The sequence below is a fragment of the Pagrus major genome, chromosome 21, assembly GCF_040436345.1.
Source record: "Pagrus major chromosome 21, Pma_NU_1.0".
Lineage (NCBI taxonomy): Eukaryota > Metazoa > Chordata > Actinopteri > Spariformes > Sparidae > Pagrus > Pagrus major.
This window is the reverse complement of record NC_133235.1, coordinates 26,545,911-26,690,089: the sequence shown is the minus strand read 5'-3', so window position 1 is coordinate 26,690,089 and position 144,179 is coordinate 26,545,911. Positions and strand designations below refer to the sequence as shown.

Here is a 144,179-nt window from a genome sequence, read left to right as displayed (position 1 = left end):
AAGTATTAAGAACATGCACTCAAACTGTACTTGGTGGATCAGTTGTAACAGCCACACCAATGCAGCCTCTTGCTGTGTTTTTCAAAGCGGTGCGGTTCGGTCGAACACAGCGGGGGCCCAGTTGGACTGGTGCAGAGCTGGACCAACTGATGGGTAGCCCTGGAGCCTTTCCCCTATATTACCGCTGAAGTGGGAGAGCGAATTACACAGGCGGTTGTAAGGCTGTGCACGAAACATGCCGAGAGCTGTGTGTTTGTCGTCTCTGTTTTTACACTTTGACCCAGCAATTGAGAAAAGTGAAGTCTACTACCGACCCAGTTAGAAACATAGGGAGAGAGGGTGACACTGTTTGTCGTAATGGGTTTAGCATGGAGCTCGGAACGAAGAGGGCCGAAACAGACTCCCCCCCCCCCCCCCCCCCCCCCCCCCCCCCCCCGCCCCCCACACACACACACACACACACACAGAGCAAAATGCACACACAATTATTACACTCTTCTTACTTCATGTTTAAGTCATGAGGCTCTACTGCTTATTTGCCAACTCAATAAACACACTGTTGCCAAACCCACTTCAACACTCAACCTCAGCCACAGCCCACTACACTACATCTAAAAAACGTCCCTGGTCATTTTTTGGGACTGGAAACAAATCCACAAACTCCTATGCACTTAGCATTTCAGTCTTTGTGTTTTCAATGTATGTGAATAAATAAAGGCTGTCACATAACATCACAATGCAGGGTGCGTACACAAGTCTGCAGCTATTTGTTGTTCATACTCAAAGTTTACCTGCTTGAATTGAAGACCTGCATTTCCCACAAGCCTTGTGAGCATTGCCTGGCTCCAGGGCAATCTAAAATACAGCTCAGTATGAAATTGGCTTTCGCAGATTACGCCGAGCACAATTGTGTTTGACACAGGTACACTCGTAGGCACATTGCTAAATACACATGGTCAGAAAATGCTGTTTTTATCATTTTGTGCAGAGATTGCATACAGATTTTTCAATGCAGACGTTTCCTGGACAACAACAACAACAAAAACAGAGGGGATAATATGGGGTTGTGGAAAGAAGAGGTGCACAGTACTACCTTTATTTTAGTGATTGAACGATTGCTGTCAGTGCTAATCTGGTAACTGCTTCGCATTTCCTGTGAGGACCTCATCATGAAAGTCACCCCATATTTCACTGCTTGAATGCTTTTAATGTGAACGAGCAGCAGTAATAGTAAGTTAATACAGCTGTTGAACAGCTGCAGGAGAATAAACAGTTCATAGTTAGTCTGATATCAATGAGATGAAATTACAAACAGTAACATTGGATTACATGCGTCATTGTTTATTAGAAAGAAGAACGAGGATGAGCGTCCTGTTACCATGCGAAACGCAGATTCCCGTAAAGTGACTGGACGCGCCGGATGTCACACCCATAATTCCTGCAAGGTAATCTGGTGGTTAGGAGTGAGGTGGATAGAGAGGGATTAATGCAATGTAAATACATTCAATGACAATTGATATAAGTGTTTGATATCATTAAAATCTGAAGGTTCTAACTTAAGAAATATTAAAAGGGTCGCTTTGTCTTTTTGTTGTTGTTGCATCGTCACTTCTGAGCAGTTAACTTGGTGTGTTCAACACTATTATTACCAATAGGCAAACCCTGAAAATAAGACTCATTTAATAAAGTGTGGATTGAGATAAGCAAATTTAAAATGAAATGGAAATGTCTTCCTATTGTTTTGACCTTTTGCCTCGCCATGGAATGGCAAACAGATTAATCATGCAAATAGACCAAAAACTCAGGGGAAATAACACACACACACACACACAATACACTTTGTAGCTGAGTTATATGGAGGGCCAGATAAGCACAATCAATGTCGGACAATTATTCTTGCTGCTCTAAGTGATTAGCTGCGCATCTGCGCGCCCCTCTCTGCGTTTGTTTATGAGATGTGCTTCTCTGATAGCTTTATGCTGAACTGTGTCTGCATAAAGTGACCATCAGTGTTCCTCATGCTCCACTGAGACTTGATGAAGAAGCCTTGTTGTGTTTTTCTGCCTGTTTGATGAAATATCTGTGGTTGTAGCGCTAACGCCTGATAAGCAATCAGAGTAATGTGTCTTCTGATGTGGACATGGTGTGGAGCTAAATACTCTTGCTGGGTTACAGGAGCTTCTTAATGTGATGAAAACCTTGAGGAGTATGTGTTTGTCATTCTGCTTTCTCAAAGGCAAGAGCACATTTTCACTTGTTTTGCAGCCTCATAGCAGAGCTTCAGATCTGACGACTCGCAGCAGAGTTGTTTGGCGGTGTAGCACAATAACCTCGCTGCTAGAGTACCCGAGTGTAATCGGAGGTCAGCGGTGCCTCAGTGTTTGCAAGAATGGGACTGCAAGTTTTTTTCAGTGCTGAGGGGTGTTTAAGAGTGTGTGTGTGTGTGTGTGTGTGTGTGAGAGAGAGAGAGGAAGTGTGTGTAAACTGTACAGATTGTTATTTTGCAGCTGTTCCTAGAGAGCGGGAGAGAAAAAGAAAGAGAATCGGAGGCAACCAGAAAAATGAATCAGGGTCATCCCTCTTTTGCTCTCTGTGCTCGGGGTGATTCATGAGTTGAACACCTCAAATCAGGGCTCCATATACCCTTGAAAACCTCTCCCTTCCTCCCTGCCTTCCCGCATTAGCCCACATCCAATCCCTCTAATGTTCAGTGAATAACCGCTTTTACGGCTAGTTCAGGTGTGATTCAGTGTAGGAGGCGGAGAAGACCAGGAGGCCAGGGGGATGAGGCAGGCAGGAAGAAGACTCTCATGAATAATGGATGAGAACAGAGGGGCCGTGTTAGGCTGGAATATGAATGGCCTCCCCTGCAGTCACCTGGCTTGATCGGGGCTCATACTTACACCTCACAGATGTGCTCTGAATGTTAACTCACTCTTTCTAGTAGGAGGCCATTACAGTGACTCTGATAACTTATTACAGGTTACTCGCTGAGGAAGACTACTGATAGTTAATCTGAGTTGAAAAGTAGTCCCTGTGTTTGTGTGATCCTGTAGGAAATTAGATTGTTTATACTGATGGATCAATGCACAAGCAGCATTTTTACTGTTTTAGCTGACAGAGGTGGATCTAGTTTGAAGTCTGTCCTTAGGGTCACATAATAAAACTGGGGTGTCGTGAGATGATTGACGGATTAGGTAAGAATACGAGAAGTAAGTAGCAAATACACTGCTACGAAAATGTTTATTCTTTATTTGCTGGACTAGTCTCTAATTTAACATTTTTGTGAAATAATGGATCATTTTACTTCTTTGGGGCTTAAAGTTATAATCCCTAAGATTTCGGTCTTAGTTGTTTTGTTGACAGCAAACACACCTTGAGCAGCTATTTTGTGAGAAATACAACAGAAGAGCAACTGCTGCATCTGTTTACAGCGCAACCAAACAAACCCATGCTGTCGGTGTGCCCACGGAGACGATTAAAATGGTGTTTGATCTAATTAAATAAAGATTATGAAAGATTATCACTTTAAAGAATTATTTAAATGAAACCATCTGAAATGTTTAGAGGGGGGATGACTAACAACTCATGGACAACTTTTTTGTAAATTGCACAAGCCAAAGAGTCTTGGGAACAGCAGGTTTAATCTTCAACGGCTTATTTTGTAAACTTATGCATCTTTTTTAATGGAAAATTAAATATTAATGAAATAAATGTAGTGTGGTAAAAACTCTTGATTCCTTCTGAAATTTAGTGTACTGGAAGTTATAGTATAAAGTAACCAAAAATTTAAATACCTCAAAATTGCACCTAAGTTTAAAGTTATTATTGAACATTCATCCACTAAATGTGGCATTTAACATCCCCCCTTCCATTGTGTTCACATTACAACACTTCTGTTTGAATCATCTGCCTCCTCAAGTGGTTGCCAGTTTGGGCACTAGCTAACGTTGCTAACAGGGTTAGAGGTATTAGTTATTAGCCAGTGTGCTGTAGGGCAGTACAGTATGCACGGCGCGTACTGTAGAACTCATCCAACTTGTATTTTTTTCCACAAATTGAAAACTACCAAGACTGTTGATCAACACAGATACCACGTGATTTAAAAAAAAAAATGATTTGTCTACATAAAAATGTTATCAGTATGCCCTTTGAGTAAATGTCTTTTAATACTTTGATGGGTTCCCGTAGGTTGTGTTGAGTATTACTAACTCAAGTGTTCACAGAATAGGAAAAACAGTTTGTTAAGTACAGTGCTAAGTCTTTATTAGGTCTATCACACATTTACAGACAGGCAGCTACATGGCTGTGAATGACTGTATAAAAGAAAAATGCAGAGTTCAAGAGGTTCAGTCACTGTTTTTAATTTAATGTTGAAACTTCGATTGTGATATGACATTGACATTCCCAGACACAGTAGATAGTTTAAAATAAATGAAAGAAAGCAGATGTGACTGTTAAAGTCATCTTGTTCATGAAAGGCACTAGAGGAGAAATGTCTCGCAGCACAACTGATATTAAGTATAATTTTTTGCATTGTAGACCAGCTTTTCTGACAGTTCATACACTGGTAAATTAATTTTTTATTTTCTCACTCACTCCTGTGTACACTTCTAATGCAATTCTTTTCACAACATATATGCTGTGAAAAGTTGCAACATTGAAAAGTAGCAGGCAGAAGGGAAATATCACATCACCTGCCCACTCCTCCAAATTAATAAATAACATAAATGGTCCGAGATGCTCTGCCAACACTTTTAAGAACCATTTAAGCCACGTATGCTCATAAACATCACGCACACGCTAATGGCTTCAAGACATCAGAAGTTCTGCTAAGTCAGACTCATAATGGTGCTAAGTCAGACTCATAATGGTGCAGGTAAAGTAGTAGTTTTTATGACCTATCTGATGGGGAAGCCAGAAAATACCTTCAAAGACCATGTGTTAAAAGTAGAGCATATCGTCAGTGGATCATTTAACAAAACATGTATTTAGATTAAACTACTTTGATAATCAACATTTCACTTTAGAGCATATTTTCTCGATTTAATGTTGTAAATGGGATATCTATGGATTTTGAACTGTTCACCAAAACAAGGCATTTGAGGACGTCACTGTGAGGTCTGGGAAGGTTGGCTTAGAAAATAGATGACATTAAATCTGCTGAAATTTGAAGACAGCAGAGGATCCACTAACCTTGTTAAGCTGATGGTGATTGACCCAAATGGCCTGAGATGTAACAGCTAACGATTCTTTTCATTGTTGAATAATCTGCTAATTCCCTCAATGGATAAATAATCGTGTCTATGAAGTGTCATAAAATAGTAATAATATAACAATGCCCATTATAATTTCCCAGAATCCAAGGGGGATGTCTTCAAATAGCTTGGAGACAGTTAATCATACAGTATGTGACAAAGAGACTTTAAATAAACCCTCCATGTAATGATCATATTGATGCCTCTACCTGCGTTTTTGTTTGTTCTGTTTTGCCAAATTATTCTCGATCATATTGCAGAAAGAGCTGAAGCGGCTAGCTGACCCCCTTTCCCAGTAAGGTGCACATACCAGTCCACAAACACACACAGACAGACACAGGGATTAGGTTTTCGGTCAGAAGCCACTGATTACAATATGTTTATTACCCTGCAAGCCAACTGCAGAACTCTTATCAAACACACACACAGGCGCACACACAGTTTTTTGCGCTGCTTGTGAACTGCAGAGTTCTTATTAAAAATTGATCTGCAAGCTGTTGTGTGCGCTGCTTCGCTGAGGAATTCATTACCTCTTTGCCATGCACTGCTGTGTCACATGCGTGCGCGCGCACATACACACACACAGACAGCGAACGCACACAGCATGCCTCCAAGCAATCCCGACCTGTCGAACAAAACAACACCCTCTCGTTTAGAATATTTGAGATGCAAACAAACAAACGCTCCGATGGGAGAGAGGGGAAGACAGGCAGAAAGCAAAGGAGAAAAGGTAGGAAGACTGAAACAGAGATGGGCTGGGCAGAGAGAGAAACAAACAGGCCTTGAGATGGTCTGATGGTGACGATGAGGAGGGTGGGATGACAGGGAAATAGCAAGTGAAGAGTAGGAAAGGGTGGAAAGCATCCCTCGGTATCAGATAATTGTTTGATGGTAGCTGTTTTAAAGGCAGTGTGTGACACCTCTGTGCATTTCATCCTTCCATGGCGCCCCCTCTTCTTCTCTTACCGCTCTTTCATCTTCTCAAACCCACTACTTCGACAAATCATTGCTCTATCTTCCTCCATCATTTTCTTCTTTCCGTCTCACTCTCCCCGTCTCAATCCATTCTCTGTCTCTGCCGTGACGGCCTTCACTCCTCACCTTTCCTTTCCTGTTTATTTATTTGTTCTTACTTTATTTATTTTTTTAGCTTTAAAGTCGTGATTATGCACACACAAGGCACGAGCAGTCGAAATTGAATTCCGGTTGAATGATTCACTCCGTCTTTAGCCTCAGTTCGTGTGTATTAACTAAGACGGCGCTGATTGAAATTCAACCCCATGCCTTGCAACCTGCCAAGTGTCCCTGAAAACCTTGTTCAGAGTGGAGTGCAGATGAAGACACAAAGAGAGAGAGATAAGGGAACCAGAGAAAATGAACAGAGAGACCAGCCAGTTTGTCTCCTTGTCTGTTCCTCTGTCTTTCTGTCTGTTTCCTTTTTGGCTTTAATGACCTCACCACATGATCAATGCACCTCGGAGAATAGCCGTTCACCTTCCCTTGGCACTGTCATTTTCTCTCTGTCTGCCACTTCTAAGTCACTCCCTTTTTTTTTTCTGCCTCTGTTCCAATCGCTCTCTCCTTTTCTATTCCTCTCCATAATATTCAGTCCTGTCCTTCAGTGAGCCTCCCTGCCCCTCTGTTTCTCAGCAGGCCATAATACATCTCACTATCTTTGTAATTTTCCTCCGTATCCGGCGGTTTCTTTAATTTCTGCTCACGTCTCTGCCAGTCTACCCTTTGCCCTCTTGTTCAAAAGACTCTTTTAAACATTTATGAATGTTTTCTCAAAAACATTTGATTTGTTTCCGAGAGTTTTATGAGAAGATCGATGCCACTTTTTTTGTCTGTCGGTTAAATATGAAGCTACAGCCAACAGGCAATTAGCTTAGCTTAGCTTAGCATAGCGACTGGAATTGTCCCACCAACACTTTTAAAGCTCACTACTTAATATGTCACATACTTCAACCAACGAAGGCAACAAGCACTAGCTTATCAGATGCAAACAAGTAGGGACGGGTGGGATTTTTTAATTTAGTGGCCAGGATTGAGCTGTATATTTCCCAAAATGTTGAACTATTTCTTTAGTGATCTGTGTATGTCAGTGGGTGTTAACTGAATTATAGGGCACTGTATATTGACTTGGTTTATTGCGTGTACATAGTCAAGCTTATGACAAACAAATAGTTAATGCCTTAAAGTCAGAAATGTGACCAGTGAAGGCAGCAGCCCTTGCTGTCACCCCCCAGCATTTGTTTTTTTCCTCGCTCACCGAGATACTCTAAATCATTGTGTTCATTCAGGCTCCTTTCTAATCACTCTGGGACGGAGCAACACTGATCAACAAGTGCTCAGCCAGGAACCAGCTGCTCAGCCCCCATTGTTTAAATGATTACAATTCTAGGTCGCATAACTGTGACTGAACCTCAGCTCTCAGATCTCCGTTTGCAATAAAACAGCTTTGTAAATTTATTTGCTACAAGATAAGCAAAATAATCTTGATCACAAGCGTATTCCCCCGTTCTCCCGCTAGATTTTCACAGCATGCTTTTGATTTTGAGCTGATTAGGAGATTATGAAATGGATGTTGAAGCTCTTTGGTATGTATTATTGTTACACATTGATCTGAAGTGCTGGCTGCATGCTGCATTAGAGCCGCTGCTTATCTACAAAGCCAAGGGCATGGGAAAATCTGCTAAGTCAACCTCCAGCTGATTTACAGTTGGAGTGGAGAGGTCTCTCAGTACCACAGCGCAGTGCTGCTCATATTGATATACAGTTCAGTAGTCACTGTCATACTAACCTGAATTAAAGTGTGCTGACTTGAAATAGTTCCCCTCGCAGCATCTTCAGCTACTTCCTTGGTGTATGATTTATAAGAGCAACTGATTGCACACACACATTATGTGTGTCATGTGCTACTTTTTAAATTTTTTTAATTACATTTTCTCCGCAAGTGAAAAACGCAGGAGCTGCTAAACTTTTCTAACTTATTCATGAAGAAGACAAACTTAAAATTCTTGTCTTCTCTTTTCATTTCTCGGTGCCAGGAGTCTCGCTTAGCTACCTACAGTACTTTCGCCAAAAAACTTTGGTATGCAAGCTTTATGGCAATGAATATACCCAAATTTTGGAGCAGTAGGCTCATAAATATTCCACACTGTCATTGATTTTAATTTCACAGAGTGCGAGGTGCCATTTAGTGTTTTTGTACACAGATGAAGGAGCACACTTTCTAATGTTTTGGAGACTTGCTTTCTTCAGTAAACAAAGCAGCTCCCAGTCCTCCTGCATCTCTTATAGAGAGATGGAAATCACCCAGAGGAGAGGCCCTGGCATGCTAAGATAATGGGATCTCAGCTCGTCTCCGTGCTGGTCTTTGGTCTTCACAAGAGCCAAACCTGCCGCACTAAACACTTCTGCCTTCTCCCCTCATGAAATATGGATTTGTGTACAAGCGGGCACAAATGCTAATCGTCGTGCAAGCATGTGTGTATGCGTGTGCGCGGCGTGTGTAAATTCCAGCGACTTTGTGTTAAGTATGTGTACGCGTACGGGTCTGCACGTGTATGTGTGTTTCGGCGGGCCGAATTAGATTTGGGTTCCGAGGCGAGAAAGGGAAGAGACGCATGGAGGAATTTAGCTATGAGGCTCATAAATAGTTTAGCCACCCAGAGCAGATTCATCAAGTAGCATGAGGGATAAATCATATTCCTCCCCTCCTCCTTTACCCCTCCTCCCCCATCCCTCGCTTTTCTCTCCCCGTGAAGAGAAGGGTGGAATAAAAGATGTTGGATGGTAATCCTTAGACTTCAGAGAACCTAATACCTGCCGACACTCGCGCTGTTCTGATCTGAGATATAGCCTCTAATTGTATACTCCAACCTCACGCACTCACACACATACACATATATATCATGCCTACAAAGAAAGCCACGCCTCCATTTACGCACACACATTGTACAAGCAGGATCGGCGCACCTTTTGGCCTTGTGTGTCTGTGTGAGGGAATTGGATCAGACAATACTGACAGTAATGAAAAAGCATCAGCATGTAGGTCAATATAATCCAGTTTCTCCTCTCGCATCTGAGCTTCACACGGCAACACCTTCCTGTGAGACGCGCATCACGTAAAACCCATACAGTCTAATCGATAGTGATCTGTTGCCCTGCCTCATCCAGTGACGTGACAAATATCCCTCGTAGGAGGCCACAAGCAACAATTTCCCCCAAATTGAAAGGCCCGGAGGCCCTTTAGGCTCTGGTGTTATTTGGCTGCTGTTTTCCCCTCATGGCCATCCATGAAGGATGAACCTCTCTATATATCATCTCTGTCTCTTTGGATAGAGCCCAAGCTCCATCACCATAGCAATGGGTGTTTAGCCTGGACCCCAAGAGACATAGTCATTCCACAGATAGCCTGAAAGGAGATTGTGTGTGTGTGTGGTGGCAGATTTTGAGGCTTTGAAAGTTAATGTGTGTGTAGACGTGATCCTCTGTTCCTGCTGCCGTTGCCTCCATTTGTCGGTATGAATCATAGATCAATGCGGCCATGGGATTTATGACAAAGGCTGAAGTGTCTCCCAGTCTCGCACCTGAACCCTCTCCTCTACTCTGACGCAAGTAGAAACAACTTTGAAATAACCTGTTTCACAGTGTTAAGATAATCTCATGTCGTTGATGAAATTTTCTCATCGGCTAATGAAACTGCTCAGGACAACACCGTCGATACCGATCACACGGCGAGCTTTAATGATCAGAGGCTACAGTCAAAATATCAAAGGCAGGCAACTAAAGGGCAGGCGACAAAACTGACAACAAACCAGCAGGGCTAAAGCCAAAAAACTAAAGGGAAGGACAAGACTGTACCAAGTACAAACCAGGATGAAGCTCGGGGAACACAGGCTGGATTGCAGAAAACATGAGGAACAAACACTGAAGTGACACGGGATACAAAACAGACAAAGTAACAAAGAGCGAGGGAAAAAGACAGACTTAAATATACAAAGGCTAATGAACGAATCAAACATTTGTAAAAGGGCGGGAAAAAGACAAGTGAAGGAACACACATGGGCTAAATACACAAGTGCCTATTAACTAATCATACACAGGTGAGCAGAAAAAAAAGGCGGGAAAAAGACAAAGACAGGAAGTTTAAAGTAGAACTGAAAATGACTCAACTGAAAACCCAAACCACGACAGAGCGCTGTATTAATGTACTGTGAATAGCTGCACACCTCTAACTTCTCAGTGAGGTAACCAATTCATGCTTTTGCTTTGCACTTGACCACAAATCCTCCGCCAACATCTTACCGATCATCTCCTTACTCCCTTCGCTTGTTGAGTGACATGCTGCTGGCGCTGCTGCACAGAGCCACCTTCAGTTTATAAGTGTAGCACCCCTTGTCAAACTGATAAATAAACAGCAAAACAATGGTGGTGGTGGTGGTGGCGGCGACAAACCAACTAATTGATTATCAAAGCAGTTAGCAATTAATTTAATAGTTCACAGCTAATCTGTTAATCGTTGCAGCCCCATCTTTCCCCCTTTAGGTACCCTGCCCTCCTGCTTCGCCCTACATTTGTAACACATGCAAATATCTTTACATCCATCATGCCTCCTGTCTTTCTGCTATCTCCACCCTGCCCCCACTGCTCTCTAACGTACAACCTCTCCTCCCTTCTCTAGGTTCTCCTTTCTTTCTTTAGCTCCCTGTCTCTGCCCCCCGCTTCTCTCTGCATTCCCCAGAGACGCCCCTTTTTCCAAAGTGCAAGCCTCTGAGCCGTTTGCTCCTTCATTACTTCATTACTTCACCCTCTCGTTCCTCTCTCTCGCTCCATCTCTCCGAGGAGGGCTGCAGTGGGTTTTCATTACTCAACAAGTCAATCTTCATCACGGCGTCCTCTGTGTGCTCTCATTGGCTCAAACACACAAAGTTACACACCCAGGCACACAGGTGTACGATCCCTGCATCCCCCAATACTTGCATATAGTCTTAACGGCAGATAATGAATGTTATTGACATTCAGAGCTGCAATGATTAGTTGATTAACCGATTAACTGATCAAAATCTTGGTAAGTTGCTATTTTTCCAGCATCTTAGAAGCAAGTAACTGTCTGGACTGTCCGCTGGACAAGAGAAGCGATTTGAAGACGTCACTTTGGGCGCTAGGAAATTGTGATGATTGACAATGACATTTTTCACAATTTTTTGAAATACCCAGTCTCCTCTGATTGGTCAGCTCATACATGCCTGACCCAGCAACGCTAACAACAACAGATCAGCTGTGTTAAATCAATTCTTACATGCCAACCAAGCCACTAGGCAAACATGCGGCTCTGTGACGTGGGGTGATGTCACATAGTCACGGAATTATGGCGAGACTTCTGACGACGTGTTTCAGGAGCAGTGTTTTTTTGTGGGAGAGAGGAGCTTCTGTTGGTGTGGAAGATCTTTTACATGAACAAGGACATAAATAAAACACTAAAGGAAAGGATAATAGATGTAATGGACCAAACGTTGAATCGATTAATCGTGAAAATAAAGAGTATCCGACAGCAAAAATAATTGTTAGTTGCAGCCTGAATGACTAGCAGTCAGATGTCACCACAGATATTAGATATTATAATAGATAAAATGCTGATGTGGAGCTTGTTTTCTCTTTTCCCTGAAATCAATTGTTAAGGCGTAGTTGCAGGTTTACTTATCTGCAGTCCCCTTTATTGTAGCCATGGGCCTGTGGGAAAGATAAGGTGCCTCACAGAATATCAAGTAAGGGCCCATACATGTTTACACTCCATCCCTTTTCTCTGCCTGCACAGAAGCATCATCGATGGGCTTATTGTTGAATCACAGAGCTGATCTCAGAGGCTGTATTATCATGCACATATTGCTTTACGCTTGAGTTAACCTGCAGCGAAGTGTCTTTATATGCGAGTGTGTGTTTTTGTGCGTTGTTCTGAGCTTCTGTGTGTTTATTTCTGTGGCATTATTTTTCTCTTCTCTACCTAGCAATTACTGATTGAGAAAAAAAAAAAATCATTTCTTAGCAAGTGCCTCAGAATCTTCTACGTGTGACGGAGGGCCGGGGGTCTTGAAAATGCGAGGAGGCCGAACTCCGCTCCGCACGTACACACACGTAGAGACACAAATACTCGCACGCACACACACACACACACACACACACACACATGCGCATCAATTTTATGTCCCCTTGTTGAGTGCCTCTAGAGAAGAGACAGTCTGCAGCCAGCAAGTAGTTTACTCCTGAGACAGATTCTTGTTTAGCATTTAGATTGGCTTGATCAACCACCAGTTAGCCAATATGTGTGTGTGTGTGTGTGTGCATGCACGTGCGTGTGTGACTGTGCGCAATGTGCATGCCCTTTTCTGGGGAGTGTGTGTGTATGTGTGTGTGTGTGTGTGTGTGTGTTTGAGTATCTCCATCCTTGTGTGCCCGTTGCTGCACGGATGTCTGGTCCTTTGTGTGTGCGCACACGTGTGCACGTCTGTGGTGAGCCATGGCTAATAGATCTCGCCGAACACTTCAAGCCTGCTGTTGGTTGCCAGTGAGACTTGGTGAGGCAGTGAGCCGGGGTCATTCAAAGTTACACATTAATCTTTTAGAGGCAATCTTGCCACCACCACCACCACCACCGCCACCGCCACCGCCACCATTACCACCGTTACCAGACTGTACCAGAATTACCAGCAATTGCATATTTTTCTCCAAAAATCACATCTACACTGTAAACAAATTATTTTACCTTTTGTTAAAACATTTAATTTTTTTTGCTGTTGTATTGCTCGTTAGTTTGAGCATCATGTTTCTGATGTAAGGCGAATGAATGCTGTTGCCTTGTTCCGTTCAATAATTGATAGGGGATTCCAGAAACGCTCAATCAGTCAAACTGTATTTAAGGAGGAGGGGTCTGACGAGGGCACTGACGTAGTATGTGTGTGCAAACGCACATGAATATGGGGTCAGGCCGGGTGTGCGTTTCCTGGGCTCAGTTTAAAGTAAGATCATAGAATTAAAAATCAAATTTTGTCAAACATCACCTGCATTTTATTTCCAAGCACACCACGTGCCTTTACAGTGGGTCACACTGTATTTGTCGTAATACCAGTCGGCATGTACGTGTGTGTGTGTGGCACTGCCTGTCACCTTTCTTTCACCCCGAGTTCAGCTGGAGTTCACTGTCTCCCCTACATCACTTAATGTGTGTTGTGGAAAAGAGAGTGAGACTGGTGTGTGTGTGTGTGTGTGTGTGTGTGTGTGTGTGTGTGTGTGTGTGTCTTCACTTCTCTGCCTGGAGTCTCCCCAAAAGCCACTTATGTGCTCACAAAGTTATGACTGTGGGGAGAGAGACAATTAGTGTGTGTGTGTGTGTGTGTGTGTTCACATGTGTATTTACTTCTCACTGAAGTGTGCATGTGTGCATGCGTGACAGATGTCCACTCTCTGATGACTTGGAGTTCTGTGATGTTGTTGCCCCTGAGCGTCTGTTTTATAGCCCGCCGCGACATTATGGTTTCAGCTCTATTTCCTGCTATTACACCGTTGAAGGATGTTTGCTGTTTGACAAAACCACATTACCTTCTTTCTGTACTACGACTACAACAGCATTCAACCTTCACCTGCTCTCCTCCTGTTCATGTGCTGTTTCACCGCCGGGTAGATGTGAGAGAGAGGTGATAACACACTGTGGCTGGGAGACATAGAACAGGTGAGGATAATGCATTAACTCTGCGTGCACGTGTGTGTGTGTGACTTAAATAATTCAGCCCAGAGGTGATGTGCTGGTAATGGTGCCCCAAAAGCGAGCTGCCTTTCTCTTACTTTCAGAAACCCTCCCCCCCCCAACCACATCACCACAGTCACACTGGAGCACACCTGTTGTGGTCTGCGGGGAGGCAGACAGTGTGTGTTCACGTGTGTGTGATGGCAGCAGTGTGCAGACAGGACGGAGAGCTAAAGCAGATTTGACAGGCTGTCCCAGGCACTAACGCTACAAATGGCTGCCTGGATGGAAATATCTTCATCATCCCAAACAAATAGGATGTCACTCAGCCCTCCAAAGCTCCTGTTGACTGAGTGCCATTTCTCCTCTCTCTCTCTCTCTCACTCTCTCTTACTCTCTCTGTCTCTCTCACACACGCTTTTTGTTGATGTCATCACTTCTTTTTTATTCTAATGTCATTCTCTGTTTCTTTCCTCTGGAGTGAGAGCGAACCATTTTCTGTTTCTGACTGTGTGTGTGTGTGTGTGTGACAGAGAGAGAGAGAGAAACAGTGTATGTGTGAGGGAGATCATAAATGAGGCTGATGCTTGGCCTTTGTTTGAAATATGAAACCGCTCTCAGCTGTGTAATATTACAGCAATAGAACAGCAATCAGACGTTAATTGAATCTGGGTTATGACTTTTCTGTGTTCTCGCTCAGCTGAGTGTCTCTCCAGTTCTCCCTCTCTGTCTTCCTCCCTCCCTCCTTCCTTTTTTCCCTCTGTGACTCTCATATCCTTATTCTTCTCGTATCCCTAACTAACCCACTTTCCTCTCTCTGACTGCCTGCACACTTCTTTTCCCATGTATGTACTGTAATTCTCGTAGCACGCCTCACCTCACGCAGCCCAGCCAGCCCCTCCCTGCACCCTTCCTCTGTTGTTAACCGATGCCACAGCGTGCGGCAGGATCCCCCTCTCTGCTTCAGTTACACCGTTCACGTCTCATTAAAAAGCCCTCTGGTGAAATGTCACCATCTTAACTACCCTTCGACATGGGACACTGGCTTTCAAATATAGAAAAAATGATGTGCGTCCTTCTGCATGCAAGTGTGCACGGGCGTGCCCTTCATGTGCCTCACAATATCTACACCGCTTTTTCTTCTCGTCCTGTGTCTGCGTACATTTGTGTTCCTTTGTCTTCTGAGGAAGGGAAAGTAGTCAAAGCAAGTTTGTTTGCTGGTCACCATTTCTTCTTAAACAGTCAGGATTTGGGTTGAGGCATGAAGGTAAAACATGCAGTGGGGACGGTTAAAGTCAGATTCAGTTGTAGGAGATTTAATGCATTCACCGAGCGTCCTCACAAGCATAGTAATACCCTTTACTACGTGCGTATGCGTGCGTGCTTCCCCTCATTCGTGAAATGGGAGACTATCTATCCAGCCTGACCTTTTCCTTAATTGGTTGGTTTGGGTTCTGTCTCTGCTCATTTCAGGAACAGCGGTCTCCCTGAAATGACTGCTGACTCCCAATTGTCTCCGGCAAAAACCTCACTTTACCTGAGGCAGCTGACAACCCACAGACCCACATTTGAAAAAGGCACACATTTAAGCCGAGGTGCAAAGACACACACGTGTGCATCAGCTGTTGCCAGGGCAACCGAGAAGTAACGCATTTCGGACGTCAATGTCACTCAAGGTTATGTAAGAAAGTACACATGTAACAAGATGTTGTGTTTAATGTCACCTCTCCGTTCGACCGATCGTAGAAATAAAAACACACTAAACGTCCTTTTTATCTGTATCTCTCTTTATGTGTCACACAATCGTGCTGCACCCATACACTTTTATTTGTCCTTTATTGAACCAGGCCAATGGTTATAGCACGGTCTGGTAGAAGTAGGGTGTCGGGGTTGGGCCTCACCTCTACATGGACTTTGACAACTGTAAGAAACAACTAATGCCAAGTTCAGATTACACAATATCAGCTTGTTTTTATAGCATGATCTGGCAGACGTAGGGTGTCAGGTCTGGTCCGAAATGACAATTGGTGTTGGGCACAACAATCCACCGTCATCACGTTTAGTGTATCTCGGTGGATGACAACCGATAACGCATCTGGGACTCTTCACGACAGAAAGACTAGCATGTTAGAATTTATTTGCCCTCCACGACCAATTCTGTGAAGTAGAAATACAGAACGCTCTTTGGTTACAACTGTAACAGTGAGGCAGAAGGGGAGTTTTTGTCCTGACTATGTTGTCTCATAATGGTCGTCTCCTATGTGGATCGATCCACAGGTGCGCAAAAGTTTTACTTAGTTTGTGAATACATGAAACAACAAATATGTTGATGAGCTTTAGAGCTGCTGGTAGCTTTAATGTTTTACCTTCTGACAGAGCAAGTTAACAAGCTGATCAGTTACTGCTTAATATTTACCCTACAGGCATGACTTGTAGCCGCTTTCTCATCTTTGTCTCGTCAACAAAGTGAAAAGGCTTGTTTCTTAAAATGTCCAACTATTGCTCAAATATTAAAAGCAAAGCGTGTATGTTGTTGATTAATTTGTTGTTGATTTCCCACCCGCTCGCTCAACATTATCAAGGTAGCCGGCTACAGCTAATTAAACATAATTAAACAATTAAAGAATGAGGTAAAAAGTAAGAAAATGAGATGCCCACATTTGTCCACTTCTGATTATCTTCTTGCATCTGTGCAGTGCTAGAATAGAAAGCACAACAGACAAAGCAGCAGTAAATAAAGCTCAGCGACGGGTCAATTTATGTCATGCTAAGCTCTTATAGTCCCCAGACAGACAATTTAATGATCAGTCTTGACTATAAATTTGTTTAAATGAGTCGTTTAACATTACACTGATACCATAAAAACAGGGAGCAGTGAGTGGGCAGTGTAGACTAAACAGAGAGTTTATCTGGAGGTTATTAACAGCGTGCAGTTTTTCCATTATTCACTTTGTTGAAATATTTAGGTTGGTGTTCTGCTGAATGTGGCCTTTTGTTGAAGGGAATTAGGGGAAACGTATTCCAAGTGTTGCTAGAAGGTGCAAGTAGTAATCTCCTCGTCAGCTGCTGTGATGCTGCTGGAAGGAATAAGTGTACGGTGCTAAAAACAAATGAGCGAAACGAGCGCAGAGAGCACGTCGTACAGTCTTTTCAATCAGCTGCATAAAGAAAAAAAATGAGATTATTTAATTCTTAATTCTTTCTCCTCTGCTCCTTCATTCATTATTCCATGCCTTTCGGCTCTGATCGTTTTCATCTCTTCTTGCCTCCTTCTATTACCCTAGGTTTCAGATTCAAGAGGCCACAGTGTCTTGTTTCCATCATCTAATAAAGTGATCCTAAAACTACCACTCCTCTCTCTTAGCCCACACCGGAGCCAGTTACTAATCAGGTCTCACTTTATTAACCCTATTAGCTACACCTGTAGCAGGCTGCCTCTAGCTTCTGCCAACATCCAGGCAGTGGCATCCTCTCCAAGCTGGGGTGTAATGTTGCTGTCTGATTATGAGGATCGTCTGAGATTATGAGCGTTAATCACATTTCCAGTCTCTGCCAAAAAATACTGGCTATCTTCTGGCTCAAATAAATGCAATAGCTCAAATGTAAGGATACTTTGCGGTCTGAATCAATTCGTTTTTGAAGTCCGACTGAAATCTGAGCATTTAAATGTGACCTTAAATGAGAATCTCCTCTTAGTCTGAACAGAACTACAATGCACTAATGTGGGCATATTGTCTGGCCTTTGGTTTCAGCGCCCTAAATGAGCATTTCAGCACTGCCAGCTTACCTGAGCTGCGTTCGCTATCTCGTCTCTCCCTCTTTCTCTGTCTGGCTGACAGTCTAATTGTCATGTGGGCAGCCTCTGCCGCATGGATTTAGTGTCGCGCTTGCCTTAATTTAATTGAAAAGCTGCAGAAAGGAAAAGGAGGAGGGAAAGGAGGGAGGGGATGAAAAACAGATAAATAAAAAGTGGAACCAATCTTTGCCGGGTGCGCTGGGCGGTAAAATGGCTGTGTGCGGTGAATAATGCATGGGGGAGATGGATAGGTCTGCGTGGTTAGAGCCCAGGACTGCTGGCGCTTCATTACCGAGGTGTTTGTATGCTGATGCTGTGATGCCGGCTCTCTCGCTCCGTGAGAGAGAAGTGGCTGCAGAGGTGGCACCTCCCCGAGCTATCTCGCATTTTGTCACTCATTTTCTCTTTAGAGCTCTTTTTCCTTCTCTTCCGTACATTTTAACGCTTTAGCCACCAACATCCTCTTATCTATCTGTGTGTTTGTGTGTGAGTCATCTCTCCTTTGTTAGGATAGCAGAGGACAAAGGCAGATGGTATTTAAGCTCCCTCTCCTTGCTTCTCACAGAGTTAGTTTACAGGAGAGATAACCTCTGAGACAAGAAACATCTTCTGTGCTCGACCTTTGACCCCTGCTGCACCCGTCCTGTCTGTCCTACAGCTGTCATCTCTACCCATTGTAATTCCTCTCATTCCTCTTTGTAGAAGCCTGATAACAAGTGGTGGATGATGTTGATTCTGGGCTTACATCTTCTGATTGAACTGTGCTGCACACTGATTGTGTGACTTGTATGCTCTGATTAAGGTTGTAGAGTAACTGATAAATGTTACCGGTCGCTTTACTTTGGTATTTGTCTTCAAATGTGAAAATTCTTCTACAAATTTATCCAATACCAAAACTTAATGCTGGGTCAGGACCAATATCAAGCACCCATTGTATTGTATTGTATTGTTCAGATGCAAAATAGCACTTGGATCCTATGATCTCTTAGTTGACCAACTTTCTGTGCAAAGTGAAACTTGCCCAATGTGTTCAGTGTATGAATAATGATTAAAATTTGGCTCTTACATATTAAAAGAACATTTTTACCTCCCAATAAATATAAAACCATAAACAGTGGTTCATATTATAATGTTTAAAGGTTGATTTATATTCTATTTTTCTTTTTCTGGCTCTCAAAATCAAAACTCACCTTGGGCTCAACTGCAGCCCTAATCTAAAATGTAACTCAGATTGAATTGCCTTCTTGTTGTCCTACCCTTGAGTCTGACTCATGTAAAGAGCAACTTGAAACTAGCTGAAAATGTTGTGGTGGTCTAGCTTCTCACCTTGCCGCAGTGATGCAGAAAAGTACTCCATGGTGTGTCCGTGTACCGTGACATGACTAATGCTGGCACATAGGTGCAAATGTTATGACCACACTTAGCCATAAAATGTTGGTAATGTGTCAATGTTAAGGCCCAAATATCAGCCAAAATGTAAATGGTATATAATTGCTATTTAAATAACAACATTGCGTTTAGAGTGATCCCCTGTAAACCTTGCCTTTAATACGATATTTTGTCCATCACCACACGGGGGGAGATAAATAATGATATAGACTCAAGAATCTAGTTCAATTTTGGTTTTAATTTATTATAACTATTAAGATTGCTTACTTAAGGTTGCGGGAGCCATGTTCTTTGTGTATTGTCGCTGTTTTCAGTAATTTGACTGCTTAATATCAGCTGGAGTCGCTGCGTGTTGTTCAGATAAACAAAGTAAACAACTCACTAAGCGCCCACCCTGGAGATTTCTGCACTTGAAAAATACCAGCGTGGAGCGAGGTTCTTCATGTTGTTGTTGTGTTTTGAAGGATCTCCCACCTTACTTGTTTTGCTCACATGAAAGAAAAAAAACAAGGCGCTAAATGCAAATTTACGGGAGAATGTCACTTTACCTCCGACTCTGATCACAAGATGTGTTGCTTTTAATTATCCCGTGTGCTGGATCAGTTCATGTAGCTGTCAGTAGCAGAAACAAACATGTGAAAAGTAGATTTGTTTTTTTTTCCCCCCACCAGTTACTTGTAGAAGCAGAATAACAATGCGCTATTAATACCCCAAGCATGACATCAACATCATGGACTTACGTGAGCTGGTAACTTTTGAAAATGAACTAAATTTAGTCCTGTGACAGCGGCTGCATTTCGTGTGAAGCTCTCGGTGTGTTTCTGTGGGAGCAGCAGGTCTCTGGAAGGGCCAGGCCGGTGGCGCGCCGGCATCCTGTAATGTATTCCATTTCATTATATTCAACCTCCCAGCCTGCTCTCATCAGTGGATCAGGAGTGTGCCGTCTCGCAGGCACACCGAGATATAATTACTTTCTAACACACGAAGAGCAGAGAGAGAGAGAGCGCGGCAAAGAGACAGGGAGAGGATGAAGGAATGAACAATGAAGTTTAATTATGCTTTATGGCAACAATTATAGAATGAAAACAGAAAGTCAATAGGCAGAAACATCGTCTCATTTTCTCTGCTGAGGTGGACTGGGTTTTGCACGGGGCCTGAGGCGAACCCAAATAAGAAACAGTCGAGAGGGAAACAAAGAAAAGAAGGAGAATGTGCCCGATCATATTTATTAGACGGAGAGAGGGGAGCTGGTGCAAACTCCAAATCCTCCTGTGATTTACCCGCTCTCATATTTCCTCATGCAAACCCAATGCACTACTTGGCTAATTGCGACCTTTGCAAAATAATTAGAAGACTGTAATGGATTCCACTTGTTCTCCCTCCACCTTGATAATTGTGGATGTCTGGTTCCCCCCCCCCCCCCCCCCCTCCGTCTTTGGAGGTCAGCGACGAGACGAACGTCAAACTTAGCCGCTCAGACATTTTGTTTTCAATCACTCACGGAGCATCAGGATCCGTGGGATTAGCAGTCTGATTACCATGCCTCATTGGAACACACACACACACACACACACACACACACACACAAGCCCCTGTGCACTCACACACACAGACAAACACAACGCTCAATCAAGAACAGATTAATTAAAGGGAACAGTCTAATTAGTGTCATTAAGGAAGGAATAATAGAAAGGCTTGTACATAGGACAGGAGCTGAGGCAAGCTGTCGTTGTGTTTACAAACACACACACACAGACACACACACACACTGAACTATGGGCCGGTGTCCTTAAGAAAGAACAGTGTATCAGTTTGTTTGGGAGGTTTTTATGTGCTTCAGTCAATATTTCACTACATGCCTCCTTCTCATTCTTTGTGTGTGATCATGTCTTTTCAAGTTGGAAAGGGCTCGAAGCAAACAAAAGTGGACACAGCTGAGTTGCCATGAGCAACAAGCCCTCACGGTAACCCGGAGTTACTCCATCGCCAAAAAAATTGCCTTGGGTGGACTGTTGAACACAGGAGCCAATCAGTAATTGGTTAAACACACATGGATACAAACATGCAGTCGTGATTGCACAAAAATACACTTAAATACATGCACGCACACACACACACACACACACACACACACACACAGCTGGGGTTACAGAAGCCAAAATTTATACGAAAGTTAGAGCTGGGATGCCCTTCAGCTGAAAACCTCTGAACACCCTCCTCTCTTTTTCTTTTCCACTCGTGCTACCTTTCACACAGCTCGGCATGTAAAAAAACTGAACCTAACACACACACACACTCACTCAGGTGTACACACACACCTGATTTTATGCTAGAGGCTGCATAAATATGAATCAGGGGGTGACAATGGCGTGCAGAGTGGAGCCCTGTGCATCCTATTTTCATCATTTACCTCAGGCTAAATGGATTTCGAACACTGTTGGATGGCTCACCTCTCACACCGGTTTGCCTACTTAAATGTGAAAAATGCTCCGTTGCGTACCACAACCTCACGTTCTTTCATTTTTTTACCTCAATATCTCACTCAGCTCTCAAAAAATTGCAGAGGTATTATCACTAGAATAATAAGCATTCACACTGATAGAGCTGGTCGGCGTGCGCGTACTGGCTGCATAATTCAACTACTACAGGGAATAAAAGCACAAAAAAAAAATCTTCTTTTTTATTAGATTTAATTTAGTTTTTCTTTGAAATTGGAGTTTACTGTCCTGACAAAAAAAATGGCGAGCAAAAAAAGGTGAAAAAGAATAATTGTGTTTGCAGTCACACCGTGTGAAAGCGTTGGTTCAGCCAAATACCTAAAAACGGATTTTCTCACTCACCTTGAGTGCTTTGTAGATACAAAGATTGTTTTGGCATTTCTTTCCCCCAGATTTCACAAATATCTGTCTCTTGAGACTTTTGCCTTCACCCCAATGAGGTGGAGGTGAATGTGATTTCATTCTGTCAGGCCCACAGCATTGAGAAATTACATTTTAAAAAAGTCAACAGTCCCAAGTCTCCACAGCGCTGGAGAAAGGTCTGGCTGTACCTATTATCTTTCAGCTATAGAGGGAAAAATGCTCTGGATTGATTGTATTTCTTTAAACCAGTCGTAATCAGCTCGGGCCGTGCTAAACCCAGGATGCAGTGACAGTGCAGCTGCAAAATAATGTTGGGGGGAACTTGTTTTGCATGTGGGAAGGCAACAGAAGGTGGTTAGCGAGGTAACTTCAGGCTTAATCTCAGTGTTAGGATGCTGGTTCACTTCTTACTGGGGTGCATCTGGTGACTTATGCCACGCACAATCTGCTTTGGAGCAGGTTATGTTCGAGATAACAGATCAACATAAAAGCACTGACCTCTGACCAATCAGTTATTCCTCTTTCTGCCCCAACATGATTTAATAATGATATTCTGCCATTTTACAAAAAAGCAGTTGGTGAATAGCTGATCATTTCTTCAATTTTCTTCAATTTCCAGGAAACTCACAACTGGTTTCAGCTTAACTCTGCTTCATGCCATTTTAATTTCCAACTACTTTCCATCTAACCTCCCTTCAGCAGGGCCGCTAAAGTGAAGTGAGTTGTTGCAGCCTTTTTTGACACTACAGGGCTTGCAGCTGAAAGAAAAAGGCTGAAATTGTCATACATGCCACAAGAATATATCTAAGCCACATATTAATACAATGAAATACACAAATGTTATTATAGTCACATCTACTCGTGCCCTAATGATGGAGCAGTGATATTATCAGCCGATGTTAATTTATGCATTCACAGTGCACTTTTTTTTTTTTTTTGCATTTGGCAGCTTCAACTGTGTTGCCTGGATTATGTGTTTTGCTTGCATTTATATAACAGTACCATAGTTTGCACTGTTTATAATATATTCTGCTCAGCTGCCAGTAGACTTGTCCATGTATGCGATTGGTCTTATGTTGCATACAGCTCCCCTTGTATGTGAACGTGCTCATGTCTAGATGTGGAAAGCCTGGGCTGACATACAGAACTGATAACCACCTTTGTGTGTAAAGCAATGCAAAGGACTGCATCAGTGAGACTTGAGATTCATGTGAGACAAATCTAGGAGGTCCAGTTTGAGAAACAGGTCCCCGGGTTTATCTTATTAAGGACAGAGATCGCAAAAGACTACAGTGATTTTTAATACTATGGGACAGGTTGTTGAACCTGACAGTTAGATGGCAATCGTTTTATCTTTCAGTGCGTCGATTGCACGGCTGTAGAATCACATCGTACAAGGTACAATGTGCTCCACCACTAATGTGCACTTGCATGTATTTGCTTGGCCACCACAGTGCCTCAAAGTAAAGTGAGGTTGAACAATTTGCTGGTTGACCTTGTGGTTTCTTCCCCAAGCCCTCAACATCGACGACCCGGCCTCACTCAAACCAATGTGGAGGCTGCTTTTTTTTCTCGCAGGGCTAAAGTCGGTCTGCATGCGGCCTGAGAGATATCTCCTGGGTAAATAAAACTCTCAGCCTGGCTTGATTACACCTGACATAAGTAAGAAAATATGTTTTCCTAATTTGGGTAATCTGATTCTTTAAAAGCAAATGCCCTTGACTCAGTCTGGTCTCCTCTCACTCTTCTGTCCGTCTGACTGTCTCTATCTTTCTCTCCCCCGTTTCCACCGGCTTCGCTCTCTCCTCTTGTCCTTTGTCCTCACTCTTTACCCTTTCTCCCAGGTCCTCTCTCCCTCCCACTCCACATCTCCCTCTCCCTCAGTCCCTCCTGATGGCAACGTGTTTATCTATTATTGATATTCTGACTGGGCTCGCTTCCCGCCCCCCTGTCGCCCCACTTTCCTCCAGCCTGCCCTACTTCACCAGAGCCCTCACGAGACACACTCACACACACACATAGATGCACAAGTTTGTGTGCGAGTGTGAGACAAAAGTTGTGATGACCCTGAGTGTTTATTGAGATACGTGTGTGTGTTCGAGCCACTGAGACAGAAAGAGAGAGACTAAGTGAGAGTCCACACACAGCGAGAGGAAGGTCTCTATATTTAGATCTGTATAAGAGGCTGTTCCCAGCATCCAACTGTGCATACACAAGGCTCAGCAATATATTACAGTCTCTCAGGCGTTCAACTACACAGTGTTGTACATACCTCCACATGTACTGAAGGACAACAGCTTTTCAACAAGCCTTTGTTGTGTTTTCATTTCCTCAAATTATTGATCTCCTCCGCTTCTTTTATTCCTAATGAAATTCATGTTAAATGTGGTTCACACGATGTCCTCCATTCGACTTTGAGTTGGTTAAACATTTCCTTTGTGAAGCCTTTGGAACATGAAATGTTTCTTCTTTGCTGTGTTCAGGCCAATTAGCATCCACAGCCTTCTTTTTCTATTAAATATGAGTCCTCTTATACTCAAGGATGTGTGAGTGCATGTGGGACTCATGAGACAAAACATGTACAAACACATGTGCACATGCAAACATGCAAGCACACACGACACACATGCTGACTCCCGTGTATACACACACATGCACACACGCATTTGCACGTTCGAGAGCTTTGGTGAGGCAGACTGTGCAGTGTATTGGCGTGTGATCCTTTTGAAGAGAGAACATGAAAACGTTTGTTGTGCTTGGAGCAAAGGTTTGTTTGGAGTCGTCGTTCGACTTGGCTCCATGGGGCCCCCTCGCAGTAGTAGTCAGTTTTGAAGCAGTTATCAAATAAGATTTCTCATCTGCTGCTTTCCTTTCGCACCAGATTGGCTTTAAGCTCCGCTGAATCCTCTCCCACTTTATTGTGTATATTGTGGCGGCATGTGCGGATGTGTTGTCTCAGTCTTTGTCCTTGAATGTCCCCTCGCGTGTGTGTTCGTGCATGCATGTTTGCTTAATACGTTCATCTGCCTAATCTGCATGTCTGTGCGCTCCTGTTCGTGTTTGTGCGTCCTTAAATGTGTGCGTGCACATGCATACGTGTGTCCATGTGAGTGTGTGCAGAAATTTTCCCCTGTGTTGACTTTTAATTGTTCTGTGCTTCTGAGAGTGTGTGTTCAGTTTAGTCCACAGCAATTGATCTGGAGAATAACGGTTGGTGGAGGGTCCCAGGTCTCCAGGACCACTGTCTGAAACTCCTCGTAATTACCTCTGAGACCGCTGGCCATGATGAAGGTAGAGAGAGAGAGTAAAAGTGATTGACAGGGAGAAAAAGATGAAATTGATAGAGATATAGTAATAACACGTGAGCAAACCCAAGCACACATGTGTAAGGCTCATTGCTTGGCACAGAGACGTTCTACAGATTTTATGAAGAGCAGATGGCTTTAAACAGACTTTTGCCCAGATTTTAGGTAATTTATATATTTTTTTTGTGTGTGTGTTTGTTTCCTGCTGAAGGAATGCACTCAACACATTTCACACTTATCGAGGTCCTCATGTGACAAGAAAATGTCACAATAAGTGTGATTCGCAACAGCTGCGACCAGGTAGGCATCCATGCGTTAATGCATTCAAATGTACCCAACCTCACAAACATCAAATGTTGTGAGTGGGAGGGTACATGTCTTTCTACAAAGTTTGGTCATGTTACGCGAGTCTGTTTGCGAATTGGCATGATGAACAGGTAAAGGATGAATTCACCCATAAACAAAATTTCAGTCATGATCTCCTCTCTCCCATGCTGATGGAAAGTTAGGGGAAGTTTCGTAGTCAACAAAACATTTCCGGAGCTTCACAGCAAAACAGTGTTGAAGCGTTCTCCTAAACAAAGTACATTGATTCAGGAATCTAAATTTATGTTTCTGTCTACACAGAAAAAGAAAATGACTCCTCAATATTGTGTAATGATTCTGTGTGTCTGCCAGAGGTAAAGTATAAGATCTGTAGTCTCTCCCAAAAGTTGTTGAGATGATAGCAGCAGAGCAGCCTGGGAAGTGTCTGTGTGTGATCCAACCAACAGGAGACATGCTCATAGAGAGCAGAGGCCAGACACCGAGCTCCGTGCTTCAGAGTTATCGCTGCTAACAAGTGCGAGGCAGCGTTAGCTCCCAGCAGAGCGGCAGCCTTTGGAAAATCGTTTATGGTCATCGTTATTTCTTTGTGTGTCTGAACATGTCCTTTTCAGCACAACATCCAACTCTGGTAGATAAGGGAGAGAATTGATTCTGTGTTTCTTGCAAAAGTGAATTGGCTCATTCCAGGAATATACACATAAATACAGTCGCCCGCTCTCACACACAAACATGCATGCATTCACAGTCACACACACATAGTCGCCCGCAAACACTGAAAGATGGACATCATCAGTAACTCCAGCAGCACAGCAAATAGCTTTGTGTCTTTTTTAAGGTATCATCATTTCTCTTCCTCTCTCGTTCCGTCTGCACAAAATGATTACATCGGAAAGAGCGTGCAGATGGAACTGGGGAGCGAGGTAGCCCGGGGAACAAGGGATGGAGACAGCGACGGCGGCGAAAATGAAAACAGGAGATTACTGATCAACGAGTAACACAGGATGAATTTTTGATTCAGCCTTTTGTGGGGGTTTCTTATCTGAAAACACATAATGCTGTTATATTGGTGTGTTAAGAGCATGCAGGACCGGGGGTTCAACGCAGACGCAGAGGATTATTGTTAGATGGGACATAAAGCTGGCAATTCTCAGTGTTACAGTGGCACGGGAGAGGCTCCGTTGGTGGTATCATGGTGAAATTGCGTTTCATCTAACACAGATATCAGTTAGTGCTTTTGTTCCCTTTTGAATGAGAGTAAGCCTTTTGTTTGTTTGAGTCACTTAATACTGAATCTTCTAAACTATCAGATTGTTGCTGGAGCTTCACGCTAGAAATCACTTGAGACCAATGTGAGAAATATTCAGAAATTCTCAACTAACAAATGACTGTATTGAGTGTGTGTGTGTGTGTGTGTGTGTGTGTCTGTCTGTGTGTGTGTGTGTGTGTGTGTGTGTGTGTGTGTTTGGATTACATGGGCCGGATAAGGATTATGTCCTTGTACTGGAGATCATCAGTAAGCAGTGGTGCATGTCCGCAGGCTGATAACATTTTAAACATTGATGCGACTTTGAATATAACGCATTAGGAGTTTATTGGCTTTGAGAGGTAAATGCTGGCAGGTGTGTTTGCGTGCGTGTGCGTACACACAAACCAGGACACACACACACAGGAGATATCCCTGTCCTTGTAATTGCTCTTCTCATTGCCTGAGGCAGCGTGCGCTGGCATATAAGCCATATAATAAAGCATATTATCCTGGCTGGTAATGCATTTCTGCCTCCTCCAGCCTGATGACAGCTGGAATTGAGCTCTGCATGTTGCAGAGGGTGATCCATACTAAATTCCTCCAGGCAGCTTGCAGCTCTGTGTCATAGTGCTGACCTTCTCCTGACAACTAGCATAATGAGTTTTGGAATAGTGATATCTTCCATGAAGAATCAAGGTTGCTGTTCAGGTCTTTACTTTGATGTCTGTACAACCGAGGCTGGGATTCAACCAGCAACCGTTCCACGAAATATTTACATTGTGCTGCTGTAGTGCAGAGATAGAGCTGCAACTAATGCTTATTTCCTTTCCTTGATTAATCAATTAGTTGTTTGATCCGTAGAATGTCATCTTTTCCGAAGCCAAAAGATGACATCCTTAAATGTCTTTTTTTTTGTCCACAACCTAAAGATATTTCAATCAGGAGAGACTTAAAGGGGCAGTATGGAGAAGAAATTCAAAGTCAGAATTTTAATATTTACAATATTAATGAGGTAATAAAACAAACTCCGAAATATTTATATTTTCCATTTGGGAATAAACAAGCTGTTCTCAGAGGAAAATAAGGTCAGCAGAACACTGTTTGAAGCTAGAAAGTTGGCAGGGTCCGCCACATATGAACAAAGTAAAACAGGAGTGGGGGAGTGTTGCAACAATTCGCACTGCAATGACAACTGACAGCAGCAGAGGGGAGAACAGAGTTAAAGTTTGGCAGCAACGAGTATTGGCTAAAGACGATCATGGCCTAATCTGGTTGGTTAAACTGAAAGAGCAAAGATCCATAGTCAGCTGACGATTATGAAGGAAGCAAGAGAAGAGGCAGAGAATAAAACACATGAATGAGACGCTGAAATCAGAGAACTTGGTCATTTTCTCTCAAAAAGTAACTAACTGATAAAGTGATCATCAAAATAGTTGGTGATTAATCTAATAGTTGAGAACTAGTTGATTGTTAATTGTATAATAATTGGAGCCCTATCCAGAAATCACTTCTCTCTTTTCAAAGCATAGACGTCAAGACAGATTAAGCATTTTTTCCCCTCACAGATGTCTGCTGATGACAGAAAACAAAAGCCAGCAGCAGCATCCAGATGAATAAACTAACATGTCCCACTTTGATCTTTCCGTTGTATCAGAATCGGCGCCTTTCCACCCGTCAAGTTGTAAAGGGAGCCGTGACTGAAGTTTTCCTGCCACTCATTCTCAAACCACCTGTACTCCCATTAAACAGCTGTGTTTCTGACACGATACAACACTTTCCCGGTGAAGGAAAATGCGTGCAGTTTGGCAATTCTTTGATCTGAGTGAAGCAACCTGTCAGCTGTGCCAGGTTGAAGTGTTTGGTAGCGTTACAACTGAGAGACAGGTGAAGCCAGTGAATGCCAGTTGCGATGATGCTACAAATAAAGCACAACAGTTACCTTCACTCTCTCAAGGATCTCTCCAAACAATGTCTGTGTAAATATGTGGTAATGTGTGTGACGTGCCTTTAAATATAGTCACTTAACTTTATGTTGGATTTGTACATTTTCGATTGTAATGAAGTACTCCAGATGCCCTGGCCTACAAATATATCCACATCATCATCATCAGCAATTCCACATCATCATGATTTTAATACGTTTTTTCAGTGAAAATGAAAATTATAATTAATTAATGATCATTCTCTCCTTGTTTGTCCCGTCTTGGTATGAGTAGATGTGTTGGAACAGTTCTGGGTCCGCAAACGGCCACGATTAATGGTTATTATCCTCTCCTCCTTTGTTGTTTATGAATGTCCGGACATCAGTGACGTGAACATCGTGACGTCAGTGTGAATGTCAACACCGATACGCTGTACTTGAGTTCAACATTTTCAACTCTGATTGCTGTTTTGTCCTTCCAAGAACTAGTAAGTTAATGTATGTAACTGAAATTTAAGATGCTAATTAATAGTGCATCAGATTCAGGAGCTAAATCCATCATCATCCAGTCTCCATCATGAGAAGAAGTAATTACCAAGACCAGTGTACAGTACGACTCTGCAGATGCACAAAGATCACAGTGAGACTGACCTACAACAACAGTTGTTGATGAAATTAGCACTAATTTGCACATCTTCTGTAAAAGCACTCAGTAATTTATAGCAGACCAAGAATAAAGAATGGACTTGTCATGTATCCACATGGATATGTCGAATTTTTTTTACCTAAAATGATTTTCTCAGTATTTTTGGAAGTAAGTGTTGCATCTCAAATAGTAGAAGAATGTTAGCTCCTGCACACAGAGCCTGACTGTCTCACCACAACTCATTATTAGCAACGGAAGGATGGTAGTACACAAGGTGTGGGAGCGTGGTGTTAAAAAAAAAAAAATCACATTATAAAAGACGTGTGGCTGATAGCGAGTCTGTTAAAATTTTTAGAAGGTGCGGAGGTGTGTGAGCACAGGTTTGTGTGAGCAAACTGTAATCTTGTGTGTGGCATATTTTCAGTGTGCATATTAGAAAAAGTGTTGGGGGGGCGCACACAGAGATGTGAGTGTGAGAGAGGGAAAGTGTGCGGTGTGTGTGAGACAGAGAACAGGGGTTATTTAATGATCAGAGCAGTGTAATTACCTCCCAGTGAGGTTCAGCCTTTTAGACAGATGATTATTCAAGGGGAGAAATCTCATTTGCATCTTGTACAGTAATATGTAAAAGTGTTCACTCTACACTAAATTAAATTGCCACATTGATTTTTTTTCCCTCCTCTCTAAGAGTACATTTTTGTCCCCTTTCAGCAGAATTATGGTTTTAAATGTAAATGAATTTATCTGTGCGCATAAAAAGAGAAGATAGTCTCTCTATGTCCTGTAGTTCTTGTATCTAGTCATGTCTCCGGGGGTTCTTGGAGATCATTAACAAGGTGTTAGACATTATACTCTGCACTCTTTAATAAGGGGCTGTGAAAAGAGAGGCCGTGAGGTGTCAGGCCCTCACTGCAGCTCCCCTAAAACAAGTCAGAGTGCATCGCTGTGAATGACATTAGCTTGCAGTAATTATCCAGACATTTGCAACACTTAAATCTGCATGTTCTCCTCTCCTCGCTCATTCTTTTTCTGTAAGTCCACGCTCCACACCTCCCACACACACCTACACCTACGCACACACCTTCCCTTGGCGAAGCGCACTGCTGGCTATCGGTATCTTCAAAGTATGAAATTAAGGACCCTGCTTTCATTCGCAGCACCTCCAATTACAGTGGGAGTGAAACAGCACGGAGTGAGTGTAATGACAGCAATCTGAGCTGTGTGGGGAAGAGGAGAAGAACACCTGACTGAGCTCGTGTCACTTTGGCTCCATAGCCACCTGAGCACAGATGGAAGGAGAGAAGAAGCCAAGGAAACAGAGAAAGATTTCAAGGGAAAGAAAATAAGATCGAATGGATAAAACACTCCGCTGGATTGTCAGGATGAGTAAATGAAGATGGAGAACAGAGAGAGGCGTGGTGAGATTCAGAAAGAAAGAAAAGAAGAGGCGATGATTGACAGCGAGCCATCTGTTGATCTTCATGCTTATTTGTGCTGCTTTGAGCCTCTTCCCCTCCCAGCTAGTCCCTCGCGTGGCTGACTGGGGGTCAGCTGTGACTGATAGTCGGCGCTCCTGTTTTTCGGCTGACAGATGGGCGCGGGGACCGACTCTGGTGCTGCCTGAAAACGGATTCTCCATGCCTCTGTGTGCTGCCACAGCCATTTTACTCAGCTGTCAGTCACAGACAGCATGGTTGACGTTATCAGTTGTACCCCCGCTTAACAGTGGAGGTCTGCTCAGACCTGCTGCTGGCTAGGAGTCAGGCAGGAAGGGAGGGGAATGGAGAAGTAAATTGATGGAAGCAAAAAAAAAAAGAAGGACAAAATGAAGTCTGCAAAGGTTAAAAACATGAAGACGGCAGGCAGGGAAATAAAGCGAGGAATGAAGAAGACGAAGGAGTGCTATGGCACGCTGGATATGAGTGCAGAGTAATTAAAATGACATCAGATGGAGGGGCCACTAACATCGTCTCCAGCCGTAGATGGGCACATAATGAAGAAAGCTTCCGAGGCCTTTGGCGCCGCACCAAGAGCAGAGAGGCTAAAGATGAAGTGCAACAAGAGAATCAATTCTCTCCTCCCGCCTCTCCTCTTCCACTCAGGGAGAGATTTACAGGCCAAGTTATGACAGCACACAATAACAGCAGCCATATTTTACTCCTGCAGTCTGACAACGGCATCCACAGCCAATCAAATCTGCCACAGAACAAAGTTGTTATCTCTGCCGCGCGGGAGTGTGTTTGGGTGCTGAAAACCGCTTGTCATCGCGAAATGTGGTTGTGCTACATCGAGTTGATCCACTCAATTTATTGCCGTCAGAGATAAGGGATTCTGAGGGTCGTGAGTTAGGCTTTTTATGGGAAACGCATTAGAAAAATAAACATCCATAAAAGAGGCAGCTTCAACCACTCAGGATAGCATGGAAACATGATCAGGAAATACTGTATGCTCTTAAAAGTTCACCTAAGCCCTAAAGAGGGGCCAAGGGAGGTGGAGAAAGAAAGAAATACGAGAGTGAGAGGAAGAAAATAAGGGATACTTAAAGCCTGCACAGCCGCCGCAGAATGATGAGAAATTAAAGAATGAGAAGAGGAGATGCAGAAAAAGAAAGGAGGCAACCAGAGAGTTACTTAAAGCTGTACGAAAGTGTGCATGGATCAATAGATATGGATGCGAATAGGGAGACTTTTAAATAAGGCTCTCGCTTGTGTCCTCAGATCCTGTTTCACAAAGAAACTCAAACTCTGTAGATCAATACCCGGCTGGTCTCTGTGGCCCGTGTCCTGTACAGCCCTTTAGGCAGTGGCTCCTGTTGTACGGCACCGTCTGTGTGTGTGTGTTTGTCTCTGTTCACAGCACTTGAAACTCACTCAAACAGCCTTTTTATCCCCGCAGTCCCAGGCTCCCTCAACATCTATACAATCTTTGCTGGATAACTACTTGTTTATCCGTTTCCCCAGCTAGATAACAATCCTTCAAATCACTGCCAAATAACAATCTGCTATGTTTTCATTTCCATGTAAAGAAGCACTTGACTGCTGAAAAGATGGTCTTTTCATAAAACTGGGCTGTCTATGCAGTATAAAGGCGCAAATATTTTTTAAATTGGCCCTACTTGACCGGAGATAACGGAGACCAAGGGATATTCTATTAGTTCAAAAGATGGAAGACCTTCAACATCTACAACGCACTGGGCCACACCGGATCACTGAACACACAGGCTGCTGGGTGATGTTTGAGTTGGACGAAAGGGAAAGAATAGTCCGGTCACAAAGTTTCTCTTACTACAACTCTGAGAACATTTGAGCTGAGAAATAGGAGCAGTCACAAAATCTCGACTCATATTTGATCAGCACGCTCTAGTTTGAGTTTCATGAGCCGCCACTCTCTCGATCTGAGTTTTTTTTTCTAGGCTGGTGATGGAAAGTTACATTTGTTCATTCAATCATAGCGGACAAACATTCTTGACATCAAAACCAAGAAGGTTGAAGCGTGAACAACTGCCTGCAGGCAAGATGGAGGGAAGTTTAACATTGTTCATTTGCGTATACTCTCAATGTGCACACAGGGACGCCGCTTATACTCGGATTAAATAAAAAAGAACATTACATTATACTTGTTGTCGGCTGGTGTGGGTATGTTAGTGTGTCATTGAGGCAAAATGTTTTCCTGCAGACAAACTACCACACAAGTGATTTTGTGGTTTGTACTGTATGTCTGTCTGTCTATGGGCAGATTTTGTCAACATGAAAGCGTCACAGCTGAGCATGATGCAGTCACGTTATTGTTGTTATGGAATGGAGGTGTTGGTAGGCAGACATTTGAACTTTGAAGAGAGCCAGGCTAGGTGCTAAGTTAGCTAGTCAGCTAAGCTACGCACCTCATAGGTTTTCATAAGCATTTAAGAGTGATATTAATCTTCTCATTTAATGCTCAAGAAATATTAAAGATTTTGGGAAATACATTTGAAAATTCAAGGGAATAGACATAACTGTACTGAGCGCAATATGTGATTGCCAAATTACCTCTGAGAAAAGACGCAACAATGAAAACCCAAACTAGAAAAAAGACTACAAGGTAATCATGAATACACTATACAGACAGAAGAAAGTCAATAATATGATGCAGAAAGGATACAATTAACTAAATACTAAATAGTAATTGTGTACACTTACACAAATGCAGTTATGCACAGACACACACAAACACACTTCAATAATTCCTGACCAGCGTCTGTGAGTCCTCGACAGCCCAGAGACATGCTGTTATTGAGATGCAGAGAGACTGCCGATGGTTGGTCTGAACCGAGACTGTGCTCCACTGCTTCACAGCAGCCTCCGGTCAAGTGTCTGTCAATACCCAGAGAATGCTACATTAGAGCCCTGTTTGACCCGAGGGCTTTCGAATTTAGCCTGGTGAGAGCATTTGCATAAACCCAGGTGTGTGTGTGTGTGTGTGTGTGTGTGTGTGTGTGTGTGTGTGTGCGCGCGCTAGTTTACTACCTGTGTATCTTCGAGTTTATGCATGTATCACTGACTATGAGCATGTGGATGTCGGGCTATTTCTCTGCTCACATCCTCCTCCTTGTTTTTCTCATTAGTAAAAGCGGACCCTGGTCGTCATTATGCAGTGATGGTCGGTTCCCACTGTGCAAATGTCACCAGAGTCCTCTCCCTGTGTCACCTCTGTCTGCTCCCTGCTGTCCCCTCTGACACCTCTGGGACCATCCATGCCCTTTTTCTGACAAGGAACCCTGGTGATTACACACACACACACACACACACACACACACACACACACACACACACAGATATTTGGTTGCAAACAGACACACAGAAGAAAACTCTAAGAAAAATATCCGCAGACAGAAAAATACACCTAACCTTTTATAGATCACACCTATTTTAAGATGTATCATATTGTTTTTATGGTTATGCACTCTACATTTCTTACTGCATGATAACAGACAATAATACTAATACTGATAATACACAGACTAAAAGAAGTGATGTGATGTCTTAAAGGTGTTATAGATAATACAGCCACTAAATGTGACATGCCATCTCCACCTGACCATTGCATAAACCTAACAACACCGCTGTTGTTTGAATCATCTGTCCCCTCAAGTGGTTGACAGTTTGTCGTAGCTAAAGTCGCTAACCTTTCAAAAGCTAGCTAACATTAACATAGCTTAGCTATCTAGCTCCCAATAGGGCAGTGCACATATTGTAGAAATCAGTCATTTTTACGTTCATTCTTACACAGAGAAAAACAAAACAATAATTTCGGACCCGACAAACGAGCTCTGTAGATGTGTTATTTTAAAAGAATTATTTGTCTACATAAAAATGTTGATATGACCTTTTAAATCTGTAAACTGAACCACTGACATTGTTCTGACCTCAACAGGCACATGATTCAGTATGAAACACTGCTGCTGTTCATACAAATGTTGTTTTTCTCAGCTGACAGATGCATTTAAGACGCGGCTACACGAGCTCCATTAGTTACATTGTAAAGACTTGCGATGTGATTTAGATGCTCTCCCGGCCACTTTGACAGCACAGCTTTCCTGTGAACAATGTATAGCACACCATTTGCATTCTGCATGGCAACCGGTTAGATGCTTTTTAGCTGGGTAAGTGCTGTATTGTCGTGGATTGGTAAATGCTCTAAAAAAAAAACCTCATACAGATGGTGTCGTGCATAAGCCGTTGCCTTAATGTTCATACTGTACTAGTAGCTCATTTGAACATAATAGAAGATGCAGGTTTAAAATGTTGCATCTAGGATGTCCTTTTAGACAACAATACTGCAGGCATGAATTAAAAATCATGAGTTTTCAGCTAAAGGATGTAAGTAATTAGTCGAGGAAGAAGGGATGAAAGAAAAAAACAGACAGACAGAAAGATTGAGTGTAGTGAGTAATGAGCAGAACCAACACTGAAACATCATTCATCTGTTTTCTGTTAGTAAACAACCCTAAAGCTACAGTAAGAAGAATTAGTATGTATATTATCCTTTGGAAAATGCAGATGCAGTTACTTCTCCTCACTATACTGTGTTTTCTTTGAATGTCAAGTTTATTTGTGCAGCCCTGTACTACACTTACAGGCTCCAAGAGCTTTATAACAACGCCCACTGTCTGATAACAGTAAATGAAAATGGCACTACTGATGTTCGACCGGCAATGACAACAAGGAGAAAACTCCCACGACAAATCCAGCAGGAAACAGATCGCGCTCTCTGATCTTCATGCGGAGGGAAGGAAGATAGATATGTTCTTACTGTGGCGCTGAGGTTTGATACTTTAATAAAGCTGCAGGGGAAATGCTTAAAGAAAATTGTTGTCCTTTTAGCATTGTTCGTATAGCAGCTGTCTTTTGCTGCTGAGAGTATAAGCAAAGAGATGGAGGAGATACACCTGGGTCGACCCCCACTTGTTGCCAAGGGGAGTTAAGTGTGAACACAGAGAGTTGATCAAAGCCTGGCTGCTGGGCAGCATGCCCCTGCAGTAGTCTGGTTCTTGCCTTCCATCTTGTTCATCTTGGCAGTGAAGCAGCTACTCAGAGCGCAGTACAGAAGACAAGAGAGCCGGTGGGGGGGAGGGGGGACCTTGCTCAGAGCGTTTAGAGCTGTGGCAGAGTGTAGTTCAGCTGGAGTGAAGATTTAGATATGAGCTGTTTAAGAGAAGAAATGATCTTAAGCTGAAAAAGAAACAACTGGATTGATTCTATGTTCTTCGAGGTACCTAGGTGAAGGGGTAGGAAACTTCCCCACCTGTTACCTCAAGCGACCAGTCCTGACCAGTGGCTGCACAGCTAACTGAGCTAACTGGCTGGCTGCAGCTGCAGTTAGCCGCAGTTAGCGGTTACTCTGGTGATTTGCTCCCTCCTATTTCCTTCATGTATGAATTTGAGAATCGGCCACTTCTTACACACACCTTTAAAGCTACTCTAATCGATAACTTTTAACTGTTTTATTGTTTCCTGGTTAAATACTGTACATTGCATCGGGTGCACTATATACTTAACAGCTATAACAATGCCTTCATGTATTGTCCCTATCAAATAAACTAATAAATGAAAATAAATAAATGAATAGTTTCACTGAAATCCTGATTAGCATCCTGTGTATTTAGTCCATGTGTTTTTTATGCATTTTAGTCTGTTTGTGCTTGGTTTAGTTTCTGAATATTTTCTATTTCCTTGGTTCTTGGTTTTCTTCCTTTCGTCTGTTTTCTTAGTTTCTTGCCACCTGCCTGTTTTTTGTTATCAGTTTTCATTAAAGCTCACTTTTTGTTCCACTATTTGCCTGAATTTGGGTCGTTTTCTGCTGCAATCAAAACACTTTCATATCCATTTAAGAGTTACTTGCAGTGCGTTTGACAATGATTCAAATGACGATGTTTAATGTTAAAGGGGCTGTTCATATTGACAAACCCAAAAAAGAACGATAACGCAACTCTGTTGTTAGAGTTGGTTTTAAGGAGCGTTTTAGCATCTTTGAGCTCTAAATAGAAACCTAATCAGAGCTAAAAGGAGGCTGAATATTAGACTGAAAGTCAACAGGTGGATACAAATACAACTCCAAATAACTAATAATGCTGTTCTGCCATAACATCTTTATAAGGTGATATAACATAATAGTATAGCATCCCACGCACCAAGTGGTCAAAAAATCAATTAATGTGAACGTAAGCATTCGAGCACTTAGAGAATGGTCGATTTGTGTTCCTGTTCTGTGCAACCAGCATGTCTCTACTTAGTCCTGCTGACATAATGTAACCGCCACCACCCACATTGTCTGTCATTGTGGAGAAACCTTCATCCAAACAAACAGACGCTGATTGAGCCCATTCATGGAGACATCCCCCACCAGAACACCTGAGTGTGGAATAAGTACAAAAAATCAACCATAAACGTTCAGCAGTTCATTGATTCCATTCAGAAGGATACAAAATCAATAGTGTTTGTTTTTATTGTCTGTGGTGTTGCCCTGTGTAGTCAATGTTGTGTGTTATCTATGACAATAACTTCCAAATGATGTTGTCACTAGGCGCGCTGACTGTGTCAGAATCTGTTGCCCTGTACTATGACAGGACAAAAAGAAAGAATGCAGTAATTGCAGGTGGCGTCTTGTGGATCAATTATCCCTTTGAGCGGTGAACATAAAGAAAGAAGGACAAAAGAAGGAGCTTTAGGTGTGTTTAATAGTGTGTTAACCTTTCACCTCCAGGCAATTATGAATTTCCCCGCCATGTTTAATCAATGCTATCGATCGCCGTCGTTAGGTCTGTATTAATTGGACTTGACAAAAGGCATAATGCCGGTCACTGTGTGGCTGCTGCATCTGCCCAGGAGAGGTGATCATCAGGGATCAGAGCTGAATGGTAATGAGGGTGTATGGGCACAGGAGATAATGCAAGAGAAGCGTGTGTGTGTGTGTGTGTGTGTGTGTGTGTGTGTGTGTGTGTGTGTGTGTGTGTGTGTGTGTGTGTGTGTGTGTGTGTGTGTGTGTGTGTGTGTGTGTGTGTGTGTGTGTGTGTGTGTGTGTGTGTGTGTGTGTGTGTGTGTGTGTGTGTTGAATGTATGGGGGCTTGTGTGGTGTGGAGGTACACTCTGGGAAGTCTGTGTGGAATTTTAATGGTGTTAGCACATACTGCGGATTACACTATTGTTCACAAACACAATATATCCTCTTCACGCTTTCGCTTCCTCTTTTTTCTTGTCTTTGAGCGTGTGTGCGTGCGTGTGAGTGCTTGAATTAATCACCTCGTGTGGACAATAATCTGTTCATGCAGTCTTATTAATGAGCACGACCTTAAATTTAGGGACAAAACGCTGGTCCCCACAAGATAAACCATTACATTTTATGCCGAACACTTAGTATCGACGCTGCTATAACCAATATGTTATATGAACAATAGACAGGGTCTGATACAATATCACATCAATTTCATTGCAATCACAAACCACAATCTAAATGTCTATGTTTTCCCAGTTTTGAAATGCCCTGCAGACGATATCGAATCGGACCTGTGGCCCTTTGCTGCATGCCATCTACCGTGTCTCTCATCCCGTTTGCTGTCTACGTTCAGATGTACTACCAGAATAAAGGCATGGAAAAGGCAAAAAATAAATTGAAAAAATAAAACATTTACATCAGATTGTCCACCCTTAACAATGGATCATGTGACTACTTATATGTGAAAGGAATCACTCATAGTGATGAATACAACTCTGTGGTTACCATCCACTCGATGGAACGTTTTTTTCTCACCGCACTTACTAATTGTCCGCATCATCAGGCAGCTATTTTCAGCACTGAAACACAGAAGCAGCACTGATAAACACTGCCGAGCACCAAATGGCAGACAGACACAGTCAGCGATTAGCTGGTGAGCATAGTGTTTAGCATTTAGCAGCTAAAGAGCCAGGTATGTTCTCATAAGTTAGTGGAGACCAGAAACAAACCTTAAAGGGGAGTGAATATTCATGTTTATTAGTCATCAGGTGGCCATAAACTCCAGCTCCAGATGAATGCTAACGTGTCAGCTGACTTTGTTAATGTGCAACTGTTTGTTAACAACTTTGCCGTATCAAACTTGGATATTATGCGAGTGTTACGATTATGGTTTACTTCCAGAAAATGAATGCAAGTCAGTACAATGACCCAAGTGTGTGTTGCTATGTGAGTATGAAGGATAACACTGTATGATAGTACTTTAAGCAGCCACACATCTACGAGTGTGTGAATCTGTGGCATCAGCAGGGTGGTATATTGACCCCGTACACACACAATACAGCATGCAGAGAGAGAGAGAGAGAGAGAGGGAAAATGTACACGCTCATTGATTTCCTTTTACAGTGCTGTTAGTGATGGATTGATAGTACTCCACATATAAAGCTGCCTTTAAATGACATGTTTATACGTTCAAAAGTTATGTAACTGCTTCCTTGGTTTAAGAAAACATTGCTGGTATTTTGTTGTGTTGGCTGTTAGATGATTGACAGGTTGAGCCACAGCTGTTAATACGGCTGCATCATGTGATTGAATTAATTGTTTTGAGAACTGTTTAATCTTCAGGCTTAGGTTTTGCAAACAGACAAATCTCTCCCTCTCTCTCTTCTCCCTGCTCTTGTTTGCACACGCACACACACACACACACACACACACACACACATGTATATATGCACACACACACACATGCATGCATATATGCACACAAAACAGCACGTACATGACTGAAATTGATCAGGTGTCCTGAAACCCCAGCTTCAGCTGCGGGGCCCTAAAATCAGCTCCAACCATCCATCATGCTTTATAGCACATCGCAACATTACGGCTTGACAACAGACGGAGAGACAGAGAGACAGAGAGAAAGAAAGGCAGTAGAGGGAGGGAGACTATTAAAAAGAGCAAAACAGCAAGATAGTGAGAGGGGGGGAGAGAGGTGGAGGCAGAGTGAGAGAAAAAAAAAGAGTGGGGGAAAAAGCATCAACCTTTGCTAATCAATATCCATTTCCCGGGGCTGTCATGTTGCTGCGAGAGTGGCTGCTGCATTACCAAACAGAACGTCTGATCCTAAATAAAATATCACCTTCAATCCAAACCATCCCATTCATCTTCATTTAACAAACACTCAGCTTTTGGCAATACCTTTTATGCACCCTCTTTGCCTTAGTCAGAATGAATATGTCAGAATGACAGGGCCTGGCACCTGCGTATGGGAACATTTCTCCACAGCAGACACTTGACTCACAGTGGCATTGTTGCACCGCACCGTTCAGACGGTTGATTCCATAGGGATGGATCGCGACCAGCAATTGAATTTACAGTTTATGACTCAGGAGCTTACAAGAAGGGGATTTTTTCGAATGCATGACTATGAAATTAAATCCAAAGAAGTGCAAGAAAGGAGTGTGTGTTTTGTTTGGTTTTTTTATGCAGGGGCTTTCCAGAGAGTGGGAGTACGCTGTCATCACGTTAAAATGAAATAAATCTGTCGCCACACACAAATGTGTTTGTGTGTATATGTAGTGAAAGTGTCCTAATGATGCAAAATCAGCTTAAAAATCTGTGCGTACGGCAGCGTATGTGTGCGTTCGTGCATATCCACTCCTTTAAATAAGTCTAGACTGACAACTGACCTTATCAGCAGAAAGCAGGGCCTAATTTGTGTGATGATAAGTCTGAGAAAAACATGTGAATGTGCAAATTGGCTCTGCTCTCTCTCTGCTCTCTCTCTCTAGACCCCTCATGCTCTCAGTTCTACCTCCTCTCTCCGCCTGTCATGAGTCTACGGACAGCATTAAGTAAATCATCTGACTGTTTATCAATTGAAGAAAAAGAAAAAAGAGCAGTGTAATGTCATTACACATGTACTGCTCGTTTGCCCGATTCTCACGAGCTCTCTATCAATGGACTCTTGGTTTTCTGATTGTGTGAGAAAGGCATGCGCCTCTCTGAGCGTGCATCCGGCACACACATTTCTTTTTCTACTTTTTGGCCTCCAGATCGGACCGGATAAATCTGAAAACACTGGACACCATTGAGTGGAAAATGAAGCATTTGTAAAACAGTGACGTGAGCCTCCAAACCTCTTCCTGATCGGTCATTTTAGATGTCAATATGACGGATCAATCATTGTTGTCATTACCTGCAGTTACAGCATGTGGGGGTGGAAAAAATTACCTGATCGTGCTGATAAACACGTTTGGCATTTAAACAGCTTTTCCTTTCAAGACTGACATCATCATCTAATAGTGTTAGGAAGGCCATCTCTTACTATTTTATTTATTGATATATTATTTAGAGGCAGTTAATATTGTACTAGGTGGTGTTAGAAAGGCCAAGTTGTGTGTTTCTGTCAGTTTTTCAAATTAGCCTTAATTTGATCGGCCAGCTTTGAGAGTGAAAGGAAACGGGGGGAGAGAGAGAGTTGGGGAAGACATGCAGCAAAGGGGCTGGACTTGAACTGAGGACTCAGCCGCTGTACATTGGCCGCCCGCTCCACCAGACGAGCTATCAGGGAGACCTTTTATGTATTTTTTGGGTGAGGCAAAAAAATGCTACCTTTTGACCATCACTGTAATGCATGAGCTGCTGCACTGAGACATTGATTACATTTCTACCAACTCACTATTGTATGCTTGTTTAGTTGTCTGACGATAGAAACAGAAAAGAGCACTACTAACTCATGAGCTTGTCTCCATTTGGCACATTCAAGGATAGCAGGAGGGGACAATATGGGAGTTTAACCAGAGAGATTCGGCAAAGGGACCAGACTGTCAGTCCCAGTCTTCACCAGATGTTGGCTGAGATGCACAGTGTGGTTTGCCAGTTGAAAGAAAAAGCATTGAGCCATGTGCAGTGTTTATGGTGATCTTTGTTCAGGCCTTTGGACTCATTAGGAAAAAGACCTGAACATATTTGTGTAGAGGCGCGTGGTTGTCAGATGCAAGAGCGAAAGCAAAGAAAGAAAGAAGCAAAAAGAAAAGCTTGTGTGCGAAAGGTCTCGTGTCATCTCATTTGTCTGTCTTTGCCCTCTCCTCCTCTCTCATGGCATCCTGTCGCTGTGTGCTCTGATCAGTGGAGCCGTGACAGGAGCCCGCTCCTCAGAGCTGCGTCTCCACTTCAAACACTGAGGCAAATGACCCGCTGCAGCACGGACAGGGTGGCACACAGGATTATATGCATGCGAGTACGCACACACACAGATACTGTACATGCACACACACTTGCACACAGAGATATACGAGTTCCTGGGATGTCTTAACTTGTCCTTTGGGTCTGCCTGAGATGTCATCTCCTCCAGCAGCTGCTAACAGTCCATTTCAGCCTGTAACCCTGCCTGGGGCCAGAGCCGTACAGTGAGAGTACTAATGATCTCTGTGCTTCAGTCTGTCCCGCCTTCTCCATCCGTCCATCTCTCACACATTTCTCACTGCCTCTATAACTATATCCCCCTCATTTACTGCACTGTCTCTCCTTCTGATTGCATCTCTGTGTATAATCCTCCCCGTCGGTACCTGCACCTGTTTAGTATTCTTGTTCGCGAGCTTGCTCATAATTGCGTGCGTTTGCAGCCGAGCACATCTTTGTAAACCCAGTGTCCATTAACATTGTGTTTACTGTCCCTGTATCATTAAGAACCACAGACGTGTGTCCTAGTAAAAAGACTAGGACATAAACTGAAGTGATGTAGCTTCGGTCAGACTCACATTATTCTCTGTTCTACTTCCACGGCTGCCTGGGAGCCTAAAAGCCTTCATAAATTACACTGTTATTTGGGTCAAACCTCTGTTAGTAAGCACGTGGCTGATTTAGAGCCTCAAATGCCTGTATTTGTGCTTTATACGTGTGTGCACATAACCACACACACACACACACACACACACACACATAAACAAATGCTGTTGTAATGGCATAAACAATAAACATTCATTCATATCACACAGCGTATAGACGGAGAGAAAGGCTCGAACATTTCTCATTTATGTGAAGAGACCACAAGTAGAGTTTGAGTCAGCACTCACACACTGTCAGTAACCCTCTTGTGTGGTTCAAACATCGACTATTGCAGTACGTGTATGTGGTTATGGATAGTGTGTGCATATGTTGGTTTGCCTCCAGTGTCGCTGTTAGTTTTCCATGACAATTTACAAACCGTGCGATTGTGGTTTTACACTACAGGAACCCACCAACTGGTTTTTCTCTTCAACTTGTAATTTGACTGTCCTGCTGGTTTTTCTCTGTGTACTTCCAATGTTTATTTTCTTCACTTCTCCCCGAGCAAGTCTAACTGCTGTGTTTGTGCATACAGTTACTACGCGACAGGTTTAATTTAGTTGAATTTAATTCTAAAACAATCTAATAAAGTCAAGTTTTATAAACAGAAAATAAGATGATATTTCTGAAAACCCCAGTTGACACTGCTTCATCCAACTATTGTAATTTTTATGTTAAAAACTCAGAGAATGTTATAACTTCAGTTGCTGGATCACATGTTCCTATATGCATGAAAGTGCTGTATTAAAGGAGACATATTGTGCTTTTTCACATATGCTTAGAAGCCGTAAACACAAAGCACAGCTGAGGTTGATAGATTTGTCATTCATTTAAAATTCTGAATTGATGATGGTGCTGCATGAAAAGCAAGGCAATATTTTAATATGTACCAAAGTAGTGGACTGAGTTGATGAAAACCTTTCAAAAACCCACCGTAGAAACTCAATTGTGCATGGCTGTCACATTTAAACAATGGTTTTTCTTCTCCCTGAACCAACATTTAAATGGTTTCACCAAATGACAGTTGTAATCATGTATGCAACGTGACCAGAATGATTTCTGTACTTTAGTTTGATATCAGCAGTCATTTAAAAAAATACAAAACTAAATAAAATAGGTGCATTTTTTCAGAAATTGGATACCTTTTATTTTAAACGATCAAATCAAAAGAAAATCAAGAAATGAGCAACTGAAATCCACATCAGTGTGTCTCAGATGGTCTAATAAAAATGCATATGAAGGGCCATTTGCCTCAGTTAGGTTGTTGACCCTTGACCACCAAAACCCTTCTCATCAACTTCAACTCATTGACCAGCCTGTCACACAAACTGGTCGATCCCTCATGTCGTCCTCCTCTAATTTATTATGTTATTCAGAGGAAAGTCACTGTTGGCTGCTTGTTCTACAGTCCACTGTTACATCTTTTTGATGCTCTCTTTCCATTTCTTTGTGCAACGTGAACATTCCTTACTCGTACCCTGTAATTATCCAAACACACCTACGCACAAACACACAACCAGCAGCACCAGTCACCCCTGCTCTGTTTCCCCTTATGCTACCCGTCAAATCCCCAGAGGCTGCCACCAATCAATGCCACGTAGACATGCCCACTTGTCAATGGCAACCATTATGTAGATGACAAACAGGAGGAAGAGGAGGAGTAGACGCAGGAGGGAAGGTAAAGAGGTAAAGAAAAGGTGGTGCTATAACGGTAACAAAAAGACCAGGAGATGACTGAATACGCCTGTTTTTTTACGCTTTAGACATAAAGAATAATACCACAATATGGAGGCATTTCTACTACGTAATAGAAAAAACATTTTCTTTATAGTGGCACGGTTTCTCTAGGTCTAATGATGCTCTAGCGAGACAGTTTAAAGTCATTCCAACCCACCACTAAAATGTTCCGTGCTTTCAACTCAGGACTCTGGAAAAAATTAGGAGACCACCCCATATATTTGGAAAGTCTTGACATAGTGGCCTACCAAAATCGTCTCGGAGCCATCAAAGATAAAAGTGGGGCTTTTCCCCAAAAATAATGATGGAAGAAAGTTTTATGGGTGTTTTTACGTCTATCGTGTATTTCGGGATTTCAGAAAGAGGATGTTTGATGCTGGTCGACTTTGGAGCAGGTTGTCCATCAATGAGAGAATTTCCGGTTTGATACTCATGTGTTCTTGAGTAATACACCCAGTTTCTTGCATAGTAGCAATTCTGCCATTCATATCAGTGTGTGTGGGTGAGTGAATGAGAAACCCTCTATGAATGCATTCCAGTTAGCATTTACAACTTCCTGGTATTTTTACAATAACACAGTATTTTTCTACCACAATAGCACAATTATTCTACTATCTGACAAAGCCATATGGGATATACAGTATCTACAAGATGTTTATTTAGTTGTGCTACTGCCATAGGTGTTGCGAATGCAACCTTCACAATCCTCACAAGAGAAAAGAAGCAGATGATGGGCCATGAGTTTACAGGCTGATGCTCGGAGGAAAACCATATTGTTTAGCTGCTTTGAAGTTACAGAAAGCTGTGTAGATGTCAACGACGGACGCTGCATTTTCACCAGCCAAGACATTTCAAAGCACCTTGAAATTACCACGTTTCTGATGGGCTACGTAATGTACATAGTTACCTGAAGGCTCCTGAGCTTCTGCGCCTTTGTTTGGTTTAAAAAAAAAACCTTTCCTCCGGATCCAAAAACACCAACACAGCTTCCCCCGGCTCAGCCTCAGCTCGTAGATGGGGGTTGCTGCGGTTTTCAAGGCTCTTCCTTGTAACATCAAAGCTTGATTGATGGCACTTGAAGAGCTGCGTTTGATTAAACAGGATAGGAAACGCACATCAACATGTGGTGTGTACAAAAGGAACGCTCATGTCTCTCCTCCACACACACATGTACGCACACAGGCAGGAAATCATGCAACGTACTGCAATCAAAAGTCGTACAGGGCTCATAATGGGATTTCACAGAGGGCAGTAACTAGGCCTTTACATTTCTGAGCAGGAAGACATTAGCAGTATATTTACACTTAAGTAAATAAGACGTATAGACACTGTCACCCCATATGAGTTTCTGAGCCCTGGAAAGATATGCAGCCTGCGGGCATCTGTTGTGTAATTTATAGACCAACACATGTGGTCCTGCTATGTGCGCTCTAAATATAGATCCTCGTCCGTAGAGTGCCCAGTTTGAGCAAGAGCGAGTTTGTCTTTGGTCAGAGCCCCTCTTCAGTCAACCAATAGCAGTTCAGCGAGTCATGTCTGCGAGGCATTAAACAGCGATTTCCACATCTGTGAGGGATTATGTGGTCAATATTATCTCAGTCCCTCCAAACCCCTCCAAGTTTTTCTTCACCTTTTTTTTTTCAAACTTAAACACGTTTTATTCTCCTCTTCTCTTATTCTCTTCATCCTCTATCTGCTTCTGCTCTATTTTGGAAATCTGTTAGTGATTTTAGGTGGTGACAGCTGTCCAATACCAGCAGGGTTCTGCTGATTCTCTGTTTCTGGTCACCTATTTGTCTTGGGTCAAACAGTATTTCGAAATACTAGTTTTAAGCACAGTTGGAGCCAACAGCCATGGGCGGATTATGAAACAATGGGATGCTGTGCAGTGTGCACAGTCTCTTTGTGGTCATTTTGCATGTCTGTTTTGTCATGATTTTGCATCTGTCATGGTTTAGCATCTGTTTTGTAGTCATTTTATGTCTGTTTTTTTAGCTGTTTTCTTTCTCTTTATAGTCATTTTGCAGCTCTTTGTTGTCGTGTTGTATGCCTTTGAAGTAATTTTTGTCCATTTCTGGTTGTTTTACATCTCTTTGTGGCTGTTTAACGGTTCTTTGTACTTGTTTTCAGTCTCTTTGTAGCTCATTCACAGCTGTAATGTATTTGTTTTGAAGCTCTTTGTAGTCGTCCTGAGTCTCTGTGTTGTTGTTTTGTGTCCCTTTGTTGATATTTTGGATCTGCTTGCTGTCATTTTGCATCTTTGTTGACATTTTTCACCTCTTTGTAGTTGTTTTTCATCTCTGTAGTCATTTTGAAACTCTTTGAAGTCATTACGTCTCACTCTCTTTTTAGTTATTTTCCATCTCTGTAGTTGTTTCGGTGAAATTTGCAGGTGAACCAAAACTTTCAGGTGCCGTTGATGGTTGAAAACCTGCATCTGAACTTCAGTATTGAGTTCATACTGGAGATGAAGAATGACTTCTGACTTCTGTCCAAAGCTTCTTCCCAGAGCAGAATCACACTGACTTTCCTCTAAACAGATACTATATTAAACTAGATACAATATTTTTTTACCAATACTTTACTATACAAAATATCACAGGAAGCCATTAGAGAAAGCCTGGAATGTAGGATCTGTTTTCTTAAAGAAGAGCTATTATACCATCAGACTTTAAATTTAAATTGCAATTGTACTGTACTTTAAGGAGTGAAGCTGTAATATGAAAGGACAAAAAATACTGGATTGGATTTGGTTTGGCCTCCTGACCAGTTGGGACCCTGGTCTGGGCTGAATGGGTCTGTCCAGCAATCTATCCATTCCAGTTTTTGTTCACCAAATTAATTTAAGCTGACTTTGATTACTGATTTGAGCTGCAGTGATGCAATAAACTCCCCCTATCTGGTATCCAGTTGACACTACAACAAAAGCCAAGAATTGTTTCCACATGCAATCAGACCCAGGTGTGTTATCTTTATTGTCGTCTCACCATTCTTCTCTCCTTTTTGTGTTTTCTGTCCCAACTAAAAATTGCATGGATCAAATCGCAGCTCCGTCAACATCCGTTTTTCCTGTTCCACCGCACGCACAAAAACACAACAGAGACCATGACGCAGACATACACCCAGGGTGGCGTCTCATTCCTGTGGCTGATGAGAGCAGGCATGATGGGAGTGAGGCATGTAATGTGATTTATAGAGCTGGGCTCACTTTTCAAATTCAATCAGGAACTTTGATTACTGATGAAAATTTCAGACAGGAAATCGCTTTGATAGCAAACTAAAACCTCATGAGACAGAAGAGCACTGATGTGTGCACGTGTGTGTGGAGCGCACAACACAGAGCCCGTCTGAACTCGGCCATATTTGATTAGAGGGAGGACACACGCAATGCAATCAAGAGCGACTAAGGAGGAACTTTACAAATTTAACCAATGACTGATAAAATCTTCCCTCCACTTTAAATTTTATCGGCACTTTCTTTTTGTCTCCATCCTCCAACACATGAACATCTGTCGTTATGAACACACAGATGAAACATTTACGCAGCCTTGGAGACACACACACACACACACACACGTACACATATGGCTGACCCTGCAGAGGTCATGGTGGATCTATGGCGGTTTGGTCTCTTGTGTTATTTTAATGTCTGCTGTTGCACATGAGGGGACACTCAAACCCACACCTGACATCATGACAGAGGGGCCCAATTACCATTCCCATGGGAGACAGAGAGAGAGAGAGTGTGTGTGTGTGTGTGTGTGTGTGTGTGTGTGTGTGTGTGTGTGTGTGTGTGTGTGTGTGTGTGTGTGTGTGTGTGTGTGTGTGTGTGTGTGTGTGTGTGTGTGTGTTTGTGTGTGTGTGTGTCGTAGTGAGAGAGTGCAGGGAAGAGGACCGGAGACAAAGGCCCGAGATAAGGAGTGAGAGACAGAGTGCTTGTGCATTTATGTGATGCAAACATGACAGGCTCATCAGTCACCAATGGCCTTTTAAAGTGTTCTCCATAGGGACACCTGACCTTTTCACATGATGCCAATAGCAGCTGCATGATGAATCAATCGCCTAAGCCTCTGGCTCCCAGTAGCCTCCATGTTATCCAAAGTAAATATGTGAGATGACATTCTCCCTGTTGAGACACCTGGAGACAAAAGCCCCAAGTTATGGATTGGCCTTTAATAGAGAAAAGAAACCCAGTGGTGATAGCAGTGAGACAGAAAGAGGCAACGGCCCTGGAAGAAAGGGCTGCATGTGGAGAAAAGTTTTGGATGGATGGGTGGATGGATAGATGGATGGATGGAGGTGAGGGGAAATTAGAAAGCGATGAGATCAGGAAGAAGCAAGAAGAGAGGGAGATAATGGGGTATTCGAGGTCGGAGAACTCGCCACAACCTCTCTGTCCGTCTGCACAGGATGGATAGGAAATGGGAAGGAAAAATGGGGATGCACGAGGCCAGCAGAAAGATTAAGAGGAGGGCAGTGGGAGAAGATAGATACTGAGGAAATGGAGAACAGGCCCTGAATATTTTGTGTGTGTAGCTGTGTGTGTGTGTGTGTGTGAGAGCGAGCGAGGGAGCGATAGGGGAATATGGAGCCTAATATGATGGACTAAATGAGGTGTAATGGCGGTAACATAGAGTGACAGCAACTGGGCCAGTGCATTACGGGGTTAACCAAGGCCAGAAGTCGCTGACCTCCCCCCTCCCACGAGACAGAATTATCTCTCAGCAAGTAACACACACACACGCAAACACACACTGATAATGAAGACGTGGTTGCAGGGCGGCCATATTTTTGCCATTGAAGTTACGGCGCAATGGGAATTTCACCGCCGCTATCACCATTAGAGCAGAGCTGGGGACAAATGAGACTACCCTTGAGTTTTCCAGCCATGCGCTCATTTTCTGCAAGACTGGTCAGACACTCACCAAAACAAATTCTGATACCTTCAGGCTTTGTTACCCAGCAGAAAATAATTAAGCGTGGGCTTCATAACACTTTCATGCCGAGGCACTTTGTGTTTTGTACAGTCATATTCTGCAAGTCCAGGTGACATTTTTTACCACGCAGCTGTGCCAGCTAACAAGTGTGTTTCTTGTGTTTGTGTAAATGTCTGAGAGAAAAAAGGCAGAAATGTGTGAAAGAAAAAAGACACTGCAGTCTTCAGGTGAGAAATTAGAAATATTAGCATATTTATTACAGCAACATGAAAGACATTAGAATGCCTACACCCTTTACAACAAGCAACGCAGAGGAAACTGGCATGGGGACAAATAAGCGTTGTACGATGGCCAAAGAAAGAGAGAGAGAGAGGGGGAGAGAGAGAGAGAGGGAGAGAGCTGAAAGTCTCCAATAAGAGTCACTCATGAACATTTACAATACAGACCTGGTGGGGGACTGGAGGACAAACACTGTATTTGAGATCAAGCAAACCAAACCACATACCTAACCTTGATAGGGTGAATAGTGACACAAACCCGGGATTTTTGAGAGTGGGTATTACTTCTGTACTCTTAAAAGTGGGAGTGTTGAATACACATGTAAAAACCAAATTTTGTTTTGGTGACGATTACATCGGTATTGCATGAGGAATTCTGGACATGCAAGTAATTTTTGCAACAGTCAAATTGTAAGCTAACCACGTACATCATTTGCATTTCTTTTTGAGAATATCTAATGACTCAAATAAATAAGAACAAGTCTGTCAATTCCTCTGTCAGCTTTTACAGGTCATCAGCTTTAAGATTTATTACCATATTCTCAGAACAAATTGACTTTTGTTCCACTGAGAGGATTCAAAGTGAAGGTGCTGTTGGAGGGAGACTATGGGATGTTACAAAACCGGGGTGTTGATGTGAGGTCGTCTTAAGAACACAGATAAATACTACTTGTACATACACGTTACTCTTAATATCGCCTCTATAGGGCAACAGAAAAGAACAATAGCTCAGTAAATAAGGCATCTAAAAGGCCAGCGGTCAAGGGTAGTCCGCTAGAGTGAAATCATAGAGTTAGCAAGAGTAGAATGTACTAATGGTTCTGGACTCTCCAAAGTGTTTTGAGTTTATTGTGCATATAAATGATGAAACGGCAGCAGTGGTTTGGCAAACTGCGTTTAATTTATGGATTGTGTATTTTAGGCTGTAACTGTATGTGGATGCCTTCTGTATTTGAACATGTTTTCATGCCATTATTTGACCAATTCTGAAACAATAGGGCAGAAAAAGCACACGTCCCGGCCCCTTAGCCTGTCAAGCTTTCCATTTTAGAGTGGCTCATTTATAATCAGAGTGGCTAATAATCAATATTCTCAATAATGTAACAATGGGTCATTGACTTCATTTCCAGCCATTTCTTTTGGCTTTAAGTGTCACTGGAATAATTCATTAGGTTAAGCTAGCTAGCTACGCTAACTTTAGCTCAGTTAGTTGGTTGAAAAATGCTGCCTCCAGCTGACTTTGTAATGTTTAAAACGCTCTTGTTTAAAAAAGAATGCCATTTTTTAAAAGGTGCTCATGATATGCTGCGAAAAGACTGAGGCTAAAGCTGAATGTCCACAAAAAGCCAGCATGATCACCAGTTGATACACGTGGAAGACATGGAAACACAGAAACAACATTCCTGTATTACTCTTAAGGTAAGATAGGGCTGTTATTTTGTTTTAACACAAGCTGTTTTGCTGCCTAGCTTACATACTTTTTTTGTCCCGTGTGTATTGCAGAACAACAGGGTTATTTTTAACATTACAAGAGAAAAGGCTTGAAGGATGACGACTATGATTAATGAGTAATATCAGCTGGAGCTGTGGATGTGGGAAGTGGGTGTAAACTTCCTCAAATCCAATAAAGAACAGAAGAGAGGCACTAATGTCAGCCTAAACTCTGACGCCCATGATCGGCTTCAATTTTATTTTCAGAACCTGTGACCTCACAAACAAATGCAAGCTCGTTTATTAATGATGTGTACTTTGACCTTGGAAGCAATGCTGGGTTACTACTGTAGGCGGTTAGCTGGTTAGCTTGACATGCTAATAACTGCAGCTTACATTACAACAGGCAAACGCTCTGCTGTTTAATCATTCCTTACACTTTTGCTGTTGTATTTCGGGACTTGGAAAGGCTTTAAAAAAAGCCACCGCCATCCAAACGATCTCATGACATGCAAATGTTTCAGAAACATGGAGAAATGCAAAGCTTGACAGGTCTGCCGTGCCTAGTTACGGTTGCTAAGCTGTGATAGGACAAATTCTGCTTGGAGGAGGGGTTAACCTTGTGATGTCAGTAGATAGAAATTTTGAACTGAGGACCTCCTCCTCCTCCTCGCATTTGTACAAGCTCTGTTGTAGGCCGACACCGGTTTAAAAAGTGCATGTAATTACTGTTGCTAATTACTCAAATTAAGCCAGTGTATCGATGAGGAAAGTCCATTCTACTCATTCTAACACCATGGTAGAAACTGCAGTCACTGTCACCTGTCAATCAAAGCTGAAGCTTCGCACCCTGCTACATTCCTTTGTTCAGACCAACGAATCACCTCCCCTCACTTTTCACCTGTATGAGCCGCCCCTGAACGAGTACTTCAGAAATCTCTTTTTCACAATTAAAGTACATCATAGTCATCATCATCATCATCATCGTTATCATTACAAACATTCTAACATTGGAAATCAACACTGTACATATTTTACACTATGATACAATCATATATACTGTACTTTTTGCCACTGTTGGTCCTATAGAGTACCACATATATTAAAACTGGGTTTTGGGAATACACTAAAGCGTTCAGTGCCATTAATGCAGTGCACACACAGAGGGTCCCATCATATTAAACCTTGATAAGGAGCTGTTTCCTTCTGATAAGGAAAAACCAACAAACCAGTGTATTGTTGATGAAGGTTCTCAGTCATCCAGGTCAGGGTAACTCTGAGTGCTGCATCGTAGGAACTGAAACAAGTCCAGTTGCCTACAATACAGCACTTAGAAAACCAATGTCTTGGCTTCTTGGTGTAAACATTGTTTTGTATATTTACCTTATTGGTATTGGTTTGACACCAGGGGTGCTTGAAACAGACTGGCATGACTGAAAACAAGAGAGTGAGACAGTACAAGACACAGATCATCCTCTTTCAACTGAGGTTTAACCTCTTGTGGTGGCACAGCTGAAAATCAACACTGCGTTTCATCTTGTTGAGTCTGTCTGGAGACTCCTTTATTTGGACAAAATACTGTAATTACTGTGACCGGCCTTGTGTTACCATCCAACCTTGGGAACTGATTAAAAAAAAAAAGACTAGTAAGAATGATGGTATGTTGCCCAGATGAACATTTCAAGGTTACTGTACATGGCACAACACTGGAAAAACAAGTTACACGTTCTTAACAGTGTCAACTCTATCATGACCTTGGCATCACCTTCGCTCTTCACAAAACACAAAAAACTTTCTTAACACACCTGAAACATGGGAAGGCAGACTCTCGGGCTGAAATATTCCCAACCACATCACACAGTCACAGCTGAACAGACGATGTTGTTTGGAATAGTCATTTATGGAAGAGTCAAAACTTATTTGCGCTAACTGCACCAGTTTTCTGCCGTTTCTCTGCACTCTGCAGTGCAAGCAGACAAGCAAACGTGCACTGGTCTAGTTTCTATGGAAGTGTGTCTGAGAGCAGTCTTTAGGGAAGCCCTTGTCCTGGTCAAATACACCATTTAAACGAATCATACTTCCATCCTACGTGAACTAGCAGATTTACATCCCTGTCTATTTCTAAAGGTCCAGGTTTTTCCGTTCCCCTCACCCCACACATTCATGTCATTCTCGCCTCATTCATTGGCTTCCTTGTATAGAGAGAGCAATGGAAGGGGCCGTACACGTACTAGGTAATAACTCCTATTAAGGTCCAGCGATATAAACCTCACCACCAATACAAACGTTAGGTCCATCTCTACGGTTGTGGGACACACAGCCCATATAAACATATATCTACACATATACATATCTTCTGACCCTTTTTAAACTCTTGAAGGTGAAACTCAAAACAGAAACAAAATGACAGTAAAAACCAACTGTACACCTCACAGACAGTGGTGATAATTATATTCTAATTTGTTTTGTTTTTTTGTCATTTCATTTGTTAAAAATCTTTTTTTTTTTTTCTTCTTTTGTTGAGCTGATATGACGTGAAATGGTCTGGGATGCTCTAGATGTGGTCTTGTTGGACATGTGTCTCTCTGTTGCTCCGTAATGGTGGTTGTGTTGCTGGGACTCTGAGTGCTAAAGCCGGTAGTGCCCATCGTGGATGGGAGGAATGGTGAAACTGCGAGAGGGTGAAGGAGTCAAGCGTCCATGTTGTCTCCATCTCAGTGTGTCTCAAAATTAATGGAGGCCCGAGCACAGAGTATCCGTTACAACTCCATTTCAGTGGGGAAACTCTTCACAGGAGCATCCATTTTGGCTCTGTCTCACTGTATGCTGAGTGGAAACTGTTATACTTGGACGTGCGTCCCTTGGGTCTGCAGGCCCTGCGTGCTGGACAAAATCTTCTTCTGATGGCCGGCCAGAGTCACACCCATCTTAGCCAATTCACTACAGGGGAGACAGAAAAGACATGCAGGCAAAAATATTATTTATTAATGACACTTTTAAAGATAAAACATCTACATCCTTCAAATGCCAAGCAGTGGGTGAGGTTTCATGTCCAAGGTACTTGTCTAAATCCCCTTTTTTAATTTAAAATGACACTCAAGTGGAATGTATGAGTCTTTTACTGACAGTATTGACCTTTTGAGTGTTTCATTTAACTGGGATGAGTCACCAGCCTTCTGTACCTGACACTGATGTAGAGGACTGAGTCCAAGCTGACATATCCAGCACTTGAAAAGTTCTCCTTATACTGGCCCATCTTGATGGCCTCCAACCACTCATCCACTGTGTTCACACTGAACTCTGGGGTGGACGGGTCCTCCCTGCTGGGATACAGAGCACACTCACAACTCAATGACATTTTGTCGTGTTGAGTGGCTAAAGAACAATTTTTTTGACTGGTGCCGAGGTGAATTATTTGTCCTTTGTACAGTTATTAAATCTGGCAGCACATTTCAAGAGCTGGTTAATGCTCATTTATGGTGCTTGAGCTGCTTTTTGGACTGAACAGCTTTACACTGCAGCATGACGGACTCAAATCCAGTATGAAAAGAAAACATAAACCCTCAACTTTAAACCTCGCCATTAGTGGGTAAGTATGATTAATGATTGGTCTCCTCGCTGCCTCCGGTACAAGCGCACGCAGCTTTTATTTGTAGAACCCTTTGACTTGTTTGCTTACTTCCTAGTGCAATAAATTGGCGTAGAGCATCTGTGTGTTCATTTATTTGAATGCTTAAACTTACAAAATACCTTGCATATGCAAGACTAGGAGCAAATACACTTACATGCAATGCTGTACTGTGTGTGCCTCAATTAAGACCCGTGTTTAAGACACTTCTTTTAGTGTCGTTGTCTATTAGCCGTGCTGGACTTTGCGTATTCTACCTGCCTTGACAGAGACTGAAACATATTCTGTTGCACATCTGTATGCTGGTCTGATTCTCACATCAGCTAAATGCCTGAAGTGTAAAAATATGTAAATGCAATCTACATTGTAATCCACAATGTCAAGCTACAATCTCATATTCATACCTTTTCACTGGTAAATATTACTCGCCGAGACAAGATAAGAACGTTATTTTACTGGAGTGACATTTCCTGCTTTGCTCAATTTTCAAAAGTGACAAAATAGATTTTACAATTTAGATCTGAGTGGTGATTATGTCCTCAATTCATGTGCCGTCCTTTAATCTAATCCAAGTATCTCAAGACTTCATGCGTGTTTGAGTGAAAGTGTTGAATTCACAGCTTTAATTTATCGTTTTCTTTCCACTGACCATGCTGAGCTGTTGGCCAGCTCTCTCAGGCTGGCTGGGTTTCTGATGAGCTTGTCCAGGATTGTGACAATCTGTCCAAACTTTGGCCTGTCGCTGCGTCCCTTCTCCCAGCAGTCCAGCATGAGCTGGTGCAACACCACAGGACAGTCCATCGGAGCGGGAAGACGGTAGCCCTCGTCTATTGCTTTGATCACCTGCAGGGGAGAGAGGGCAAAATATCAAGTTCTGCGATCAATACAAGAGAGGGGAAAGAAATGTCCAGGAAAATTCACTTTCACAGTTAAGAACCGAGCTGATTCAGGAAAAGGTTAGTCACTGTAAATGAGGCATGATGTGTGTGTTGACTCACATCCTGGTTGGACATCTCCCAGTAGGGTCTCTCTCCATATGAAATCACCTCCCACATGACGATACCGTAACTCCACACGTCGCTGGCTGAGGTGAACTTCCTGTAGGCTATGGCCTCTGGAGCCGTCCATCTGATTGGGATCTTCCCTCCCTGGAGATGGTTCAAAACATAGTCACCAATTTTTGGCATACAGAATATATCATCCTGGACTTGATGTTTGATCCTGTCTGTAACGGTGTAAATATTTAGAGGTTGTTTTATTAATACGTTTGTGGCTGAGCTCTGTAATAAATCAAGAGCAGAGCTGACAAAACAAATCATACGCTGCTGGCTGCAGAGAAATTTGCTGCTTTTAAGACCACAGCAGGGGACATTACACACCAACTTAAAGGGGAATTCCATCATTTTTAAACCAAGGGCCTATGTTTAGATATTTTGGTGTAAAAAATAGCAATAGGTAAGGCTTTTTTTGCCACTGAACAGACTCAGATTGTTTTGCTAAGTGTCTCACAACATTGTGGAAAGGATCCCTAAATCGATACACATCTTTGTTAAAGACTAAATCCCTTTTTTGTTTAACCAGAAACAGCCGCTTTGTTGTACTCGTCAAATCCACCAGACTCCATTCGCAGAAACAGTAATTTAATTATTTTCAAACACATCCTATTCAAAAAACTCGCCAAAACCATCTTTCCACTGTTCTTACGGTCACCAACTCTAGTTAGGTTCGATATAAACTCTTTATTAACCCAGGTATAAAAAATATCAGGGGAGCGAGAGGCAGGTTGAACATCAAAGAAGCAGTGGGAGAAAACAGCAGGTACCGCCAGAATATTTCCACAATTGAACATGTTGAATTAAGAGTTTATTTCAACCAAACTAGAGTTGGTGATGAAAGATGAAGCAATACGTTTTTTGGTGTTTTTTTAAATTTTGTTCTTCTGTCGAATTTGAATGAATGTGCTTTATTATAAACTCACATGGGGTCTGGTGAATTTGGCGAGCGTCTGTTTCTTTTAAAACAAAATGGATCTCACTCTTGAACAAAAAAAGGTGCATCTCTGAAGGGCTCCTGTCCCTAAGTTGTCAGACAGAATAACAATCTGAGCCTGTCAGTGATAACAAAATGGACTCTAAGTGGATGTTGGAGTTGCCCCAAAGGATTACTCTGCAGCTGTTGTAGCCAGTGTTACGGCTTGGCTGAGAAGGTCTACTGGACGGATGACAAAAATGTTGTACCTATTAGTTATTTAAACACCAAAAATATGTAAACATAAGGCCCAGGTTTAATAATACTGGCATTCTTCGCCAATATGCTCACAGCACAGGGTTTCTTCTGCTCCCCTGTTTATTCTTGTACTTTTTTTTTGCCATCAACTTCTTTTGTCTGCTTCCATGCTGCTGCCGCCTTTGTTGTTGATGCGCAGATCAAAAGGATTCCATAGCGCCGACTGTATAGTCACAATAGGCAGTAAGATACCTCCGCCCTCTGTCTCACTCTGTCTAACACACACACACACACTGTACCTCTATAGGGCTCGGTTCAGCGTTTTAACATGCGGCAGCTGCCTCTGCACCACCTAGCATTCCCCATCTCTGCTTGGTCAAAGTCAAATAAAAGACGAAGCTGCCAAGTCACTCGGCACTGCACTTTTGTTTCCACCACCCCCCTGTCCACCCCTACCCCATCCTATTTTTTTTTCTCTCTCTCTTAACTGCTCTCACTGGATCCTTCCCCTGCCTTCCTTTTGTTTTTTTCTCCCTCTCTCAGCCTCCCTCGATCTCACTCTTATTTGATATCCTCCCTCTCTGTGTCTCTTCCCCATCTCCGCCTCGGCCTCTCCCTTCCTACCCCCTCCACCCTCCGTGCCTGCAGCTCTCCATCTAGGTCTCCTGACATCAGTGGAAGTGTGTGTGTGATTGCAATAGAGCAGTCAGCGGCTGATACACTCCTCCCAGGGCAATGCTAATGCCATATTAAAAATAACATCCCCAACACTTCCTATGAATATGAATAATGCCAAGTCCTTGTGGGCATTTTAGATGAGTTACTCCGCAGTGGTTTAACTCACTGACGTTTGAGTTTCCTCATTCTCTCAGTGCGCCGTGAGTGGATGGTGATGTTGCCAAAGACTTTCTTTAATTTGACTATATATAGGCAAAAACATGCAGGGTTTGTGTGCATTTAATTTCACAGTGTATATTATGTTATTGGTGTGGCTTCATGACCTCATACAAAACTTCAACTGTGAGGAAAACCAACTGCACTGTGTAATATAGTTTTAGAGCCTTATGTCTTCGTCCAGCCGTTACAGAAACATTTATAGACGGAGAGAAGAGGTCATCACAGGTCGGCTCAGTTCCTGCTGTAGTATCCGAGACCAGGCACCAGAGTCGTTCTAATTATAATCCGACTAGGGTTTCGTTACACTGATGTGGGTATCAGGTCCGTGTATCAATATGTCTATCTGTAGACACATAAGTAGAGTCAAAGCAGCAGGCTCCATCCTTCCCCTCATGAGACTGCAGCTTCCAGATGTGTTGAACCATGGAAAATGTAATGTTACACAGATTCCATTCGCAATGACTACCAGTCTGTTGTGCCTCTAATGTTCGAGTCCTCGTGTGCGAATGGGGGTAAAAACCTGAGTGGATCCAAGTGGACTCGCTCGACTCAGCTATCCGTCAGGAGAAGAATGTTTTCGTTTTAAGAGGTGAGAAGGAGAGTGGGGACCGTGAAGTGCAGAGAAAAGTGACTTGCATTACTCTTCTTCAACTGTTGGCTGCTTGTTAAATTGTGGCGTAGCATTCAGCTGCCAGTGTTGGTGTTCTTCCTCTACTTGGGTCTTTTTTGGGTCGACCACATTTTGGATCAGGTCTGATTATCTTTGGGTCTATTGTAGATCATTTCTGACTGCCCTCGGGTCCTTTTCACATCAATGCCCTTTTAGGTTTTGGATTAGGTTCAATTCTGATATGAAATGACATTAATTTAAGACAGCTGCAACCTGTGGGAGTGTGTCTTACCCTCGTAGTGTAGGCAGCCTCTGGGTCGTCCTCCAGAACCCGACTCAGGCCAAAGTCGGACACCTTACACACCAGGTTGCTATTGACCAGGATGTTTCGAGCTGCCAGGTCTCTGTGGACGTAGCTCATGTCCGACAGGTACTTCATACCTGAGGCGATGCCGCGCAGCATGCCAACCAGCTGGATCACTGTGAACTGGCCGTCGTGTTTCTGGAGGGAGAGACAAGGAGACAGCAGAGTGTAAATGCTGCAGCAGGGTGGCATAGTGATTAGGGCGGGGTCCTTCAACAACCTCAGCTGGAAGTGAAGGTTTAAGCCAGGATTCAAGCCTCTGTAATGGCAGCAATCTGCGCTTCTGAAGTGTCCCTGAGCAAGAATCCCTTCCAGCCCTTTGCTAAGCCTGTGCTTTGACCTCTCTCTGGAGGGTGGCAAGCAAAAGATGAATTTCTCCTCCCAGGGATCAATAGAGGATCACAAAAAATCCAACTTTCAGAGGATTGTATCTGACAGAGCAGACAAAACTTTCCTCTCTGACACTGACCGTGTGCCATGAGCAGAGCTCACTGGATTTCAGATTTGAGCTGTGTTTGGCAGAGAGCGGAGCCTGTTGATCGATGACGGTCCAGCTCACCTTCCTCTGCCAATTATTTCTGCCCTGGGCCAACAGTCCCCGTTAAAAAGCCATCCATGTTATCAGTCACCCTCTCTCCTTTATATCATCTCTCCTTCCCTCTGTCTCTTTGTCCTCTCCATCCATCTCCGTCCCTCCTCAGTCTCTGTCTTAGAGACAGAGAAAGTATCACTTAGTTTCGGTCTCCATCCATCTATCTATCTTCCTTCATCTTTCTGCATCTGTGCGCCCCCTCCCCTCCCCTCTCCTCCCCTTCCCTTCCTCTGTCGTTCCCTCTCTCTCTCTCTCTCTCTTTCTCCCTCGGCAGCTGTGGAGTAAGTTAATTAGCCGGTGGTTTTGTGAGATGCTGATTGATTGGACTGTCTAACAAACCTACAGACTTCCTCTATCAATCTGCCCACCACATTGCATTGCCAGGAAGGAGGAGGGAGAGGGTGGGCAGGCCAGGGGAAGAAAGAGGAGACAAATGCAGTGCAGAGAGGTTAGACAAGGAGATGAAGGAGACAGATGAGAAAGGTAAAGATGGAAAATTCTGGCATTATTACTAAGTTTTTCTTTGACTAGAAAACTTAAAGAGGAAACGTGTTGGACGGAGAGGCTACTGAAGCTCTGAGCTCCTCTGACAGAACGGTGGTTTTGTTATTTCTGGGGGGGGGCGGCTGCTTAATAAATGGTCATCATAATTAAAGACACATATGGATGCCAGGAGCACGGATGAGCTGTAAATCCCATAAAAACAAGATTCCATAATTATATTGAGCCACTGTGGACACTCTTTATGACCCTCATTACAATACATACTGTAACACACAACATGCATGTATCTGTGTGTGTGTGTGTGTTTCAGTACACCAAAGACATTTTTTTTTCCCTTTTTATAAAATCTGTCAGATTTTATTCCATTTTGCTTCAGTGTTGCTGATGGGATTGGTGTCTATTTAGCGATGGGCCTATCATCACAGGCTTAATGGCTTTGGAGCACTGCAGCGATTTTACTGGCTGACAAACAACTCTGAATATGAATCAGGGGGACTTTTCAATGCCAGGCACACCAGGGCTGCAACAAGCTATTCATCTGGGTGTATGCAAAACCCAATTCAGAGGCTCCTCTGCTGAATCAATACCGCACGTTTGCTCCTTCTCGGCACGTGTTTTTCTATGAACAGGAATCATCCAAATGCACAACATGCATGTTTTTGTTTACTGCGTCTGCAATTAAATAGGGATCCATACTTTTGTGTACGTAATTGACTTTTCAAGAAATGATTCAAAACCTTGTGTTGATTACTGAGAAAAGCATCCGGATTTCCTAAATAAACTTAATGTCTTTGCAGATTTTGGGGTGATTTTCAGGAAGGATCTTTAAGCACATCAATTTGTGTAATGACCTACTGAGTGACAGGCTCTTTTAGCTCTTCTCATAATGTCAATTTTAATTACAAAGCCAAACCTTCACAGACCTCCTTTGATTTTTTTTAAATCACTGATAAGATGTTCAGCAGTAACCTTGAGTCAAATCTGCTTTTCAGGTCTCACTTTTAAAATAATCTGCCATGGATTTACACTCGCTTGCTCTGCAAACAGTTTTTTCCTCACCATTATAAATATCTCTGTCTTTCTGATTTACCTTTTTGCATTTGGAAGTGATTTTTCCATGTTTGCACCAATTGCCGTTTTGACTCTTTGACCAAATCGCTTTTGCTGTATTATGTTACATTTGAGATAAACAGTTTTTCATTTTTGTATCCAATGACAGAGCACAGAGCGATACAATTTCTTTGTTTTATTGCCCCTTTGTCAGCAGTCTGCTGTTTATCAGCTCTGGGATTTGTTATCATGTGATGAAAGGTTGGGGAGGCCACACATCCATCTGAATGTATCTGTTCTCATCCACCTCCTAAAGGAGAAGTGTCTGTATACGTGCACTGAATATATAAAACTTACTCGTATTTATGTATTAAATACTGATGGCATGTTTCTTGCCACTAAAACAGTATTTTTCATTCTTTTTACCGTTGTTCACTAATTCAAACTCAGTGTTTCACCCCATAAAAGACTCTCACTTTGTTTAATTACAGATGATAATTATTCTTCTTTGTCGGCGGAACCATTTATTGAAGATGTGTTGCGTTTGTTATGATGAAAGTGGTCAGATGTGTTGTTACTAGCAGCACATATTTATCTGTTAACAAATAATGTGTGATTTTCAACAGATTTGTTCCTCTTAGATTGTGTTTTTACACTCTTAAATTGGTGACTACACATGAAAATGTGGATGAGAACACAGTTTAGTCACTCTAATCATCTGATTTAAGCCCTTGATCGACTGAACTGAAGTCCTTGGTGGAAAGTAAAACTTTTATAGACTGAATTCACCAGCTTTGTGGGATGAAAGACAATTTCAATCAGGTGCCTTTTATATATTTTTTAAAAGAATCTCCCCTCAAGTACGGCAATTTGGGGGAATGGGCTCTACAATTTCAAACACTTTACAGCTGGGACATCATTTTCCACATGGCCTTTGTAAAAAAAAAAATCAACTTGTGGCCCTGACCTTGGAGGAAGTGTGAGCGCTGTGTTTGTTCTCACCTTGAGGAAAGTGTCCAGAGATCCGTTCTCCATGAACTCCGTTATGATCATCACCGGCTTACCTACGTAGGCACATAACAAGGCAAGCTGTTAGTGGAGCAGAGTTACGAGGATGAAAAAGAAACTGACTATAAAGAGACGGGGACAGAGAAGTAGTGGAGTCCACAGCTGTGACCAGCCCTTCCTCTCCGTCTCTCTCTGGGGGATAACATGGCATGTCGTCATCAGTCACACTGACAGCTTCTAATCAGCCCTCTCCATAAACGCCAGGAGATAATTAGAATGGACCAATCCACCAGAATATGTGTGTGTTTGTGTGTGTGTGTGTGTATAAGGGGGGGCCTCCTGAGATCTCATGAATACTAATCAGCCTCAAGGGGGAAGGAAGGGGGATGTGGTTGGATCGCTGTGCACCTGCACCTGCACGAGTGTGTGTTTCTGTGCGTGTGATGAAAGCGTGGTTGACTGACAGGCCCCGCGCACTCTGGTCCCCTGCATGGCATCTGGTGGGGGCTTACAAATGATTAACAAAGTACCTTCAATCACACACACACACACACACACACACACCAAAAACAGCAGTTGTCTCTGTTTTACAGGGTTCTCCCTATAGACACCACCTCCTACAGCCGAGCTTTCACAATCACAAACAAACACGCGTAGTGCAGTACAAATGATGATGATGGTGTGTGTGTGTGTGTGTGTGTGTGTGTGTGTGTGTGTGTGTGTGTGTTTGTGCATGGCTTGTAAACACATAGACTATGTCAGTTGTGATGAATAGGTCACATTTCCCCCAATCAGTCCTCAGAGATGCTGGGAAAAAACCTGGGGGAGAGATAAAGGCAGCTTGACATGGGGGAGAGGAACTGAGGGAATATTCTTTAAAACCACAACGAGAAAGAGGAAAAAAAGTAGTGGAAATGAAAATTTTTATTATTATTCCTTCCTCTCTCTCTCCTGTACATCACAACTTTTTGTCTGTCTGTCTTTTTTGATCTTACTCTAAAAAAAACTAAAAAAAAACACTTAATGGCAATAAAGATTCTTGATTTTGAAGGAAAAGTTCAACAGGAAAATGAAATGAATGAAAAACAAATTAGCGAAGGGTTAAAAGATTAAAGAGGGGAAAGAAGGCTGGATCAGAGGAGGAGAAGGAGGAGGAGAAGGGGTCGATAGCTTGTCATGGACAGGCAGGAACAACACCACAGAGGCCTACAGTGAGATTGTAGGTAAAGACAGCAATACATCACCTTAAATGAATTCACTATCTCACTGCAGCACACACACACACACACACACACACACACACACACACACAAACAGAGTCGCCTGGTCTCTGGTGGTGGTGTCTTCTTTGACAGTAACATTAGTCTCAGGGATAAAAGTGAAAGAGAATTGGATTTTCTTCTGCTGGGGGTGAGGACTGCTGGTCACATTTATCTCCGTACGGGGCCTGTGTTGTGTGTGGTGTGTGCCACTCTGTTTGTGTGTGTGTGTGTGTGTGTGTGTGAGTGAGAGGGAGAGAGAAGAGAGAGAGAGAGCTGGTTTCAGGGCATGGCAAGTGGGGAGGGATGGTGCAATGATGACCACCTGATTTTAGCTCTGATCAGTGTGTGTGTGTGTGTTTTTCACAGCGACAGATAAAAACAGTTGATGCGTTTGATCCTGACTGGGAGGAGGTCTTACTCTTCACAGCCTCAACTTAGGAGGTGTGTGTGTGTGTGTGTGTGTGTGTGTGTGTGTGTGTGTGTGTGTGTGTGTGTGTGTGTGTGTGTGTGTGTGTGTGTATCCATACAGAAGAGACAAGCATACACACACCTGAATGTCATATTCTGAAAATATAGAGGCATGAAATGGGAAAGAGCTCTGAAAACCAATTATATCTTTGACTATGTGTTTGCTATGTGTGTGTGTGCGTGCGTGTGTGTGTGTGTGTGTATGTGTGTGTGTGTGTGTAAGCCCATGTATGTTACCAACTGGAGGAGAATATTACCTTCCTGCCCAGAGTATGAAATGCGGTCAAGAGGAGAAGCACAATGAATCACATTCATCCCGTTGTCTCGGCTTAGAGGACCATGTGAGCCCGGCATGTAGACAGACACACACACACACACACACCCTCTGCTATCATTCGCCATCATCTGGACACCTGCCATACAGAATCATCCCTGCAACCCTGAAAGATAACAGGGGTTACCAATAAACCCCTACCACACACACTGACGCCGTACATTGGATCATTCTGTTTCTTTATGTCAGCTGCCAACACAAACACACACAGACACACACACACACACACACACACACACACACACACACACTCAACGATTCAATGAATCCCTTTCACTTCTTGTTGTGACCTCATCACATGGCAGCCACATTTCAAACACACACACACACAGAAACACACACACAGAGGCAGGATGGAGCCTCTCCAGCTTGCCGTGGAGCTCCACTCCGCCAAACATTCACAAGCACTCCTCAATTTCCTCCTGAAAGCACATAATTAACTAATCACGTTCATATTCATTCGAATTTATTGCCTTTCATCGCCTTCAGAAAAAAAAACACCTCCCAGTGTATGGATGTGTGTGTGTGTGTGTGTGTGTGTGTGTGTGTGTGTGTGTGTGTGTGTGTGTGTGTGTGTGTGTGTGTGTGTGTGTGTGTGTGTGTGTGTGTGTGTGTGTGTGCAGATTGGGTATTGATGTTCTGCCAGGTGGAGTGTGTTATGGAATGGATCAGTGAGAGAGTTTGCTCTTTTTTACAGCTCTTCATTAAGTGAAAGTACAAAGTGTTGTCTCTGCTCTCCCCAGGACAAACTCATTTATAGCCCCTTCCTGTACACATTCGCTGGTTTGCCATTATCTCCATTACAACAGGGCTGCAGGCTTCAAGGCGTTTCTTTAACTGTTGACACGCTTGAGTCATCGACGTTTAAAAGCAGCACCCTCTTTAGCACTGTGTACTATAACACTGTGCAACGTTGCTGGTAGCCGGCTTCTTTTCATCATTGATTTTTTCAGGCTTTGTCACGATGTTGCTTGGCATCCATCACTTGTTGCAGTACTCAAGATTGAACTTTCCGAAGGTCTCGTCTCGAAATCCACTGCATTTTTTCTCGGCCTTGACTCGGTCTCTAAGAATTTATATTAAGACCAGTCAAGGCCACAACTGCAGAGATATCACTGAATCATTTCATACACGCATAAAATTCACCTCTGCAATGCTTTCTGATTATATTTTTGTCTTGTACACTTACATGTACACATGATCATAAAAGAGGTGAATGAAGAATTTTCATTTGTCTCCTCTGGTGTTTTTATATGAATGTGGATCTGTGCCTGGTTTGCATGTTTCGTATTTATATGTAGGTGTGTCATGCAGTGTGGGGCTCGCACTGGCCTTGGTCTCAATCCCTCTGAGTCTTGGTCTTGTCTTGGTTCGTTACGCTCTGGTCTCGGTCATGACTTGGTATTGGTTTAGGTGGTCTTGGCTACAACACTGCTTATTGCTTGAAAAACAAGAGATGGGGTAACGAAATGGATCTAACAGAGGAGGCTACCATTCGGCCCTGAATGATGATCAAGTCCATCTGACATCGCCGCAACCTGCTTGTAGGCTGTTGGGCATGCTTTGACCCAACTCTTGCGATCGGTAAATTGACTTGCATTTACACTTTAGCACTTTTTTCAAACCAAAGTGCTTGTCACACTCACCCATTCATTCAAACACTAATGGCCACGTGATATTTCTATGCTCGGCCATTTGACAACGATAAAACAGCAATCAACCCAAGGATACTTCGACGTGCAGCCGCAGATCGAACCACCGACCTTCAGATTTGTGGATGACAATCTCTAGGGTCCATCTTGAAGGCGACTTGGCAGAACTCTACGTGTTTAAACTGGTAAAGTAAGCACAAATCAACGCGGTTTGACCAAAAGAGCCAATGGAAAAGGCTTGTTAGGCGTCGCATGTGTGTCTGTGTGTGTATGAAAGTGATAGAGATAACCTATATACAGTATATGTGGTAAATCACATTATGAGAGGCTGTTTTTCTGTGTTGGTGTAAGTGTAAGCGAAAGTGATAGAGTCTATATACATCTGGACAATTACATTATGAGTGGTTATCTGTGTGTGTGTGAGCTAGCGGGCCGCATTACCGCATTATTGAATGAGACGGGCCGAGCTACAAACGAGAAAATGAAATAACTGCTGTATTGATTAATGTTAAGGGTCCGAACTAAGTGATACAATGCTTTTAACACAGGACAGATCTCTGTTCTGGGAAGCTCCATGTGAGGCTGCAGGGGTGTGGAGAAACAGAGAGACAGAAACTCAATAACCTTATCTCCACTCCTCTCTTCACTTCTCCTCCCCTCTCTTCGCTTTCTCATCTCCTCTCATTTCCTCACGTTTGTCTCCTCGCCATCTCTCTCCTCTCCCGTCTGCCCGCCCCTCTTTCCCTCAAATCTCTTCGCACATCTTTCCCCCCTCTTGTTGCCCTCATTTGTTCACGAGCCCCATCTTCTCTCATTTCCTCGCTCTTGTATCCTATCTCATCCATCCGCACCTCCACCCCCTCCGTCCCGCCACCGTCACCTTTTCTCTACGGTCCCCTCCCGTTTCTCTTCGTTCTCATTTGTCTCCGCGGTCCAATCTCTAGATCTGCACACATATTTAAAAAAAACCTGAATAATTTCAAACAGTCTGACAGGAAACATTGAAACACGTATTGTTTGGCGCACAAAGACGCACAGTTAGAACTAATCACTAGTTTCTTCAAACAGAAGACGGGTGGGGAACACGTGGTTTTAATGGCACCTTTGTAGAGCTGGATTTTTTTATTTTTTTTTTATGTGTGTGTGGGTGTGTATGTGTGTGTGTGTGTGAGATGTGGGCAGATGAGATGGAGCTCGGTAATTGAGGGTTTTCCAAATGAGCCGATTGTTGCAGCGATTGTAAAACACATAAAGGACGGATGGATAAAATGAGGGACGTGGGAGATGAAGGGAAGATAAGGAGATGGAGGTGGGGGAGTTGGAGATTGAGCGAGGGAGGGGCAGATTACTGCACTTTCCTGATGTGTAGAGAGGCAGATAGAGAAAAGAATGATCTTTTTTCTCTCCCCCCCGCCTCTTTTTCTGCATGTGGCGCTCTAATTAGCATGACAATAGCAACAATCAGGTGACAGACAGCAGAGTAGGTTATTAGAGTGGCACACGGCAGGGGCTGAGGGCTTATGAGGTTTTAAGTGGAGAGGACACACACGCACATGCATGCATGCACACACACAGACACACACACAAGAATGAAAAAGGAAATTGCAGACAGCCAAAATAGGCCCCCATGCACATTCCTAATGCAAAATACAACTGTGCAAAATAAACATAAATACCACTACAACCATCACCGCTACCACAACTACCGCTATTACGACTAATAATACTTTAGACTGTGTGATTAAGACTACAGTTGCACTTTTTCTGCAACATCAACAAGAACAAGAACACCTACTATTGCTAGGATTACTGCTTCCTATACTCGTCACTACAGTGTAGAGCTGAAAGTCCATAATTAAGTACTTTGATAATCCCACCGCATGAAAGGACCACCACAGACTTTACATTATACTGATCTGAATCTATCCACACACTTGGTAATAGAGTTGAGATGAAGTTTTAAGCATTTTTAAAGCAAAAAAAATGACAGAAAACGTGTGAATTGTGAAAAAATGCAAAATATTACGAGGTTCATTTGGAAAGGTTCAAGTGCATTAGTGGTTTTGCCTCCTTCTATAATCTGTATAACTACACACACTGCATTTGGACACGTACAGACATAATTTGAACACCCTGTTTCTTACGTCCACATCTACTGTACTTCTACTGTCAACACCTCGACCACCTCTACCACAGCAGATCTGTGACAACACCAATTACTCCTCGTACTCCTCCAACCAACATAACTCCTCCAACTGCTGATTCTACAGCTCCGTACACCTACACAAACCAATCCAACACACCTGAGCCCAGAGCAGTCAGGGTCAGCCCGCCTGATTAGACTGAGGGCGGTGTGAAGGGACCAGCTGGTGCTTCAGAAAAAGGGCCTGAAGGAATTATTGACCCATCTCAACTCTCACCCCTCGCATCGCACATACCCACCCTGGGCTGTGACCTGTGAAATTACTGCTCCGCTAGTGAGATTTGTTTCTGAGGGGCTCTATCAGCTTCTCAATGTGCCGTGAAGACAGGTGAGAAGAGAGACACAAAGAGACGCCATGAAAAAAACCGACACGCACAAACATGTTTTTATATTCACGAGCGCGGCAAAGTACAGAGCACCTTTTTTATGTTTAAGGTGCTTGTCAGTAGCTCTTTCGCTGTCAACTCCGCTATTGTCCTCTGTCGCAGAATTATTTCAAGGATTTGGCAGCAATTCCTGAAATTATTCTGGTATTTCAAAATCAGATGTGTATGTGTGGCAGCGGGAAGAAAGTGCCGCAATTACACGTCTGTCTGTCAGAATGATAAAAAAAAAAAACAACAACAACACACATTCAAATTTAGTTGGTTGCTTCTGTGCTTCTACAAACCACCTCAATCCTGCTAACCAAAGGTCACAGCTAATAACACGCATTATTTAGAAAATAAGCGAGAGAGAGAGAGAGAGAGAAAGTAAAGAGAAAGAATGACAGAGGGACCGAATAAGAAATGCAGCAGGGTCTCATTCCTAATATGCAAGCTGCTGAATATTCATGAGGCCAAAAAACACATCCAATTAACTTTATAAATTATTAATATTCATGATAAAAGCCTATGCATATGCATTTGCTCTTTTATTGTCGGACTAAGTGCCACTGAGCACCAGTGTGTGATGGACTGACGATCTTTGTGTGTGCGTGTGTGAGACAGGGTGGGAGGGATGGAGGGTGAGGGTGGGGGGAGGGTGGTGGTGGTGGTGGGGGTGTTATTTGTCTGCCTGAATGTTTACAATTCTGTTTCTTTTCTTGCGGCTGTCTGCCTCTTCCCTTCGCTTGTCTTCAGATCTCTAACAAACGTCTGCGTAACAAGGTGTCTAGACCAGAAGAGGAGCGGAGCAGCGGTGCCGAGAAACATGGAACAGGAGACATTTAACTGGATAATTGCAAAAGAACAGTTTACGCACAAAAACGTACACAATAAAACTGCTGAACAAAAAGGAAAAAGGGCTCATTTCTGTCCACTACACTCACTTTGTTGGCTGCCATCCCAATGAGCAGAACGCATTTCATTTCACCGTCGGAAGCGCTAGACTCAGGCACCGCTGCACTGCACGATCAACACAAATACTTCTATAACGACAACACCTGTATTGAGCGATCGCCTATTCTGACAGTTAAAGTAAAACATCACAGAATGGGTGGGAGGTGAGAGAGAGCTGTCTTCTTAAATTTACTGCCACACAGCCCCCCGACGGGCCGAACATAACAGCTTTGCAGAAGCTCTGTTTTTCAGATTTTTCAACTATAAAAAAATACACCACGTGCACAACATGACGCATTGTCAGATTAGCAGAGATCAGACTTAATTTATTCCAGTAGAGTCCGAATGAAACTGGATGACAGGACGCCCGCCATAAATTCATTTCTTTCTCTTTTTTTGGCTTCATTGGGAAAAAAGGAAACGATTAATCTTTTTCGCACACTGGAAGGTTTTTAAGAGCAAGAGCCCTGAAAAACCTAATGGTCGAAACATGACTGCTTTTTCATGATTTAGCCACTGAAATAAAGGCTCCTTTTTCCTTCCCTTGTTTGTTACATTTTCTTATAATTGCACTGCCAGGATTGCCTTTTTTGTTTTGGAGAAATAATGTTGGTCACACGGCATAAAAAGAGTCGAATTTGGATGAGGAAACAGCAGAAAACACCTCACATTTTACATTTAACTGATCTGAATATATTGTTCCAGGACTGTTATGTTGTAGAGCTGAAAATAATTTCTTCAGTTTAAGTGTTTTCTTAAGCAAAAAAAAGGATAAAATTCTCTAGTGTGAGATTTTTTTGGCTTTTCTTTGTCTTGTATGGTAGCAAACCAAACATCTTTGGGTTATAGACTGTTGGTCAGGCAAACAAACTTCACCTTTTTCATTGTTTTCAGATGATTGAATTAGTAGTTGCAGCCCTACTGCATTGCCTAATGTATCTCATAAATGTGTTGTGCAGTAGAGCATGCCTCGCTTCAGTTTTGAGCGAATAAGCAACAGCAGGCCTTGAGAGTAACTGGATACATGTGAGAAAAACAACTGAACTGGAGGCCTGCATTGCCTCTTCTGATGTTAATGATGACTTCGATGTAATATCTAACATTATCTTTTGAGCATGTAAGACATTTCCCATTGTTGGACCATTTAATGAGATCTAAGCTACCCAAACAAAGTTTACCATTTTGCTCAAGATAACTGCATAAAGGTTAAGTGTCATAAAGACAGGGATAGGCTTTCCGTCTGTGTTGTTTCAGAGTTTCCCTCCAATTCTGTCAAGCAAAGAGCTCCATGGGATTGTGTGTAAGGAAAAAATACAGCAAAACTACAGAGCAAATTGTGCCTGTGACCTTAGTGTAGTCAGAAACGGAGATACAACGATGTGTTTTCAAATGTACGAGGCTCAGTGTCGATGTATTCTGAGGTTGACTGAGGGGAGAAAAAGAGAGAGAGAGTACCAGAGAGACAGGAGAGGAGACTGGGATTGACTGAGGGAGGGAAGGAGAAAAAAGCGATTGAACGAGGAGATTAGATGGATACTGACTGAGAGAGAAAGCAGGACAGGGAGATAGTGATATGAGACGAGGGGGATATAGGGACAGAGAGAGAGCGAGGCCCCGCGATAACAAATCAGCCATCTTGTTGAACCAGGCCTGTGTCTATGAACACACACACACACGCTCTAATTGCCTAACACAATCATGTGAGGCAAACAAGTGGCCGCTTGAGAGGTGGACAGTCGCTGCTCACATGCACGGCGACATGCGTCATCAACGCGTTCCCATGGAAACTGAGCTTTTATCTGATCCAGGGTCAGCTCCTATTTACATCAGCGGCGGCTCTGCTGTGCCTCACACAGGTGTGTGACAGAGGAAAGAGGGGACACAAACAACCGAACACGTCATCCGCCCACACACGCCGGGCAAAGTCAAGTACTTGTCCAACAACTCACATCTTGTGACGACGCCCTCCAGCCTGATGATGTTCGGATGGTCGAACTGTCCCATGATGGAGGCCTCGGACAGGAAGTCCCGCCTCTGCTTGTCGGAGTACCCCGCCTTCAGACTCTTGATGGCCACGTAGATCTCCCTCTTTCCCTGAACGCGCAGTCGACCACTGCACACCTCCCCAAACTCTCCTACAAACACAGACGAGAGGCATGAGAGCTTGTGAACAGATTATTATCTAATATTGACTAGATTTATTGTTATATAATCCAAATTATGTAATTATACCTGCTCTACTGTGCCAGAGATAAGAAAAATTGTCCATGCAGGCGAACATGACTCAAAGGACTCCATACAAATCAGCCATAGTTAAGTAATTTGAATTAAATCAAGTTAGATTTAGTGTTCCTTCTGAGTTGTTAATATAGTCCACTACTGTTTTACTGCCAACTCACCAGCTCCGATGACTCTTTCGATGCGAATATTGGAAGCATCGATCTCTTTGGCAAAGTCCCTGACAGCCTGGTTGGGGTCCTCGTAGGTGTGAGGATGGATGTAGGTCCTGCTGCCTGGAAGCTTGACTGGATGAGTAGAAAGGTGGAAGAATGGGAAGAGATAAATGAAAAAAGACAGATGCTAAATGTTGCAAGTTGTATGGGAATGCATTTATTTTGAAAAGTTAGTAGTGGATCACTCTACATTTTCATTAGTGTGAACACGTGTTGAAATGGGAGCCCGAGCGTGGGTTGACATTACGATTTATTACATAATTGAACACATAACTACGTTGTTTGCGACGGTGTTAAAATGACTCATTTTAACAGGAACCCATAAGGAGCTTCACTCTGCCAGCAAACAAAATTTGTGCAAGAACGTGTGAAACAATGTGGTTTATTTAGGTTGGAGACTTGTTTACTGCTGCATGCCGCTCTGCAACTCTGTTTCAGCTCTTGTGATACTTTTGAAGGTATTCAAAGTTTGACTTTTGTTTGTGAACAAACAACCTTTTCAGGGTGTTGTCACTTTGGAGCGCTTTTGTTCCTGGATTTTTAAACTGTCTTCAAATTGATAAAATATTCATCTTTCTTTGTTTATGATAGGTGAAGTTTCAGTGCACCACATGGGGACAAAATAACCCTTTCCATTCATGCATCAAGCGGACATACAAACATACGTGTGCATGTTTTTGTGTTTTTACCTCGGCCATGTTGGAACTGCATCTTCTCTTCGTCAGGGTCCTGTTTGGCTTTAATATATCCACAGTGCCTGAAAAACAAATGAACAGATGGATTAAAAACCACACAGAAACTAGTTGTACGTACCAAATGACAGCACTCGATGAGGTCTGTCTACTGCCGAAAAGGCACATGTGATATACTAAATTCAGACAAAGTAGTTTTTCTGTGTTGGCTCTCCTGGTTCTCACCCCTCATATGATCCCGTATATATACCAGTATACAAAGCACTGACTGTTTTTTCCACCCAAATGGCTTTACAGCACATCTATGGAGGATAACATACCCTTAAGTGTGTATCCTACGTTACACATGCGCACAGCCGATAGCTGTGTCTGTACGAACAACCAGATATTTCCTTTGGTCTCCACACCCCCACTCCTCTGTGTCAGACGAGCCTGGAGGGGAAAAAATCATCCTATTCCCCTTTGTCTCTGCTTCTACCTGTCAATTCCACACTTCCTCTAAGCTGTTGTGCCTGAGGTTGTGTGAATGAGGGAGTGGATGAGTGTGTGTGTGTGTGTGTGTGTGTGTGTGTGTGTGTGTGTGTGTGTGTGTGTGTGTGTGTGTGTGTGTGTGTGTGTGTGTGTGTGTGCCATAGATGTCCCTATAGAGGCAGATCCATGCATAAAGCACTCCCCTCTTTATGGAGCCCTTTGGCCGTTAACCAGTGCTTTCAGTATTATCATGGGTCGAGCACACAAACACAAACAATCCATGCCCTTTCTTCTCTCACCACCCCCTCCAGTGCACACATGCACACACCCCGCGGCGTGGGTCAGTCCAACGATCAAGACAGAGTATTGACAAATTGATCAGCTCAATCCTGCCTTCCAGCTGTGCGGAAGTGTTAAACTTATTCTGTTTTACAGACCTCACAGGGGGAAGCTGCTAGCAGGATGTTGGCAGTAGGGCTCGGCGATACGGCCTTAAATTAATATCGCGATATTCATAGGATATATTGTGATACATGATATGTGTCTTGATATTTTAAAATCTCCTCAAAAACAATAACTTTTAAGTTCCCGTTGAGTCAAAATTGTTGTTTTAGTGTTGCGTTCAGTGTCACATACAGTGCAGCTCGCTCCATGTCTCACCTGCACGCCAGTATCAGGCCCAATGATGGCAGAAAAGCTGTTTTGAAGGTATTTTTAATGGTATTTCAGAGTTCTTAACTTCCTGGAAAATCATTAAAAATGTTGATGACTCATCCTGCACTTGGGGACGTGTATTAATTTAGCGTCTCCAGAGGAGCGTGTTGAAAGTGACCGGACCTCACCAATTCCTGTACAAAAACACATCTTTATTCAGAGGTTCGGGTGAAACTGGGTCATGTTTTTATGGAGAAAATGTTTTTCTGCTGCTCTGCCTCGAGCAACTCTGGACAGATAGCTTTACTTTTTGCTAAAGTAACTGTCAACAAATGTACTGATAACCAGCAGCTTCTCAATGAACACCTTCAGACCGGAGCGGCCTCTGAGAACGACGACGGAGGACAATTAGAGGAGCGAGGTGATTCATAGAGTTTCCAGGGAGACAGATACAGGTAGCTTTGTTGCTAAAGCAAGCGCTCACTGCTGCTAAATGTAGTTAGCTGCTGATAGCTCGGTAAGCCGTTCTTGCTGACTCATCCCGGGTTGCCAGGTTCCAAACCACTTCAGCACTGTATTCCCTGATCCGACTGTGTTCGCTCTGGGTTGCCAGTCCGAGCAGGCGTAACATACATTCGGCACGATTGGCGGCTGCCTGTTTTTACAGGAAACATGTAACTATGCCTAAGCAACAAGCGTTATATCGGCTGTTTCATGGGGATTTTAACAAAATATTAACAGAATGAGATTTTTTGATAATCACCAGTAATATGGATATAATGACCAAGTGGGTAAAGGAAGTATAAGAACAACTAGAGCAGTCAAATGACATCACTTTACTGTAATGCAGCCTTTAAAACTAGGAGAAGACAACAACACTTGTGCCAATGAAGATATAACCAACATCTAAGATGATATATATAGTCTCATATCAGGGTAAAGATATAATCAGCCCTTGTTTGGAGTGTCATGTTTTGTCAGCATATTATCTTTCCACTTTGTTGAGCTTCAGTGTTTAACAGCCCCGACCGCCCATAACACCGACTCTGAGATTTACTGCACTTTTAAATTCGGCACAAACATTTTTAGGACAAAAACCATAAAACGTAAAAGCAGTTTCATAAAACAAAGTACAGAGGACAACGTAATAACTAGCCGCTCCCCTTTCGCTCCTCTTATTCCAGCGTCGTACAGGTACAAGCAGCTACCAGTCGGTATGTCTGTCCGTCTCGAAGATGAATTGATTCGGGCTCGGAGCCAAGAGTAACTGGGAATGGGCAGCACAGACTGTACGTGATTTAGGGCGGCAGTGCAGAGTGCAGGGACAACAGGAGGTGAAAAAAAAGGGGAGAGTGGAAGAAACAGCAAGCAGAGATTTAATAAAGACAAGAGAGAGAAGAAGTTAGACAAAACTAATAATAAAAGTGAGAGGAAAAACAGAAAGAGAGTGTAGTGTTAGAATGAGAGAGAAAGGTGGGGTCCCACTAGGCTCTGTAAATCTCACTCATTTGGTGTTTAATCCATGTGTTGATTTTACACAGCTGAACGCACGGCGAGCACCCAGACATCAATAGGCCATCTTGGGAATACACAGACACACACACACACACACACGAGGGTAGAGACCGGTTGCTGGTGTTTGGGGATAAAGAGGAGGGGGCATAATGTGGAGCTGGGCCCCACCTGGTTATCAGCTGTGCTCAAGCCAGTCAAACACCAAGGGACGATCATTACCCCCTTGACACACACTCTCACACACACACAGCGCTTTGGGGCATGTGTTTAGAACATATGGGGAATAGGGACATGGGTCACACCTCTGCTCCGACTGCGATAATCCCGTGGGGGGGCACACACACACACACACACACACACACACACACACACATGCACGTTCTGCAAAACACCAAAACCCACGTTGGAAACACTTCTCCATCACTGCTGGATGTGTATCTGTGTTAGCGCCTGTGTCGCCACGGGTGCATGGCTGCATATGTGTGTGTGTCTGATGGGAAATGAACACATTTCCATAGTAATTACAGAGCGACTCATTTCTCCTCTTCAGTTAGAAGTGTCATGAATCATTAGCGCTGCAGTCTTAAACATGGCACCGAACCTGACATGGCTGTGGCTTTTGTTCCCCCCCCCCACCCCCGACAGCTGTGTCTGTGCGAGCGAGTGTGTGTCTGAGAAAGATATTTTATTTAAAACCTGCGACTAAATGCAGCTGACCTGTAACTCATCTATTAACGGCTCTGGAACTGGACTCAGGAGGACAATGTGGAAGCCATTTTCCCCGATGCCAGGGATGTCTTTCTTACATTTTATATTCGCTTTTCACATTCGCAGATGGAAACATGAGGCAGCAATACAAAAACAACACAACAGAGCAAATAGCGGTCATAGGGTAATCACACATTTATATGTATTATTCTCATTTCCACTTCTGTTTAGAAAAATTTCGTCAGGGTTGCTCAAACTTTTTCCCTCAGAGAGCCAAAACTGAAAGTTAATGGTGGATAACGGGCAAGGACCAAACACCTATCCTCCTCTTCTGTATCGTTCAGATGCAAAATGGTAATTTATGAACCCTGAAAGGCAAAAATTCTGAAAAACAAAACAATTCTGGTGATCCATTTTTAAGTCTGATCTAAATTGTTTTCTGTCCTGTGTTTATAACTTGAGAACAGATGAAAAAGTGTTTTGCCATTTTCCTAACTCTTCCATTTTACTAGGAAACCAATTTCCCTTAATTGGCTGGAAAAAACAGCAAAACACAGTGATTTATATTTTCATATTTTAAAAATGTATTTGACCACTTTTTTCATCAAACCTAATGGTGGGTCAGCTCTGGGCAGCCTTGATCTAGATGCTCCACTTTTCCTGCTACCTACCAAAAATATATTTATTTTGACTCACCGACCTCTTTAGTCCTCTTTCTTTGTGTAATCACTTCAATGTTTACAACATACGTTATAGAACAGACGTCGGGAATCAACGCTGTTTCCTAAAGAAATCTGTTCATTAACAACTAATGTGCATTACTGTTAGCAACTATACTTTGTGGGAAACAATGCTGCCAAGATTACAGTATGTGTTCAGCTAACATTAAATGTCTTTAAATGTTGCCAACACAAAATGTGTAAAAAAGACTCACTGTCACTACAATATCCAAAAATGACACAACTGTCACCTGAAGCGTTCACATTTGAATGGTTATGTTTAGAGCTCTCGGTTTAGGTTTGAAAGGGTTTTATTCAGAAAAGTCAGGCCTGACTTACTGTAGAGATTTAACCAGAACATCTTTTCTTTAACCTTTTAACTGACTGAGCAAAACATATCCAAAAGATGTCAGTTCACCGTCTTTGTTGAAAGTTTGAAAGACGTCTAGAATGAAAGTTTCTGTGACGTCTTTTAAACGTTCACTGTTGATTTCAGTGTGTCATCCTTACAGAGTTCAAAATGAGAGTCATTTTAGACGTCTCTTCGGCTACAAAGGACAGCCATGAGAGAGCCAAAGAGTTTTTATGACGTCTTTCTTGGACTCGATCACCTCCAGCGTCAGCCTCAGTTGAAGGGGCAGACACTCTGACAGGTGAGCTACCAGGGCGCCTTTTAGCTTCATTGAACAAACATTTTAGATTCTCGACTCTTTTAAGAACTCTTTCCTAAAACATTTTTTGGTTGCTGTGTAAAAGAAAATCAATAAAACAGAATGTGATTATTTGGCTCAGTCGCCCACAAGCAAGCTCACTGTCTTCATTAAATCAGTTTTATTGAATACCATGTTTCCAACCTTGGAGCAATAGCACATACGCAGATAATGGACTTCAGAGAGAAGTAGGAGACATTGTGTGTCCAGCAGTTAAACTTTCATGTATTCATATATTCTGGATTTTAATAAGGGAGAAGGAGTAGGTGCCATTTTGAGGATTTTAATATGGTAATTATACTTTTTTCTCTGCAAAAACCCGGTCAGACTCATATTAGAAATTTTTAAGTATGTCTTAATACATGTGTGGAGGGGATCTTTAAACTGTCATCTTTATTCACGTGTGAATTTTGTTGTGTATTCTGAGCCAGTTTGTTAACCTAACCTTAACAACATGTGGGTTCCTGACAGACCTGCCAACACTCACGATTTTCTGCCCTATTTTTAACCCTTTCTCCCGCTGTGGTCCAAATCGGTAATTTCTCCTGTTAATCTCCAATTGCAAGGTCAAACTGATCAAATCGGTGTTTCTCAGTGTCCGTGTGGGATACACGTCGCGGTATCTGGCAGGCCAACTCAGAGGGGGAGGTGAGCGTGGACAAAAGTGTCTCAAGCCCTTTGTTCCTCCCACTTTGAGAAAGGAAAGGAAGAAATAAGCTTCCAAATTTTACTCCACTTGGTGCCAGACCTTTTCCTTTCTATAATGTAGATCTTAGATGTTGACTTCTGATCACTTTTTATGTACATTTTGTATGATTTTTAAAATCATTTTACTCTCAATTATGGATTTAAAACTGATTAGCAGTAATTTTACTTTCAGATCCTCATATTTATTCTATTACTCTATTAACAGATTCTTTTTTCCTTCCCTGCAGTGTTTTATATAGTTTCTTGTGCATATAAAACATCAGTCCGCACCATCAGAAGCTCCTCTCTCCCACAGAAAACACTGCTCCTGAAACGCCTCATCAGAAGTCTCGCCTTTAACTCCGTGACTTCATGACATCACACTACGTCACTGCATAACACACAGTTTGGCAAATAGGAATACATTTAACACAGCTGCCTTGTTGTTGTTAGCAGTGCTGGGTCAGGCATGTGTGAGCGGACCAATCAGAGGAGACTGGGCGTTCAGGAAGAGGGGCCTTAAAGAGACAGGAGTGTTTTGGACAGAGGGAATACGTTGCTGCATTAAAGCGTGTAAACCTATTCTAGTAGAAATCCAATATAATATTATGAACCTGAAAATGAGCATAGTACGCCTCCTTTAATCAATCCAGGCAGCTACATAAATGTTTCCTCCAATATTTAGGCAAGTAAGTGGTAAATCCATGAGCATATTGTGTCTGAGATACGGTTGTGGAAGTGTTTATATGATTGAGGCCCAACACTACTCAGGTGTTTAACATTTTCCATAAAAACGACTTTCCTTTTGTTCAGTTGCTGGTTGTTTGCTGCACTCTTGAGCTGGAACACACTTCATAATGAGATACAGTAGTGCTCCTGCATTGCCACTATAGCCGCCTCCTCATGCTGCCGTACTGCAGTGTGAAGTTAGCCCTATCTGTCTCCACTGGAGGAATCATTGTTCCATTTAGCTGCCGTCCAACTGCACTATACTTCATTTCATACAGTAAATACACCCCCCCCCCCCCCCCCCCCCCCCCCCTGCATGCTCTCACACACGCACACACACAGAGCTGCACATTCACGCAGATTTAAAGTACACACACCTGCACCAATCACGCAAAAACACACACTTTAATGAACTGCGATATCACTATCACACCCGGGCTCTCACCTTTCTCTCTGCCTCTCTCTGTTCCACTTCAGTGAGGACAACAGGCTATCCCTGTCCTCCAAAGCCACACACTCCACATTTGCATATCAATTTACTTTTTAATATAATACTCTGTCACTCGAGACCCATTTGTCATTCCGCTAGCAAGCTTGCACCTTCATAGAAACTCCATCCATATATTATCGCCGCCGTGGCCCCTCCCCCCGTTTTTCCCCTCTCTCTTCCTTTCACTTGCTGCCCTTTATCTCTTTGGGGTGTTTCATTCTTTCTTGTTTCTGCCTTTAAGTGAAAACATTCCCTTGTCCAATAACCCACATCCTCTTTTTCTCCTTCTCTTTCCATCCATTTATCCACCCCTCCAACAGGCCTCATCCTCCTCTGCTTCTCTTTTTCTTAGTGTTTTTTTTTTTTGATAGAAAGAGTGGACACTAGGAGCTGGAAAGAGTAAAAAAAAAAAGGGAAAGAGAGAGAGAGAGAGGTGGGGAGGGAGATGGAAAAAAGAGAGTGCTGACAGGCAAGAACGCACAATGGGGGTCCAAGCCTGCATACCAACTAACAAGCAATCAGATGGAGGGGAAGAGCGAGGGGAGAAGCGGAGAGGCAGCCATAGGAATAGAAACTTGAAGGTTAACATAAGGGAAGTGGGCAGAGAAAGAGGGGCTGGGGTGGTGGAGGGGGGCATGTTGTGTGCTGCAACAATGGGAGCTGGAGATAAAGAGAAAGGAGACATGTTGGGAGAAGAAAGAGCGCTAAATAGAGAGAGAGTGAGTAAAAAGGGAGGCAACAAAGAGGGCAGGACGCTGGCTACATGTGCAGGAGAGGGGATGGAGACGTCGAGGATCAAGAAGGACGGTGCAACAACAAAGTACAGCACTGTCAGCATGTAAGAGAAAGGATAAGAGAGTTGATCGACAGATTAGGAGTTGATGACAAAGAGAAGAGCATCAGCAGGAAAGAGTGAGAGAGAAAACCAACCACGATAAACTAGAGAAGACGAGACAGGTGGTGGTAACCCAGAAGAAGTGAGGACGGACTTAAAATAAAGCTCAAACAAACCCTAATGTCATGTTCTTTCATTGTTCTTACAGACCACAACAAGGAAGCTAGATTCTGTCCCAGCATGCAGAGACACCTCGCTGCTCCATCACAAGGCCAACACAAGTCTACTTTAAACTGGGAAGAAACCAGAGCACACAGAGGTCAAGGTACAGAAGCTTTAGCCCAGAACAAGGGCTGGGCGATACAGGTCAAAAATCACATCTTGTTAATTTACACTATACACTGTGAATCTCAGTGTTTTCTACAAAGTGGGCTACGTGTTCACTTGTAAGTCAAAGCAGCATTTGAGATGTCACAAGCACTTTTATTAAAACGGACTGTTTTTGAGAATAAACAGCTGCACAACACGTCAATGAAAATAAAAAATAAATAGCAGGGCTGTATGCTGTATGTTTTCTTTTATTATTATAGTTATTTAAGCACAATGCATGGACGGAGAGCGTTATATACGTCTCGTGTATGAAATGTCTGAACTGTCACTGACCTCTGTTTTTATAATTACATCTGTCATCCAGGCGCTGTCTCACCTGCACACCATAGACTTCTACTATCGATTCCCTTCACACGCTAACAAGCGGTTCTGTCTCACCCACACAGCGCGGAGCTGCATCACACAGGTGGGTGCAGAGAGTTTGAGAGAGGTGAGATGCGAACTGGCATGGCTTTACAGAAGAAACAGGTTTTTAAATGCTGTTCTCTCATCCTCCATCCATCCTCTATCTCAATTGAAAAGACATAAATAAACCTGAAAGAGTTGATACCACCCAGCACTAGTGCAAACATTGATATCCTACCTCCAGTCATCAGGGTAGTGAACTCTTTTGCACTTTCTCTGCACATTTCCATATAAGAACACGGTGAGTCCGCCATGTTTTTGTAAAATTTACAACTGTGACATTTTACATTTTTGCTTACGGGAAATAGTGAACAGCCCACCCACGTCTGGCCAATATGGACCTCTGGCTTATAAAACTCTAATTCTTCATGTCTCAATAGGCGCACAAGCCTATTTTGAATCTTGAGTCATGAGATCTAAAGATACAGTAGTTGTATGGAAACAAGTCAAAATGCAGTGTTGACCTGTATCCTGTATGAAAAGCCCGGCGGTGCAATCTTCTCAAAGATCGTCTTAAAGATTTAAGCAAGCCGCCTCCTTCGTCCTGATATTGTCACTATTATGCCAAGTCTTCATTTATCGGTATTTCAGCCTCAAGCTCTGCTGCTGTTTCCATTTCCCCCTCAGTCTAACTCCAGGCTATAAGGAGCGAGAGACAACATCTCCTGCACTGAGTTTGTACTTCCTGCGATAATCAAAAACTGGCGCTCAGTCATCCTGCTGTCGTTTGAGTTCGCCGTGGAATTAAGAGAGTGACCCCCATCAGACACAGATGGGATAAAATGTATTCAAAGCCTGCAGTTCACAAAAGTTCTCTCTTAAAAAAGTGTCTGCCGAGCCACTGAAGTCCCTGTGTGGATCAGAGAGGAAACAAAGTAAAGGTGGAAGCAGAGAAACTGAGCGGGGGAAGAGCGGGAAAACAAAGGGAACACCTGGTGACGGAGAGGAAGAGGGATGCATGGAGGAGATCAAACGAGCGGCAGGACAGGATAAAAAGCGTGAGGCGGAGAAGGAGAGGAGAGTGAGAAGAGTAAATATGGATGTGCGAATAACCTTGAAACAAAGTTGGACAGAAGAGACGGGCCAAGCGCTGACAGAGTTGTGCGTGGACGATGATGTGAATGACAGAAGGCGAGATAAGAGACTGTTTGAGTGAATAACCTTGGACTAATGTTAACCTGAGACGTGAGGAGAGCTAATAAAGTGTGTGTGTGCAGTTCTGAGCTGCCTCGTATCGCCCGGTTTGTTTTACAAGACCGACCACCTTTTATAGGATTAGAGTCCCAGCTGCTGGCCGGAAAAGACGTGGAGTGGAAATTGATACACTCAGAGACAAGGTGGAGTCGGAGGGGATCATTCATTCAGAAAAAAAATACAACGGTGTCTTCCTTTCCTTTCATTTCCTTTCCTTCACACTCCTTCTCTTCCCTCTCCTCTCCTCTCCTCTTTCATTTCCTGTCCCTGCACATTATTTTTCCCACCGCCTAATCAGAATGACTAGAAAAATGAAATCAGTAAATCATTAGTCACCCCTCCAGCATGACACAATGAAATGACACGTCTATCCACCAACCACCCCTCCGATCCCACCTCACACACACACACACACACACCCACACACACACACACCCTGCTGTGGGTATCTGCTCTCATCATTACTTGTGATAATGCTGATTCCATTTAATATCAAGCTATTAAATAAAAAATAATTACTGGGAATGAAATCAATGGATTAAATTCAGTCTCATTATTTCACAGCAAAATTAGGCCTCGTTCAGCGAGCTGAAAAACAAAAGGCTTTCACTGCTCGGCTGCTAATAAACTATGAGTGTAATAAAAGCTGATTGTGGATAATTAATTAAGAGTCAAAACAGCATGACAAAAAACTAAAACTCTGGGTGATGTAGGGAATGAGTAAGATTCCTTCCTCTGGCCGCCTCCCTCTCTTCCTCTCTCTCATCATCATGGCGGTGTCTGGCACCGGCTCAGCATTCTCTGACCACACTGTAAAAAGATTTACTCTGCTCGGGCTAATTATTAGGAAGGGGAAATGATTAGCTGAAGAGTTATGACTAATAAATCTGTCCATGTTTCATTAACACCCTGTTTGGAAACATTTCATTTAGCTCCCGCTCATTAAAGAGAGTGGTAATGAAAGGAGGAGAGGAAAGGAAAGGAAAGGAAAGGAAAGGAAAGGAAAGGGGCTGCAGTAATTGGTGTAATGTAGCAGAATTTTTAACAACCTGGTGAAAAGGTCAAACGAGAGAGGACGGAAAGAAAAACAGGAGCATGTCATCTGTATCATTAAGTGAAGTGTATCTTTATATTTGCTAACAGATTGGTGTGCAACTAATTCCCCTAATGATGTTACTACGCTGACGGGACTTGATTAGGTCACGATCGCTTCCGTGTGTGCGCACGTGTGGCTCCGACAGAGCTCCTCAAATGTGCTATAAACTTTAAAAAACGCAACCAAAACAATTTGTCTGGTGTTTATAGGACATTTGATCAATCCCACTCGAACATCTGCTCATTTGCATAACGCCTGTGTGAAATAGTTTTGCACCTGCGGCAACTGGCTGCTATTATTATTGCTCCGTTCGCGAGCTACTTTCGAGGCATTCTGCAGACAAAGCTGTATTTCGGCTACACCCTACAGCTTAGCAGCATTAATTGAAAGCATCGGCATCCAAGCAACACATACAAATCTGTCTAATGATATTACACACATCGTCGTCGTCGCATCACACACACGCACACGCACGCCTCCCCGTGCTGTTTTGTTTCAGATCGGTGTACACAGGATCTCCAGGCAGCCAAATCATTATTAGTGCTATTATCGAGCAAACAGACCAACACCACCCACAGGGGAGGAATGCATTGGCTGATTTCTACCTCCGAATTCAGCGTTATTACCAATTGGCACCATTTTTTCTGTCTCCGGTTTTTATTATTTTGTGGCGCAAAACCAATTTTATTATTCTTTCCCAAATCTGAGCTTAAAAAAAACAAAAAAAAAAAACCCTCGCAGACTTTTCTTACTTTAAGCCTTTGGTGTTTGTAATTTCAATTTCTCACATCTCCTTTGAAATCCGAACATGTAAGCACACACACGCATTACACTCAATTAGTGTTTTTCAGCTTCTCACAAGCCTCTTTCTCCCACCAACCTCTTAACTCCTCTCAACAGCATGTTTTCATCAGCACACGCTCCCCCTCCTCCTCCTCCTCCTCCTCCTCCTCCTCCTCCTCTCCTCTTTTGTGTCATTAAGTTTTTAAGAATAACCCTGGGCTGCACAACAGATGCTGCGGAGGTAAAAGAGCTTACACGCGCGTCGACAGGACGTGCTATTGTGTTGAAAAGGTAAAGCTGTTACCGCTCTCTAATAGTGAGACTGAGAAGTCTTTCTGCCAGAATCAGCCACGCTACAGTGACATCTCACTTTCCTTTGCGTGCCTCTCTCTCTCGGCCTTTCACTGTTTATTATTCAAAAGTCTCCTCAGAAAAGGTTGTTTTTCTACAAAACTACGCTTGTGGGAACGGTCTTTGGAAAAGGTTTTTCTTTCTTTTTGGCGTGGGTGAAAACTGAACCACCCTGCAAGATGGAAATCAATAGATTTCTGCTTGATCTTGTGCAGTAAATAACAAGAGGGTCTTTCTTTAGGAAATAACTACATCTAATTTTTCACTAGGTATCACATATTAATCACATATTATTATTTTAAGATTTCCCTGAACAGATTGCGGCCCTTCACTCCCTGCTGAATATCTCCAGCGCCGACAACAGATGTACTCAATAAAGGCAGACTTTGAGACACACAGCACATGAGACGCCTTTTAAAAAAAAACCCAAAAGAAACAGGCATCTCATAGATGAAGCAACTTCACGCTGACTTCTCACCGAAACTCCCACATTAAAAACATGAACATCGAAAAACACACGGGAAACTGGCGCGAAACCAAAGCCTGCAGCCATTCGGCGAAGAAGAGGGTTGTAAGGCTGGAGAATCATTAGACTGCAGACAAAACACAGAGAACACGCAACACACACAGATGCTGGGAGGCAGGAGCTGTAACGTGTTTAACAAGGAGTGGGAAGAAAGTGAGGACCGAAGGGAAGAGTGCCTTTTGAGTGAAAGGCCATCTGCTGAATCCATAGCTATGCCAGTCGCTTGCTAGCGTCCCATCGCTCGCACCTGCCAGCCTGCCAAAGCACCCTCAGGAGGACAAAAGCACCAACTTCACACGCAGACACACACACTCGCACACATATACTCGCTGAGCGCTAATGGCACGCACGCAGCAATAACCGGTGTGATTTGTCAGCGCCGTGCTGCGTCTGAGGAGCTTTTCGACGTTTTTTCCATGTTTCCCCTCCTGCGGTAACAATAGCATAACAGCACTTTGTTAAACGAGAACAGGACAGAACAGAATGGCCTGCAAATCAGCCCGTTTATGAGGCATAGCTGCTCAGTAGCCTGCCAGCGAAGGCTGCAGGGAGTGTGAATGTGCCTGTGAGGGTATGTGTGTGAGTGAGAACGACTGAGAGAGAGACTGTGAGCATAGTTTCTTTATAGTTCAGTGATAAAAAAACAGTCTTATCAGGGTGTTTTAAATGTTAGGGCTGTCACAAATACCATTTTTCAAGTTATCCATGGAAGAAGGGTGAATTTATTTTAACCCAAACCATGATTTCCTAAACCGAACCAAGTGTTTTTGTTGCCTAAACACACAAAGAAATGTTGTTGTCTAAACCTAACCAAGAAATGTTGTCATCTAAACATAGCCCAGTATTTATGTTGCAAGCCGCAACAGCTTGTTTGATCGCCTTTGTCGCTTTCTTTTTCTTTTTCCTGCAACGACATTAATTATGATGCTCCAGGAACAACACCAACACGGCGATAGCAGATCGACCACTTTCCTCTATATGTTGCTATTATTGTAATTATGAGTGTAATGACAGGCGAGGACGGGAGGGAGGGGAGACATCAGCCACTGTCCCCGCCTCAAAAGTCTATAGTCAACTTCACGAGCAAGCAAGTGGTGAGCAGCTGCGAGCGCGGAGGCGCCGTACTCGTTGGACCGCATTTGTTCGAGCAGACTTTCTCCCAAGACGGTTTCAACGTGCATGGGTTTTGAGACTACTAACACACCACAGACGAGCTCCGTTTCTCGCTCTCTTTGTCACTCTTTTGCACTTTTATCAGTGCAGCCGACACAACACACAACGTCTCCTCCCTTCAAATACTGGTTCGAAAACATGGACTACCATAGCAACGCTTGACGCTCTGAAGGTCTGAGGTCAGCCCTACAAAATGTGGTCAGGATTGTGGATTCAATAGGTGAACTAGGTGTAAAACAAGACAAAAAAAGCTCTCCAGCGCTTCTTTCCAGTCCAGTGATTATTGTGGAAATGATTTAAACAGCCGACATTTAGGGAGAAAAAGGGGCCTTACAAAATGTCTGGTGGGAAATCATTTCAACCCTGGCTGACTCTCGGTGTCAATTTCAATTCCAATTTAATTTGTCCAACACTGGACGGGTCTCAGCAAATACATCAGATTCTCGATACGTTACGGAGGGGTTTCATCCAAATGTAAATCTCAAGAACGGAACAGGAAATGAAAGCCTGAGAGCCAAAGACGGGGCGCAATGAAGAGAAAAGCAGAAGCGGAGCGAGAGTGCAGGACAGAGTGAAGAGAGAACAGTGAGCGGAGGAGAAATGGACTGATTGATGGATAAGACGGGAGGTTAAATGGATGAAATGGGAAGGTGTAGGCTTCAAGAGAGAAGAGAGACTAATCCTGATTTTTTTAGATTCCTCCCTGTTCCTCCAGAACCTGAAGTATGACACTATTGCACCTTACAGTGCAATCGCCCACCCATCATCTCTCCCGCTCTTCCTCCTCCTCCTGTCTTGTAATCCACCTTTTCATCTTGCACCTCTCCCTTCTTCTTCCTTCTTTCTTTATGCCTCTGGCTCTCCTCCTCCCTCCATCAATCTCCTTTTCTCTCCATCTCTCTCAAGCCTCCGCCTCCTCCTCCTCCTCCTCTCTATCTCTCACACCATCGCAAAATGTAGCTCTCTAGTGGCGCAAACAATATTTCAGATGTATCCCCCTCCTCCACCTCCTCTTCCTCCCGCTGCAGTCTGTCATTCCCACTGCCTATCTGCTCTAATACGTTCTCATTTTATCCTCCACTCGTGTCTCTCCTTTACCTCGCTTCTGTCCATCTCCCTCCCCCCCTCGAGCTCTGTCCCTCCCTCGTCTCCCTTGTTGTGATGCGGCTTTGATCCTCGCCTCATTCCCCGGGTACAAACACACATCACCCCCCCCCGCGCACATACACACATTTTGACAGATGTACAGATGTTGTTTAATAGAAAGCAGTAATCAACACTGCTTCCTCCCAAGCGTCCCTACCTCTAAATGGGAGAAGGATAGACTGAGACAAAATGGGAGAAAGAAGAGGAAGGGAGAGAGACCTGAAATTGATGGCGGAGCATCGACCCTTGTGTAAAACCTAGTTAACACCTCCCCAGCCTGTGAAACCTGATTAGTCAAGTGTGCGCTCGTGTCATCGTGTGCACTTTGTTTAACAGGTTGTTTTGCTTCTTACAGACCTCATAATTCCCGTCTGATTAAAAAAATGTTGATGTGTTGCCATTGGCGTGCTGGTGTGTGTCGCACAGCACAGTCTCCCCTGATTACATCCCTCCTCGTCAATAGTGAATAGAGCACTCAGCCTGATAAGCAATCACCTGAATCAATACTAATGTTTTTAGCGTGTGTACATCAGTGTGTGCGTGTTTGCGTGCGTGCGTGCGTGCGTGCGTGCGTGTGTAGTTCTTAACATGTGGCTAATCTAGTCGGAGCTCATGGAGGATAAACATTTAGTTACAGGGCACGGTAAATCACAGGCTGTCATCCCCTTCTCTCTGTCTCCTCTCCTCTCCTCTCCTCTCCTCTCCTCTCCTCTCCTCTCCTCTCCTCTCCTCTCCTCTCCTCTCCTCTCCTCTCCTCTCCTCTCCTCTCCTCTCCTCTCCTCTCCTCGCAGTTGACCCTTTCTTCTTCCATCCAAAGAGCCCCTCTCCTCGCTCCGATCCTTTCATCTTCTCGCGTCTCGACCGACCGGCATTCTTTTATTTTCCCTTTCTGCCTCTCATCTCCCTTCTCCTCTTTGGCCTTCTTTTGAGACGGAGCATTAACGGCAGCCTAACCTTCAAAGACGGTAATCATAGGGAGTCCGTGCTCTTCACATACAAAATAACACAGCCCTTTAGTTAGGCTTTGGCAGCGGTGTGTAAATGTCAAAGATGGAGGCCCCGCTTTGGCAGACCACCATGTGATCCCCTCACAGGGAGAGGCACGGAGATGTGAAGTGGGAGATGTGTTGCCGAGCCACACTTCACCTCTGTCCCATCTGTGGTTCATATCAAGGGGTGTGTTTTACGACAATTACTAATATAAGGTGTTTTGAGGCCTGCCGACAAGCAGTTTGTAACACGTGCATTGAATGTTACATATGGCGGTTGCTCTTATAATTAAAGTTGGCGTCTGCTTCAAAGACTGAACACTCGCTAGTCATTCCTCCACACAGTGAACACTGTTTATTACATGGTGTCAGAAGTGGGATAACGAGAACTGCCAACGAGGATGGCAAAGCTCACAGTGATCAAGTTTTTTTTGCTCCTTACCTTCCACTGACAACGAAGCAAGTCACCAGGAAGATGAGGAGAACGATCCCACCAGCGATGGACACAGCCAGAATAGTGGACTGGTTAGGGTCCCCGATAGCGAAAACATCTGTATGGGGGAGAGAGAAAAGGGAACACAGTGGATTAATAAACAAAAGCATAGAGGAGGTCGGATAGAAGCTTTCGTAGGGAGAAGAGATGAAGGGAGGCTATGAGTAGAAAAGACAGCAAGGTGAGAGTGGCAGAGGAGAGACGGAGAGAGAATGAAATATGATAGCTATAGAAAGGGAGATAAAAGACAGAGGTTGAAGGAGAGGGGGAAAGAGAGAGCAGCAAACGAGTAAAAGAGAGCGGGAGGAGGTGGATTGAATAGTAAGTAAGGGCCTTGATGAAAAGCGCTCTCTCTCCCCCCTCTCCCTGCATTGTCTATGTATGAGAGTGGACGTGAAAGCCATTCCCATTCGGCCCGCGCTGTCCAAATGGATATGTTAACATCGCACATAACAAGGCTACCGCCGAGAACTTTCTGCAAAGACGCATCGATTTTTACGCCACACCAATCGAGCCATTACTCAAAACAAATACCTCATTTATCAGGCTTAGCTAAGCATGAGCGGGCACGTGTGGCTCTGTGTGTATGTATATATACAGTATACGAGTGTGAGTGTGTGAGAGGCAAATGAATGCCCCGAGGCAGGCGCAGATAAGCATTGATCTCCTATTACATTTACTGGCGCACACGTACGCACCCTTCTTTAACAATCAATAGGATTGATCTGATTAGATAACTTTGTTATGATTGTCACAGGGTCAGCTGCAGATGGCAGATTCTGTGTTTTACAGCACCGAACTTGAACATGAACGCCCCGTGTGGAGGCCCAGTCACAATCATTTTCAAGTCACATGATTGAAAGTCCGGCTCTGAGTTACTTTTATTGATTATTGAATGATTAGTAGGCTAATGTGTGCCCGCTGTATGCTACAGAGACAATCTATAGCGTAGTGCTATACATTATCTGATTTATCCCCCTCTGCCTGCCTGTCTGGGAATCAATGTTCACTTTGAAGAGCACATTATGGGGCCTCTAAAGCAGCAAATCCTCCAGCACATAATGATGCGATAATGAACGAAGATGACAAAGTGATGAGTGACAGGGAGCTTTGAAAACATCATGGAAAAGAGATACGGCATGGTGAACCCAGAGCTGGATCCAACCCAATATATATTTATCCTTTGTGTCTCGCCCTCCTCTTCCCAAAAGTCTAAAGGCCTTTGCCTCTGTTGTTTTCATATGCAGAAACCTTGCACACTGAGTCCGATGCATTAATTATTCCATTTGTTGCATAAATTCACAATAAAAGACAAGATAGAGTCGTCAAGCAGTGAGGATGATTTCTGTGGTCCTCTCCTCTACTGAAAAGTCCGTCCAGTCTCACTGCGAGGGGAGCTTCACCTGCTGATAAGAGATTTGCAGAATTATCCCGATCGATTCCAGGTGATATTTCAGGATGTCAGCGGTCCAGTTTGATACACTGCTAGCTATACTGGAACCGTACATCACAAGTGAAGACCAACACATTTACATTTACGCAAACCAGTTGATCCTGATGCTGGCAGTATGTCTGTGGTAGGGACACAGAGCTTCAGAGACACAACATGAGGTCGATTTATTTTTAAACGTGCAGCAATGTCGGCCGGAAAAAACAGACTTGCTGTGTAAAGGCTTTAAGTACGGAAGACATTTCTACGACCACATTTAGATGCGCTAAATATTCAGGGTTTGGCCCTTATTCTGAAAACAGACACTATTCCTACTAGGCTGTTTACATTGCTAATGATAATGAATATTCCAATAATACTTTTACATGCAGCCCTTCATACTCTGATTCACAAACACAGCCTCCTTCTTTCAAACATTCAACGTAACATAATAACTTGTTGATTTAAAAGTAGGTTTGTTTCCCCTTCCCACCAGAAATGTGGGCTTTTTTTTAATGCATGTACTGTATCTCTACCCCAGCCTTGCAAACTCTAACACAAAGAGGTGCAGTGTACTGTATACATGTCGAAGATTGCTCCAAAAACCCTAATTATATCGTCATATCCCACATGGGAAAATGTTTCATTTGGAATTAGGCCTCGCATTTGGGATATCGCAAGAGAATCTGCTGCTTGCATGACCCGTACCACATTCAGAATATTGTCATATTCGGAAAATAATGAAATATTTGTGTGCATGTAAACGTAGTCAGTCTCCTTTAAGCAGAAAAGAAAGCTCTACACAGATGAGTCTGGAAATTGGAGTCATCCAGGAGATAAGATGTCTGCTCAGGTTTAAATGAATGCACCGGATGGCTTCAGGATACCAGAGGATGCTCTGTGTTTCCATTCTGTCTTTTGAAATTCTTGTTTGAATGTCACAAACCTCCTCTTCCAATTTTTAGATTTCAGTCATTGCTGTGAATCCAAACCTTCACACTCTTGCAATGCGAGTTTGCACTTTTTCTTTTCCCTTCATTGTTAAATTGGGGTTTCTCCTTTTACCTGATACATATTCTAGGAATCTTTTAAGCTACTGGTTCAGACCTGCACAGTGACAACCTGTGAGTCTGCTGAGGTTTTTCTGTTTGACAACAGAACTGAAGAAGCCATTCGGATGAAAAGTGAGCTATTTTATAACCATCTGGTGGATTGATTTGACAGCAGGAGGGGTGAAACAGACTCTGCCTATTCTGTGGTATTATAGTCAGAACTCTTTGCGCTGCAGTTAATCTTTGTCCTTCTCGTTCACCTCTAATTTGGATGTGTTGTGTTGCCGCTGTCGATTGCTTTTAAAGAACTAGCACATCAGTATTTTCAGTGCAGCCAATGCCTGCTGTTCCAATTTTAGGCTTAATACCACAGAGGCCTGGCAAAGGGAAAATAAATCCAGCAATCCAATTACATAGAATAATAAAGAGAAAAAAATACAGAAAAACTCAAATCACGAGTGAACAAATGTGTATTATTAATCTCTTTACCTTCATGGCTGGTTTCCAGTTCAATCTCTCCACCGTAGCTCCCGTAGCCCCCGTCGGTTCGAGCCCTGACCCTGAACACATAGGTGGTCCCCGGCTTAAGCCCGTCCACTGTCATCATGTTTGAGCGGGTCTTCAAAACCGTGTAGTTCTGCTCCCGCTGATTCTGAAGAGGAGGAAAGAGCAACAGGAGAGGATTAAATACTGAGTTCAATGGACACTGAAGTGTCAGAGAAATACGGCGATTGTGAATAATATAGGACTGAAATTATAGATATAGATTAAAAGGGTATATAAAGAGCCATGGGTCTTGGTATCAGGAGAGACTGAAAATAACAGAAACCTTGAATGGTTCAATTTAAAAGTCTCCAGAGGCCGCGATCAGTACACCTCACTAAGTTTTCATTTGTTCATCGCTGGACCATTTGCTCGCATTTATACATGAGCGTCTGTCAACTCCCAAATCTTATCCTCTTTACACATGGGGGCAATATGTGGTTACTCAAGTCTCGCTTCACTTCGTTCCTTGACTACCTTGTAGGTGTGTGTGTGTGTGTGTGTGTGTGTGTGTGTGTGTGTGTGTGTGTGTGTGTGTGTGTGTGTGCGCACGTAAAATTTTGTGTGTCGGAGGATGAATAAAGAATAAGTGTGTCTGTCGGTAAGCTGATTCCCTGCTGAGAGGCTGATACTCTGCCTAATGGAAGACACTCTACAACACGGATTAACACTATTTTACCGCTAATGCCTGCCAACACACACACACAGGCTTAATTTCATCACCTTGTCCGTGTTTTACGAGGTGTGTTCGACAGATGTGTGGTTAATTGGCTCGGTGTGAGGGATGCGGCGATGGAGATAGAGCGATAGGAAGTGAGACAGAGAGAGATTGATGCTTATGCTCACGTCATTTCAGATATGCCCGCAGGCTTAGCCCCTAGACAACATGATGAAGAGACTTAGAGGAAAGAAATATGTTGCACTAAACATGAAATTGCTCCAGAAATGTAGAACTGCACTTAAAGGTCCAGTGTGTAGGAGTTGAGCCAACTGAATACCCCTTGCTCATCCTCCCGTGTTGGCTGCTAAAAATGCAGTGACACAAAAGGTCCCCTCTAGAGCCAAGAGTTTGGTTTGTCCATTCTGGGCTACTGTAGAAACATGGCTGTGCAAGATGGTGGACCCCGTGGAAGAGGACCTGCTGCCTCTGTAAATATAAAAGGCTCATTCTGATGTAACAAGAAACACATGAATTCTTATTTTCTGGTGTTTATACACTAATGAAAAAAAAAATATATATATATTATACTCCATTTTTGTCAATACATCCTCATAAATCCCCCTAAATCTTACACAATGTACCTTTAAAGGAATAGTTTGACATTTTTTGAAATATGCTTATTAAAATTTGATGAGAACATTGATACCACTCCCGTATCTGTAGGCTAATCATGAGGCTACAACCAGCAGCTGGTTAGCTTAGCTTAGCACAAAGACTGAACAGCTAGCATGGCTCTGTCTAAAGCAAACTAGCTAGCTAAAACCTGCCTACCAGCACCTCTGAAGCTCACAAACTAACATGTTATTTGTCCTGGCAGAAACAAAAGTGCAAAAACAACAAATTGTTAATTAATGGGGGCCCTGTGCTCAGACTATTTCTTGGCTGGGACCAGTAACTTCCTGGAGTCTTCACTGGTTGTATAGCAACTGGTTATGATCAAGGTAAATCTGAAAATAACCCCTTTTTAAGATGCATGATTGACACTTTGCAGTCTGGTTTTTGTGCGCATTAACCAAACTGTAAATAATGTGTTTATTTGCTAAGGTAAGCTAATCAGCTGCTAGCAATATCTTCATATTTACCGCCAAAACACAACACTGGTATAGATAGTGTCATTTAACCCTTGATGAAAAAGAAAATGCCTCCTAAAATTGTCAAAGTATTCCTTAAAAAACACAGCCTGTTTGTTAAAAAGTTAACACTTCAGGTAAACTAAACTGACCTTCATGTGTAAAACTGGTGTTGTATCCCTTTAAAAATGACTTTGTGTGCGCTTGTGTGTGTGCTCTCTCTCACCTTCTCATAGTAGATGACCTCATACTCCACTATTGCTCCGTTTGGTCTCTCTGGACCCTGCCAGGCCAAAGTCACACTGTCCTTGCTCCGCCGCTCCTTCAACACAACGCTCACTGCAGCACAACAAAGAACAAGAGGGGAAAGCATGAGCAACAAAGAGGTAAAGTTCAACCAAATGTGGGTAAACAAAACATGAAAAAGAGGCAGAGGGAGCGGGCTGTGGGGGCGTGGAGAGAGATTTCAGAAGGGGTACCTACTGTGCTATAATGAGAAGACCCATATTTGAAGTGTGTATCCTGTAATTTTGCTAATGAGAGACCTTACGAGGTGATTTCTACATGTGTGATCACAGGATCCTGTGATATGTGTACAGTAGGTGTCACGTGTGTGGTGTGTGACCCTGCTTGTGTTATTAATGTGCAACCCTGTGACTTCTGACATCGAGGCACATGCTCGTGTGGGCTAAGAGTGTGTATGTTTGCTTTTGTGCATATATAAATGTGTGTGTGTGTGTGTGTGTGTGTGTGTGTGTGTGTGTGTGTGTGTGTGTGTGTGTGTGTGTGAGACAAACTGCAGTCGAGAGTAGCAAGTGTGACATGTGCAGATCTTAATGAGGTTAACAGCCTCCTACACCCCCTCACCTTCCCCCCTCCTGTTATTACACACACATCCATAGTACGAGGCCTATTAGTCATCCCCACCCTGTCATACACGCGTCTCAAACACAAATTTCCCACAGTCCCACACTGTGAAAGATGCACGCATGATTATAAATGTGGAGGCAGAGGTGCAGAGGTGTCATTTTGTGGTATCAGACTGGTGCAGCACAGCAGTGATTTTACAGTTGCCATGTGAAAGTGCGAGACTATTTGTGAGCACACTGCAATCAGGACACAATTTTGAAAAATACTCAATTTGCTATCCCACAGATTCTGAGTTCAGGCCGATGAATATGTTCTTCCCCAGAGGATTTTCTTTTCTTATCAGCCTTTAAAAGTGGATATCAGTGAAATGCTGCAAAATCCTTTTTTTTCTCAGGTTTTTACTGCAATTTAAATCCTGGAACACCCCGCCACACATGAGCATTACACTGTCAAAAGTCAGAGATTTAGTTTGCTCTCACCTGTCTGTGACGTAGTGACGTTGATGACTACCGTTCCTCTGGGCGTGGGACTCAAGTCCGACACTCCGTTCTGGCTCTCGACTGTGAAGCTGTAGTTGGAGTCCGGCTGCAGGTCGGTGACCAGCACGCTGGCTGATAAAAGACCAAACTGTCTGGGAACAAAGTGGACGCTGCTGCCGCATGGCGTGCACTTCCTGCCGTCACCCGAGCACTTCCTGCAGTGGAGGCTGTAGGTGATGTCTCCCCGGCCTCCTGTGTCTCTCGGTGGTGACCACTCCAAGGTGACGCATGTCTCGTTCACTGTGGAGATGGGGTTCTCTGGAGCAGATGGAGGACCTGAAGGAAGATGGAGACGTAAGGAGAGTCATTCAACCTGCCGGGAAATGATTGGAAGTGAAGTGAGTGAGTCAAAAGGTGCTGATTTTTAGGTTCATACTTTTACTTCGGGTGTACGAGAAAATGCTTACGTGCTTTAGTGTTCAAAAACCACAATTCTCATTCTGCCCATTGCTGCAGCACCTCTATTCATCCTCCACAAAACTCACTGTTAAAAACATTTCTTTGAAGCACTACGAGTGTTCGAAAACTCCAGAGGATCGCTCTAACGACGGAAAACAAATCAAATATTCATTTAACTAATGGGCAATAATTCAATATATGTCACACTGTACCCACATAACCAAAGCTACCCTGGCTGAGCTGCATGGCACACCCTGAACAATTCACATTCCTCTGCTGAGCCACTACAGCACGCCTTTATCAGTTCTCACTCATGAAAACCGACTGATGATTTTTTCCCCAAATGCACATTCTGAACCTGCATTTTCCTCACGTTAATTACCAAACTTGGTGCGGTTTCTGTTAAGAACAGAATTCCCATTTATTCAATTAAAAATGAATGAAATGACTCCAGCCAGAGGGTGGACACTTAGCTCGAGTAATGAATAGCTGTGGAGCGAACAGTGATTAAAAGAGCCTGGCTGATTGTTAATGTGACGGTATGTGAATATATTACACTTCTGAAGTTTAAATCCATCTTTAAAGAGAATTCACATGAAGTTAAATGGTCGACGCTCGACAGCAGGGAGGTTTCCACCATACGAAGCTAACGGATGTGAGCGGACAATGATCTATAGAAAGTGCCCAGGGTAATTTTCTCATGAGTCAGGTACATTTTATGATTTAATACGGCTCTGGACTTCAGTTAAAATGATTAGTGTAACAGAGTCCAAAAAGTGTGTCAGAACAGTAATCATTCTCAGTGCAGAGAAACAGCGACACACAACAGCTCTTTATTCTACCTTTAGATGAAGTGTGTTCATGTTGATACATAGATTAAAAAGTCTGGAGTTAGCAAGAGAAGGTCAGATTCTACTTTTACACGCACACTTTATTCTCACCCCTGCACATGTGAATATATGTACGTTTTATCGTGCATACTCCTGATGAAAGATGGCCAGAGAAAATTAAATTTGACACTCCCTGTTTTCTATTATGTGTGTGTGTGTGTGTGTGTGTGTGTGTGTGTGTGTGGATGGATCAAAGAGTCTATCAAGGAGCAGAGAGGAGCCAGGCATTACACCACTAAAAGGCAGCTCAGGGGCATTTCTTTAACAATATTAGGGATTAAAACAAATTTGAGTCTAAATTCAATAAAATTCTGTTTCGGGCCATATTGAGCAGCTGATACCCAACTTGGATGGCGCTCACACACCCCCTGGCTGTCCCACTTGCTCGGTAGAAGATGCTCTATCAATGGCGTGGAGAAGCAGCACGCGTCAGCAACTGTATCAGCCTCACTGTTCTTTGTTTCACCCTGCCTTGTTGTTCTTTTATCAGATTTTTAATGAAGTGTGATGCTTTTTAAAGCTACTGGTTTTTGCAGACTCAACAGTTCCTCCCTTTAGTTCACGTTAAAGATTCCCATCATCAAACCAGACGAACTCTCTTAGTGGATGTTTTAAATTCAGATCAAAAAACAGCCCCGTGCTAACAGGATTAGATTAGACACCAAAACCCTGCACAGCAGTTTGTAATACAGGGAAAAAGGTTAGTTTAACTCCTGAAATGTATTAGTACGGCAAACATTTTATCTTTTCCTAGAAATATTGCATTCATACTACAAAGTAATCTACCAGGAATGTGCCCGTTTAAGTATTCAGTTTTCTAAATGAGCTCCACCTTTAGAAGCTGCAACCTCTTAGTGGAGATGAACACGTGAATGCATCAGTAAGTATGATCCAATAATGTATTTTTATTTCTGAAATTGTTTTTTCTGCATAATGAGTACTTTTCCCTTTGGTAGTAGTATATTTTGATGCTTATATTGAAGTTGACACTGGAATGTAGGGGCCTCATTAATAAAACAGACTTGCGATCAGTTTTGATCTCAGGTATGATGTGAGCAAAAAAACTGCGTATAAGTAGTTATTATAAAACCTTTCTTTGTCTCTGAAAATTATCTTGTTATCTAAGCAAAGTCTAGACTTGACTTAAGTGATACTATTGCTGGTTATGTAGGGGTCATTTGCCCCTTGGCTATTCCTGACTGAACCCTCATTTGTGCTGACTTTATATAAATGGAAATCTCGAGACAGGAGCCGTCATGTTAAGTTAATTTGAGATTCATAGATCACAGGTGAGTAACAAACGGGTTTCTTAAAACGTGCTTTAACAAGGCTTTTCCCGCTCAGCATCTTTTATAAACCGAACGTGAGCACACATTAGGAAATGATGTTAAGACAAAGTTCAACACAAATTCAAAAACATTTCTCTAAATGAGGCCCCACAACTTTTGCATTGCAGCAAAAGCTGAGCCAGATTGAACGTTTTTGCCCGACAACCCTGTGTTTTTACTGGAGCCCTCTTCATTGGCAGCCTCGCTGTGTCAACACAGTGGGCCTGTGTAAATACATGAGGGGGCTTCATGATGTCTGATCGGGCCTTATTGTGAAGCAGATACAGGAAGTGCTGGCTTTGTCACCAACATTTGGGCCTTTGTGTTTTTTCATTGGCAGAGCAGGTTTAAATATTGTCAGAGAGGACAGCCAATCACACACCCCCATCACGCTAAGCCTTTACCACACCATTCCTGCTGTGTGGAAACCATTTTTATTGAAACCTCTGATTATGGTCGCTCACAGCGCAGCGCAGCGCAGCACGAACAGGTATCGCAACCGTATGGAAATTTGTCAATCGATGCCCATTCGTCCTGACATCTCATCAGGTCCTGGCTGAGCAGTGAGCCCCCAGGGGGCCGTGGGCAGAGCCTGGGACTTTCCTGATTAGCCCTCCCAGTGGCGAGCCTCTCTGAAGTGCAGGAGGATTGGGAAAGCTCGACATGGGGGATGGAGGCCATGCTGGGGATAATTGAAGCTGTCGGTCGTAAATCTCCTGACTGATCCTGCTAATTCTGTCTTTTTCTTTTCTCTATCCCCCCTCTCTTCCCTGGGCTACACTTAGCTGTCCATCATCATTGTTTCTACTGATCGGCCTTTTATGACATTTAGATTATACTCCTCTGATAGTCCACTTTTCCCCCCTGCTGTTCTATTCTTTGCCTGTGTCTTAAGTGTCATTCTCCATATCTCTCCATCGCTAATTCCACCACCTTGCCTCCTCATTTTCTCATTTTCACCCTCTCCATCCTCCCTCAGTGCTCTTGTGTGTGCGTGAGCGCCCATACATATTTGAAAGAACCGTTACTCATTTTCAGCTGATAACACCGACCGTTACACATCTCACCTGCTACAGCGATTAATGAGTGTAATCTACCATAACCCGATAATGGGTTTCGGTATGTGTGCGCACGCTTGTGTGTGTGTTCCTCCATATTTCTTTAGTTCGGACTCTCTCTCTCTCTCCCACAGTGTCACCGTTCCTCTCCAACCCCCCACATCCGTCCGTCCATCTCAATCCATCTCTTTCTGTCCCTCCCTCCTCATCCTCTCTATTCTCCTCAGGCTCTGTTCGTGAGGAGGTGGTCCGATCCCCCCTCGCTCTGCAAGTGTGCGTGCACGAGAAGCTGACAAAGAATAGGGAGCATCATCAAATTTCTACCACCAGTATCAGCGTTCTCATGTGAGATATTTGTGGACTGTAACCACACAGCTGACACACGTGGATGTGTGTGTGTTTTATGTATGTATCTCAAGTGTTGTGTAAACCAATAGCAGCGGAGGAAGAGGAACACGCGTGGAGGGATTATAGATAGAAAAATGAATAAATAGAAATTCTTACAGGAATACATTGCAAACTAATTAAATTGGAATATAATCCAAACATTGCGTTTTTTTATTAATTTACATTTCATGACATAGAAATGTAAACAGCCAAAGTACACTGAATACATTATGTGATATGAAATAGCTATGACTGTGTTTGTAGCCAATAAAATGTACATGTGTTTGCATCACTCACGTGTGCAGGCCATGGAGCGTGGGTCGGTCTCAGCGCGGTAGAAACCTTTCTCGCAAACACACTCCTCGGCTTGTTCCTGCGGGGAGGAGCTGTGCGGAGGACATTTGGTGCAGTAGGCATCCGTGGCCGAAGCTTTGTAGGTACCAGGTCTGCACGCTGAAGGAAGGAGACAGATGAACACCGGGGTTAGAGGCTGACGACTCAACCGCACATGATGTAGATTTCAAAGATTATTACTCATGAAGGAAAGGTAAAACTCCAGCGATGCATACAAGCATATACATTTTACTATATGAAGTTAAATTTAAAACATTGAATCAAGATTCCAGTGAAACAGTCAATTTAAATGGTCTTTTTTGTGTTGAATGATGAAGTGTGGACTTAAATTCCCATTAACTATATTGTTAAACTGTAAAATATCAGTAGCCAGACTTAATTGGAAGAAAGAAAATTATGAAATTATTTTCCAAACTGGCCGTTTTCAATTATTTATTCAGTGTACCTACTGCAGTTAGGCAGTCACACCCTTTTCCTGCTTTTGAGCTGCATTCACTTTCAGTATTACCTGTAAATAAAGTGGTTTGATCAGTCTAGCCAAATTGTTGGCTTTTTCACACCCTGTCTGATTCAAGTTGCCAGCTCTCAGCTCGGTGAGTGCAATGATATCAGAACAGTGAGAAAAATCATGGGCAAAAGCTGCAGAATAAAACCAAGGCTGAACGATAATATCCTTCCAATCCTGTGTGAAAATAGAGGAGAGTCTGAGGCTGAACTGAAATTCAAAAAGGTAGAAAATGCTCAAAAAACACAGAACAACATTAGGAGCTACGCTACAACAGAGTTACTATAGATAGATACTGATAGGTCATAATACGTGCCATGCAGCACCCGGGGCAAAGAACGCGAAAAAAACAAAGTTTGATCTAACGCACTGTGACATTAGGTCTACGTGAGATCCTTTTACATCAGGCTGAAGGCCCGTATATCCACAGTACAGCGACACAGTGCAACAGCAGATCAACTGTCATCCCTGTTATATAAGCTTTAGACCTTCAGGCAACCAGGGGGGGAAATACACAGTTGCAGTCACAGCAATAATCACAATAACATAATATGACTATTGCTACGGCTGTTACAGTGGCTGCGTATTAGTCATTATGTGGAGTCATAAAACTGGGGAGGGGGAAGCGTGCCACTGCTCAACAGGAGCGAGGCGGCCCGCTGAAATAGATTGGGGACTCGAATGATTTCCCTTTCGCATCCTCGGCAGTAAAATGGAATTCCTGACTTCCCCTTTGGTAATCTGAATATAGATTACGCATGTGTTTATTTATACATTCATAGGCCACGGTATTCTCGTCCTCACGAGCCTTTTCTGCCACCGTGGTAAATAGTATTACGGTGTACAAAACCCCCATGTAAGGAAAATGAGGGTGTCTCAAAGGCAATTCGATAGATGCCCTGTGTGTATGCATGTGTGTGTGTGTGTGTGTGTGTGGGTGGGTTGGATCAATGATGCGACAGAATCCGCCAGGTGCTGATTGCTTCGCGTTCGTGTGCGAGAAGGTGTTAAGTATGCGGCGAGTACGCGTGTGTGTGTGTGAGCATGTGTGTGAGCTTGCTGATTGCTTGTGCTGGTGGTGAAGGTCACGAATTTAATCAAGCTACACGTCACTCGTCCCAGAAAGGCTGTAAATTATAACACACACACACACACGCGTTCACAGGCACACCCGTATGTTCGACGCCGTGGTTTAACCTGCGGATGGAGGAACGGAAAAGTGGCCCAAAAGTAGTGTGATTTCTCAGTGTGGAGGTAAGTTCCTCCACCTGGACGCTGTGCTTGCTCGCATACAGACAGTATTTTTAGGTATTTTTAGGCAAATCATTCATCATAGGGGAGCAAAGTCCACTAGCACAATCCCCAAAAGACCTGAGAGAACACTGGAAAAGGGATGTGTGTGTGTGTGTGTAGGTGTGAAAGAGAGCGAGAGCAAGAAAGAAAGAACGAAAGGAAAGAAGAGAGTGATAATTCTCAAAGGGTTTCTGCTCTCTTTCCTCCTTCCTGTCAGCTTCCAAGGTAATGGGTGCCTATGTGCTGTGCTAGCGACTATATGTGTGTGTGTGTGTGTGTGTGTGTGTGTTCCTGTTGGCCGGGCTGTGCGAGCACGGTGGAAAAGCAGCTTTTCTCCGGGGACGTTTCATCCGGAGAGTCCTGGCTCCGGGCGCTGGCCAGCCACACAGGCACAAAGGAGCCCGGCGCTGGAGGACAGACAGGGCGCCCCGTGCCAGGGCCTGGCGTCCGAACAACTGCCTAATCAAAAACTTTCTGCAAGAATGGTGGCTTGGCTGCTTCGAGTGGAGCTTCCTTCGCCCGATCTGCTGCTTTCTGTTCTGCTTTTCCACCTCGTTTTCACTCCAGTTTTCTTCTTTCTCTCCCCCCTTTTCCACTCTCTCCCACTTTTTTTTTTGCTTCTTATGTTCTCTTCTACTCCCTGTGTGTGCCCCATGGGAAATGTGTTACTTGACTTGGTTCCCTTATGATTAATGATTTACCGTAGATATGAAAAAGGGACAAGAAGGCTGAGGCAGTAAGACAGTGCTCGCATAAACACGCACTCGCACACAAAGCAGACGCACCGGAGCGCAAAAGTTTAGTCACAGAAACTATGTTGTCGAACTGTGAGCTAACTCCAAATGTTGACAATACTGTATGTAGGCTGCGTGTGTGTGTGTGTGTGTGTGTGTGTGTGTGTGTGTGTGTGTTTCTTCTAAAGACAAAGAGTGGCATCAGATCCAGTGTCTTATTAAAAATTCATTCGGTCACCAGAGAGACTTAGTGTATTTATGCCAATCGATAGCTCTTAGATATGATATAGTACTGCTACTCAAGACACACCCTCAGTCACCACGCACTGATTGAGAAGGGAACAGCCCAACTGTCTCCTTTGGGAAAACACAGTATGAGCTGATTGGCTTCTGTTATACTCTATTTCTATTATCCTGCTGCAACTACTTTAAAAAAATAAATAAATAATTGTAAAGTTTCAGAACGTAGTTAAAAAAGCCTTCTGCAGCTTCCCAGACAACACGGATATGCCTCTAAAATGCAGCACTAATCAATATATTTATAATAAGTGGGTCACATGACTGTGTATAAAGTACATGGTGTCACTTAAAGTGATACACGCACGCAGATTTTTTACCAGACTCCCGTCAGCTCTACAGATATTATTTTATTTAATTTTTTTAGCATTTCTTAGCTCATTGTTTTGGTTTACGTCTCACAACTTAACAGTAGATTTTAAACTAAATTACCTTAGAATTACTAAGTAAAGTAGACTATTACATTTAAGTTATATGAGCTAAAAAGTTTTAACATTTTAAAATTATGAGTCTCCTTTACTTGGTAATTTTGAGGTTATCAGTTTTTAACTAAAAGAGTTAAAGAGTGTAAAAACTGACCGTGTGCCGACTGCCCAGTACAAAACAGCAAACAGACAGCGTTAGCGGCTAGCTGCTAAACAAAAATGGAGCATTTATTCACATTTAGAGCCAAATATTTGCGTCGGGATCGAGTTTGTGGCGAGCAAACCAGACGTGAGAGGAAAGGAAATGAGCAGAATCACGACTCCACATTCTGCTAATCTGCTGGATATGTAATGTGTCAACAGTATGCTAACATGTTTACTTTGAGGGGGGTGATTATGTCAATTTTGGGTTTATAGCTTGTTCCTTCAAAAGAAAAGAAAAATCTGTTTAAACAGTCTTTGCTTGTTTCACTTGAAAAACAGTGCATAATCTAAATGTACAGTATTCTTATTTAGCGTCACATAAACGAAGACAGTCAGAACATCTATACATTTCAGGAGCTGGGATACTGATGAATGTTTCTTTTCTGTAGCATGAAATGAAGGTTATCTATTAAAAGTAGCCTCCACGATGAAGGGAACTTAACTGCATGGGTACAGAGTCTCTTATACAGGACACACACGGACAAATGGTACTTTCACACAAGCCGCTTTTACAGTTAATTTATATTGTACTGTTAAGGGGTCATGTGTAAGTACGGAGCTGTAAGTGACTGTTTAATTAATGCTGGGAACATGAATGTGTTATTTAGACCTGGATACTGCGGCGCCGCTCAGCCTTCAGCCCAGTGGTCACCCACAATATTGAACCCACCTGCCCAGAACTGTTGACAGGACACCAAAGTCTCTTTCAATTATCAATGTTTGATCCATGGGAGGTTTTATATCTGTAAAACTTCACACCAATTATCATCACAATGTAAAGTCTGGAGGCCAAGCAGGAACTGGCAGGTGGGGCCAGCAGGAGAGTCATTACTGTGCATACTGAGCGGGCCCCATCAACAGGAAGTAAAAACCCAGAAGCTAGAAACTTTTTTCTGGCATGTGTGCCAGGACGAGCGACTCTCATTGGACTGGATAGGGGCCATGTTTGGGTTCGGTATCTAAGTTCTATTATTACATTTTTGGCGTCTTCAGGCTTCAGCTGCATTTCTCGATAATTGGTTACATCATGCTCAGATAAGGTGTAGGAGTTTGTCTGTGTGAATGACACAAGCTGCCGACTTTACCGGAAGAGTACATGAAGAGGAAATGCATTCACTTCATGTTAGAATGGGCCTGAACAGACACACACACACACACACACACACACACACACAGAAACACAGACCCGATATATCTCATTGTCAAACTCATTACATTCTAATTACATTCAACCAGGCGGCTCTGTACGTATTCAGAATCACATCAGCTGCACTTTCCTGAATCAAACACTTCCTCTGCCTGGCTGGGAGCCGTCTCCTCTCCTCCACTTCCCTTTCTAATGTTCCTGCTAGTTTAACTGTTAATTGCTCTGTTCTCTTGCACTCAGTCGCACTCGCTTCAAGTCAAACATTGGCTCCCCGCCGGCTTTACCATAAAGGGCAGAAAGAGGAGGAAACTCTTGAGTGTGTGTGTGTGTGTTTGTGTGTGGTGTTTGTGTATGGGTGGGGGGTATAGTGAGTGAGTGTGTGTGTGTGTGTGTTCTTTTGAGAGAGAAGTTGTGTAAAGCTTGCTGGCCCACGGGAGATGAGCTCCATAATGGTCACCATGGCAACAGGCTTTCAAGATGGAGCCCTTCTAGTGCCCCTCGAGTGCCACAGCTCCTGGAGCACAGAGCAGCCTGTCTGTCTGTCTGTCCGTGTGTGTGTGTGTGCGTGTGTGTGCCTGTGTGTGTGTGCCTGTGTGTGTGTGTGTTTGCAGGCTACCCAGGCGTTATTTGAGGCCAGCTACTTAAAAATTGATACATCAAGCGTCAGTGGAGAAATCTGACGAGATTGAATCTGACGTCCTTTATGGCCACCGAGGTCGCGTCTGTGTGTGTGTGTGTTTGTGCTCATGTGTACATACCCGTGAGACATGCTTACGGTCAAACTGACATGTTTTCATGCCGGACAAACTTTGTGTTGAAACGTTAGAGAATGACTTTGAAAGAGTAAACATCAACCTTCAGGTGCCAGTAAATCATTGTTTGCTTACTGGCACTTCGGAAACATTACAGATGTTCATTTTACATTTTAATCAATAGATTCACTGTTTGTTGGCGTGATAGCAAAGAAAAGCAAAGAACATGTGTTTTCATGTTGCAGAAGAACATGACACAATTTTCATGCGAGCAGAGCAAAATACATCAGTGTGTGTGTCTGTGTGTGTGTCTCAGCATGTGTGTGTGTGTGTGTGTGGAATAGAGATGTCAGCATCACCGTCCCGCCCCCCTGCTGAGAACCTCTAATCCCTAATCGGAGTTCATAACAACCTTTAACACCATAATATTCACCATTACTCCTAATCCTGTGAAACACACACACACACTCACTCACCCACACACACTGTTCCTGAGTCTGCTTTTACATTACATCAGCTCTTTCTTTCTTTCTTTCTTTCTTTCTTTCTTTCTTTCTTTCTTTCTGAGGATTTCTCATATCCACTTATTAAACTTTAATGACCTCATATAGTTTGCTCTGAATGAATAACTTTGCACTGCGTTACAAAATGTCATTGCCTTAGGTGGCACCATTACCATTACAGAAATGTTGTAAAACAGTGAGTTCAGTGTAGTTATATGTGCAGTGACTCACAGGGCATGTTAAACTACACTGTAAAATCTGACAAAGTGACTTCACTTATTTTTTTTAACTTTTTTTTTTGGAGAAAACTGATTTCCTCAAAATTACAAAGTAGACTAATGATTTGAATTTGTTAAAACCTTGTAGCTTGTACAACTTCAATCAAATAATCAAATTTTAAAATTTACAGTGTCTGAGTTACTGACAACAATCAAAACAAAAAAAATACACTAAAATTTCAAATTTGACCCTGATACACAACACTATGGGGATACTAAAAAGCTAAAAAGTTTTAACAACTTAAAATGATTTGTCTACTTGACTTGATCAGTTTCCTTGATTTTTTAAAGTCACTTTGTCAGATTTTACAGTGTAGAAGACATCATTATTATCTCAGCAGTCAGAAAATAAGAGCTCTAAAGATGAGGAGGAAGTCATTTGGAAATATATTGAGCCACATCTGGTTTGATAAAATAAATCTGTTAAATCTTTTCAGAAACCTATGATTTTTAACAACTATAACATACTCATAGGGGGATAAGAAATTAACATGATCGCCCATTAGAGACAGCAATTGCTGAAGTATAATATGGTGCATACTGTATATAGAAGTGAAACACATCTGCATGTTCAAATGATTTCCCACACTGTCAGCTGTACACAGAACATAGAAATTGCATTACAGAGCTTCTTACCATGGTTGTGTGGTTATGCAGGTTTGTGATGCAATATGTTTATAATGAGAGTTTATCTACCGGGAGCATTTGCACAGGTTTCAGTGCTTGAACTGGGCTGAGCTCACTGGCACGGACGCTCTGGATATTTGCCATCAGTGGACGGTAAACCCACCTGAACCAACTTGATGATGGATCCCAGTGTTTGAGACTAAATATTGTGTTGTTTGATGGTGTTTTAGGCCAGAAATGTAGAGCTTTAATATTTGCACAGACGGCCTCTGATGTTTGTCATGGAAAAGAAATCAGTCGACCGTAGAAACCTGAATTATCAGTGAACACATTTATTTTCAAGTGTAGGCTGAGGTCAGATCCTGTGGCGTGTGTGGGCTTATATGGTTAGGTATTTTTTTTCGATTTGGCAGAAAGAAAATGTCATATTCAGTTATAAAACACCATGCTTAAAAAATATATTTTGTAGGACTAGTTTCACAGCATCAACATCTATTCATCCCAATTCAGTCTCTACAGTTCAGACTATGGTGTACTCATATTGTGCTGTACACCAGCGAGAACTTTTGCCTGCAAACTTTTGTGTGGCGAAAGACGAGACAGGATCTGATGGCTGCAGAGCGGCGTGAGATGTGAGCTGTGTCCAGACAGGACATGTAGACCTCCGTGATTGACACCTCAGGACAGACCCTTACTGTGTTTACAGCATCTTATTACTTCTCTGACCCAAACACACACACACACACACACACACACACACACACACACACACACACGGTCAATCAGACCAGATATGAACGGTTTGTGATGTCCAGTACATGAAGCACATGAGTACACTCTGGTTTCCTTCTGATCTACTCTCTGTCCTCTGGATGCCAGCCAATTACTGCGAGCGGCCAAGGGGAACTATGAGATGAAGCGCCCCCTCTTCCTCATTCTGTCCATCTCTGTCTTTCCCCAGTCCTCTGTCCCTCCATCTCTCTGTGTTTGCCCTGCAGTCCGTCTATGTCTATTTTTCTGTCTGTCTGTCTGTCTGTCTGTCTGTCTGTCTCGCTCTTTTTTTGGCCATCTCGACTTTCTTCTGTGTGTGTGTGTGTGTGTGTGTGTGTGTGTGTGAGTCTGCCTTTATATGTGTGTCTTATTTCCCAGTGGGCTGTCTGTCATACGTTGACCCTGACCTTCTCCAGAGCTCCTGCACAAATATTTACTCTCTCGCTGACAGGCATACGCACACACACACACACACACACACACACACACACACACACACAAACCTAAAGAAAATCAGAGGGAAAGAGAGCTCAATTTCAGTGCAATTAAAACACACACACACACACACACACACACACACACACACACACTCTTCTTCTCGCGGTAACCCAAGCTGATGGCTCACTAATTTTGAGCCGGGATGATTATCCTGTGGTCTAAAAACAGATAAAATAGATACCAGGTGCATGTGTGTTTCTGTGTGAAAGGGGTCATGGGCGAGGGACAGAGAGCAAGAGAGAGAGAGGGAGAGAGAGAGAGAGCATGACAGGCCTATAGAGGGAGTCTGTTGGGAGTTTGGTTCACCGTCTGAATAACTTATTCTTCAGTCTGTCTGTTTTGCTATCAAGATAAAAGGCCAGAAACACAAAGATTCACCTTCTCCCTTCAAACACAACACACACACACACACACACATCTGCATACACACATTTTAACCTACACTATAACCACACACATTCTCCCTCCCCAGGCGCACACGTCGCTTAAAGATCCTCCGTAAAACCAAACCCGCAGCTTTAACATACACACAATCACACACATCTTCTCTCCCCTGATACACTCGAGACACATATACGCCGCGACAGTAAACGTGCCCGCATCGGCCGGCCCCGTGACCGGCAGAGTGTGTGTAGGACGAGTGCTCCTCCTTTTCCTCACCCACGTTATTTTCAGTTCATCACTCTCAATTATTCATTCTCTCAGGCGGAGGAGGAAAGGAGAGCCCCGTGCCTTTTTCTCTGTGTCACTCACACAGACACACACTCATACGCTAACGCAGCTTTACCTGTCAAGTGGGGGCCATATTCTCGCCGTCTTTAATCTGCAGGTGGGCAGTGGTCGAACTTCTCAGCCAAACGCGCATTAGCAGGAAAACCTAGACTCGTGTGTTTTATTCTCATTCGCAGGTGAAGATCACAAAGACTTCATTGTCAAAGGCAGAAGAAAAGCCGAGAACGATAAAGCATTCCTCGCCGGTTTTGTGAGTGTGTACAAATTCCCGAGCGTACATCTTCGTAAAGTCATGAATTTATGTATGCGTACATGTGCGTCCCCAAGTGTCCCCAGTCCACCTGACAGCACCAGTATTACCTCGTGATGAATTAAGTATTTACCTGACACACATCCTTGACACCCCGGCGCCCATTCAGCGCTCGCACAGGAAGTCAAGGGTGTCACATACAAAAGAGTCCCCTCTTGGGGAAATTGCCACCGCGGTCCCTTTTGTGCTCTCTGTAATGAAATCTGCACCATTCAGGTTAGCAGGTGCTTTTCACCTGATAAAAACATATCTGCAAAACAATGAGATCTGTGAGCAGATCTGCTTAAGAAGCAGCCTGGAGAGGTATTTATACTCGACCTCAATGATGTCCTCTCAGCGTAGCAATGGAGAAAGATGATCTTATGCTGCTGTTTTTGGGCTCATGTATTCTCAGCTTCATTTACTTTTTATTGGTAACTGACAGAAGAAGCTTGTTCTCTGTTAGTAATCCATTATAACCTAACACACATGAGTAGAAATAGCAAAGTGAACTACTTCTTTTTGGTTGCTGAAAAGTAATGTTTTCAAACAAGGGCTTCCCAGATTTGCCCATGGTGGGCTCCCTTCAGACAATATCAAGACAACTGCATCACATAGAAGACGAGTGGTACCACTAAAACATATGCCGAATTAGTTATTAGCAGTTCCTTTTTGCACTGTACTCAAAGATGCCAAGCTGACTATCACCGGATGACCTTTCGACTGAAGTAAACTTAAAAATGTGACAATTCTCAAGGAAGTTCTGGATTTACAAGGAGCAATTTTTTCTAAGTGAGATTAATGTTAACAGAAATCAGAGATAGTGATATATTCAGAAAGTGCAAGTGACACAAAATGACAAATATGTGTATCATGTCTGTGTATTCAGACGTCACTGAGTTATGGCGCTTTAAGAGAGCGTGATAAGAAGCCAAATCAGCCAGCCAAACTACAATAACTAACTTCCTGTTATTTCAGAACACCGATATGCATCTGTCCCTTTCATGTCATGCGGTATCTTTACCCCACATCTCTCCCACGAGAAAACCTCCAAGTAAAAGCAGCAGTCAAATTGCAGGTGTTTCAGCTAGGCCTACTTACACGAGACGTCTGTTTCAGCCTGAAGCGTCCGTATAAATTGTGAGAGAACTGTGATATGGCCATTTAAAAATGAAATTTACCCTGTCACGTCTCTCATCAGGTTCTGCGTAACCATTCTTTGTTCTCTGCGGCGCTGGAGCTAAAAGCTGTTTGAATTTTCTGAATGGTTCCTCTTGGCTGTAGAACAATAGTGCAGCTGTACCACATACAAAAGCAGCAACAAATTGGACCTCGAGCGCGGCTGCATCTGCATGACGTGTTTTGGAACCGAGCAATAACGCCTGTGCAATGCCGGCCCAATCAGTCTGACAGGCTGATCGTACATCTGGAAGCCATCCATGGACTAAAAAGAGAGGGAGAGGGAGGGGGGAAGGGGAAGGGGTCAATGGCTGACTTCCTGTTCCTGTGCTTCCTGTTCTAGCTGCCTGCACGCCTTCTCTCGTGCGCCTTTAGATCTTAAGTGGAGCAAACTCAACACTGATTCAACACTATAGAAATGTGAAAATTATGAACTTTCCCATGAGTGCACACATGTTTATCCCTAGCTGGATCTCGACAGCATATGGAAAGCAGCCAATTAATGCCAACTGTACCCAAAGGAGACAAACTCACTCCTCTACACCTCTCTCTCTCTCTGTGCCTTTGCCCGCAGGGAATAGTGCTATATAAGGACATGAGGAGTTGAAACAGGCGTTAACAGTTTCTCAGTCCTTGGCCTGCTTTTCCTCCTTTCCTCTACGGGTTTGTTCACACAGCTCAACCCACTGCACCAGACTCAGCCGAGCTATACGAGGTCCCATCTCCCAGAAGCCAACTCGACGGCCTCACGTTTTCCCGTGGCTAACACCTCAGTCTCGGTGCTAGGGTGGCTTTTGGCAACTGGCGAGTGGTCCGCCATGGCGAGAGAGGAGCTGTGCTTGGAGGGACCTCCGTGTGAATAGACATTATCTGGGTCAGTGCTGTGCGGGTATGTAGACGGGGACTGTGGTGTGTAGTGTGGAGGATATAGCCAGCGCCTAAGCCTTTGTGATTTTGTGTGTCATTTATTCAACACACAAAAGAGAGGAGATGAGGATGAGGGAGAGGGTAAAAGGGATGGAGTCATGGAGGGACACGTGAGAGAGAGGAGATAAAGGCGAATAAAGGAAAAAATGAGGGAAAAGGTGGCTGTCATTATCCAAATAAATTGAAAGCAAAGTCAGACAGATGAACGAGTCGAGAGGCAGGAAGACACACTCACCCACAGACAGGTAGAAGGCCTTTACTCGGCCCATATATCCGTTTGTCTTTTAAGAACATCTGGCTAGTAATAACACGGTGCTGCCTGACACTTCAACAGCTTAATGCCCTAATGCCTGCAGCAGTGTACACACACACACACACACACACTGCGTAACTGTATACACGAAAAAAATCTCTTGACTTGCTGTCTAAATCCTTCTGTTAGCCGCCCACTCCCTTCCTACCCACACCTTCATGCTCTCGAGCTCCCTGAGCTGCCACTAAGAGAAGAGCAAAGAAATGAGAAAACTGTGTGTGTGTGTGTGCGTGTGTGTGAACATACAACATGCAGTGGGGAGCCCTTGACCTTCAGAAGTCTGTATGTGATCAACATAAAAATGCCCACTTTACCGACTGGGACACACACACACACACACACACACACACACACACACACACACACACTTCCGCTGCAAGAGTCGAGGCAGAGATCGAGCTCTGTGTTGGGAAGGCAATAAAGAAAGGCAGGTTCCCCACTGAGCTTTCAACACACACACACCTACACACACACGCACGCATTCACACACAAACACACACACACACAGCCCTCTGTAAATGAGCTCAATCTCTTTCGCAGGTGTGAAGATTAGCCTTTTCCTACATCTGTTCCCGGCTCAAACCTTTCATTATGAACAGAGGCAGCAATCCTCTTATGAGATACAGTGTAAAAGTCTATTGTGCGTATATGTGTGTGTATATGTGCCCTGCCTGTGTGTGTGTGCCTGTGCATGGTCATGGAAGCCTTACAGAACGTGTATGTAACTTTCAGTCTATCTGTACAAGTTTTTCTAGCAGAGAACAAATAAAAGCTTTCACTGTTAATCCTTCCCTGCTGCTCTGTGGTCAGCTCTGATCGACTGAGCAGCAGGCCTTTGATCGCCGTACATCACCGGGCGCGCAGAAAAAGCCGAACTCCCCCCTCGCAGGTCGAGCGCTGTTTTCCCGAAAATATCACCTACAGTTTATTTCTTCTCCTGAGAATGATATTGTACAGGACTTCCCTCCCAAACACGATGATCTCATGGCGGTGGCCAAATGGGGTTTCAAGTGTGTAAGGTTCGATGTTTTCCTGGCTTTAAGGGTTACATGGCTGCGCCTTGACGGAATAGTTCAACGTTGGAGCTGTTTCGCAGTGAAAACACATCATCCGGCCGACACTCCTGTGCAGCGTCTCTTGCTGAAAGTTGCCAGATACAGTCGGCGAGCACAGATTTCGGTTTTGATCTCTGTACAGGCACCAAGTTACTGCAGCTGGCCAAGCAATATTTTCCAGCACATAAGTCATCGTAACACTGCACTCTATTTTTGCACAGATTACAAGATAATGAGGGATCATTATAGCGGCTGTTAGGCAGGTTTTGTTCTTTGGACAAGGCCAGGCAACTTTTATTTCTAGCCTTTACGCTAAGCTAACTGGCTGTGGGTGGTGGCTTCTATCTACTGTACAGACATTAGAGTGACATCAGTCTCATCGTAAATCTTTTAAACGCCGCCACTTCAACTCCACTTCTTGATGCACACATTAAACATTTTGCTATTGGATCCATTTTGGCTGATTTATCTTCACTTTAGAAAAACAACACAGGGTCTAACACGAGGTCAAATGTTGGTCAATTTTTCTGCAAAACATTCACATTTGAATGTGGAATAGGCTATGTACAATACTGACATAGGGTATGGTGGTGGAGTTACAGGTGACAAGACTGTGTTTCAACATTTGTAAGCGTCACATCACTGGATATTTTTAAGGACACAATTTTTTGCTGCGTTTCTTCGCACATGCTCCTGTACAGTTCTGTCCTGTACCATCCACCATCCTTTATTCTTTCACTGATTTGTTCAGTTCAGTTCAGTTTTGTCGTCCTCGTTTTTTATTCGATTCTGATTTCTGATTCTGGTTTGTGGCAAAAAAAACCCTGGATATTTCTGAAAGGAGGCAAGGAAATCACCATTCAGCCATATTTGTAGCAACCAACACAGGTATTTTAAGCTTTTTCAAAACCCTAACTAACTGTTTTTTGTGTCTAAACCTAATTGAAAATTGTACCTTGAGAAACGTAAAGTTGAAAAAAACTTGTATTTTGGCGATTGGGGCCCAAAGAATGCAGCGATGCCTCGTTCTACTCACATTTCCTACAGTACATGCTTGCTGATTGTGATCATTATCATCTAATCAACCAGAATAGATACAAATATAGGTATCTGTATCTCTGATAAGTTGTTAGAGCGTGCACCCCATGTACAAAGGCTGTGTCCTCGCCGCTGCAGCCCGGGGTTCAAATCCAACCTCTGGCCTTTCTTTCAAATATCATTTCATGTCCTGTAGCGGTCCAGAAACCCATTGTGTCTGTTCCAACTGAACACGTAGTTGACAAGACGCTTCACACCGAATCAGATGCACATTGGAGGTGCTCCCTCAGTGATTTACACTTTGGTTTCTGTCCAAATTGAGAAGTGAAATGAGCAGCAGGAGAGCTGAGTGGAGTCAGCATGAAGACGAGCGCGGTGTGACTTTGAAAAGTTCCTCTCGTAAGCTCGCTTCATATTCATATTCATACTGCTTCATATTGGAGGCACCGAACGGACAAATGAGTACGAAGAAAAGGAAAAGAAGGCAGGTAAAGCCCACAGACGGACAGACAGACAGACGGACGGACAGACATGTCATGCTGACCTATATTACTTTTGCCCGCTGAGAAAGAGAGAGAGGAGATGAGAGCAGGAGAACTTGTGTCGAGGTGACAGGTGTCTGTCCTTCTCCACTCCGTCTCCTCCATCTCGCCAGCATCTGAGGCAGTAATTGGTGCTGTCAGACACACAGAGGAGGACAGAACACACACACCCAGTCACAGCTGCACACACAAACACACACACACACACACACACACACAAACACACTCTCCTGCCCTTCAGCATGTACCCCTAGGGCTTAAGGCAGGAGAGGTTTGGAGAGGAGAATTCACTACATTCGCTACCAGCTGTGAGACAGAGAGAGAGAGAGAGCAGAGGGGAGCGAGGTGGAAATGGAGGGGGCAGAGGAAACAGTGGCAGACAGAAACAAAGAGAGAGAAAAGAAAGCAAAAGAGAGTGAACCAGGCGAGGGGGAGGCACAGACAGAGGCCTCCGCATGGGGTAGAGAGAGATGGAGGAGAACTGACGAGGCTGTGCAAATGTATGTGACAGAGAGGCAGGGGGAGAGAGAGGATGTGTTTGAATAAGAGGGAGTGTGTGTTAGAGAGAGAGAGAGAGAGAGATTATGTAACTCCAGCGGTGACAAAGCAGATGAGCATGATTTCAAGTGATTGAGCAGCAGAGCCACGGCCACTGGAGCAGCGGAGTGTTCAGTATGAAGAAAAGCAAAGATGAATGAGATACAACCAAACCACTTTTAACCATTCTAGTGGTTTACTTAAGAACACTTTAATATCCCATTGAATCTACTTTTAACTGCATCTCAGAGGACAAGATTGTGCTTCTAGATTAAAGGCCCCACCGACCCTCACAGGTGTTTTCAGTTATGTTGCTGATCAGGGATTTAGGAGAGATCATCATGTCCTATGAGAACACCAAAGTTGTAGTTTCCCAAAAAACAAGACTTTTTTTTATTTCTTGTCACACATTATAATGATTTAAAAAATATATATCATCTTCTGGGACCTTGAATGTCCATAATTTACATTCTGATAGGGACCATTTTACATAATAAGTACTTTTGATACTTTATTAACATTTTGCTCGTAATACTAATGTACTTAGTATTACGAAAAGCACAGGTGAGACCACTGACGTTAATGATGTCTGCATGCTATTAAAGAGGTCATATTATGCTTTTTGGGTTTTTATCTTTCCTTTATTGTGTTATGTTGCATTTTTGTGCATCTAAAAGGTCTGCAAAGTGAAAAAGTCCACACCAAAGGGAGTCACTGTCTCCCACAGTAAACACTGCTCCTACACTGCCCGAAACGTTGGGTGTTATTTTAGATCACACTACCTTGCTCGGCATGACCCGCCCTTCACTACCTCTGATTGGCTACATCCTGCCCGTCAAATAAAAGCATGAACCTGAAAATTAGCATGATATGTCATCTTTAAGCCATGTCAGTGAGCATGCACAGTACCAGAGCCCTGGAACAAGATCACCTAAATGGAATGCAGCCATCATTAATATCATAAACTCCACCTGTGCTTTTTCTGTCAAAACGACTGCCGTGAAAAGGCTCAACAAGTGTTGTCCTTGTAGCAAAAGTCTGCCACAGAGCTCTCTCCTCTTCTCCGATTCAGATCAGTCACTCTGTTGAATTGGCTGCAATTTTACCTCAATTAGTACACCGTCCTGCTGAGTTAAATACTCACTGCAGTAATGTGTATTAATCCAGTCCCCGACAAATGCGCTAGTGTTTGAGAAAGATTTGCTAAATACATAAGTGTCTGTCTCTTTTACAGGCCTTATAGTTTACTCCTGACTGACATGTAATTACACGTCTAACAAAAAATACAAAAATGGGACGTTATCAATATTAATTACACTTCGCCCGTTCCATTTATTTCCCATTGTAGCCTAAAGAGTCTTTTTAGTCGTGCACAGCAGGTCAGTTAAACACGAAGAACATGGAAAATATGTCTTCCTGTGTAACTGTAAATTGAAGGCAGGCGTACACATCAACCTGGAGAACTGCATGTGATCTCTACACAACTGTGTAACTTCTATGTAGATCATTTCTTGCTTCTCTCTTCAAAACATGAACTAAATACTTGTTACTTACAGTTAATGTCCTGGGAAATTTTTTAAAAAGTCACAGAACCCTCAGCTAAATCACTTCATCTTTTCGAAAAGTGAAACTATATATTTGTGACCAGTTTTTCCAGACGTGCATCTTCAGTAGCAGTGAATGGGCCGGGGAACGAGAGCCACGGATTGATTAGAGAAGTATTGTGGCGTGAATGCACGAGCCGTGTGAAGCCGGTTGGTTGGTTTTGGTCTTTAAATGAGTTTGGTTGCCAATAAACTACAACAGAGTAACCCCAGCCTTATCTCAGCTGTAACAAAACACCAATATATCATCATCACATTAATAATAACTTGGTGTGACATCACTCTCAGGACAAATGGTAACTTCTGTCTCAACCTGCTGGCCTGTTGGTGCTTGTGTTCCATGTTTCACCTTATTCTTCTTCTGTAGTCAGTCACTCAGTTTGCTCTGTTTGCATTGGATGAATAGTGTCGCTCTCTCTGTGTCGCCGACATCCCTTTTTAATCTAATCTGGTGGTGTCCAACATCAACAACGCCAAAACACACACAAACATTTAAACACACTTTGCGCCCTCACATTGGGGGATAAGAGAGCTAACCGTGGGGTGGGAAAATAGAAAAAGAGAAAGATGAACCCGTGATCTATAAATGTTTAACGAGTGCAGACAGAGGAGATGAGGACTGCGAGGAGGAAGAGGAGGGAGGAGGAGGGAGACAGAAAAGAAAAATGGCGAGGTGAAAAAGGAAGACATATCAGAAGGGATTGGAGAGGAACAAAATGGGGGGTTGGGGTAGAGGTGTACAGTCCCATTATAGAAGCAGACACCAGAGCACCGTTAGAAAATAACAGAGAGGAGGGGAGAGAGGCAGAGATTGAGGAAAAAAAGGCTGTAATTGGAGGTGTCTGGTGTTTGTCTAACACAGAGAGGCTAGTAATGATTCCATTAGCGCCTCACACCAAGAGAGAGAGGGGGAGAGAGAAACAGATACAGAGAGAGAGAGAGAGAGGGAGAGAATGGGAGTCAGGGGGGAGAAGGAGAGTGACACGGAGACAAAAACAGCAGGCTGGAGAGGCCAAAACAGTACACGAAGATTCACACGGAACATCAGAGGAAGAAAAACAACGAGCTTCAGAGCGGCTAAATGGCACAAAAAGAGAAGAAAACAACCGCACACAAAAAGAACAAGAGGTGGTGAATTCAAGGCGTCCATTAAAAGGCTCGTTCACCTGCACGGTGATGATAATTACAAATGCCCCTCCAGCTCTATCTCCCCCACCTCACCCCTTCATCTCTTTGTGTGACGGGCGGACGAGAGAGGGTGATTTAAATGCATTAGCGGCGTGTGTTTTCCCTATGGAAGACCTGCAGACTGTGCCGGGGCAGGAACCTTTTGTTTGGAGCTGACGGAGAGCGCTGAGAGGACTCTTTAAAAGCCTGGCCCTTGTTCTCCCAGGGACACATTAAAGCGCAACGCACCGGGTTGTTGTACTTCTCTGTGTCCTCTCATGTCTTTGTTAAAAGCAGGCTGATTACAGATGCAGTTACATTAGTTGGCTAAGTGTAATTTTGACGAGGGAAGGATCAGAATAGAGGCACGTGTGGGAGAAAAAAATACAGCAAAGGCACGTGTGTCGTTTTAACAAAAGAAAGCTGGTTTCCGAGTCTGAAATTTGGCATAATTTCACAGGCCACAAACAAATATGAGACATGTCAGGCTGACATACGTGGGACAGTAAATTCTCCTGCTGTATGTGGCGGAGATTTCATTGCTATGTAAATCCTTCCAAAGATCCCACAACGGTGTTTTTCCTAACGCTGAGTAGGTGGCGCAGACAAGCCTGCGGCGGAGTTGCCTCAATTCACCACCAAGGAATTAAAATCTATTGGAAAATGCTCGTTGATTGTTCCGAGAATAATTGCCTCGCCAGAAAACATGCCTTGAAATGAGCTGAAACCAAAAACAAAGCTTTCCTTCCTGTGCCGCAGACACTAAACACCTGTTTTACCATCAAACACACAAAAGAGCACACGCGTCCACATCTGTCCTGACCACAGCTTATTAGACGAGGGACGCATATATATCCTGACCCCTGACCTCAGACTGCCAATAAGAGTCCATCATTACCTAAACCACGGCTACAGCACACATGCGCTAACACACATACACACAGGCGCGCTGTCGCTGAGTTAAAGCTGGCTTGTTAAACGTGCTTACATCGCTGTATTTATCCCCTCAGGAGCGATAAGACTCAGGGAGCAGACTGATGAGGTCATGGAGATCACTGAGGTCAACCGCTGTGCTGCGTCAGACTGACTCAAAATAAAGTTGCAGTACAGGGGATGTGACACGAAGCCCGCACTGTAGGTAGCGAAAATCATTTGAAAGCCTGTCAGCGAGTTCACCTGTCACATAACCGCAGTGTGTCATTTTACAAGACAGACATGCTCAACAGTCGGCGCTTCATGATTGAGATGCAGCCGGAGTTCTGCCACAATCTGTGCACATTACCAGCCTGCGCGCCGCGGAGTGCAGCTTCTGTTCTTATTCACTTGTCTCCAAGGCCCAGCTGCCAAGTTTTTCTGGGCGTCTTGGCTGCCGCTTCTCCGAAAAAACAACTGAAATTGCATTATGTGCACCGATTTCCAAGTTCGCGGTGATGAATATCTATGATTCCATTTTCTTTTTCCGGGGAGGAGGCGAGCCCGTGGGGACAGGTGACGGCGTCGGAGGCTAATGCGGCTCGCACACTCAAAACGCACGTACTCATATACCGCACGCGCCATCTGTGTGTGAGTTTTTTACGATTCAATAATCTGCTTCCTGAGGCTTACCTACAACACAAACACACACATCAATAAGCATTTTTGCTCACACACACTCACACTAGTCGGGGAAGAAATTACACATTCAGCTCTGACACACACACACTCGGGGAAAAAAATAATAAAAGCGACGCCTCAAAGCAACATCCTCCCTTTTCCCTGGAAGAACTGTCCTTGCAGTGTTGGGAACTGTATAAAAGTCATAACACCCACACTGACACACACACATGCTCACAAAGTAACCCAAATACACAGTCATTGTTATTCCACCCTCAGTTTTCTCAGCAGAATTCAGCGTCTAAATACTTCTGCACACACACACACACCTTTACACATCACATATTCACATGGCAGAGAGCAGAAGAGATATGATTGCTTTGTTTCGCTTAAGAGCACTTGTAAGCCGTGCAGCGATCTCATGCGTTGCACTTTGACACTCAGGTTTCTTTCACTTCTGAAGGCCAACCTTTATGAGACCTGTGCATTGAGTGTTACACGCTAACAGAACATGCACTCAGGTGTAAATGGTGCAGTAAAAAAGTCACATACACTCAAGCATTATGAAACATTTCTCTTTCTCTCTCTTACTCACACACACACACAGCACCAGCCCACTTACGTTGGCAGACGTCCTTGTTCTCCTCGAAGCCCGGTTTGCACACACACCTCCCAATGGGCACCAGCCAGCCTCCGTCTGCACTGCAGTACATCTTGGGAGCCTCAAACTCCTCGGAGGCATTGACACACATGCCGTGGACCTCCACCAGCGCCGTGTCCCCGCCTGTTATCGTGTCGGGGAACTGGGCCAAGTTGAGCACGGTGAGGGGACACTTCTTGTAGAAGACCCTGACTGAGACCAGAGCGATGCAGGCGCCCAGGTCCTGGAAGGCCAGGTAGAAACCCTTTTTACTCAGGTTGCTGATGTCGCGCACCTCCGTGTTCAGCTTCATCACACGGTCGCCAACATCCACCTGAGGACATTCATAAATTTTAAAGTGAGCCATCGGATTTCAATCACAGCATGATTTTTCAGCCCGGAAAGTAATAAATCCATTCCAGTACTGAAATAATTATGTCCTCCTGACAACTTTGCAGGCAAATGGAATATGATAACTTGAATATGGTTGAATATAACCACTGTCGAGGAGGAAAACGGTGACTAGCTAATTACCTCCGCCAAGGAGGTTGTGTCCATTTGTTTGTTTGTTGGTTTGTCTGCAGGATTACACAAAAACTACTGAATGGATTTCCACAAAACTTGGACGGAAGATGTGTCTCGGCCCAGAATAGACCCCGTTAACTTTTGGTGTGGATCTGGATAAAGTGACAGATCTATAAAATGTTTCTCACTTTCTTTCTTTAACAGGCGTACAAAGGTGGTTGGTATCTTGTTGGTACACTTTTTTTTTGCGGCTCCAGATCAAAATCTGGATTTTGTGTTTGTGTTCATATACCTGTGTGAAACTCTCATCTGCAGCAATTGTATCGATCTTGACGTACTGGCTCTCCTTGATGAACCACAGGTTGGCGTTGTTGGACTCATAGTAGTACATGTTGAACGTCTGCAAAACAAACAGTATCCATCACCATTCAGACTCCAGAAATGTAAGTTATCAGACATAAAATAATAATAATTAAGAAAAAGTACAGCTAGACGGATGAAAGTGAGAAAGTCCATCCAATGTAAAATTTTAACAAGGCCCCCGTAGCTCTCCAGCTACTCTGCTGCTACTCTGCAAATCTCAGTCCATCTGTCTCGATGGCCAGTCAGCAACACTGTCTGCAGTTTCCATGAAAGTGCAGCTCTCTACTGTCTCATGCAGTATTATCTCCACTAGTCATTCTGGTGAAGTAATGAGAGTGAAAAGGGTGCAGAGGGCAGACAAACTAGAGCGAAATGAATACAGAGGAGCTGCGACATCGGGCTGATATGAGAGAATGGGGGACAGTATAAAAAAATATATATCGCAAGTTAAAATATACGAGCAGCCACAAAAGAAGCCTCGAGAGCGTCGTCTGTTTCATTCTGCAGCTATTCTCTCATGTCATTCTGTCGCCGTCTCTTGTCTATTTATCTATTCACCAGCCATCAAAGTGAAAATCCATCTGTGTGAGTGTGTGTGTGTGTGTGTGTGTTTTGAAAGGGAAAGACTGAAAAATAAAATAATGAAAAGGATAATCCAAAATGTCATTTTGAATAGAATAAGCATTGAATTAATTCCAAGAAATAATTATACTTTGAAGAAAAGAAAGCTTTTGACAGTCCTTACATCAATATATATGTTAATGCATATGACAACAGGTAGATGATGCTGAAATTATCCAATATTCTGTGAAATGCGATTCGCCTTATTCTGATTTAATGAGTGCTGGTGTACACTGGATTCATGCACTTCACAAATATTTAATTGTTGCTTTTTTAATTAATGTGAACCTTGAGGAAGAACAAAGAATAAACGCTGAGTGGTTCTGCTCGCTTCTTTAAGGTTTCGTGTCAAGATTTTCTGCTGCAGTAAAGCAAACAAAGCGGTAAAATTGTATTGGATTAAATATGTCAGGCAGGTTCAACTGAAAAACTCGGAAAAGTGTTGATAAAAAGTTAATTTTAGTGCTGCATGAGACATTAGAAACTGTTAAAATAATGAAGATACAAGGTTACAAGGTAGATTTAAAACAAAAGGGTTGAAAAAAAGTGTGTGTTGATGAAGCCACAGGGTGTTAAGTTTTCCAATAAGCTTCTTCAATAAGCATTTGTTGGGGTCTGTACCAAACAGACATCTGGAGAATAAGTTTTGTAGGCCAGGGCGTCTCTGCATTATACTGTGCTTCATCACACATTTTACCTTAAGTGAAATATCGTTCTGCAGTGTGGATATTTTGATTAATCGTGCAGCCTTGATTAATTTAATGATTTAGATGATTGGCTAAAAAGAAAGTGGAGTTTGTGCGTCGTTTCAGGTCCTGTTTTGTGTTCTTAGAAGAGAAGTCCTTGAGAAGTGAGAGAGACTGATCGCATTACAGTTAACTCAATTTTAAAATGCTCAAAGCACAGTCAGAAAACATTTTGTTGCTTCTCAGAAGGGATTTTTCTTCCCTTCTTTCCCCACCATGTTTCAAATTAAACTTACTCCTGTGTCTTCAAAACAGAAATGTGTCTTTTTACTGTCTTCCTACAAAAGAACTTCAGAGCGCACGCAGCTACACAACCTCACCAGCGGAGCAGGTCAAAACTCAAGGTCTTTGCTCACAAAACACTCAAATGCAACAGGTGGGCAAACCAGTCGCAAGGACATTTTTTATCTGCCACCACAGTGTGTGTGTGTGTGTGTGTGTGTGTGTGTGTGTGTGTGTGTGTGTGTGTGTGTGTGTGTGTGTGTGTGTGTGAAGTGATGCACACCTCTTTGCAGGTACCAGGGACCCCGGGCAGGCTGTTACAGTCCCTCAGGGTGAACTTGATCTCGATGTAGACGCGCTGTGCTCCTTCTCGGCTGATGTGACGCGTCCTCAGCCAGTTGTTCTGGTTGGCCTCCATGACGTTACACACCTGGTAGGTCCTCATCGGGGTGTTCCTCTCATCCATGACGCTGATCTCCTCCCACTGAGGGTGAGAGAGAGGACGTTTAGAGAAAAAGGAAGGAGGACGTAGCTGAATACCCAAAAGGTAGAAAGGTAGCATACACACAACTCTTCAGGACAGAGTGGACTTAATTTCACCCGTTAATTCCAGCCAAGTCGACCAACATGCTGATGTTTTGGCCTCGTGGCCTTCACGAGGAACTAGATAACCAAGACAGCTGTTTGTTTTGCTGCAATTTCTGAATTTAAGAAGAAGAAATGACGGTAAGGAAAAAGGTATCTTTCAAAGAGGAGAAAGTGAATTAAGGATGTAAGAAGATGTGGAAGAAAAGAAGAAAGAAAATGGGGAAATGCTGAAGGGGTGTGAAAAAATGTGATAAAAAGAGGCGAAGAAACGAGTATAAAGGGGAAGTAACAAGGAGAGTGCAAACCAGGGGAGGTGACGGCAGCTGAGGAGTGTTAACGTTGAAGAGGAAATCCTTTCAACGAACACATACATTTAAAATCAAGGACTAAGCAAACGTGCCACCGGGGCGATGTGACGTTCAGCAGCACAGCGCCGGGTCGACAACAGCACCACTCAGCTGTAAGATCGTCTTATTTCATCGCCACTCAATGGACAAAGGAGATCTCAGTCCAAAGATCGCTGAAGGGGAAACTGGGCCCAAGTTCAATGAGCTGCGGTTTTCGTGCAAACCCAACGCTAAGCCTGCATGTTCTGTTTTCATGTCTGGGTGAAAATGAGCGATGATCTGTGTCAAGATGACTGAAGGGCTGTCTTTGTCTGTGCCGCACGTGTGCACAGTGTGTGTGCGTGTTTTTTTTTATCAAGTGAATGCGTGATTTAGCGCTCAAGAGGTAGGAGTGTGTGTTCATGAGAGAGGGAGAGAGAAGGAGTAGGTAGGACAGAGCTACTTTGTCTCCCGTCATCTGCTACCATCTGTTTCCACTTCTGACTAAGGCAGTAATTGAGAACACTTCTCGCATGAGCAGGAAAACATTTCTATCTGAACACACACACACACACACACACAGACACACACAGACAGACAGGCACACACATGTATAGCATCACACACACAAAGAGAAAGAACATTTCTATTTCTTAAAGAGAAGGGAAATAAACCAATGCGGTTTCAGTGTCTCAAGATATCTGATCCACTCACTGGGAAGCTAACTGGATTTTCTTAGACACACATATGCAATGACACACACACACACACACACACACACACACACACACACACACACTCACAGACTGGATGAGTCCTAGTTTGTGGTGAGGAATCAGAGGACCACCATCTTTGTTCTGAGCTCCTGTCATCATCCTAAGACTGAAGCTGTAAGCTCCAGAGTGATGAGCACGTATCACCTTACAGTAGTCACACAGGCTGTATACACACGCACAAACACACACCTGACCCACAGGAGTAACTACCCGTCATCCCTAACGTGCCCTGGAATTCAAATTAAAGTCGAGGGGTGGATGAATGAGAGGTGAGGGTTTAGGCTTAGGAAGAGAGAGGAGACGGGCTGGTAAAAATTAAAGAAAGCAGCACAAATAAAAGGCAAAGAGAAACTTTCAGACAGTCCGGTCTGACGCTGGATTCTTGAGGTTAATCTGATGTGACGGCCCAACAACCCGGGGAAAGCTTGACGCGTTTCACCTCCGAGTCCTGAGCGCTAAAACAGACCCACATAAAAAAACTGGATTCTCACATAGACTCGCACATTCTCTCCAGCTCTCCCGCACACTCACATGCATTTAATCCCCACAGAAACGTCTACTGAGTATGAACTGGAGCTCGAACAAAACCAGCTCTTGATCGTGACCCAGCAGTCCTTCAGCTACAGAAACAGACAGCGGGAAGCAGAAGACACGGGAGGAGGAAGAAACAAAAGGACGAGGCAGACGATTGTGTACGCTTTTGCAAACAGCTGACGCGAACGACCCTGATGGGGGAGTTCAGAGTTTTACACATAAAGGAGGTGTCGCCGCAGTCGAGCTCGACATTGTGCGGGCACAACAGCCGAGAGTCATCGCGTTCAACCGCACTCGATTCAATTAAAAGAGCAAAACACAAGACGGAGGAAGGAAGAGAGAGAAGGGAGCGAGGAATGAATGTTGGTAAATTACAGGCGCGCCTGGCAGCTAAATAGACCCATCTGTGCCGAGCTGAGACCAGTCGGACATCACAGGACGGTCGCACACACCCACACAAACACACACACACACACACAAACACACAAAGCTGAGTCCCCAGGGAGTGGTGATTAAAGCGTTTATGGGAATAGTCATTGAGGGATAAAGAGGGCTTTATGATGTCTTTGTTTATTTCTTTGTAGGCAGAGTTTGGAGTGGCTGGATTACTGCCACTTCCTGGTGAGCAGTCTTATTTCCCCAGTTGGCGAGTCTGCTCATTGTCACTTTTGCCTGGTGTAAAGTACAGGTGTGCTCGGGAACACGAAAACAACCTGCTGGCCTTTGTGCTTGTTAATGATACACCGGCCGCTTGAGAGAGCGAAAATCTACCAAAAACACAACTGGGGAAATGTTTGGATAGGCTGACTCACTCACTCACTCACACACACACACAAAGTGAAAACTGTTGCCTGTGTTGGTTCAGTCTGAACACTAATTATCATTCAGAATGAGACCCCCCCTTCCTGAACCCTCAATCACCTCGGCCAATCAGCACGGAGCCCGCTTGATTGCTTTGAAGTGAAGCAGAGACGTCGGATCAGGGTTTAAATTCAACCGTTCACCAGCTTAACATAATATCCCTCCTTCTGCAATCATCTGATGGGTACACCTACGAGGACGTAATTGGCCTCCAAACTCTGGAACAAGCTCGGGCTCAGTGAGGGGAGGGAGAAACAGAGATGGAAGATGAAGAAAGAGGAGGAGGAGGAGGAGGAGGAGGAGGAGGAGGAGGAGGAGGAGGAGGAGGGCAATGAGGGCTGAGGAGCCTCCGGGGGAGTCGAGATGCTGTGGGGGCCTCCCATTTTTAAACATCATTAAGACGTATCTGTTTTGTGTCCCTCACGAGGAACACCCCCGCTTGGTGACAGAAGTGGGTCGCTCCGCGCAGTCTCAGGCACATCCGGCCCTGCACGGCTTGGATTAATTTTGACCCGTGGGGGTCAAGTGTGGGTTTTGGGACTAATTCAGGTAGACATGGTCTCAGATTGGTGGGAATTGCCTCTCGCTGAGACCAATCCTCAGGTTTAAAGCTCAAAGGTCAACTAGATAATCCCCCTGATATGAAACACAAGAGCTTCTCACAGCCCTGGCACCTTTCTCCTCTCACTCTGTCACTCTCCTATCGCTCCTCTTCTCAGTTCTTCATATGCCTTCGGAGACATATGTATAATCATATTAAACAAATAACACTGATGCCAACAGGATTGGCAGCCTCTACCAGTCTCTATACTGCTATTTATGATGTATGCCACCAGATTAGATTTGACGGGCACCTTTACAAGAGTTTAATAACATGTTACCAGGAGTGGTGAAGCATTCAGCTTAATACACATTGCTGTCCTGAATACCATTTTTGGCGCTTTGAAGCTTTAGTGAGAATTTTTCTGCAAATACTTGAAGCTGTAGGGCAGTGGGCAACACGAGATATCATACAGTCCTCAAGCCTGCGGGAAAGAGTGGAAGACATCAGTCCTCGCCTCAAAAGTATGAAATTATCAGCTTGACGAGCGACTGTTGAGCTGTTGCAAGCACGTAGAGCTCACGCTCGTCACAGCCCCGTGCTATGGACACTGTTTAATTACAAATCAAAGTGTATTTCAGGAAAATGTGTACGGTACAGTATTCTCCCCCTGTCCCGCGACACTCTGGGGACATCGACTAAATAGAAGTGTTATTCATTTAATTGTGGACGATTTGTTGAAGTTGTTCAAAGCTGCTGGACTGTAGATTTTTTTTAAGAAGGACTCGGGTCGGATTTTCTGCAACAATCCAAAGGATGTGACTTCATGCACATTCTCGAGTGCCACATCTCAGTGCCTCTCTCTGCTCCGCTAACAAAGAGCAACAGTAACTAGTTTAGAAATGATATCCTGCAAACAACGAATAAAACGTCAACATGTGATTCCAAACCTTTGAACGGTAGTGTACACACTGGAAGAATAATCCTGTAAAGCTTTTTTGATCGAGGTTGAGATACTTAAGCCGAGCTGAGCCGGGAGGTACTGTGGAAATTCAAGCTGCGTTGGCGCGGTGTCTTTCTTCAGGACAGCGCCACAGCTCACTGTTTCTGCTCATTTCTCCCTGTATTACTTAAACTTTATCGACTGACCAAACGGTGCCAAATATATCCCTTTTTTGTTGTATAGACCTGTTTTTGCGCCACTGACTCAGCAGACTGCAATTCCTATAAGGGCTTCACAATAAAAGCATGCCATTATCCTCTGTGTAAGGACCCAAGGGAAATGTTCCCAGCTTGATGCAGCACTATTTATGCCCATGTAAATATGGAATAAAAATCCATTTAGCTCGGCGGGCACAGCGTGTGTCAGACCCATCAGCTGGCAGGAGTGAGTGCAGATGATGACATACACTGTCCACATACAGCAGATATAAATGAAGCACAGCCTATTTTAATCCTTCAACTTATTCTGAGACCTGATACAGATGCTGTGGCTTCAGCTGCTTTGTTTTGCTTGATATCTGATTGCCTTATAGCTCTTCAAGATAAAACAAGATGTTTATTTTATGGCCAAGTCACAGCTGACTGAAGAGAACTGTGAGCCTGTTTTGAGGAGCAGAAGCAGCTATATATCTCATACAGTTTAACATTTTTTAGCTGACACTCGCTCGGCTGAAAAAGCGAGAATGAGAAGGAGGATCATGACTTTTCTCTGAGAGAAAGATAACATCGCCTTCAAACAACCAGCTTTAACCAATTGAATCATTTCCTCGGTGAGATGGAGCAGCTGATAAATCTTGTGGCTGACCCCAAAGTAGAGAAGCTCGGAGACGACACTTTGAACGGTGTCTCAGTTGATGCTGTGGTATCTGTTTGTGTGTGGTATTTATTGGACGGGGGAAGTTGTGTAGACGCTCACAGAGCCAGTGTTCCCCTTATTTCTGTACACATGCAGGGAGATGCCAGATCGCCACTGTGTTGACAGCTCATGTATAAAGATATACAGGGCTGAGTTTATTACATATATTTGACTTTCCTGCCAACACATTTCTTTGAGTCTAAACTAACGACACATGAGCTTTTGCGGCATGACTAAGCCACTCAAAACGGAACCATATTTTCAATGAACGTGTACTTTTTCTAAATGATATTGAACCTTTGGGAAGACATTCCTTTCTTCTACAAGGACCTCGTTGAAAAAGACGCGCGCAGACATCCGCGACATGGCCACACAATCGGAGCGTTTCAGTGAAATGAACTTGATACCCTTGCTTGCTTGAGAAAACAGCCTTACTTAACTCTGCTCACTTCAGATGCCTCTCTCCGCCGCGCACAACCATGAAACCGCGTGTGGCATCCTGCAATTTAACACACCGACGCTGAATGGCGGAGAGGAAGTGTGACTCAAGGGGAAATGGAATTAATTCAGTGCCATTCAGCAGCTCCCGCGCTGGAGTGACATACAGAACCCACTCTTATTTCTTTATTGAATGCACTTTGTCGTTCCTGCTCTCTCCGCTCTCACCCTCTTCCTCTCCTCTCACATCTCTCTTGTCATTTTCTAATGCATGGTGGCTGCACTCCAGACTCCCCTGGTCCCTCTACCTGCAAAAGGGTAGTTACGCAACCCCACCCCCTCCACACACACACACACACACACACACACACACATACACACATGGAAATAACAACAACAGGTACACAACATCCCTCCTCTTACGTAAGAATATTTAGCCCTCCACCCCGTCCCTTTGCTCCATCCCAAAAATCGCAACCCAGAATAAATGGAGGCTCCAGTGCCACAGAGTTTGCAGCGCAGCGGAAATAATTTGTAAATTCCCCCTGCAGACTCCCGATTTAGCAAGGAGCGCTCAAGAACCCAGTGCTCTCTGTCTAAAACACACACTCCAGTGCTGCTGCTGCTGCTGCTAGCTCTGAGTCCCTGCTCGGTCCCTCAAAAACAAAAAACACGACCCGCTAGTTGTGATCAGATTTTTTCGACCGGTGCCAGTTCCAGCATGAAGAGAGGATGATTTTTGTTTGTGTGTGCTGCGCTGTATATACTCACCCCCTCGCTTGGGTAAGCCTCCCAGCCCAGGTCGGCCAAGGCTGACATGGAGTCCAGCAACGTCACTGCAAGAACACAGAGGAGAGAACAAACATGTCAACACACACATAATGAAAGAAGAGCCGTTACTGTTGTTTTCATACACAGTGAGGAGATATTGCTTCCTTCAAAGCATCAAATAACACCATATTGTACCCAGCACCTCCTATATAAAAACCTATATACTCACACAAGGGCGTCTTTTGTTGTGTCGGACTGCAGCAGCAGTGGTAAACCTATAATTTCAATGTACAATTACTGTGGTTGTGCTGCAGCTGTTGTGGTTCAAGGGGACACAAAGTCCGTGAAACAGCATCAGGATACAGCAGCAAGAGTTTCTATCAACCACTCGCTGTTACACATGAAAATGGTCCCAAATCTTCTCCGCAGCATTATTATGGAGATGGATATCTGTAACAATGGGCACATAAAACAAAAACTAAATCCAAGGCTGGATGACGGCATTCAGTAGTGTGCATACCTCCGCCAAGGCCCACTAATCCCCTTAAACTCAATCAAGCCCAATCCAATAACAAATAAAACATATATAAAGCTGCTAGACCGTGATTTTTTATTGGATCCACATCAGATTGTATGCACTCACAGATTATCGCCACCTTAATACACCTGATTTTTTTCATCAAGATCCATACATTATTCCCTGAGGAATTAAATATAATGTCAAAAAACAGGGTCTATTCTGGGCCGAGACCCATCCTCCATCAGAGCTTTGGGAAAATCCGGTCAGGAGTTCTTGTGTAATCCTGCTGACAAACCAACACACCAACCAACCAACCCACTCACACACGAGGAAGGGTGAAAACCTTAACCTCCTTGGCGGAGGTAACAAAAGACGTACTTTGATGACTTTGCTTCCCACAAAGTTGCGTGGGATAATGGGAGTAGTTGTCTTCACCGTGGAACAACCACCGTTTCCAATGAAAATCCATCGCTGTGACTCACTGTATGTTTAATCAAGTTCGCCAACCTCCTTTCCTCCTCTCTTTTTCTCCCAGAAGCTATAGCTACCTTGAATAGAATTACACTTTTCTCTGGGTTTGAACATTGTTGGAACAGGACACAACACGAGTGTCACCTGCACTTCACACACACAAAAAAATGTTGTGCAACTGCAGGATGAGTGCGTTTGACTTTGAGTTGCATGTGTTGTTTGGTGTGTGTGATCTCTGTGTGGCGGCAGGAAGTGGAGGGCGGATGCAGAAAGGTGAGAATGAAAAAGTGAAGAGCAGAAGGTGGCAGGTTGACCAGCGGGTGGCATAATGAAAACCTGCACAGACTCTGGAGCAGCATTCTCCACCTGTGTGTGTGTGTGTGTCACTTGTTAATGTGTGTGCATGTGTGTGTGCTTGGCTCAGTCAGGTCCTAATCAAGCCTTCAACACCGCTGACCATCAATATTTAATCAGTATCCATCTGTGGGCGCTGCTGCTTCTCTCTTTCTTCTCACACACATTGTGGCGCTCTCAGGTTCATCCTCGCTTCTATCGAAAAATCTTTGAACCTATACCTTCAATCCACAGATCCAAGATCAGACGGGTGAGTCGTTGACCCGATGCAATTTAAACCGACTGCAACACTTTAAGGGCTGCACACGTTCTCATTCCCTCCAATTTTTATAAGCAGTGACCTGGAAAAGCTGAAGTAAAAAGAAAACAAGAGTTCGCCCTCCAGAATGCAAATGAGAGTAATCACTCAATTTAAAAGTGCCTGTTTACAAGCCCCTCTGTGTATTTATACCGCCTGTAGGTGTTACAAAGGGACTGCAATATTGGTCCAACCTCTACTCTTCCTATCTTTCCCTCTCTTTCTCTTTCCCCTCGCACTCATGCTGTTCATCAGCCCGCACCGAATCCCGGCCGTTCTCCTCAGCTCAGCGCACCGTGACAGCGGGGAGGCATGTCATGCTGTATTAGTGAGCGCACATGTGCGTGTGTGTGCGTGCGCGTAACAGCACACACATATCTGCGTGCGTACGCATGAGAAAACAGCTACAGAGAAAAAAATAGTGCGCACGGCATAATGAAGCAGAGAGAGAGAGAGAGAGAGAGAGAGCGAAGTAGATTAAATGAGAGGGACGAGACGGGAGCGGCGGAGGAGAGGTGGCGAGCAGCTAAAGGTCAGAGGCAGCCTGCAGGTTCACAAAGACTAAAGACCGTTTAGACTGCTCTCCTCAGCGCATGGGCATCTGAGTGGCGGACAGAAATAGGACATAATAGCATAATAATATGTGATTTCAGGAGCGGCACACACACACACACACACACACATAAACTCATATTTCCGCTCAGAGATAAAAGCTATGGATCAACAAGCTCGTTGGAATTTAGCACATTCTGATACTCTCTGTGTACTTTAGTATCTTTTCATCTGTTTTCATGTGTTTCACAAAGAGTATGACTGAGTGCGACCTTGATAAATTGAAGAGTCGGTTCAGTAAATTACAAAGAAAAAATATATTTTATCACTTAAAAGCATTGGTATCCAGGCTCTAGGCAGATACTTTTGATTTTATTCATCCAGATTTAAAAGACGTCTGCTTCCAGCTTTTCCACCAGCACAATGAAAGGGAACCAAATTTCGGTTCTGAAAACTTCCCAGTGAAACTCAGTGAAAGTGTGAAATAATGTCCTGTTATTCTGTCTGGATAATACACAGGCCTCACGTCAAGATGTCGGTCACGTCGCTGACATGATGCTCTAAGATTCTTTTAGTGAAAATGTTGTGTATAAATAGATAAATATAGTGCAAAAATAAGTGATAAGCGATAATAAGTGATGGACCTACTATCTGTGTCTGGGCTTTGCTATTTCTGTGGCAGTGCTTTAAATACAACACAGAGGCTTTTTGTGACTTTCTAGGTGGCAAACATTCATGTGGCACTCTGCGTGACGGTAACACAAACCCAGTGCTTCGGGGGTAAAAAACAGATTGCCTGTCGAGCTGGGGTCTGGCTCGTTTACTACTCTCTCGGACTCGGTCAGGTTTAACTGGAACTACTTTCTACCGACTGCACATGTAAGCTGTGAGCCAGGTCGCAGCGTAGCCTGAGCACCCGCTGTATGTTTGTCTGAGCTGATCTCAAAATGCACAAAGAAGTCCAGTCCTCCATTTTTCCTTCTTTAAGTGGGATCAATAAAACATAATAAGCGCACATTTTTCAACTCCCGCGTCTCTTTTTATATTCAGGAAGACGTTAGGTGCTGAATTCTTTAAAGAAAGAGTTTTATTTCTGTCCAACAGTGGTTATCTTAACGTAGCATAAAGACTGGAAGCTGGGGTAAACAGCTAGCCTAGCCTAGCAGCTCTAAAGCTAACTAACTAACACGTGAGGCCATATCCGGTTTGTTTAGTACGAATGGGCCTCTACGCTCTCACAGCTGTACCTCAAAAACTGTGAAAAACAGCTCCTCTGAGATACGTTTCTGTGTCTGGAGTTGCTCATCCTGTAGAATCTCGCCTTAAAAAATACCGTCCAGTCAGCTGATCTGCTCTGAGGCCATTACATATCGTTAAGCCATTTTGCTGGCCGCTGGGAAAACACACACATACATAAACCTACACATCGACACTTTTTTCCTCTTCTCCTCACACCTCCTGTCAATACCACTTATCACTTCTGATCAATGAACGGACTCATCAATTATGTATTAGCTATAGCTTCCTGTCTGCTGACACAGCCAATATGCATATACTGTATCTGTGTGTGTGTGTACCTGTGTGTGTGTTTGTGTGTCAGAGGTGAAGAGAAAGCAGAGAAATCGTCAAAATACAGAGTTTTCTACGCAAAAATAAAACCACACCTCTTTGTATCTCACCATTCATCTCTAAATACTCCCCCTCTCTCCCCCCTTCCCTCTCTCCCTCTTTCTTCCCTTTCACCAGGGAATTGGCTAAATTGTGTGTGTGTGTGAAATCTAAGCCAAGGCCAGACCTGCTTTGGCCCGGAATAAAAACACCGAGCTCATCACTCACTCACTCAGGCCGAGCTCATGTTCGATCTAATGACCAGACTCTCTCTCTCTCTCTTACACACACACACACACACACATTCACAGACACACACAATCTCCAGCTGTGAAACATGACATGTCATACCCACAGTGGTGCACCTCCCTAAATTTGAGCATTCAGTAACAACACAGAGAAAAAAAAAAATCTAAGTGTTATCTTGTCTTTCCACGGCCTCTCCGCCTGAAAACACCACTTAGGAGACACACACACACAATTTTTCTCACAAATGCACAGATCCATACACACGCACATGTGACCTGATTACTGTGAGAGTTGTTCGGTTACACAGAGACACGCTGTCTTATTGATTTTCGGCACCACGCTGTGAGGTTTACATTCCGAGAGTGAAACTCGAGGAGGAAGCGGAGGGCGCGAATTCGTTGATCAGAAAAATTTCTGTACAAACGCAGCGAAAACGCTGAAACCGCAGGTACAGCAGCGCTTATAGATCCGTGTGCAGAGAGCACAGAACATTTTTCAATCTCTTTGTCTCTTCATCTCAGCCTGCGCTTGTCTTGTTTTTCTTCTCACTCCTGTTTCCTCCCTCCGGGGTGTCTCTCTCTCTCTCTCCCTCTCTCTCCGTCTTCTTCTCTTTTTCTTTCTGCCTCTCTTGTTTGTTTACGTCTCTCTGCCGCTCTCTCTCGCTGGCCGGCATCCACTCCTTCAGCTGGGCTGCAAGAAGCTGTGATCCACCTGCCAAGAATCAAACGGCGCTGCCAACAGCCGGACTGGCGCACAATGACACCAGGATGCTTACACACTCTCACAAAACAGACTCACACACACACACACACACACCTTAAGATGGTGCCAGTGCAACGAAGAAAAAGACTGCTCAATAAGACCACCGCACAGATTCAATATAGGGGACAATATGTGACTACATAATGAGTTCACGAGATTTTTTTCAGCTCAGAACACAAAATATCACGCTGGAATAATGCAGTGGCTTGCTGACACGACATATATAAGCGTCACTGTTTTGGTTTTTCACCGGCTTTATATGTAAAATCCAGATTTCTTCAAAGGACCACATGATCTTAATTAGATTTACAACCATATTTTGTGTCCCCACATACACGCAGAAGGTTTCCTGCTGCAGTAATCAATAGAAACATTTGGTCAGAGCCAGGTTGGGTGTTTTTCCTTCTGTTCTGTTTTGACCTTTAAGCTAAGCTAAGCTAAGCGTCTCTTGACAATAAATTCATATTCAGTGTACAGACATGAGAGACTTATCGATTGTCTCATCTAATTCTTCGATAGGAAGCGAATAAAACAACAACAAAAAAGACAATGCATCTGATGGTTAAATCTCTTCTTTAAAAAGTTGATTAAAGTAAAAAATACACAACACAATTAAAGTTCACGCTCTAGTAGAGGCAGCTTTCTCCACAGCAAGCTAACATTCTGCACTCGAATACAACCAGATGCAATAAATAAAACAGCTATACAACCGTACACGAGTACACACACAGGCCTACACATGCACCCAATATCTCGGTGTTAGTGCTGCACACACACACAGACCTTCCCCCGCTTCCACTCTACTGCGAGTGCAGCTCAACCACTCAGAGTGTTGTCTGGCCTACAAACAGGGCGGCGGAGAGCAGGATGAAGGAGTGGAAGAAGAGTTGAGCTCTGAACTTCAGGAACAAACTGCCGTCTCACCGAGTCGCTGTCTTTTCATCAGCCCTCCTCTCCACTCGTCCTCAAACCACCAGAGGCTCTGAACCAGTCCTCTGGTTTTCTCTCTCTTTCTGACCTCCTATCCTCTGTATCTTTTTTCATTACGTTGTGTGTTACTGTACACTCTTTACCTCCAGTGAGTTTTGCTATCCATTATTCTGTTATACGTACGCATCTTTTCTCTAAGAAAATCCATCAAGACATAGTTCTGTACGGAGGAAATATTAAATACATTAATCCACCGAGTCAAGGGAAACTATTATGTCCTCATCCCTCCACACCGTGGATGTAAAGCTTCTTCTTGGACTCATTATAAGGTGTCCTGTACAGTTATTCTCACAAGCATACATCTGGGTGCAGTAAAAACCGGTTAGCAGATTTGGGAGATTGTGAGAGGACTGCAAACATTTGTGATCACACTTCAGATTCGCAGATTCTCTATTATGTGCTGGCACAGCCACAATCTGCCATATTTTTAATTTCAACAGTTTTTTGCAGGACGAGGTGGGATCTGGCATGACTTCAGAGGAAAAAAGTGTTATTCTTTTTGAGTGTGATCGCTGTCTGCAAACTGAATGTGTCTATGAATAATTCAATGGCTTTAAATGATTATAATTCGAATGCTAATTCTTCTTTGATTCAGTTCAATTGCGCTCTGCTTTCTAAACCCCCCGTTCTGTTCTGCTGAGAAATGTAATGCCGATCCTCCACACTCCGACGAACACAGAATTAAAAGCCTCTTTGGGTCGGACTGAATAATATAGCAATAGCCTATAGCTTTACTAATGAGTGATAGACAGGAGCAGATCACTGGAGGTAAAAGCTGCGAAACACAATAAAATTCAATTAGCTGCAGCACGCATGGCTAAATGGTGGTTTGAATCACGGGTGTCTAAATCATGAGTCGATAGAAAAGAGGATCATTGAATGGGGAGGATGATATTATATATAATTTGCAATTAAATTGCAAAATAAAGCGGATTAAAGTTCGACTCGATTGATTAATTTGCTCTTAAATATTAATTTGTCATCTTATCTTTATTTTTCAACTCAACCATAGCAAATCTATGTTTTTATGTACGAGTGGCTGGTTATGATCAGGCTTTTGGAGTATCACATAAATGTATTTGTGCATATGCTTGACACCATACCTGTTTTTTCTGATGGATAAGCAACCTGGTCTCATCAAACACTAACGTCTGAAGTTATTTCACATATTATCACAACGCTTTTCTTGATTGCAGAAAGAGCAAGAAGAACAAATAGGGAGGTGGACGGGGTGAGTACCTGCGTCAAACACCAAACTCTCTTCAATTTACTGTGTTCAACTTACATCATAAACATACTTCAACCCACTTTATAATGTTTTCCTAAACTTCATCAAGTACTTTTGGTGCCTAAACCCAACCAACCTGCTACTGTTTCAAAATATTAGCCACGTTTGTTTTTGTTACCATAACTATGAAGGTAATAGTATCAGAGGGGACGAGTAAACACATTCTCTACTTGAGTAGAAGTACGGATACATGTGGGAGTACTATTTCAGCTTATTTATTCAAGTAAAGTAAAAAAAAGTACAGGCTCTGAAATGTACTCAGAGTATAAAAGTGATAAATATCCCTCTGAAGGACATTTCTACGGGTCATTACTGTGCAAGGCTAACTGCACTCCTTCTCTCCCCATTCAAGCCTCCCTGTCGGTCTGTTAAAGTCTTGTTATGTCTTGTTACATCTGTCGTGCGTGATACCCACTGATCAGTTAAAAGCAGTCTTGTGATGTTGGGAAGGTGGCATGCAATGTACTCCTTGTGTTATTTTAGTTACTTCCTCTTCCTCTGCTGACTATGACAGCGAAGCTCACCTGACTTTGCCCTTTCCTGCACAGCCCAAACTCATAAAATCCGGACAGTGTTAATGATACCCAGAAAGCTTAAATCTGACGCTGTTAAATGAAACGTGAAAAGGCTTAAACAATGTGACACGGCACGCAAAATATCCTTTATAGTGGTGGCCGTTTATGCAGCAGCACATGAGATCATGCTGCCATATGCGCTAATCTTGGCTTTAGGGAAACCCAAAAGTGACACATGAGAAAAGACACAGACGATCACAAACTGCATAATAATGTTCATGTATTAATTATGTGTGTGGAGATGCCAGCTGACTTTATGTTCCATATAATTATCATATAATCAGGATACATACAGTATACTCCACACGATCTCTAATCTGTGAGAATAAGTCTGGACACTTCATTAGCTGCCACAAATGTGCTAAGAAGAGATGAAAACAAACTGAGAGTCACTCGGTGTGACTTAATTGACACATTGTCTGTGCAGAGCACACGTTAAGTGATAAATACTCACATCAGCGCAAATGACACGCTGGTGTGAGAGATGTAATAAATGATAAAGACATTTATCACATCTGGTCGGCTTTAATCAAATCCTTCGTGTCTTGTTCAAAACAAGTAAAAATTTAAGGGCAACAGCGTCTGTTCTCCTTGTTTTTATCATGTTTTCTCTCTGTCAAACAAAGAGAAAGAATAATGAGATTAACCAGCAAAATGTCCGTAGGAATATAAAACAGGAAAATAAGACAGGAAAATACATCGACATTATTAATCAGAAGCTCCTGCTGTATGTATAAACTGTCAGGTTGTAGTTTTCTGCATAAACCAGCAGAAATGTAAGACACTAACCCAATTTCAGGTAAAAAAATAAAATAAGTCAAGATAACAGCCAGAGGAAGCCTTCCACGCTGCAGTCACAGATGGGTAAAAAATGTGACGATTGTTAAGAAGCTCTTTTTCGAGGCAGCTGCCTCGGTGAAGTGATTTTTAAAAGGGATGCACATGGTTTATTGAAAGCCTTACTCTCCACAGCCTTGAAGAAAGAAACCCTGGCAACCAAAAAAGGCAGACGCTGTGCAGAGCTAAAAATGTTTATGAAAATATTCACGGATGTGATGTACTGTACCTCGTTGAGCTTGCATTTTTGGACCTCCCTCCCCCTTCCGCTGTGGCAGAGAGTACATTAGCCTACTCTGCTGTTTCATATACACTGGCAGCACTAGCAGAACAGAAAAGATGCCATTCTGACAGACTATGACAGGAGTACTGCCCTAGTTTGTCGCTTGAAGAGGCTCTGGAGTGTGTGTGTGTGTGTGTGTGCGTACGGGTTTGTCTGTGTGTGCTGGTTGAATGCTTACAGGCTTGAACTGTGACACCCAGTCAGATCCAGACACTTGTTTTTTTAATAAGCTTCTTCCACCAGTATGCCAACAACTCATCAAGGGCAAAGAGCAACAAACATACACACACACACCATAATGACGCACACATACATACAAACAGGCGCACACAAAACAGAGACCTTGAGGATTCAGAAACAACTCGCAGCACAAACCAGAGACACATACGCCTCCGCACCTGCGCTCCCACAAACTGTGACGCATCCCACCATTCATTTAAAGAAGTGAATTAAAATAGCTGCTGCTGAGGAGTGAAAAGAGTGAATGAGCGGTGATAGGTAAGCACGGCTATTTCTACAGGAGTGTCTTTGTCTCAAGAGTGTGCGTTCCTCTTTTTTCTGGTTCGTTCTTGACCTTTCTTCAGCTCTGTTAGCTCTTATGACATTCCTCCTGATGGGACACTCACACACAGGGCTGTCACACAGTGGTTGGTCACAGGAGGGCAAATTGGCCTCGAATCTCACGGTTACAGAAATCACATGTCAGAAAAATGAGCGCCGAGACAGGTCGTACTGTCGGTGCACACACATGTAACATGCATACACACCTGCAGTAATTGTCTGTCTGCCCTGCTGCCTCTATCAAGTCAAACTTAACCCAATTTGTACTGATGTGGACACCGTCGAGTAGTAAACAAGAGAGGCAGAACAGGCGTAACTAGCAAAACACTGAAGCTAAAAGGATGCGGGGGCGTGGATGTACTGCGCTGAAATTCATGAGGGAATTATGCGAGCAAAAAGCCCCAAACCAACAGAGAGATGGTTGTTAGCTTGGCCTTGTTTGCTGCAGTTTTGTCTGGCAAGCCACGACTGAACTCATAGTTTCTGCTGATATCCAGGCATCGTTAGCATAAGCTCTCCTTGTGTCTGGAGACAAACAGAAGAACAAAGAGATTCGAGGAGACCTGTTATGTTTTTCTCCTTCAGTGTTTTATATACTGTAGGTTCTTGTGCAAGTAAAAGTCTCTTGAAAGTTAAAAAGCCCAGAGTCCACACCGACAGAAGCTCCTGTCTCCCACAGAAAACACTGCTCCTGAAACACCTCATCAGTGATCCCGCCTTTTATTCTGTGACTTTGTGACATCACACCATGCCACAGAGTCGCACCTTTGCGTAATTTATGCAGCTAGTTTGGCACGTTAGAATTGATTTAGCACAGCTGCTCTGTTGTTGTTAGCAGTGCTGGCTCAGGCGTGTGTGAGCTGACCAATCAGAGTAGACTGGGTAGTCAGGATGGGGAACTTAAAGAGACAGAGAGGGTGTTTTAGACAGGGGGGGAATACAGAGCCAGCCATCGTCCTCTACAGCGCTACAACCTCGCGCTACATCTGCCTGTGCTTCTATTAGAAAGTCATAATTTGCGTCACCAAAATAAAACTTCCACAAAGATCATTTTAAGTGTCGCTTTCAAGCAAACACCGATTAAATCACTAGGCTGACTTTCGCATTTACAAATCTTTCCTTTAAATTAGAATCAAGAAGAAGCAACATGAATATTTTCTGACAGTTAAATCACAGCTTCCAGGTTCTCGGGTATTTTTGGTCTCATAATACCTTCGCAGCCCTTCATCAGCAGAGGAGAGATTGGAGCACCGGTCAGCAAACATACAATATCTACGGCTGACCCAAATCCTCGGCTGTTTGTTTGTAAAGCTGTTTAATGCAGGCTTTAACAGCGGTGGCACGAGCCAAGTCCACAGAGCAAACAACGATAGAAAAAACAGAGAGAGAGGGAGGAAGAGAGAGGAACAGAGAGAGAGAGGGAGAGAGAGGTGAGGATACTACCACATTCAATTTAGTCAAATTGAAGGTCGGGACAGCGGGTGTGGTGCGGTCCTCTGGTGAGTAGGGGCCGTGAGATTTAAAGAAAAAAGAAGAACTGAAGTGTGTGTGTGTGTGTGTGTGTGTGCACGCGTGATTGGCGGGTAGAAAGTGGTCAAGGCCCAGTGATCAGTGATTTGACCAGCAGTTAAGGGCTTGTTCAGAGGGGGAGGGGGTCTGCAGACGAGGAGGGGGCCCACTTTCACCAAAAACTCACTCCAGCCATCAGACATCACACACTGAGAGAAGGCTTCCTTTGACATAAATGACCTCTGCATCCAACGGAAATCGTTCAAGCCCGACAGACTGTTACAGTTCAACTGTGGCTGGCTAAGACACTATTATGTTCACATTAATGGTGGGAACTAAAATAATGTGTTAGGTTAAAAAACTTGTCAACTTGCGATGATGAGCACACTCCAAAAATCTGCCTTTGTGGCTGCATTGTCTCTACCTCAGGCAATGCAGGCGTTTGAATTTGCACATCATAAAAAGAAAAACACTAAACATATGCATAAACATGTGCACTTTGAAAGCTCACTAATTAACACATATCTCATTTATCTCATACAGAAAACCTTGACATAAGTGTTGACATTTGTGGTTTTATGCAATGCTTGAAGTGAATAAGAATAACTGCCGGTACTCTCCTTCACATGTTGTTGAGCGTGGAAGGGATAGGGGGTTTCTTCTGCAACAATAAAGTTGTGTGATGATCTGCGGGGGAGGGGTTTCACCTCTCAGGCTTATGTAAAAACACAATCACAGTGATACTGTTTCTAATGAGTATCAGTGTGTTTTCTTGCCTGGTTCACTCGTGGCATGCAGTATAAATAGAAAAGATGACGCAAAGATCACTGCAGATCACCTGGGTGCAGAGAGCTCACTCAGTTGGTTAACGCGGGCACCGAAAGCAAGCGGGGGAGGGCTTCGGTGCGGCTCAAGGTGCTTCCGCCTCACTGGCGTGATACAGTGACAGCAGAAAAGAGTAACTGCCGGTACGCCAAAGAGTAAAAGGAAGTGTGCTTCTTGGATGGGCAAAGTAACGTCATAGATACCTCACAATGACAACAAGAATCCAGGAAGTCGCCACCAGCAACCCCCAGCAAAACCACAAAATGTTGTTTTTAGGCTTCGATTTGCACACAAATGCAACATAGCCTGTTCCTTTGTGAGCTCCTGGTATGTGGATATTTTACCCTCGGACAGAACCTGCTAGTGAATTACTACAATTACAACAATTACAGGAAATATCATTTTTTTTGGCGAGCTAACAAGCTGCTGGCTATAGCTTCATTAGAGCGATATCGATCTTTCCCACCAGGAAAGTGACTTCACATAATGTGAACTGTTCTGTTCTGTTAAACATTGACAAAGAGACTTTCAGCGGTTAGCTACTCGGAAAATAGGAAAATGATTTGAATACAAAACCATATTTAGCAACCCCTTGACAACCATCAAACACAACACAAAGGCTCTGCCAGCGCTGCTATGGGTGCTCTGCTCAATAGACCGCGGAGAAACGGGTGGGTTATTCAGTTTCTTAAGAACTGCGTCTTTCTTTGTTCTTTTTAGTTCTTAGCACTGTTGTCTCACAGATTCTCTCTTGTGGATTTTCATTTCAGTCTCTCGCCCTCTCTCTCTAACACACACACACACATGCTGAATGGATCCATGAGGTGATGCCCTCACAGCAGAATCATTCTCTGTCACTGAGCTGTATTTATAACCCCATCTATCAGCCAGCCCCGGGAATACATGACACTATTCTCTGGACCAAGACCACCAAACTGCCCCCCAGCCGTACATTACGATGGCATGTGTGTACGTGGGCGCGTGCGTGCATGCTTGTGCACGTCCGTCCGCGTGTGCTTGTGTATGGGCCTTTGTTAAGCACATACAGGAGCTCATTACAGAAAACATACAGTGGCTCAAGGCTGCTGTTCCGACTGTTTCACTGCTACTGGAGGTCAGAGGAAGAAGGCAACCGAGGAGAGAGAAGATGGAGGCCGGGAGGGAGGTTGATAGAAAACAGAGAAGGGCAGATATGAAAGAAAGGGATTAGATCGGAGTGGAGGAGGTAGAAAAGAAAAACAGGAGGGTGCTCACGCTCGCTGTCTCTCTCTGCTGCCGAGATCTATATCCTCCTCAGTCCAAGGTCATGGTTGTTACATGGGAGCACGACTGAAATCTCCCAGACTCGCACGCACACACTTAATGAGGTATGGCCCTGCCGATAACTACAAGCAACCATTATGGATTAAAGCAATTAAACCAGAGGGGACCTTTGACCCGGCATTATACCACAGGCGGGATCTTGTGTGAATCATAAGACGTGTGCGTAAGGGAGAGGGCATGCTTTACATATGCTTGCCTCTGCACTAACTGCTTGCCCTCATGTTAACCTTACGAAGCAATACAGCAATTCACCCCTCGAAGCACCCTAAGGCCAATCCAATGAAAACCTTCAAGTGTGCTGCAGCAATTACAGATTACAGTAAACCTCAAGACTATAACATGAACCGCAGCTGAGTCATGTTTTTTACCCATGTTTTCTTGTTTTTCCTCCCCCTCCATGCCCACTCCTGATTATTAATTCAATTATATTTCCATTTGCACGCGGCTTTCAGGCAGAATTTGGAGTTAAATCATTAATTTACCTCCATTAGAACACTCTAATCAACATACACTCGCAGTGGAAGGAGGCACGGGGCTCCAGTCTGTGTTTTCTAGGATCGAGGGGGTATATTTAGAGTCAGAGGGAAGACACAAAAATAGAGTCTGCTCCTTTTCCCCACCGGGAATCTTGCCCAAGGACGATGCAAAAAAAGGAGGAGAAAAAGCGAGTCGAAACACGTGTTATCACTGTGTTTAGAGGGATGCAGGAAAAGAGTAAAGAGGGGACGAGGAGAGCAGGACGAAAAGGGAACCATGGGCGACCTGTGAGCATCCACCCTGCTGTTACATCAGTACGCCCTCAGGGTTCAGACAGACAGTGTGTTGGGCTCCCTCTGCTGGTGCACCAAAAACTCCTCCACACCTCTTCCTCTTTTTACTGTCAATAACAAAGACCTCCAGAGGATGCTGTCCATCTCCTTCACAACAACTTATGAATGAACCCATTTCCCCTCCATCTCACGTCTCCACGTCTGCAGCTGGCAGCAGTTTCTATCAAATCTCCCAAAAGCGCCGCGTGCCGCCGCTCTGCCCTCGCAAAATGCATTTCTCATAAATGCCAACAATTTTGGAGCAGATCAATAGCTCTGGTAGTAAACTAAGCTTGTTGACAGCTTAACACTATTTCCCTTTCTAATGCTATCAGCTCTATCAAAGGGACTGTGTTCTTAATTGAGCCTTGAGAGCCGTATCTCTCCTTTTATGACAGCCTCGCTTCTGCTACTAGACATACTCAGAGGGAGGATTTCCTGGAATAACACAACTGCTGAGATGCGTGGGTGGAGAATATGCAGGCTCGTAGACAAACACAAGGTCCACACACATGCACACGCACGCACGGACACACACATTCACACTGGCACAAAGAAGAGCAATCCCTCAGCTAAAGCGTGCAGTCACAGCAGGAAAACTGGCAGGCCGAAAGGTAAACGTAGTGCATGGAGGGGCTGACAGAAATGGCTTCATTGGATTACTGTCCCATCGGGGCGCACACACGCACAGACATACACCCCTACAGTGCCAACAGTGGACTATATTTCTGCACGTACCAAGTGTGGACCTCAGTAGAAACAGAAAGTTTACTTTTTAAGGTCTTTTTAGCCATGATTCTAGCATTACCAACCTTAAAAATCTCCCCTTTGTTGACTATGTAACGATGCAAAGGTCGACTGTTAGACAGGTTTGCAGGCGCACCCTCACCACACACAAACACACACCTGAGTTAAGCAACTGGCTTTAAGGTGCCAATTTGGCCCATAGTCTGACACAGCAGGACAGAGGAATAACCAGAGGATGAAGTGCGTCACACACACACACACACTGTATAGCAGATTATTTGAGTCGTGCTGAAGCTTCTGACCCGTCAGTCACCTCCGATCCAATCCTCAGGTCGAACATGATCCCTACAAACACTCACACACACAGGACTCTCAGATGTCCCCGAGCGTTTATCTAAATCAACAGGAGTTTCCTTTGGCTCCCAGTCGGTTTCATCATTCATGTTCATTTCAATGAATATTTCAGCATGTGTGTTAGTGTCTCCCCTTCACATGCATTGTCTCCTGCTGTTAAAACACTCCTCCTTCTCCTGCTCCTCCACTCTCGCTCCCTCTGTATCCTCAGGAGCCTTTGTTCTGTGTGAACTCCTCGGGGCTGTGACATACATTCGAAGCGATGTATAGACCATACTGTGAAGTCAGACGGGGACGGGAGATCCCATCAAACCCTCGGCCTGAGCGTGAATCGTTTGACTGTTTGATCTCTAGCCATCCGAGCCTGGAGTTTGTGAGTGTGTGTGAGTGAGAGAGGACAGAAAATGTCAATGAGAGGCAAGTCATGCAGCTCACAACAGGGCTGGAGAGCTTTGTCGAGCTACAGAACAGGACTGACTGGAGCTTTGGGGGGGCAGTGAATGAAATGATTCACAGGATGAGAATTGAGGCACACAGCTGTATCGTCTCCAGTCAGACTCCACAGCCAAAACAACACATCTAAACCCTCCAAAGCTGCTTTTTTTACACCAATTATTGCGAATTTAACTTCTCTGTCCAAGCCAGCTGCCATGTTTCAGCCGAGCAGGCAGTCAGGAGTAGTTAGTAAGTAAATGCATTGGCTCATTTCAGGCTGAACATCGATGTTAATACAATAAGTGAGAGAGGCTCAGCAGCAGCGTGTGACAAATTTAATGTAATTGCTGCTGCTCATTTGCAGACTGAGGCAGGAGTAGTCCAAGAAAGAAAGAAAAAAACACACATCAGTGTGTTATTATGAGGATATTTCACATTAAGAGGGATTTTGACAGATATGTCGATGTTGTTCTGGCATCATCTTTATAAGTTAGGCAAAGAAAAATGAAGAAGTTGAATGTGCGCACCAGCCTCTTCCATCTCCAGCATGTCACGGTTCCCTGTGTGTATACATGTCATACAAATTTAATGTCAACATGCCTGGAAAAGAAAAAAACGTGACGAACAGTTTTCCCATCCCTCTCCCCGCTTTTCTTTATGCATCATTCATAACGGAGCCGAGCACTTAACGGGAGTCTCCGCCGCTCTCCTGCGCTCCGTCCCCGGCGAGAGCGAACCGCGGCACGGGGCTCCCCCCCCCCATCTCCCCTCCATCCATCCATCTATCCGCCAGCACATCCATCCAGCGCACAGCCAGCCAAGTCACACAACAACCACCAGGTCAACAACCTCACCTTCATTCTCGGGGTAAT

At 43.5% G+C, this 144,179-nt stretch overlaps 1 protein-coding gene across 2 annotated transcripts; it reads right to left on the bottom strand.

Moving 5' to 3' along the window:
* Positions 1-54,011: 54,011 nt before the first annotated feature.
* epha4b (eph receptor A4b) lies at positions 54,012-128,020 on the bottom strand. 2 transcript variants are annotated; one of them, XM_073491242.1, is made up of 18 exons: positions 127,958-128,020; positions 121,548-121,748; positions 119,605-119,712; positions 118,770-119,121; positions 99,081-99,236; positions 94,662-94,997; positions 93,539-93,651; positions 91,468-91,630; positions 88,447-88,555; positions 72,431-72,498; positions 71,688-71,813; positions 71,238-71,423; positions 62,045-62,106; positions 58,825-59,034; positions 55,798-55,947; positions 55,449-55,642; positions 54,354-54,494; positions 54,012-54,111 (listed from the first exon to the last, which is right to left on the bottom strand). In XM_073491242.1, exons 1-18 carry the CDS (start codon positions 128,003-128,005, stop codon positions 54,012-54,014), a joined length of 2,823 nt encoding a protein of 940 aa, XP_073347343.1. In that variant the 5' UTR covers positions 128,006-128,020. The 2 variants fall into 2 exon arrangements, with proteins under 2 accessions (XP_073347343.1, XP_073347344.1); XM_073491243.1 differs by having other exon boundaries at positions 54,354-54,491.
* Positions 128,021-144,179: the final 16,159 nt, after the last annotated feature.

Excerpts from the sequence above, each read along its gene's own strand:
- epha4b (XM_073491242.1), bottom strand. The coding sequence starts at position 128,005 with ATGTCAGCCTTGGCCGACCTGGGCTGGGAGGCTTACCCAAGCGAGGGG. Across the intron at positions 121,749-127,957 it reads AGGCTTACCCAAGCGAGGGG|TGGGAGGAGATCAGCGTCAT; the intron begins GTGAGTATATAC and ends TCTCACCCTCAG. Across the intron at positions 62,107-71,237 it reads GGAGGGCGTCGTCACAAGAT|GTAAGCCGGTGATGATCATA; the intron begins GTGAGTTGTTGG and ends GTGCCTACGTAG.